The 144,179-nt window shown below is 41.4% G+C and overlaps 2 protein-coding genes across 14 annotated transcripts in view; both read left to right on the top strand.

Moving 5' to 3' along the window:
• The first annotated feature begins 33,694 nt into the window (after positions 1–33,694).
• Positions 33,695–121,869, top strand: LOC144688447 (translocating chain-associated membrane protein 1-like 1). 2 transcript variants are annotated; one of them, XM_078554997.1, is made up of 11 exons: positions 33,695–34,020; positions 76,840–76,903; positions 86,504–86,622; positions 95,518–95,634; positions 95,726–95,784; positions 99,628–99,712; positions 104,520–104,590; positions 106,141–106,245; positions 110,878–111,021; positions 115,329–115,486; positions 118,292–121,869. In XM_078554997.1, exons 1-11 carry the CDS (start codon positions 33,901–33,903, stop codon positions 118,363–118,365), a joined length of 1,116 nt encoding a protein of 371 aa, XP_078411123.1. In that variant the 5' UTR covers positions 33,695–33,900; the 3' UTR covers positions 118,366–121,869. The 2 variants fall into 2 exon arrangements, with proteins under 2 accessions (XP_078411123.1, XP_078411124.1); XM_078554998.1 differs by lacking the exon at positions 33,695–34,020 and adding an exon at positions 62,017–62,161.
• An 11,354-nt stretch (positions 121,870–133,223) lies between these two features.
• The window catches only part of LOC144688446 (nuclear receptor coactivator 3-like), a 264,554-nt gene continuing 253,598 nt past the window's right edge, over positions 133,224–144,179 (top strand). For 11 of the 12 annotated variants that reach the window (XM_078554996.1, XM_078554995.1, XM_078554993.1 and 8 more), the window contains exon 1: positions 133,224–133,351. The gene's annotated coding sequence lies outside the window, so the exon portion shown is untranslated. Of the gene's footprint in view, positions 133,352–135,627; positions 135,812–144,179 lie in introns of those variants that run through there. The other variant, XM_078554985.1, reaches the window with a different exon arrangement.

The following is a 144,179-nucleotide window of genomic DNA, read 5'->3' as shown; positions in this document are numbered from 1 at the left end:
AAAAATTTATTAATTTTGCTTCCAATTTCCACCCCTCCATCATTTTCACATGGTCCATCTCTGACACTTCCCTTCCCTTCCTTGACCTCTCTGTCTCAATTTCTGGTGATAGACTGTCCACCAATATCCATTACAAGCCTACCGACTCCCACAGCTACCTTGACTACAGCTCCTCACACCCCGCTTCCTGTAAGGACTCCATCCCATTCTCTCAGTTCCTTCGCCTCCGTCGCATCTGTTCTGATGATGCCACTTTCAAAAACAGTTCTCCGACATGTCTTCCTTCTTCCTTATTCGAGGTTTTCCACCCATGGTGGTTGACAGGGCCCTCAACCATGTCCGGCCCATCTCCCACGCATCCACCCTCACACCTTCCTCTCCCTCCCAGAAACATGATAGGGTCCCCCTTGTCCTCAATTGCCTTCGCATTCAAAGGATCATCCTCTGCCATTTTCGCCAACTCCAGCATGATGCCACCACCAAACACATCTTCCCTTCACCACCCCTGGCGGCATTCCGCAGGGATCGTTCCCTCCGGGACACCCTGGTCCACTCCTTCATCACCCCCTACACCTCAACTGCCTCCCACGGCACCTTCACATGCAGCCGCAGAAGGTGCAACACCTGCCCCTTTACTTCCCTTCTCCTCACCATCCAAGGGCCCAAACACTCCATTCAAGTGAAGCAGCATTTCACTTGCACTTCCCTCAATTTAGTCTACTGCATTCGCTGCTCCCAATGCAGTTTCCTCTAAATTGGAGAGACCAAACGCAGACTGGGTGACTGCTTTGCAGAACACCTTCGGTCTGTCCCCAAGCATTACCCAGACCTCCCAGTTGCCTGCCATTTCAACACTCCACCCTGCTCTCATGCCCACATGTCCGTCCTTGGTCTGCTGCATTGTTCCAGTGAAGCTCAACGCAAACTGGAGGAACAGCACCTCAACTTCCGACTAGGCACTTTACAGCCTTCCGGACTGAATATTGAGTTCAACAATTTTAGGTCATGAACTCTCTCCTCCATCCCCACCCCCTTTCCGATTCCCACCCCCCCATTTTTTTCCAATAATTTATATAGATTTTTCTTTTTGCACCTATTTCCATTATTTTTAAATGTATTTCCATCCATTGTTTTTTCTTTACCTTTTAGCCTTTTTCGATTCCTTCACCCCACCCCACCCCACTAGGGCTATCTGTACCTTGCTTCTCCTGCTTTCTACCCTTAATTAGCACATTCCTTAGATAATATCACCACCTTCAACATCTCTTTGTCCTTTTGTCTGTGACATCTTTTGGTTATCGCCACCTGTCACTGGCCCTTTATCCAGCTCTACTTGCCCCACCCCCCTTAAACTAGCTTGTATTTCACCTCTCTTCTATTTCTCCTTAGTTCTGTTGAAGGGTCATTCGGACTCGAAACGTTAACTGTGTTCCTCTCCACAGATGCTGCCAGACCTGCTGAGTTTTTCCAGGTATTTTTGTTTTTGTTTTAGTTTTGCAAGATATTTATCAAAATAGCCATATATGTAGTGTGTACCGCAATGTGTTTTCAATGCTGTCCTTTCTTTTCTAGGATCTGGATACAAGTTGAACCCAGACTGCTGGGAGGAAAGCATCCAACAATCTGCCTTTTTTCAGTGGCCACTGCCTCGCCTTTAAGTCAGAAAGTTGTGCGTTCAAGCTGATAATAGAAGAGCAGTAATGAGGAACTGCAGCATTTTTCATCTTTTGGGAGAGATATTAAATCAGAACCCAATCTCCCTTCTGAGGTGGACATAAAATAACCCATGGCACAATTTGAAGAGCAGAGGAATCCCTCAGATGTACAGGAACATTTATCCCTCAACCAACACCACTCAATCACATTAACTGATCACATCTTACAGTTATTTGTGGCTCTTGAGTGGCCATTAATTAGGGCCACCTGGCGCCTCCACCGCACCCTGTCAAATTTAAAATAGGTTGGGGCGACGGGCAGGCCATGTACTGGATTTTACGAGCCCTCGCATTTAATTTAGTTGACGGCGGGGGGAGGCATAAAATCCAGCCCATAGAATAGTACAGCATAGAAGGAAGCCATTGACCCATCGAGACAGTGGGTGTTTGGAACTTACTGCCTGAAAAGGTGGTAGAGGCAGAAACCATCATCATATTAAAAGGCACTTGGATATGCACTTGGTGTCATAACTGATAAGGCTATGAACTAAGAGCCGAATGTTGGAATTAGGCTGGATAGGAGGTAGCATTGCTGGATAGGCCAGCATTTATCGCCAACCCCTAATTGCCCTTGAGAAGGTGGTGGTGAGCTGCCTTCTTGAACCGCTAATGTCCATGTGGTGTAGGTACACCCACAGTGCTGTTAGGGAGGGAGTTCCAGGATTTTGACCCAGCAACAGTGAAGGAACGGCGATATATTTCCAAGTCAGGATCGTGAGCGCTGTTGTCATGTGTCCGCCGCCCTCGTCCTTCTATTGGTAATGGTCATGGGTTTGGAAGTTACTGTCGAAGGAGTCTTGGTGAGTTCCTGCAGTGCATCTTGTAGATGGTACACACTGCTGGCCAATTTGCGTCGGTAGTGGAGGGAGTGAATGTTTGTGGATGGGGTGCCAATCAAGTGGGCCGCTTTCTTCTGGATAGTGCCAAGTTTCTTGAGTATTTTTAGAGTTGCACTCATCCAGGCAAGTGGAGGGTATTCCATCACACTCCTGACTTGGGCCTTGTGGACAGGCTTTGCGGAGTCAGGAGGTGAGTTACTCATTGCACAATTCCTAGCCTCTGACCTGCTCTTGTGGCCACAGTATTTATATGACTAGTCTAGTTCAGTTTCTGGTCAATGATGACCCCCAGGATGTCGATAGTGATGGATTTGACGATGATAATGCCATTGAATGTCAAGGAGTGATGGTTAGATTCTCGTTGGAGATGGTCATTGCCTGGCACTTATATGATGTGAATGTTACTGCTACTTGTCAGCCCAAGCCTGGATATTGTCCAGGTCTTGTTGCATTTGGACATGGACTGCTTCAGTATCTGAGGAGTCTCAAATGGTGCTGAACACTGTGCAATCATCAGTGAACATCCCCACTTCTTACCTTGTGATGGAAGGAAGGTTATTGATGAAGCAGCTGAAGATGGTTGGACCTAGGACGTTACTCTAATCTACAGTAATGTCCTGGAACTGAGGTGATTGACCTCTAACAGCCACAACCATGTTCCATTGTACGAGGTATGACTCCAACCAGCGGAGAGTTTTTCCCCTGATTCCCATTAACTCCAGTTTTGCTAGGGATCTTTGATGCCACACTCTCTTTTTTGGCCAGCATGGACAAGATGGGCCAAATGACTTCCTTCTGTGGCTTAAATATTTTTATGGGCTGAATTTTACAGCCCCTCTCACTGGCGGGATCTTGCGGTCCTGCTGAAGTCAATGGAGTTTTGAATGGCTCGCTGCATTTTCTGGCCCTGCCCCTGTCGCGACAGTGCCATAAAATTCCACTCTATGTTTCTATGTATTCCTTCATCCCTGCAACCATTCTAGTTCATCTGTTTTGTACCATCCTCAAAGCCTTAATGTCCTTTCTAAAGTTGTTTTCCCTAAAGTAGAGAAGGCGAAGAGAAGATTTGATACAAGTGTTTAAACTCAGGAAGGTTTTAGACAGAGTAAATGAAGAAAAACTGTTTCCATTGGCTTAAGGGTCAATACCAGAAATCATTGATTTAAGATGATTGGCAAAAGGAGCACAGGCTACATATAAATTTGGAATAATGCTTTGCCTAACATGATGATGGAAACAGATTTAATAGCTTTCAAAAGGGAATTGTATAGATTTTGAAGGATGAAAAATTGCAGGATATGGGGAAGAACTGAGTAGTGGGACTAACTGGATTGCTCAACGAAAAAGCCCCTCATCGGTTGATGGTTTCCTTCTATGATGTACTATTCTATGGGCTGGATTTTATGCTCCCATGCCAATGGGTTTGAAGGCACAGAGGCTTGTAAAGTTAATCATGAGGTCTGCCTGCTTCCTGCCCTCTTGCCCCCAACCTGTCTCAAATTTTACAGAGGGAGGTGGAGGTGTCAGGGTACGGTGAAGTCATTGCTCGGCCAGTCCTCCCTTAGCCCTATTGAGGTCCTTAAGTGGCCAATTAATCCAGCTCCACCACTATTGCGCACAATACACCAGCTGGGGCCAAACTAGTACTTTGTATATGTTTAGCATAACTTCCTGGTTTTTGTACTCTATGCCTTTATTTATAAAGCCACAGATGTGTTATTAACCGCTTTGTTAACTTGTCCTCCGCTTTAAAAGATGTGCACAAACACCCCTGTGTCTTTCTGTCTTTGTTCTCCCTTTAAATTTTATGATTTAGCTAATTATATTATCTTTCTTCACTCTTCTCACTGAATTGTGTCACCTCACACTTCTCTGCATTGAATTTCATCAGCGATGTGTCCACCCATTCCACCAGCCTGTCTATTTCTTCTTGAACTCTATTTCTATCTTCCTCACTGTTCACTACACTTCCATGTTTCATGTCATCTGGAAATTTCAAAATTGTATCCTGTACCACCAAGATGTTCAAATTATGAAATAAAAACAGAAAATAATGCTGGAAATACTCAGCAGGTCTGGCAGCTAAGTTAGTCTTTCAGTTTGATGCCTGTTCATCAGAATTGGAAGAAGTTAGAGATTTAACAGTTTTTAAGCAAGTGCAGAGCCAAGAGTAATTAAATGACAAAAGAGATGGTACTGCAAGGAAAAAGGTGAGTTGTAATCGGACAAGTGAGGGAACAAATGATGGGTTCAGAAGAAGTGTAATTGGTTACAATAGAATCATCACCAGCATCTCCTGTCACAAAAAATGGGAGCATTCAATATTATTGAATTCCATGCTGAGCCCAGGAGGTTGTAAAGTAGCTAATCCTAAAGTGGTGTTCTGTTCCACGAGCTTGCGTTAAGCTTCATTGGAACAGTCCAAGGACAAGGAGCTCAGAGTAGGACTAGGTTGTATCTAGCATCTTGTTTTTATATACACATTAATTGTGGGTCTATGAATTTGCTGTCAGATTAAAGTCTCCTGTTCCAGCAAAATAAACACAGGGACTCAGTCCCTCGCATTTGAACTGTAGAGTACTTGGATCACTGTATTCGCATTGCACCCTGACAGCACGACAAAGACTCCACTTAATGGAAATGTTAAAAATAGGAGAACAATGTTCTTGAGACAGGAGAATTTTTTCAAAAATAGCATCTAATTTCTGCCGTTTGTTCAGTGGTATCTTGGTGCCTCTTTGTGCTATCTCTCCAAGTTCTTTTAAATTAAAAAAAAAGTTGCCTAAGTGTCAATCAAGTCCAAGATTCTAAGCAAGCTTGTCTAATTCCACTGTATGTTAAGTTGAGGATGTGGTCATGTTCCTCAATTTCAAAATAGCCATCTGCATTTTGTGAGCAGCATCTCTTGCAAGATCAGCAGTCAGTACATGGATCCTCTCTCATGCTCAGAAGGCAGCTGACCAATTGTAGGTCCGAAAATAATATCCCATATAGCTAGATAAAATCTGGCAAATACTGAGGAAAAAAATAAAATCTCACCTTATTTCCACAAAGCTTTTGTTGCATACGTGAAAGAGAACTGTGTGTACTCTTGAGAAAAAGATAACAATTATAGATGACTCCTCATTTTTAATGTTTGGATATCTTATATGTCTTAAAATAGCATCCAGCAAGGTCTGTGAGTTTTTAAGAAATTATTTGCAGTAGCTGTGCATTTATTATATGTAACAGCACTTTCCTGGGGTTGGATGGTTCCAGTTTAGCTGGTTTGAGCTTTGAAGCCCATTCAAAATAAAAGGAGCTGTTCTGGTCCTCAGTCAGTTCTTCCTGTTGTGTTTCTTGAGAGAAAGAAACTTAAACTTGTAAGGCCTCCATTGGTCAGCAAACTTGGAAGTTTTATTTTAAGTAAAGGTACCTTTGGAAGTTCCCTCTATGGCTGGTGTGAATCATAGAGAAAAATTCCAGGTTCAATACTTTGTCTTGTTGACTTAGCTAAGCTTAGCTATAGCTACAGTAAGAATGTTATAATTGGCTTTAGCAATCCTGGGCTATGGGTGAGCACCATTCACACAAAGTTCCTACTTCTGATCAGTACCTAGTGACATGCACTGGAAAATGTCTATGTGTGGATGTCAGGTTAGGACTCAGTACTGCTGCCACCCTATGGTTGACAGTTGGCATTCAGTATTTGAGCTTCCAGATGAATGGTGAGAATTTTGAGGGATCAGAGAGCTCCAGGTATTCAAGAAACTGGAGTTCTGTGGTGGAGAAGAAGAAAGAAAGATAAAATTAGAAGGAAAAAATTTCTTTAATTTTTTTCACAAAACCCAAGATGATTTCCCCATGAATTGAGATCTAAAAGCATATTACAAAATTGCACACACAACAGGCTTAAAATGTAATATAAAATACAATGAAAGTTACACAAATTTCATCCTTCTCCATTTTCACAAGCAATCTATTTAACCCACATTGAAAGCACCATCTTGTGAATAATGACAGTAAAGTAGGCAAACAGTTGTGTGAGATGAAAGCATAATGATAAGGTGTATAATGTCTAAGGTCAGTCTTGATGACCAGCTGAATTGTGCTTAGCAAGTCTGAAAAGCACAATACCACAATGGAAGCCAAGCTAGAAATGTTTGTTAGTGAATGACATGAATAGAGATCAAGCCTAACCCAGATTGCTGAGGCTGACTGCAATACTTCCATTGCTGTCCTTGCTGAGATCAACTAAATCAACAAAGAGCAGGAACTGAAGTGGGGCCTTCTAACTATATTGCTAAGCTACTCTCTGAATAAACCTGCTGAGTCTGAAAGGAGCTATCAGGCTAACCAACTGGAGATGAGCATTGTCAGTCACAACCAGTAGTCTGGAAAAAGTTACTAATTTTATTATGTCTCAAGAACAAAGCAGTTTGAGAGTTCTAGTGAGGTGGGATCAATGCATGCTGGTGCCAGGGCGAATGCCAAACTCACTTACTGGTACAGTCCAAACCCACAGAACTTTTAGTTCCTGGACCTTGCTTCAATAATAGAGTCCCACTCAAACCCATTGGGGTTGGTTGGGGCAATGATTGTGGCTTGGAGAGGAGGTGGGTAAAGTTGGAACAGTGGAGGCGCCAGGTTTCCTTGTGGAGCTCAGAGGAACAACCCAGCTTCACCTGACCCAAAAGGAAACATTAAAGAAAAATTTAAACTTACGTGGGCCTCTTCTGGGCCTTGATCCAGCTCCCAACAGGTTTGGTTTGTCCAGGAAGCCACTACTGCTCCTCATCCAGGCCTCAAGATAATATTTTTGATCAGGCCCAATGACAGCATCAGGTCCTGATCTGAAAATTGCAGTCAACCAGACTCCTACACCCCCAATTGTCATCATTTATGCTAACTGAAATAGGGTTATATGTCTTGTTAAAGCTTGCATTAACTGCAAGGAAATGAAAGCTTTGAAAAGCTTCATTTAAATATATAACATACTCAATCAATCCTCCATTAATCCAAATATTAATTTGCTTTCTGAGCATGCAGTGAACAAATATTCTATATTAAAGGTTTTTCATTTATCCAGAAGAAGTTATCAAGTGCCTCTGGTTACTCATTAGCAAATTTTGTCACCAGGTAATTGGGTCACACTGCTGGGTGATACACTCTAAATCTCAAGCAATCTGTCCTTACATTTAAATTTCAAAATATAAGCTGTTCCTCATAAACAAAACAGGCATTTTCTTTGTATTAATGGCCACTGCAATCTGCTAGAAGACATAATGAATCTGTAATTGACTTTGTGCAATAGTGTAAAACAGCTGATAGCCAATTGGCTGTCCTCTTATATCTCTCCCAATGTTTATTTTCATTAAAAGTCAGTGGAAATAAAAATCAGGTGAACTGTAAAATGGATTGCCAATTTACTATTACCCCTTTTGCATTATTGTACTGAGTTAAAATAACCCCCATAGTATTTTTCCCTTACGTTCCAGCCAAAAGAGAGCTTCTGACAGAATTTTTTACAATTAGAGCAGTATTTTTCAATTCTTTGAAAGCTATTTATAAAATAGACAGCAGGGCAATCTCAATTTTCTCTGGGTTGGGTTGAATGGTGACAAAGCAATGAGGCCATTGTGTGTGACCTTTTGATCATGCTTCCCAGGAAATCCAAACATAGAAACAATTGAAATAGATGAGAACATGTAGGTACAGGCTGGGATTTTCCATTCCAGGCCAAAGTCCCGTGGCAGGGGTGGGAACCAGGAGTGTTTCCTGCCGCGGAGCTCGGTTGGAATTTGCACCAAATTTGGCAACGCTGGGCTAATTAATTATGCAGTCGGAGGGAGAGCTGAATGATGCGCTTCAGCTGTCTTATCCAGGAGGCATATTTAAAAGGAGCCGACCATCAACTTCTTTGTAGTGAACCTACTGTGGAAGGAAGAGATGGCCCGGCAATCACAGGGAGCTCTGGTCCCCAGGTTCGGTGGTGCTTCCCTCAATATGCTGTGGAGGTGGAGGCCAGGAGGGACATCCTGTACCCCAAGGAGGAGGCCAAGCTGTGTGACCAAGCCTGCATGGGAGGAAGGCGCCAGGGTGGTCAGTGCCCATGGCCTCCACCAGACGACTGCCCTGCAGTTCTGGAAATGGATGACTGACCTCATCCACGCCACCAGGGTCAGTGAATCCTCAACTGCTTGCACTCACCTCACTGAATGGTGGAAGGGACATAGCCCTCAGTGGCAAGGACACCATCTGAGAGGTCCATGCATAAACAAACTACTCAACATAATAAGGTGATCCCTCATCGCCACAGCAGTCCACATAGTTTGCAGGTGGAGGGACCACTGTAGGTTCCTAACGCTTTCACACAGAGCTCAGATGCTGTCTGTGCTGCAGGGTGGGTGGAGGGAGAGCGGGGGGGAGGGGAAGGAGATTAGGCGTTGAGGGTACCAGCAAGCTACTGACATGCCTCTGTGAGCCTTATCCTTCTATCTGCATGGGCTCACTGTTCTAGAGGATGCTGCCCCAGAACCCTTGTGGACAACCTGCAGTGCATCAATCACATGGCACACAATTCAATGGGTTATTTGTAAGACTGGAAGCAGGATAAAGATACCTGAAACCCAATTGCTCTCAACCCCATCTTCTCTCTTTGCGCAGGAAATGTTACAACAGGGAGAGACAGAGAGATGGGAAGGGGATGCCTGAACTGGGGATCCTTACAGATTTCAAGGAGAGAGCAGCCGAGCTGGCAGGGGATGGACCAGGTTGAGCCTGTGCAGATGGCGAGGTCGTGGGCGGCCTCCATCCAGTAAGGATCCATGCATAATATAGTCACTTAGAAACCTTAGGGTAGTGCGTTTCTCCATTTTGGAGGCAGCTCATGTAATCACTTGCTCTCTCCTCTGTCAGTTACAGGTGCCAGCAGGAAGAGGGGAAGGACAAGAGGAAGCCCTATCCAGCAGTACCTCCAGCCCACAGAGGACCGAGGACATTGGAGAAGAGGAGGAAGAAAGTGCACTTGTAGAGCCGCCATGGAAGTCACCATCCCAGAGCCACACACCTCAGTGGGTACTAGATCTAGTTCAGGAAAGGCCTCACATTCTGTTGGTCACCACACGGACATGTGTCCGCAGGAGAAGGAGGCAGGGTCAGCCAAGCTCACCGGCACTTGGAGAACTGCTGGGGCCATTCGAGTTGGATGATGAGCCTCCAGGATCAGCCCTGGACGAGATGCTGGAGATGCAGCAAGAGTTGCAGAGGTGGTGGAGGCCCTCAGCTGAGTGGCACGTGAGATAAAGGAGTCTATCCGCCTATCCTCTAATGAAGTGATTCTGACCTGTGCGCGCATGGAGGTCTCCATGGGGAGGATGGCGAATGCCTTGGAGAACCTCGTCCAGCAGAACTCCAAGTTTCTGTTGGAGATGCATGAAGACCTGCACTCTGTTGCTGTAGCCATGGGTGAGATATTGCTGTGGCTACACGAGAGGGGGATGGAGCACCTCAACCTCCTTCCAGGTGCCCTTTCATCTCAAGGAGTCAGACAGGGGCCCTCAGGCACCCAAAGGAAAGCACTGTGCAAGAAGCCTCTCGCACACGCTGAGCCTTTGGTCTTCAAATACTCATCTGTTGAAACACCTCAGCATTGTCAGTACCATTTGTTGGGGTTCCCCTTCAGTTGTCCAGTTGAGCTGGCCTGCCATTCTTCCCACCCCCATTGACCCAACTCCCATGCAGCATCTCAAGATCTCCACCTCGAGGCTCTAGATAGTTGCAAGTCGCCACGGTGCATATGACTTTTCAGGTAAAGTCCAACATCTTCCAACCTCACCCCCTGTGACCCACACTTTCCCCCCCATGACTTCTGACCCTCCTGGTGTGATCTATAATCTCCCCACAGTCATATTACAACCCTCCCCCATCACCCTCCATCTCGTGCAGATGAATGTCCACATTCTCTACCTTCCCGAGGAGCCCAACCCCGTGACAATAGACATGTCCGTCCTCAACCTGCCGATCTCCAGAATCCAGTTTTACTTCTGTGTCCCCTCCAACAACCCTCAGCGTCCTTTCATCCATCATTCCAGGATCCTCACCCTCCCATCCTACTGGCTCCGATTGCCCCCTTTAATCCTCACCAGCCCTTCCTATCAACAATTCTCTCAGTAAGTCACCCCCAGGACTCATCAGTTGACACCATTGACCCCTCCCTCTGAACCCCTTTCACCTCTTCCCCCCACCACCTGTTCACACCTGCACACCTCCCCTTTCCCATTCATACCTGCGCACCCACCATGCCCGTTCACACATGCACAACCCCCACCCACACTCCCACCACAGCCCTTCCCACCCTCCCTCCCATAAACCCCCTCACCCATTCTGCTACCCCTGAAGCATCTCTCTTTTCCCCCTGCTATCCCCAACCTCCCCCGCCCCCCTCTAGGCCGCCACACAGGCCCCATTTCTTCATTCCTCTCTTCCCGGTCTAATCCCAAACCCAAACACAGACCATTGCTACCCAAAAGTGCCTCATGTAGCTGAACACCTGCAGCATGAAGATTCGCATCCTGGAACCTGCAACAGCACGAAGATCCACATCCTGGAAGCTCCAGGGGCACGAAGATCCACATCCTGGAAACTCCAACAGCGTGAAGATCCACATCCTGGAAGCTCCAACAGCACGAAGATCCACATCCTGGAAGCTCCAACAGCACGAAGATCCACATCCTGGAAGCTCCAACAGTGTGAAGATCCACGTCCTGGAAGCTCCAATAGCATGAAGATCCACATCCTGGAAGCTCCAACAGCGTGAAGATCCACATCCTGGAAGCTCCAATAGCACAAAGATCCACATCCTGGAAGCTGCAACAGTGTGAAGATCCATATCCTGGAAGCTCCAGGAGCACAAAAATCAATGTCCTGAAAGCTCAAACAGCGTGAAGATCCACGTCCTGGAAGCTCGAACAGCGCGAAGATCCACGTCCTGGAAGCTCGAACAGCGCGAAGATCCACGTCCTGGAAGCTCGAACAGCGCGAAGATCCACGTCCTGGAAGCTCGAACAGCGCGAAGATCCACGTCCTGGAAGCTCGAACAGCGCGAAGATCCACGTCCTGGAAGCTCGAACAGCGCGAAGATCCACGTCCTGGAAGCTCGAACAGCGCGAAGATCCACGTCCTGGAAGCTCGAACAGCGCGAAGATCCACGTCCTGGAAGCTCGAACAGCGCGAAGATCCACGTCCTGGAAGCTCGAACAGCGCGAAGATCCACGTCCTGGAAGCTCGAACAGCGCGAAGATCCACGTCCTGGAAGCTCGAACAGAGCGAAGATCCACGTCCTGGAAGCTCGAACAGCGCGAAGATCCACGTCCTGGAAGCTCGAACAGCGCGAAGATCCACGTCCTGGAAGCTCGAACAGCGCGAAGATCCACGTCCTGGAAGCTCGAACAGCGCGAAGATCCACGTCCTGGAAGCTCGAACAGCGCGAAGATCCACGTCCTGGAAGCTCGAACAGCGCGAAGATCCACGTCCTGGAAGCTCGAACAGCGTGAAGATCCACGTCCTGGAAGCTCGAACAGCGTGAAGATCCACGTCCTGGAAGCTCGAACAGCATGGAGATCCACGTCCTGGAAGCTCGAACAGCGTGAAGATCCACGTCCTGGAAGCTCGAACTGCATGAAGATCCACATCCTGGAAGCTCGAACAGTGCGAAGATCCACGTCCTGGAAGCTCGAACAGTGTGAAGATCCACGTCCTGGAAGCTCGAACAGTGTGAAGATCCACGTCCTGGAAGCTCGAACAGCGTGAAGATCCACGTCCTGGAAGCTCGAACAGCGTGAAGATCCACATCCTGGAAGCTCGAACAGCGTGAAGATCCACATCCTGGAAGCTCGAACAGCGTGAAGATCCACATCCTGGAAGCTCGAACAGCGTGAAGATCCACGTCCTGGAAGCTCGAACAGCGTGAAGATCCACGTCCTGGAAGCTCGAACAGCGTGAAGATCCACGTCCTGGAAACTTGAACAGCGCGACGATCCACGTCCTGGAAACTCGAACAGCGCGAAGATCCACGTCCTGGAAGCTCGAACAGTGTGAAGATCCACGTCCTGGAAGCTCGAACAGCACGAAGATCCATATCCTGGAAGCTCGAACAGCGTGAAGATCCACGTCCTGGAAGCTCCTGCAACACAACGAACCATGTCCTGGAAGGTCCAGTAGCCCCAAGATCCATGTGGTAGATGTTCCATCCACCCAGTGCTGCACATGGTGTTCCAGAGTCCATGGTTGTTGAATGCCTCCATCCTCCACTCTCTGTAAGATGCCCCAGACCTTCTTCCAGGTGAGTCCCAACATGTCCATGCTACATTGGTCTAGATGTGTTCCAGGCCGGCATGATACCCCGCTGTTGGAGCGGATAATTGGACAGCGGGAGACAATTCCTGTCAGGGCTTCATCTGAATCCTATAAACAGGATGCAAAATGGTTTCATGCCGGCCTCTGGTGAGAATGGCAACCTGCCATGATGGGTGTGAGCGCATGTTCCCACCATCATTTCACGCCAGCAGGAAACCGATTTTTCAGCTCCTGCCACACTGTTCCTCGCGTCCGTCATTACACATGCTGCTGTTGGGACTGGAAAATCCCAGCCACAATTTAACATACCACACTTATGCTTTATGGTGGAGGAATGAATAATCACTGTTAAAGCATTGCAATGGCTGAGTCTGCATTCTATATACCTGTGCTAACTATGAAGATGGGCATATTTAATAGTCCAAACAAATCATCATAGATTAATTGATTCAGTTCCCATTTTTGTTATTGTCACAAACACTATCAACTTGGATACGTAAAACAGAAGATTCCGTTTGGTGGTGACCAATCCATGAATTGGAAATGAAATGGTGAGGTCTAGTGCTTAACAAGTGTGATATCCTGTTTAAAGTTAAACCAATGTTTACCGATGTTCACAACAAAATAGGTGCCGTATTACTTATGTGTTCTGAAAGTCCCAAATGTCCTACTTCAGGAATTAAACTGTATGTGCAAAATGTAATATGAACTTAATCCAAGAATTTCCAGAATGGTGATGTTCAAGTAAGTTAATTGAATTCAAAAGAAAGACTACCTAAATTTAGGCATGAGGCTGAAACAGTCATGAGAGATAAAATATTCTGTTTTGGTGATTGTTATACTCCTATCTTTCTGGAACAAAATAATTAACTGGCGAATAGTTGCAAAGTCAATATTTTCATAACTTCACACAATTATTTTGATAGTGTGGGGACCTGGATCAACCTCACAATGTGCACTGAGCAATGTCATTTATACCACAGCTGGGTCAAGTCATAAAACGGTGTCATGAAATTTCTGTAAATGATTCTTATGTTGACAATTTTGGAAATGACAAATCAGACATGATTTTAGGCTCAAATTCTTAATGATATGTGGCATAACAAACAGGAGGATGGGGAACAGATGGTGCAGTTAGTTAGACACTGGCCTTTTAGACCTTGATTCTGGGATCAAATCTAGCCCAATCTGATGGCTAAAAACCTCTTCCATCTGCTGCCAGTATGGGAGATATATGAAATGAGTTTGGACACTCTCAATTCAATCATAAAACTGTTCCTAATTTGGCATGACAGTAATCAGCAGTTTTCCTCAGTGAGGCCACTGAATGGCTGGTGTAGGAAATGGAAATAATGTTATACTGATACAGTAGGGGGTTTTCTTCTATGGCTGGAGCTGAGACATTTTGTTGAAAGTATATAAGGAACTTTATTCTTCATCTTGCTGTGCGAGACCTGATCTACAAGGACTTCACAGCTGTTGCCTGCCATGGGAAGAATTCCATTCCCTTAGCATTCACATCCCTCACCTTGAGGAGAAAGAAATGTAATAAATTCTTATTGAGACGATTGAGTACCATGGGCAAAATTGTCTGTGCCCGCTGGCATCCGGTGTGTTCGGTGGTGTGAGCGGACAATATGGTGAGATGGTCAAAAATCGGTTTCACGACGTCATGAAACCAGTTTGCAATCATCCACCGATGGAGGGGCCATGTTCCCCACCATTGGATGTCGGGAACCTCATTGTAGTACTTTAGCATATCATTATAAGGGCAGCTCGCTGGACTCATTCCCCCCAGCTGGATCATCCGCCCATGTTGGCGGGAAAACACGCCAGTGTACAACACATCTTGACAAGTGTGATGTGCAGAAGTCGGGACTTACTCCCCAGGACTTTGCTCACATCGCAAGCATTTGTGGAGCAGAAGATGCTGGAGCCCGACAGCAATGACACTTTGGAGGTACGTCCATGGCATGCTGGGTGGATTCTCATGAACATGGCTCTGCTGCGAAGCGACTCACAGAAGTTGGATAGTCACCGTTGATGCTCACAACCAATGATGGTCGAGGGTGTGGGAGAGGAAGGTCTAGGATTGGCTGGGAGAGGGAGAGGTGTCAAGAGGGTGAGGCTAGGGGTTGGAAAGAAGGTGTCAGGAAGTGACGTTGGAAGGGGGGAATGAAGGTGTCGGGGGGGTGAGGTTGGGAGGGGGGAATGAAGGTATTGGGGGGAGGTTGGGAGTGCGGGGAGGGGGTACGGGGGAGAAGGGGGTAATGGGGGAGAAGACGGCAACTGGGGAGGTAGGTGTAAGTGGGTTGGAAGGTGTAAGGGAAAGAGTGTGAAGAGGGGAAGTAGCACGGAGAGGGGAGGGAGCCCAGCTGGAGGAAGGAGTATGGAGAGGGGAGGGAATCCAGGGGGAGGAAGGAGTGCGGAGAGGGGAGGAAGTAAAGGTGGAGGAAGAAGTAAGGGTGTCTGAGGGAGTCAGGCAGGGGGAAGGGGTAAGGCTGGAGGAAGAAGTGAGGCTGGATGAAGAGATAAAGCTGGAGGAAAGAGTCACGAGGGGGGGAAGGACGAAGGGTAGCAGAAGAAGTAAAGGTAGAGGAAGGAATCAGGAAGGGGGAGAGACTAGGCAGGGAGTGGTGGGGAGTCTGAAGGAGTGGGAGGACTAAGCTGGGGGGAAGGGTTTCTGGGGGGAAGGGGCTCCGGGGGTGTGGCAGGGGGGTGGAGGGGAGGGGTGTGAAGTTGGGAAAGGGTTCCGGGGGGAAGGGGTGAGAAGTGGGGAAGGGGTCCACAGTGGGGAAGGGGTCCGGAGGGCAGGATGTGCAGATGAACGTCAAAGGGAGGGGTCTGATATGTCCATGTCTGCCTTCTGAGGAGCGAACTGAGGGTGGGTGTGGTATGAAGGAATGGTGAGAGTGACCAAGGGCAGAGTGAAGTGGTAGGGTGGGAGGGTGAGGGTTCGAAGGTAGCGATAGAAAGAACAGCGAGGGTGGTTGCTGGGGACTCAGAGGCAGTCACAGACCCTGGGGGTGGGGAGGTTAATGTGGAAGGGGGTGGGGTTATCGGGAAGGAAGGAAATGTACACATTCACCTGGACATCCCCGAAAGAAAAGGGTTTGGCTGGCAGGTCACAGAGGGGAGGTGGAAGGTGATGCCGGGCTGCGGGGGTCAACTGTCATGGAAGAAAGGAAATGGGTGACTGGGGGAGGGGAAAAGGTGGGGGAGCTGATGATAAAGCGAATCCAGACCATGCTGTCCAAATCAAAAGTGAAACGACAGTCATCGTGGGCGAGACCAGGTGCTGCTTGGCAGCGTGATCAGTGGGTGGTCGGAGATGTAGGTCAGCTCAGATGGACAACTGAAAGCAAGCTCCAACAGGCAGCATTCAAAATGCTCAGGACATTGAGTGAGTGTGAGACATGAAGGATCCACGTGCTTCTGAGAGTGCTTGCACAAGGCTCTGAAAGGCCCTGCCACACACACACTTTTCTCCCCAGACTCACTCCCTCTGACGTGACAGAGGACGAAGTTGAGGGGCTCAAAGGCAAAGGGGACTCGGAGGGAGAGGATAGCCTCTGAGATTCCTCAATGGATGACACAGAGATGCCGCTCCTCCTCCCTTTGGGTGCCCAAGGACCCCGTCCTGACTCGTTGAGGGGGAGGAGCACCTGGGGGGACCTCGAGGTGCCCCATATCCCTCTCACGTAGCCACTGCAGGAACTCACCCATGGCTCCCACGATGGAGTGCAGGTCTGCACAAACCTCTGTGTTCTGCTGGATGAGCGTCTCCATGGCAGCCACCATCCTCCCCAGGGAAATCTCCATACACCCACATGTGGGCATCACTGCATCAGAGAACAGGCTGATGCACTCCTCTGACTCACGTGCCACTCTGTTGAGGGCTTTCAATAGGTGTGCGTAATGTTCCCCCGCCTTCTGCTGACTCTTCAGCTGAGTTGGAAGGCCAAATCCAGGGGTTCATCACCTGACCCAGACCTCACAGGTGCCTCTTTCCCGGCAGGCCTCTGAGTGCCGGTGGCTCAGCTGAACCTGCCTCCTCCTGCTGTGGATATGTGTCCATGCGGTGACCACCAGGTTGTGAACTCAAGACTGCTCTAGATCTAGGTCCCACTGAGGTGTGTGTCTCTGTGCTGGTGGAGAGTGTGGGTAAGCGCTGTGATGGGTCCTCCAGGCTGCTTATTTCCACTTCATCACTGGGGGAAGCGTCTGCTTGGCTGCAGATGAGGACCTGGATGGAGCTGAGGGACTGGCTGGCTAAGGGTGTCGGTCCCTTGCAGAGCTCCCTGTGAACCAAAGTAGAGATAATAGTGCATGGCAACAGAGTCCAAAGCAGGAGAGAGAGCACTCACAGTTGCATTGAGGGAGGGGTGATGTGGTGCAGGATCCTCAGGTGGGTGTTCGCTGCTGACCTCACTGTCGCCACAGGCAGGGTCCACATCCTCACCAGTCAGCACGATGGCTTGCTCCTCAAAGTGAGTGAGGGGCCTAATGTGGGCCACTCCACTCCCGGTGTGGGATTTCTTCTGCTGATGTGAGCAGGCTTCTCCTGCATGAAAACATGCAGGAGAGAGTACGAGCAGGATGCATGGGACTGTGTGGAATGTTTTTGTGGTGAGCGGAGCCATGGATGGGATGAGGGCATGAGCTTGAGAGGTTATGAGCCTGATGGAGATTTGAGGGTTTGTGTGAGAGTTAGTGGTGTTGTCCCCTGAGGTGTGAGATTCCTGTGGATGTGTTATATTGTGAGCGTGTGAGTTGAGAGTGATGAAAAGAGTGAGTTACCCTGGGGGAACAGATGAGACCATTCATCCTTTAGCAGCACTGGGTGGCTGTCCTCTTTTGCAGGGCATTGGCGCTGACCTCCACTGCAAATGCCTGCCAAGCTGGATTGGTGATGCCACTGCCTGTCCTGTGGCCAGCGGGGGATTAGAGGACACTGCCGTGGGCCTCCACGGCATCCAAAAGGCATTCCAGTGGCACGTCATTGAACCTGGGGGCTGCAGTCTTCTTGCCCTTTGTGGACATCTTCCCTGCAGTAGTCATGGGCTGGAAGCACTGAGATTTGTGCGCACAGTTGGATTTTAAATATGGCGCCTGGCGTGATGAAGCGGCGAGTTGATGGCAAGGCGGGCAAATTAGGACGCGCCTGCCATGGAAATGGTGTGTTTCCCGGGAATGCATAACCAATGCAGCAGGTTTCAGATGATATGGTGTGAAAAGCCGCCATTGCAGAAGGTGGGTAAAACATTGTTTTACCCGCCCACTACCGCACTTAGTGCAAATTTGGGACGATTCCACCCGATATCTAGATTAGTGACCACAGAGTCTTCGAGGTTTTGTAAGGAGAAACAAGTGATCAGAATATTGGATGGTACATTGAAATGCCAATGTGATATGGGCTGTGACATTGAATCCACAATCCCTCACATGCCCGAGAAATCAATCTCAGCAATGCAACTCCAGCACTATGCATTTTTATTCAAATCAGTCCGCACAAATTGCTCTCAACTCGAACTACATCTAGTTTGTTGAAATAAAAGCAATTTTTACAGTTGAGCCTTGATTTATTGAGCACGGCAGATATCCAATGATTTTTTTGGACTATCTTGTCTTAGACATGTCAAAAACTGTAATATGTCATTATTTTTAAATTACCATTTTGTAACACTCAATTACTAAGAGTTAAATTCCATCAGTTTTTGTTTGAGTCTCTTGGGTGGCTGCATCACAATTTGCTTTTTTTCCCAAATGCCTTGCTATAATCCTTGCAACAACATTTCAAGCACATAAAAACAATTAAATTACAACTCTTGAGGAATGATAATGGCATCCCTTGATTATAATGAATCTTGGTCTCCTACTGAGGTACCCAACATCACAGATGCCAGTCTTTAGGCAATTTGATTCATTCTGCATGATATCAAGAAACGGCTGAAGGCACTGGATATGGTAAAGACTATGGGCTCTGACAACTATAATGCCGAAGACTTGTGCTCCAGAATTAGCCACGCCTCAAGCCAAGTTGTTCCAAGCCAGATATTACACTGGAATCTACCTGGCAAAATGGAAAATTGCCCAGGTATGTTCGATCCACAAATAGTGGGATAAATCCAACCTGGTCAAATACCATCCCATCAGTCTACTTTTGATCATCAGGAGAGTGATGGAAGATGTCATCAACAGTGCTGTCCAGCGGCAGTAACCTGCTCACTGATGCTCAGTTTGGGTTCTGCCAGGGCTATACAGCCCCAGACCTCATTACAGCCTTGGTCCAAATATGGACAAAAGACTGAACTCAAGATAAGAGTTAAGAGCGACTGCCCTTGACATCAAGGCAGAATTTGATTGAGTGTAGCATTAAGGATCCCTGGAAAAACTGAAGTCCATGGGAATTGGAGGGAAACTATCCACTGGTTGGAGTCATACTAACACAAAAGAAGGTGGTTGTGGTTGTTGGAGGTCAATCATCTTAGATCCAGAACATTGCTGGAGGAGTTCCTCAAGGAGTGTCCTAGGCCCAACCATCTTCAGCTGCTTCATCAACAACTTTCCTTACATCATAAGGTCAGAAGTGGGGATGTTTGCTGATGATTGCACAATGTTCAATACCATTTGTGACTCCTCAAACACTGAAGCATTCCATGCCCATATGCAGCAAGACCTGGACAACATTCAGGCTTGGGCTGATAAAGTGGCAAGTAACATTAGTGCCACACAAGTGCCAGGCATCGAATGTCACCAACAAGAGAGGATCTAATCATCGCCCCTTGATATTCTATAGCATTACCATTGCTGAATTCCCCCACTATCAAAATCCTGGGGGCTACTATTGACCAAAAACTGAACTGGACTAGCCATATAAATACTGTAGCCACAAGAGCGGGTCAGAGGCTGGGAATTCTGTGGTGAGTAACACATCTCCTGATTCCCCAAAGCCTGTCCACCATCTACTAGGCACAAGTCAGGAGTGTGATAGAAAACTCTCCATTTGCCTGGATGAGTGCAGCTCCAACAACACCCAAGAAGCTCATCATCCTCCAGGACAAAGCAGGCTGCTTGTTTGACAACCCATCCACCACCTTAAACATTCACTCCCTGCACCACCGATGCACAGTCACAGCAGTGTGTACCATATATTGCAGCAGCTCAGCAAGGCTCCTTCCAGAGCACCTTCCAAACCCATGACCTCTACCACCTAGAAGGACAAGGGCAGCAGATACATGGGTAAACAACAACCACTGCAAGCTCCCATCCAAGTTACTCACCATGCTAACTTGGAACTATATCATTGTTCCTTCACGGTCACTGGGTCAAAATCCTGGAATTCCCTTCCTAAAAGCACTGTAGGTGTATCTGCATCACATGGGCTACAGAGGTCCAAGAAGAAAGCTTACCACTATCTTCTCAAGCGCAATTAGGGATGGGCAACAAAGGCTGGCCTTGCCAGTGATGCCCATGTCCCAAGATCGAAAAAAATTAAATCCCAGAAAATTTGGTTACTCCTTTTACCACATATACTACACCGATATACTTTTGCATAGCAGCCACGTGGAGTGTCATTCAGTGTAATAGCCCACCTTTTGGATGGAAAAAAAATGTTTAAAAATTTAAACCATGTCTTTATAGCTGTTGTTACATAATTACTAAAAGAACCTGATGGGAACTTAAATTTGCTGTATTTTACAGCTTTGCTAGTGTGGCCGTTGCTGCCTGGTTTGAATGAAGAAGGGGCTATAGTAAAGTGCATGAAGCGAGGTACTATTTTATCTCTAATGGTTGTGCTACTTTATTCCTCCTTGCTTTCTTAATTTTTTCCAAATATTTAATATAAGTGACTGTGCCATCCTCCTTCAACATCTATTCTCCATCGTTTAGTTTTATTAGACCCTTGCTTCATTCCATTTATGCCCATCTGAATGTAGTCAGCACATCTCTAGCAATGATCTTCCTGTACTTTCTTGCACTGTCAGCTGCAAGATCCTCCAGGAACCTGTCACCCCTCCTCTTCCTCATCTTCATGTTGCCTTTTGTAACAATATCTGTGGGCAGGAGGTCAGCTTCTACAGCTGAGTTGAGAGCTCATACCTCTTCCATCTCTCTTGATACTTTGACTACCTCTACATTGTCAGACTCCTTGTCCAACATTCAATCTTGGATGTAATGCAGTTTTCTCCACCTCAATTTCTGGAATACCAAAGCCAGCACCCTAAGCCCATGCAGAAAAATCCACTCCCTTGTTCATATGGTTCAACTATTCACTAGGTAAAGTTGTTGGCATTTCAGGGAGTTCCTTATAATAATTTACTTGTTAATATTGTTTTAATGAGACAACTTTTAAGGAACTAAAACATCAGCTGAGGCTGTCTATTTCAATGTTTATTTGAATGGCAACAGGTTTGATTTTCAATCTGGGATTGGGAATCCAATGCCCAGATAATTTCCGGGTGCCAGCCCTGTGCTGTTACTGTGTTGCTCATGTAATGCTATTTTCAAATGAAGATATCCTAACTGGGTTGGGTCGGGGGAGCTTGACACCTAATGAGTGGTGGTGAGCTTTGCCAGGAAGCGGGAGCTGCTTGCTCCCGATCGTTAAAGACAGACGGCAGCCATGACGGGGTCTGTCGCTGCCTTGCAGAAGAGAAGAGGCAGAACCTTGGAGGTCCAGCAGCCTCACTGTGCAGACAAGAGGCCAACTAAAAGGGACTGCACCCGATCCAGAACAAAAACCTCTTGTGGTTAAAATGATCATGGTCAAGAAACATTGCTTTTAATTGTTCCCGCATTGAACCCGACATGTGTGTAGTAACATGCATCAGACTGTTGGAGTTTGGCGTTTTGCAGATTCAAAATCGTTTTCTGGTCCTCCCCGTCCATTAACCAGCTCTTCAAGGAATTTAGTGGGGCATTAATTGGAAGGGACTGGGTTCCTGAATCCTCTACCTGTCCTTGCTTTGAAAATTCCAGTGCCTCCCAGAGGCAGAGGGACAATGGCACGCCATCCAGAAGCGACATTTTCAAAGCATGCCCACTCCGGTTCATGCACCCATGGGTGACTGAAAATCCTGGCTGATGTATCACACCAAGAATAATTTGCCATAGTTTACTTGGCAATCAGAGACAACACTCCCAAATTACCATGGGGTGTTGCTTTATGGTACATATGGACTTTTGGAAAACATAATAGGATTGCATAAGGAACAGCTTCTTTGTGTGTTGCTTTTTGCTCAATTTACATAGGCAGCCTGAAACCTAACAAAGCCCTTTATTTCAAAATAATGATCAAATAAATTGATGGCCTAGTTCTTTAATAATCATCCTCATTGGACAAAGGTGTCATTTACTAATTTTGATACAGTGTTATTTAGTGCAATGTTATGTGTTGGTCTTAATATTCTGGGTGTTGCTCTTCCATTCCTGCGGGTGTAGAATAAGATGAATACAGATAACTATCATTACCATTACTTATACCTCATCTCCAAGGTTTACCTTAGCATTTGTTGCTCACTTTACTAATGTAATAAGGAGTTATTAAATTTATTCTGATCAAATTAACATTGCTAACTTAAGTTACAAAATTCAGATTTGGGGTACTGAATACACTCCTTCAAAGCTACAAAAAAGACAAAAATATTGGGCAAAACAAAACTAGAACGATAGGGTCCTTGTGATTGAAGAATTTTGTATGTCAATCAACATAATGTTTGTTTTATGAAATATAAAACAAACTTGTTCAGTTACAGATAATAATATCTTTGATAATAATGGTATCATCTGAGTGCAAAAGCCAGTATCTGGAAAAAATATTCACTGGCGACAAGGACATGCAAAGTCTGCAGTAGGTTTGATGGAAAAAGTTCTACAAGCAACAATCCTTACTTAGAGTATAACAAAGATTATGTTACAATGCAAAGCAGTAGTTAGAATGAGAATTAGTTGCGCTGAAGGAACAAGTTCCTGTCTTGAAAAACACATGATGAGTCTGTTAAGAATTACAAAAATTACTGTTAGTAGAATATATCAGAATTACTGTGACATAAGCACCATGACAGAAAAGAACATAGGTTGAAAGTAATTTCTTCCTTCTCCTCCTCCTTATGTTCCTTTGATCTCTTGTACCAAACATCATTGTCCTCAGGTTTTGCTATGAATAGTCTCTAGGGAATGAAAAACAAAAGCAAAACTCCAATTTTAACTTCCTGTCTCCTGGGTGGAAGGAAATTTGTTGGAGTTGGTTGTGGAGTCCTTACTTCTGTTCACTACCTGGCCCAGACTGCCATTTTTGTGTGGAAAATCACAGAAATATTTCATAAATTTACTTTATACAGATGTCTGTGTTCTTCACAAAATATTGAATTATCATTAGTTACTGTTTTTGCTAACCTTACTTAGGGCTGTTTCTTTTTACAAAAAGACACAAATTTGAATTTAAAGATTAGGAGCATTGCTGTACAATTTTTCCTTTAAACTGCTACAGTAAATTACTCTAACAAAAAATACAATTTAAATTCCTTTAGTTTTTCAGATTCAGAAGAGTTTCAAGAATTTAGTTTAAGCGACTGCTTTGATTTCTATACTGTTCACATGCCAGATTGTTTATTGCCACTAAGCAGTCCAACAACAACTTGTATTCACATAACACCTTTAACAACTTTAAGTAGGGGAGACAGGTAGCTGAGATTTAGGGTGGAATTCCAGAGCTTTAGGTAGCTGAAGGCATGGCCACCAAAGCTGCAGCAAAGAAAAGCAAGAATTTTCTTTAGGGTACAGAGTACCAAAACCATGGAGCTGCAGCAAACAGTCTGTGACCTTAAGATATATCTATAAAGTTTAAGGAAAGCATAAGTATTCTGAGCAATGCTTGTGGTTTGTTTACAAAATTATTTATTTTTCTTCGTTAATCATATGAATCATACAAATGACGGTCAGAAAAAGAGTAGGTAATCCAGAGTCTGTCCCATTCACCTGAGCAAAAGAACCTCCAATATTCCTCACTCACCATGCACCACCTTCGCAGGGGCAAAAAAAAATTTTTAAAACATAGGCCAAATTGGCAGACAAAGAATTCTGGGAAATTCCTCTCCTACCTTCAGAGGCAATCAAAAAAAAAATTTTTTTTTTGTCAATTCTCAGGATGTGGACATCGCTGAGAAGGCCAGCATTTATTGCCCATCCCTAGTTGCCCTAAGAAGGTGGCAAACTGCCTTCCTGAAATGCATTGTTGTAATTTGTTACAACTCAGTGGTACACATAGGTCATACCAGGTAAGGATGTAAGGTTTCCTTGGTGAACCAGTTAGGATTTTATGACACTCCAATTGCTTTAAAGACCTTTTTTTTACTAATACCAGATTTTTATTTCCAGATTTTTTAACTGAATACAAATTCTCAAACTGCCATCCTGGGGATTGAACTCACATTCTCTGAATTACCAAATAAGTTACATAACCACTACATTATTGTTCCAGGAGATAACAATGGACATGTTACCCAACATCTCACTAACTTTTGTATGCAGAGCCAACAGCCACCTCCAGGAACTGATCCAGCTATCTTTGAATGTTTATGGCAAATCTGCATCCACTGCATTAGCTGGCAATCTATTATAATAGTAAATAATTCTCTGTGAAAAATATCCTTACATTTAACTTAGTTCTATCCTTGTAGACATGTTCCCTCTTTTAAATAATTTGTCCACATGTACACAGTCTACTCCCTTCATCAAATTGTAATCATTCCTCCTCAAAGGTTCTGACACCAGCTCAGATCTTCATGTCACCTGCAAACTTGCTGTCGGTACTTCCAATGCCTTCATCCAGATCATATTGCAAAGGAAAATGGCTCCAGCATCAATTGCTACAGAATTCCATTTGTAACTGTTTCCACATGGGGCCCCTACCTTTAATGAAAATTGTGATAATCAACTAAATTCCTCTGGAGCTATTAACAAAATTCCATCACCACTATGATAAAGAACATGAACAAGAACTACTCCTATTAAGAAACTAGTGATAGATAAAATCAAGGGATAGAGAGAAGGAATCAAAGATTGAAAATTAGGCATGATAACAGTCAACAATTCAGACACAATATTGAAAACAATTTTATTTGTGGCAACACAATTTGTTCATGAGTTTTAAAAGCTGGCAATCAAATGGCAAGTTGATTTCTGTTACCCTGTTTGTCTGTAGTGTACATTCAAGATGTATTCTTGGGATTTCTGTGAATGGGATTAAGAATCAACAGCAGAAAGTTCTGCTTCTCAGCATGCAAGACAATATTGGAAACCATTTTTCATAGCTTTTTTTTTAGGATATCCATTCTGTAATGTAGATGAAGAACAGCAGAGGGCAGGCAGACAGCCCAATTACATCCATGCTTCTGCCAGTACTGCTCTGGAACCATCCACGAGGGAGGTGGGTGACAAAAGCCCCTTGATCATTCACTCACTGATGTTTCCACTCTGTGAAAAGCACCTGACCTCTATTTGGTATCTTCCCAAGATAACATCACCACAGTAATGCAGCATTTATGAATTATTCTTCAAATACTCTCTTCAATATTCTTGTATTTTGATTACCAATAATGTTTTTATGTTTTCAAAACTATTTACAAAGTAATTTTATGGCAATGCTTTTTGACTCCTCCCATTACAGAAAGATCTTTGAAATGTTGCTCATGTATGAAGAAAAACAAAAAGTTATTTACTGCAGTTTAATTTGATTCTTGGTTTTGCATTTAGTTTAGTGATCGAACTAAAGGTTTATTGAGAAGTAGCTAGTAAATTATTTTCTTTAGAAGTGCCATAAGAGCAATAGGGAGAGATAGGCTTTCATTGTTAACAGTTGGAGTGATCTAACACTGTTACTCAACTCCAAATTTTCAGTTAAACTTCCTGAGCTAGTTACTGCCAGTTTTGTTAAGTGAGTGAAATAAAATGAAAATGCATTGAAAATTAGAAAATTATCTGAATGGGATTTCATTCACATCCAGGAGCAGAGGGACCTGGGTGTATATGTGTATGAGTCATTAAAGGTGGCAGAACAGGTTGAGAGAGAGCAGGAAATAAAGCATACCGTATCCTAGATTTTATTAATGGGGATATAGAGTACTAGAGCAAGGAGGTTATGTTGAACTTGTAAAAGACATTAGTTAGATCTCAGCTGGAGTATTGTGTACAGTTCTAGGTGCTGCATTTTTGCAAGAATGTGAAGGCATTGGAGGGAGTGCAGAAGAAGTTTATGAGAATGGTTCCAGGGGTGGGAAACTTCAGTTATGAAGATAGATTGGCTTTTCCTTGGGGAAAAGAAGGCTGGGAGGAGATTTGATAGAAGTATTCAAAATCATGAGGGGCCTGGATAGAGTAGACAGGGGGAAACTGTTCCCATTTTTGAAAGAATCAAGAACAAGAGGGCACAGGTTTAAAATAATTGGCAAAAGAAGCAAAAATGTTTTGAGAAAAAACTTTTTCACACAGCAAGAGGTTCAGGTCTGGAATGCACTGCCTGGGAGTGTGGTGGAAGCAGGTTCAATCCAGGCATTCAAGAGGGAGTTAAATGATTATTTGAAAAGAAACAATCTTCAGGGTTACGGGGAGAAAGCAGGGGAATTGCACTAAGTGAAATACTCATTTGGAGAACCAGGCGTAGACACGATGGGCCGAATGGCCTCCTTCTGCATTGTAAGAATTCAGTGATTCTGTGGTGGGTTTAATTTACTGTTATGTTCAAAAATTACATTATAGGCAACACATTTACATTATATTATGACCTAATGGCACCTGCTCTTACTTTCCAGTTTCTAGAACTTTTTGATTTCCCTTTCCCAGCACTTTTCAAAGTATAATTTTGAAAAATGCACCATGCTTTTTAAAAAGATTACAGTAAATGTTGCTGTTATTCCTCCTCATATAGAAATTGAACCCAATAAAGGATTTTGCTTGGAAAATGTCTGGCGTTTGATATGATTGACTTAATGATTCATTGAGAATTAGTTGTAAAAGCATAATTTTGAAACAATTATAAATTTCTAACCAGGAATAAAGAAGATTCGAGAATCCCGTCCTTTTCGTGTCTTATAAAAGTAATGAAGACCCGTGGTATAATATATTACACACTCAGAGACCTGCACTTGAATCATGGACACTCAGGCTTGCCACAGATGCAGAGTTGATGTCAGACACAGCACTGACTGAAGTTGAGTCGTGTAATTTTTGCTGTATATTTCAGCACCTTTTCCTGAGTTATAGCAGAGCGGCATTGCCAGATGTTCTGGATATGTCTGTAGTTTCTCAATTGGAATCTAGGGTGAGCAGCCTCTGGTTTCTAAGGAAAAGAAAAAAAGGATAAAGTTGCATATTTGGCAAAAGAAGTAAAAAGGTAATTTATAAAAATTACATTAGAGGGAGTCACAAAACCCATCACAAGGATTTAGAAACAACATGAGCATGTTTATTTTAAAAAAATATCATTAAATAGATTCTTGAGAGGGATCCGGAATGGAGTTAATGGAATTGTGGATTAATCAACTCCACTGCTGAATTAATATTAGTGAATACTGTGGACTTGAGGCACAATGATTAAATATAGATCAGGCCAATTCAATCATTATAATTGACCAATCACATCAAGACTGACATATGCTGTTAAAGCCTCTGATCTGTTTCTATAAATTAACTTGTCAATGTGTGGAATATTTTGTTGAATGTTCATCCAACAACGTATGATCTGCACAGCAGTACTTTAAACATTTTGAGTAGTATGTCTAAAATGTCAGGTGCTTGTTGAAGTATCATCAGCTGATGATTACACATTAATACATTCTGCTCACCAGACAGCACTTTTTTTTCAGTGAACTTCCTCCACAGTATGGTGGGAGAAGAAAGGCAGAAACACTGGGACTCAGCTAGGTGGGTGGGGAGAGGCAGTGCATCAGGACTCAAATGAGTGAATAGTGAGCTGATGGGTAATAGCAGCACGTAAAAAATCAAAAGATAGGTCCAGAGAGGCAGTGCTTTAGGACACAGATGGTTGGGAGATAGCGAAGGATAAGAACTCAAAGTGGGAAAGGTAGAGGATCAGGACTTGGGGGCAAGGGTGAAAGTGAAAAGCCTATGCACTGAGAATAAATAATGAGGAGGATAGCCTTAGGTTACAGGAGGATATAGACGGGCTGGTCAGATGGGCTGATCAATGGCAAATGGAATTTAATCCAGATAAGTGTGAGGTGATGCACTTAGGCAGGACAAACAAGGCAAGGGAATACACGATGAATGGTAGGACCCCGGGAAGTATCGAGGATCAGAGGGACCTTGGTGTGTATGTCCACCGGTCCCTTAAAGTAGCGGGACAGGGAGATAAAGTGATTAAGAAGGCATATGGGATACTTGCCTTTATTAGCTGAGGCATACAGTAGAAGAGCAGGGAGGTTATGCTGGAACTGTATAAAATGCTAGTTAGGCCACAGCTAGAGTATTGCATGCAGTTCTGGAATCCATATTATAGGAAGGACATGATTGCAATAGAGTGAGTGCAGAGGACATTTACCAGGATGTTGCCTGGGCTGGAGAGTTATAGTTATGAGGAGAGGTTGGATAGATTGGGGTTATTTTCCCTGGAGCAAAGGAGATTGAGGGGGTAGACATGATTTGAGGTGTATAAAATTATGAGGGGCATAGATAGGGTAGACAGGAAGGAACTTTTCCCCTTGGTGGAGGGATCATTAACCACGGGGCATAGATTTAAGGTAAGGGGCAGGAGGTTTAGAGGGGATGTGAGGAAGAATTTTTTCACCCAGAGGGTGGTGGGAATCTGGAACTCACTGCCTGAAAGGGTGGTAGAGGCAGAAACCCTCATAACATTTAAGAAGTATTTGGACGTGCACTTGCGATGCCATGGCATACAAGGCTATGGGCCTAATGCTGGAAAATGGGATTAGAATAGTAGGTACTTGTTTGACCGGCGCAGACTCGATGGGCCAAAGGGCCTTTTTCTGTGCTGTAGACCTCTATGACTCTATGACTATGAATCTATGACTCAGAGACTGGTGAAGGAGAGGCAGAGCATCCAGGATTTGGTCTGGAAGCAATTCTGAACTTAAGTTAGAAGGTGTTAATCTTTGTGTTTACAAATGTCATCAGCCTGAAGTCCAGGTGGACAATCATACTCAGCCTCCTCTTGAAGTCACCACCATCAGAAATGTCAGTCTTCGGTCAATTCATGACATCAAGAATAGACTAGTGCACTGGTCACATCAAAGGCTATAGGCCTAAAAAATATTCCAACTGCCATGCTGAAGACCTGTGCTCCAGAATTAGCCGTGCCCATAGCCAAGCTGTTTCAGTGTAATTACAAGACTGGCATCTACTCTACAATATGGGAAAGTTGCCCAGATCTGTCCTGTTCACAAAACACAGGAAAAATCTAATCCAACCAATTAACTTACTCGCAATTATCAATGAAGTGATGGAAGGAGTCATCAGCAGTGTTACCAAGCAGTACAAAATCAACAATAAACTGTTCATTGATGCTCAGTTTTGTTTCCACCAAAGAAGGGCTCCTGACCATATTACAGCCTCGGTTAAACATGACCACAAGAACTGAATTCCAGAAACAAGGTGAGGGCTAATGCACTTGACATCAAGGTAGCTTTTGACCAAGTGGTACCAAGGATCCCTAGTAAGACTTAAGCTAATAGGGACTGGGGGAAATTTCTCCAGTGGCCGTCATCAAACTTAGGTCCAGCTGCCTCGGCTGCTTCATCTATGACCTTTCCTCCATAAGGTCAGAGGTGTGGCTGTTTGTTAAAGATTGCTCAGTACTGAGCTCCATTCGCAATATCTTCAATAATGAAGCAGTATACTACCTAAAGGATGCACTGCAGCAACTTGCCAAAGCTTAACAGCAGCATCTCCAAAACTTGTAACCTCCATCACCTAGAAGGAAGCAGATGCTTAGGAACACTATTACAGTCAAATTTCCCTCCACATCACACACAATCTTGACCTGGACACGCCTTTCATTATTGCTGGGTAAAAAACATGTAACTTCCCACCAAACAGCATTAGAGGTACAGTTTTACTATTACATGAACTATAAACCTTCATGAAGGCCCACCGCCACATTTTCAAGGCAACTAGGGATGGGCAATATATCCTGACCTTGTTAGTGACAACGACATCCTGGGAATGAATTTTAAAAATGTAAGCAACAAACACAACAGTGCTATAGCTTTCCAGCATTTAAGAAAAAAATGCAGTTCCTTGAAAGAATGGTCAAAGAACTATTTTTCATGGATGGTTGCAAATGAAAGGAACCACACAAGTACTTATGGGACAATAAATGCAACTAAATGATCATTGATAGTGGTTATCAATAAAATTGAATTCCATGGTACTATCATAACCCAGTTGTGTGTAACACCTGGAAACCTGCCAATAAGTGGCATAAATTGAGGGCAACCTGGGTAGACATCCATTATGTAAAAGATACAAATTTCAAATACAGCACAGAACCTTTTCCCCCTAACTTTCATATGGCCAGCACTGGGCCTGGCCACCAGGAAATTAGGGAAGGCCTTCCTTACCAGGGAGTAATGTCATGTTTTGAGCTGTCCCCTGAAAAACCGCAGCGGGGGAGGGGGGTGTGGAGGCCAAAGAATCTAGGCTGAAATCTCCAAAGCAGAGCTCACGGTCCACGTAAAAGTAGCTACAAAGTCTCAGCAACTCTAGCTCCACTTCTATTTCTCATATGCTGATAGAATTTCACGGCCTGGGATTTGGAAGAAGCTATTCTTAGTCGAGTTCCATCCTTGGTGATTAATTAGTAAATCACACACGTAGATCTGTTATGACACATATACAAATTGACAATAGTATTGAGTTGAACATTATATGTCACCCTGTAAGGCGGTGAGATGTGTGACATGAGACAAAGACAAAAAGCTTTGACACCCTGGTTTCAACAATCCCTGGGACTGTGCTAATGGCAATTTAAGCAATAGGTTACAGCAACTTGCTCAATTTTTCCTCCCTATTAGGAATACTCCACTTGGCACTTGTCACTTTGATAGTTCAGCCAAGACTGGGAAGTCTGTGAAAGGAGATGTCACTGGCATGTACTCAAGTCAAACTATTTTGGGCTGCAGTATGTTTATACACCAAGTAATGTTACACTCATAGGCTACTTACACTGCAACATTAATTTATAAATGTACAAAACATCCCAAAGGGAATGACCGAGCAAACTGAAAAAGTCAGCATTTTTAAAGAGATTTTAAAGACATTTTTTAAAGAGATCTTAAACACAAAGCCCAGTGTTTTAAGGCAGACATACTGCCACGTAATCTTTTTTCATTTGGTACAAACCTGTTAGGATAGTGCAAAACAAGATTTTGTTTAAACGAAATTAGTAGTTTCTGGTTAAGTAAGACCATAAGAGCATAAGACATAGGAGCAGAAATTATGCCATTCAGCCCATCGAGTAACATCAGTAACATCCACTTACAGTTTGAGTTATTTCCTTTTTAAGTACCCAGTATGTGTTCGGTGCAACATCTATGAGCAATAAGAAAGCCAAATTTTCACATCAGGTCACATTGCCCCAGATATCTTTGGCATCACAAGTTGAAATCACTTCTCACAAATTAAGAGGTCACATGTCTCAACAAATAAAATGGTAACCTTTATGAACATATTTATATCTGCAGCAAACACAGGCAAAGCTTCACAATTTCATCTTGTACAATCATTTTGCAATACAGTTGCTGTTAGCACAGATGTCAAGTAAAGGGGCAAAATAAAACAAAGCCAAGGACATGCTCCTTTTGTCTGCAAAGGATAGGGCCTTGTGTGTGAATATATGTGGCTTCAAGCTCGTGTACGTGAGCCACACCATAAGCTCGACTGATAATCTTAAATTGGTTGTCAGTGTAATTCTTAACACAATCACAATTGTTTAGCAAGTGTTGCCCAATCGTAGAATCATAACTAATGTTGAACACTATGTTTTTGAGTTTTGCAAGCATGGGTTGGTTGGGTACAGTTAGTGCTTTGCCTGTTGCGAACAGCTGAAGAGATGTGCTATTTGATACGATTTGCCAGTTTTTGGGATGTACGGCCTACATCATTCTGGCACTGAAATTCACATACCATATTACTCATTTGTGTGATTGGCAGAATGTCTTTTTATCTAGATGGCAGCATCCTGTTGCTGGAGAATACCACTCATGTTGCTACTGCATAGTGGCAGTGGGTAATGGGTAGCTTCCCCGGTTGCTCAAATTTTTGAGACACCATACCCTTCCAGGGTAATCGGAGGTAGACTGGGCACCTCTCAGGACCAAAAGTGACACCCTTAGGCCCATTCATGAGTTTCTGCGACATACAACGAGCAATGATCTGATCAGGGTAGCCATTATCTCACAGGATGTCTTTGATGCACCCTATTTCAGCATCAAGCTTGCATGGTAAGCAAATGGCTCAGGCGCTATCATTCTGCCTATCACACAAATGAGTAATGTGGTTTATGAATTGCAGTGCCAGTATGATGCCAGGTATGTAGGTTGTACTTCCTAACGACTGGTGGATTGTATCAAACAGCATGTCCCTTCAGCTGTTCGCAACAGGCAAAGTACTGACTGTACCCAACCAGTGACTGCAAAACTCAAAACACAGTCTCCAGCATTAGATGCGATTCTGCAATTTGACAATACTTGCTAAACAATCCGGATTGTGCTAAGAATTACACTCACAAACAATTTAAGATTATCAGTCAGGCACGCAGTGTGGCTCACCTATGAGTTCTAGAAGCTACATATATTCTCACAGAAGGCACTGTACTTTGCAGACAGAAGGAACATGTCCACGCATTGCGTCTTTTTCAACTAAACAAAAGCTTGGTGACAGCCATTCCCTGGTTCATTCCCCATGGCAATGCCTTGACAAATCAGAGTCGACCTGCCTGGTTTGCATTTGAACAAAATCTTGGCAGTTAACTGTTAGGTGGTGCAATCTCCACAGCAATGCTTCTACGAATCAGAGTCTACTTGCTAACCAATCAGCACTCTTTTCATAAGGTATAAATTGTTGTTCCCTTTACAATTGGTATTCTTGCGAACTGTCCTGATGAGTGTAAGATGAAAAGCTTCAACAGCATGTGTCTTTTTTCAGCAATACTCAAGTTATATACTACCAAATGATTAAAGCGGCATAGTTTAAGGGGTCTGTGTTTAATTTAAATGCAATTTGTTTAAAAAAACAAAAATATGACTTTTGAGTAAAGATTTTTGAGTGAAATGTAAATTTGTTCAGTTTTACTTAATTTTATTTGAAAAAGGGAGTGTCATATTGAACAAAATAAAATCATGGCTACAAAAAGAAAAGTCATTGCCAAAATCTCATTATTTTACATTGATAGAGTAGTATGATGTATGTCATAAATACCTACTAAATAGATAGGCACTTCACCAGTAAGAGGCAACACATTTCCTTGTTTGACAGTTGACACTTTACCTGACACTCTGCTGGGAGGCCATTTGCACATGCGCAAAATAAAGAGCGGTTAGCTCATCCCACCCCCTCCTTGCTCCTGTTCTCATGCCTGATTGGTTTCTGTACGTCAGCTGGTGGATTGAAATTCTCTAATCCGATTGACTATCCCAGCTGTCAATCGAAGAACGGTCAACGGGCCCGAGCGGCCGTTGGGCTGAGGCAAGGCGGCGCTCGGATTGGTCAGGCCAGCTGTCGATCAAAGTGCGTGGGCGTCAGGAATGGTCGGCCAAGTGGCGTCAGTGCCGTGTAGTTGTGGGAATCGGGCAACAAGGAGGAGGCTTGGCTAACGTCAAGGAGTTTGGGGGGTGGGGGGGGGCTTTTATTTTCTTTATCTTTATTTGGAGTCCGTTTTTTTCCCTCAAAGTTTTATCTTGTTTACGGTTGAGTTCGAGTTGAGTTTGGGTGTTGGGGGGTGGGTGGGGGGAAAGTAGCTTAGGTCGTCAGCCATCATGGGCCTGAGGAAGAAAAGCAAGAACCCTGCTGTCTTCAGTCATGAGTTCGTGATCCAGAACCATGCGGATATCGTGTCGTGCGTCGCAATGGTGATTCTGCTGGGGCTCATGTTCGAGGTAAAGGAAGGCTTATAAAAGGGCAAAGGGCAGTGGCCCAGACTTGCATAGAAACAGCACCCGCGGGGTCCAGAGGAGAAAACATAGGGATGTGGCTGGGGCGCCACTGGTCATCTCAGCTGGAGTGGGCCAGGTGTATACAGAGCGTATGCAGTCTCCACGTTGAGAAAGGCTTCGCAGAAGGGGTTGTGCACATTCATTATCAAGATCATATCTTCTTGTAACCTGCTGCTTTCTACAAAGTGTTGGCTGCTTTCATTGAACTTCATATTCGTATTTTGAAAATGGAAACTGGTGTGTTCCAGGTGGTTTGTTTTATTGTAAACAGCCTTGAGTCGTACTCTTAGAGGCATTTATGCTCCTACAAATTTAATTTTAAAAGTAATTCAGAATTTTCAAAAATCAGGTGTTCAGTGAGCACTGAAGAATGCTCTCTATAGTCTTGTGCGTTTTTACTTGTAAAAGTAAATACTGTTACAGCGAAGCAATTGGATAGACTATTTGCCTGCTGGTTGTCTTGGAAGTTATATTATGATCGGATTTGTCCATCGTTGTTCATAATGACAGCTTATGATTCCTCACAGTTTGTGAGTTTTCATATGGCTGTATGTCTGATTTTAGTGAAAATATTTACAACACAATTGCCAGCATATTGACAGACAGCCTAAGGGACTATTTCTTTTATGCTCTCTTTTCTTCAGCAAGCTTGATAGGAATTGCTTCAAGCTTTGCTGTGCCATTTGTGAGTCATATTTTGTCACAAGTATCATGCCCCCAATGTGTCAGTTGAGATGCCACAGTTGTAAATATTGGTCTTTAGGCAATGCTAACATCATTTGAACTGACCACCCTAGGAACATTTGCCAGGATTTAGTTTATCATACAAGATACGCTGGAAGATACTCTATTGGGCATTTGGATTAAGTGGCCAGCCCATCTTTGCTGTACCTTTACTATTAATGCCCCTATGCTTGGCATTTTTGCTCTTCTGAGGGTCTCTGTCTCCTGGGCCACCATTGAATTTTTGCAGTTTAGTAAAACAACCTAGATGGAAGAACTTTGAGTTTTCTGTTGTAGTAACTGAGAGGTCCAGCTGTTATAAATGTTGCTTTGTGGATCTTAAGTTTTGTGTCAGCTTGGTGTCCCATTTTATCCTGTTACCTCTACATTAAAATATACATCATTATTTATCAACATTGTTCATGTTTTATATGGAATTTATCAAAGCTTGAAGTTTGCTTGTTAGAAAATACATTGATTTGAATTGACAGGACACTGAGTTACATCTTATCTGGGGAATTCAGAGTGCAGTGCAAATCCTAATTTACAAATTAGGCTTAACTATAATGGATTCTCTTGAGAAGTCATGCTAACTTTTAAGACTGATTTTCTTTTGGGCAGGTGGGAAAGAGGTGAGCAGCATATGCTAGGAATTATTTGACGTTGTAGGATGTAGCTGGATCAAAATCCCGGAACTGCCTCCCTCACAGCACTGTGGATGTACCGACACCACCTTGACTGTAGCTGTTCAAGAAGGTGGCTCATGACCACTCGCTTAAGGGCAGCTAAGGATGGGTAATAAATGTGGCCTTGCCAGTGATGCTTGTATCTTAAGAACAAATAAAAGAAATATAAAAAAACACTTTTTTTTTCTAATTTAAAAGACTTTTTCTTGTTCATCTCACTTCTCATCTATCACTTGGGTTATAGGGTTGCCATGGTTGAATGCTAAGTGTCAACTTGGTTCAGTGATTGACTTGCCTGTGAATCAGAAGATCATGATCTTGAAGCTCTTTAACTTGAAGAACTTTAACATGTAACTAGGCTGACAATTCAGTGCAATAGTCAGGGGTGTAATTGTTCGAGGTGCTATGCACCTTTCAGATGAGAAGTTAAACTGAAGTCATGCATGTGTTAACAAGTAATTGTGAAGGACTATGGCACTTTTTCTACAAAGGGCAGGGAGTTCTCCCAACATTTTGGCCAACGTTTAACATTTGTCAGTTGACATTTCCAAAACAAATTAACTGGTTATTTATTTCTTTGCTTTTTCTGGAACCTTGTGTGTACATCAGCTGTTGTGATTGCCTATAAAACTTCTGAAGTAATTCAGTGACTGTATAGTGGTTTGTGAAACGGTTTCATATAAAATTCAAGTTCCCCATATAAATGCAGATTCCTTTTTTGTTTAACTGGAAAGAAGTTTTTTGAGTTCCATACCTTTTGCGATACTGACTGTCAGATGCTCACTTTTATGATGAATGCACCTTGGTTGTGTTTAGTCCCATGGGTTTAAAATCAATAGGAAGTCGAATAATGGAGTCTATTCTAAGGGACAAGATGGAGGAAGTACTCTCTGGAGCAATGTAGCACAGGAAGTTCCTAACTCATGTTGTAAGATAAAATATGGCATTTCCAATGATATAGCTTTTAATAAAACCCTACGGGAAATCTCCCAATTAACTTGAACTATGGGAATTAGAGTGGATTATGGGACTAGATTAATCCTAGTACACCTGAAAACTGTGTAATTTACTGGGGGGAATACTTGTTAAGTGAAGTCTGGCTTGAACCCATGTTGATATTTGCCTGTATACTGATACAATCAAATTTGTTGATGACATAAAGTATGGAGAGCAATAAAGTCAGGAATATAGTTAAAGATGTATGAAAAGATTTGGATTGACTTCACAATGGGTTAGACAGGTGGTACCAATATATGAAATATATCATTGATAAATGTCAAATATTGCATATAGATTTACTGAAAAATAGGTCACAAGCAGTTGATGGCTGACTGTGAAAATAAAATTTAAAACTTGGTCCATTTTTAATTGGTTGAACAGACCTCCTTTCAAATTCAGTAATGCTGGATTTTTCTCAGCTTTTGCTGGTGTTTTAGAATCCCATACTGTCTATTTCCCGTGATAGCTACAAGCTGATGGTATTGATCAAAAGTGTGCCATAATTAGATTGGACATCTGGGGACAGTTTATTCTTGGGATGTAGGCATTCCTTGCATAGCCGGCATTTATTGCCCATCCCTAGTTGCCTTTTGGAAAGTTTTTTGAACCTCTGTAGTCTGTGTAGTTGCTCTCACAATATTGTTGGGTGGGGAGTCCCAGCATTTTGACACGGCAGCATTGAAGGAATGGTGATTATATGTCTAAGTCAGGGTGGTGTGAGCTTGCAGTGTGTACTACCTACAAGACGCACTGCAATAACACACCACAGCATCTACAGTGCCACCTCCCAAACTCCACATAGGTTATGCACAGCTGATACATTATGTGGAGTTTGGTAGGTACTGCTGAAGATGCTGTGGTGGGTATTGCAGTGCATCTTGTAGGCAGTACACACTGCAGGCTCATAATGCTAATGGTAATTTAGGCTAGTAGACGTGGATGGTGTTGAGTTTTTTGTGGTATTGCAGCTGCTAGTGGAAAATATTCCAACACATTCCTGACTAATGCCTTGTAGGCAGCGGAAAGGCTTTGGGGAGTCTGGAAGTAGATCATTCACTCCAGAGTACCTCGCCTCTGCCCTCCTGTAATAGTGTTTATATGGTTGGTCCACCCGAGTTTCTGTTCAGTGGTGACCTGAGGATGTTGATCGTGGGGGATGCAGTGATGGTAATATCACTGAAAATCAAGGGGAGTTGGTTCAGCTGTCTTGTTGGAGGTAGCTGTTTCTCATGTGTAGCATGTTCAATTAATTAAACAATAATATAAAAGCAAAATACTGTGGATGCTGGAAATCCGAAACAAAAACAAAAATAGCTGGAAAAGCTCAGCAGGCCTGACAACATCCGTGGAGAGGAAGACAGAGCTAACGTTTCGAGTCCGAATGACTCTTCTTCAGAACTGAAGAGAAATAGAAATGAGGTGAATAAATAAGCTGTTTTAGGGGGGTGGTGAGACAGGTGGAGCTGGATAGAGGGCCAATGATGGATGGAGGCAAAGGAGAGATTGCCAAAGATGTCATAGACAAAGGACAAAGGGGTGTTGATGGTGGTGATATTAGCCAAAGGATGTGCTAATGGTGACATTAAGGGTAGAAAGCAGGATGAGCAGGTGACAGATGGCCCTAGTGGGGGTGGGGGGAAAGGGATCGAAATAGGCTAAAAGGTGGAGATAAGACAATGGATGGAAATAAATTTAAAAATAATAGAAATAGGTGGGCAAAGAAAAAAAAATATAATAACTATTAGAAAAAAGGGGATCAGAAAGGGGGTGGGGATGGAGGAGAGAGTTCATGATCTGAAGTTGTTGAACTCAATGTTAAGTCCGGAAGGCTGTAAAGCGCCTAACTGGAAGATGAGGTGCTGTTCCTCCAGTTTGCGTTGAGCTTCACTGGAACATTGCAGCAGGGCAAGGATGGACGTGTGGGCATGAGAGCAGGGTGGTGTGTTGAAATGGCAAGCGACAGGGAGGTCTGGGTCATGCTTGTGGACAGACCGAAGGTATTCTGCAAAGCGGTCACCAAGTCTGTATTTGCCCCCTCCAATGTAGAGGAGACACATTGGGAGCAGCAAATGCAGTAGACTAAATTGAGGGAAGTGCAATTGAAGTGCTGCTTCACTTGAAAGGAGTGTTTAGGCCCTTGGACGGTAAGGAGGGGGGAAGTAAAGCGGCAGGTGTTGCACCTTCTGTGGTTGCATGGGAAGGTGCTGTGAGGGGTGATGGAGGAGTGGACCAGGATGTCGCAGAGGGAACGGTCCCTACGGAATGCTGCCGGGGGGGTGAAGGGAAGATGTGTTTGGTGGTGACATCATGCTGGAGTTGGCGGAAATAGCGGAGGATGATCCTTTGAATACGGAGGCTGGTGGGGTGATAAGTGAGGACAAGGGGGACATTATCATGGTTCTGGGAGGGAGAGGAATGTATGAGGGCGGATGCGCGGGAGATGGGCCGGACACGGTTTAGGGCCCTGTCAACCACCGTGGGTGGAAAACCTCGGTTAAGGAAGAAGGAAGACATATCAGAAGAACTGTTTTGGAAAGTGGCATCATCAGAACAGAGGCGAAGGAACCATCCAGCCTGTTCTGATGAAGAGTCATTCGGACTCGAAACGTTGGCTCTGTCTTCCTCTCCACAGATGCTGTCAGACCTGCTGAGCTTTTCCAGGTATTTTTGTAATTAAACACAATACTTGGTATTGGTCAGACCATGTTTAGTGTGATCAGTTTGGCCACTGTACAATAAGGCATGGTTAGTTTGGGGATAGTGCAGGAAAGGGATACAATATTAATCACAAGTGCAGGCGTGAGTTATGGAATTGTGTTAGTTTAAACTTTCAGTTTAATAATGGAGACAATAAGAGACTTTATTGAAGTATATTATTTCGATGCAGAAATTTCGGAAATAAGTAGAAATGAGTGAAAAATAGTTTTGGAACAAATTTTAACAGGAGGACTTTCCTTTCTCAAAATGCCAATAAAACTTGCATCTTTTTTAATTCTGGCTGTTGTTGCTCTCTCCTCCTCTGTCTCTATTCTTGATTTCCCCCTGTCTTTTCACTTTCTCATGTTACTTGCAAAGTTTTTTTTTAGTTTACTTCATTCTGTTCGATTCCCTTCAAGTTCCCGCTTCCTCGTGACCCATTTACTATTTTCTCGTGCTTGTTGTTTATTTCTGTGATTTGTCATTGACTTGTCTTCCACAACATAAGCATAAAACACAGTTTTCACAATTAAAAATACTTATTCATGTCAACAAAAATATATCATTGTATAACAAGAATAGCCTAAAATGTTGCCATGGTTCCTGAATTCATGACCAGCCTTGGTTGTCATCAACCACTTTTTATCGGGTGCATGCTATGTGCTAGGGTTAACCTGTAAAACCAATCACAGCAGGACCATGTGGAATTCACTTACATTTGTGGTGTTCAAACTTAAATGATTTACAATTTACAACACTGTAAAGGAAAGCACACTGAAACAAAGTATTACTGAACTATTGTGAGGTAATAACTGGAAATGCTGAAAATATTCTCATCACTGACCCCAATATTTATAATGCATAAGCATTTAGAAACTTTTGGGTTGGACATATGAAGTTAGTAATGGTACTTTTACGGACATTTTGGAAAATTTAAATTAGATGTAGGGACCATAATCTACTTTCTGCCTCCGAATATTATTTGCAGATTTTTGATTAAAAACAGTAACCGCTTGAGTAGATACTGGCATAATCATATTCATTCTAATAGTGCAGGCATAATTAAGCTAACCTCTGATTATCCATTCTTTTTATGATTAATCTACTTGACAATTTAAACTAGAATGATTTTATGGATCATATTTAAACACATCTGTCTAACTCCCTATACAACATGAATGTTCTTCAAATTTAAGATAGTGCCTTCTTAAAATTGACGTACGTACGAACATATGAACAAGAAGCAGGAGTAGGCCATCCAACCCCTCCATTTAAATGCTCTGCTATTTAATAGGATTGTGGCTAATCTGATAGTAACTTGGAACCTCACGTTTATGGAATGATACCCCAGCTAGAATTGGAGGGGGAATTGTGGATGGTGATGGAAATAAGACCAGTAGTTTATGTAAGTTGCCTGTTGCATTGTATAGTGGTTCTGCAGGCTCCATTTTGGACATTGCTCACAACCTGATTGATGTTACTGCAATTTTAACACAAGCCAGTATGTTTTAAAATTGCTTTTGTATATTGAGGTGAGATCTTTGGCTCTCGGGGTACTTAATTTGGACCTGTTGATGCATAGGACATCATCCAGATTCAAGAAAAAGCACTGGAAAACTTTTTTTCCTTTTTGGTGTCTTTGATATCATCTTCCCTGATACAGAGGGCCTCATTCTGTATCTTAATTTTTTTTTCTCTAGTTGTCCAGAAAATAAGGAAAAAGTTGCTTTGTCACTGTTACTTTGGTGTATCCATGCTGGGTTCACACATAAATGTTACATTTCCTGAGAGGTTAAGGTAAAGTTGCTATTTGTGAGAAACAGTAAAGTGTGTTTTCAATCAGTTTGTGCAAATTGTGGTTTTTCTACCTCACTGCAAGTGGATAAAATTTGTTCCCTTCACATATTAGAATTAATAAACATATCTCTGCATATAATGTTGTAATTCTATAAATAAACCATGTCTTGACTGGAGTTACCTGAAGAGTTTAAACATTGTTGATGTTTTGCGCACAAAATATCAGTTATTTTTTAAGTATTCACGACTGGCCTTGCTTGTTGTCAATCCTCAGCCACAGTCTGCTGTTGCTGGAAGGACTGGAATTTACAGATTTCCTTAATTTTATTTTTTTAAAAAACTTGTTTACTTTGAAGTCTGATTGTTTTATGTAATTTCAACTGGGATTCAGCCTTGGTGCATGCTGTTTCCACATATGATATACACAGACACCCTGCCCCATGCAGGGAGCTATAACAAGCTATCTTACTAGAATTTGAACTGAGGTACTGATAGCTTTGTGAACTCAAGCATCAGGACTCTTTGAGAATGACAAGCTACTGACTGAAAATGTCATTAGATGTTGAAACACAAAAAATGCCATTGTACAGGGAAATAACACTTGTAAAGTTTTGAATTTTTAATGCTTTATTATAATATTTCCAGTGCCCAACCTACTGGAAAAACCAGGATGGCAGCCAAAAGAGTTTTCAAACTATTTTGATTTAATTTGATTAGTTCTTTTTATTGCTGGATTTGCAGAGTGCCCATCCTTGATTCATCTTGTTTGTGCTCAGTAATTTACAATTGGAAGTGTCACCTCTCCCCTGGCTTGTAGTTGATTTGTGCGTTTTCTACCTGTTAAATTGTGAATGGGTAAAAATGAGGAAACAACAAGTCCAATGCAAATGGTAACTCATAGTTTGCTTATCTTGTGACAAAACCCACATTAGTTGCAATGTTTTACCCTATTAAGTACCCAATATTAGCATCAGATGTTTTGCTCCAAGTCACAAGCTCGGGGAGAAGAAATTTCTTTTAGGGTTCCACTTCTGGTCACTATCCAGGAACTTTGTGCTGAAAATATACATGAATGTCCCACAGTTCTGTTGCATGAAGGTATAAAGACAGAGCTGGCTAACGTGAACTGGGAAATTATGTTGAGGGATAAGTCAGTAGAGGTGGAGTGGCAGAATTTTGAGATATTTCGTAACACTCAGCAAAGACACATTCCAGTGAGGAAGAAAGACTCTTAAGGGAAGGATGCATCATCTGTGGCTAACTAAGGAAGTTAACGATATTATCAAATTGAAAGGAAAAATGTGCAGTTATGCTAAGATTAGTGGTAGGTCAGAAATATGGACAGAATTTTAAAATCAGCAATGAATGGCTAAAAGAACAATAAGGAGGAAGAAATTAGAATGTGAGAGAAAGCTAGCTGGAAATATAAAAATGGATAGTAAGAGTTTCTACAGGCATTTTAAAAAGAAGAGTAAGTAAAATGAACGTTGGTCCTCCACTGAGTGAGTCTGGGGAATTAATAATGGAAAATAAGGAAATAATGGATGAATTGAACAGCTATTTTGCATCTGTATTCACTGTAAAAAAGGATACAAATAACATCCCAGAAATAATTGTGCATCAAGAGGCAAAAGAGAAGGAGGAACTTAAAACAATTAAGATCACCGGGAAAAGAGTACTGAGAAAACAAATGAGAACTAAAAGCTAACATGTCCCCAGGTCCTGATGGACTTCCCAGGGTCTTAAAAGTAGTGGCTGCTGAGATAGATGCATTGGTTTTAATTTTCCAAAATTCCCTAGATTTTGGAAAGGAAAATTGCGAATGTGACTCCTCTATTCCAGAAAGGTGGGGGCAGAAAGTGGGAAAGAGCATGCTAGTTAGCTTAACATCTGTAAGGAAAATGCTGGATTCCACAATTGGGGGGCGGTTGGGAGGTTATTGGGGGGTACTTAGAAAATCTCAGTGCAGTCAGGCAGAGTCAACATGGTTCAGTGAAAGGGGACTCGTGTTTGACTGATATATTGGAATTCTTTGAGAAAGTAACAAGCAATGTGGATTAAGGGGTATCTGTGGATGTGGCCTACTTAGATTTCCAGAAGGCATTTGACAAAGTGCCACATCAAAGTTACTATGCAAAATAAGAGCTCATGGTGGAGGGGATTACATGTTAGCATGGATAAAGGAAGGGTTAGCTAACAGGAAACAGACTAGGCGTAAATGGGTCATTTTCGGCTTGACAAGATGTAACAAGTGAAGTGCCACAGGGATCGGTGCTGGGGCCTCAACTATTTACAATCTGTATTAATGACTTGGATGACTGGATCTAATGTATGGTTGCTAAGATTGCTGATGACACCAAGATAGGTAGAGACTCTGGACTCTGGGCCTCATGCAGTCTCATGGTATCAGGTCAAACACGTGCAAGGAAACCTCCTGCTTATTACCATGTACCGCCCTCCCTCAGCTGATGAGTCAGTACTCCTCCATGTTGAACACCACTTGGAGGAGGCACTGAGGGTGGCAAGGGCGCAGAATGTACTCTGGGTGGGGACTTCAATGCCCAACATCAAGAGTGGCTCAGTAGCACTGCTGCTGGCTGAGTCCTAAATGACATAGCTGCTAGACTGGGTCTGTGGCAGGTGGTGAGGGAACTAACGAGAGAAAAACATACTTGACTTCATCCTCACCAACCTGCCTGCCGCAGATGCATCTGTCCATGACAGTATTGGTAAGAGTGACCACCTCACAGTCGCTGTGGAGACAAAGTCCCTTCTTCACATTGAGGATACCTTCCATCATGTTGTGTGGGACTACCACTGTGCTAAGTGGGATAGATTTCGAACAGATCTGGCAACTCAAGACTGGACATCCATGAGGCACTGTGGGTCATCATCAGCAGCAGAATTATACTTGAACACAATAGGTAACCTCATGGTCTGGCATATCCCCCACTCTACCATTACCATCAAGCCAGGGGATCAACCCTGGTTCAATGAAGAGTGCAGGAGGGCATGGCAGGCGCAACATCAGGCATACCTAAAAATGAGGTGTCGACCTGGTGAAGCTGTAACACAGGACTACTTGCATGCCAAACAGTATAAGCAGCTAGTGATAGACAGAGCTAAGTGATCCCACAACCAACGGATCAGATCTAGGCTCTGCATTCCTGCCACATCCAGTCGTGAATGGTGGGGGACAATTAAACAACTCACTGGAGGAGGAGGCTCCACAAATATCCCCATCCTTAATGATGGAGGAGCCCAGCACATCAGTGCAAAAGATGTCTGAAGTAATTGTTGCAATCTTCAGCAAGGAAGTGGATGATCCATCACGGCCTCCTCCGGAGGCCCTCAGCATCACAGATTTCAGTCTTCAGCCAATTCGATTCGCTCTGCGTGATATCAAGAAACAGCTGAAGGTGCTGGATTCTGCAAAGGTTATGGGCCCTACAACATTCCGGCAATAGTACTGAAAACTTGTGCTCCGGAACTTTCCACACCCCTAGCAGTACAGCTATAATGCTGGCATCTACCCGGCTATGTGGAAAATTGCCCAGGTATTCCCTGTACACATAAAGCAGGACAAATCCAACGTGGCCAATTACTGCCCATCAGTTTACTCTTGTTCATCAATAAAGTAATGGAAGGGTAATCAACAGTGCTATCAAGTGGCACTTAGCAATAACTGGCTCATTGACGTGCAGTTTGGGTTCCGCCAGGGCCATTCAGCTCCTGACCTCATTACAGCTTTGATTCAAACATGGACAAAAGAGCTGAACTCCCGAGGTGAGGTGAGAGTGACTGCCCTTGACATCAAGGCAGTATTTGACCGAATGTGGCATCAAGGAGCCTTAGCAAAACTGGAGTCAATGGGAATCGGGGAAAACTCTCTCCTGGCTGAAGTCATACCGAGCACAAAGGAAGATGGTTGTGGTTGTTGGAGGTCAGTCATCTCAGCTCCAGGACATCACTGCAGGAGTTCCTTAGGGTAGTGTCCTCAGCCCAACCATCTGCAGCTGCTTCATCAATGACCTTCCTTCCATCATAAGGTCAGAAGTGAGGATGTTCGCTGATGACTGCATAATGTTCAGCACCATTCATGACTCCTCAGATACTGAACCAGTCCATGTCCAGGTCTTGCTGCATTTAGACAATATCCAGGTTTGGACTGACAAGTGGCAAGTAACATTTGCGCCACACAAGTATCAGGCAATGACCATCTCCAACAAGAGAGAAACCAACCATCGCCCCTTGATGTTCAATGGCATTACCATCACTGAATCTCCCACTATCAGCATCTTGGGGGGAGTTACCATTGACCAGAAACTGAACTGGACTAGCCATATAAATACTATGGCTACAAGAGCAGGCCAGAGGCTAGGAATCCTGTGATGAGTAACTCGCCTCCTGACTCCCCAAAGCCTGTCCACCATCTACAAGGCTTAAGTCAGGAGTGTGATGGAATACTCCCCACTTGCCTGGATGAGTGCAGCTCCCACAACACCCAAGAAGCCTGACACCGTCCAGGACAAAGCAGCCCACTTGATTGGCACCACATCCACAAACATTCACTCCCTCTACCACCGAAGCACAGTAGCAGCAGTGTGTACCATCTACAAGATGCACTGCAGGAATTCACCAAGGATCCTTCAACAGCACCTTCCAAACCCACAACGACTACCATCTAGAAGGACAAGGGCAGTAGATAGATGGGAACACCACCAGCTGGAAATTCCGTACCAAGTAACTCACCATCCTGACTTGGAAATATATCGTCGTTCCTTCACTGTTGCTGGGTCAAAATCCTGGAACTCCCTCCCTAACAGCACTGTGGGTGTACCTATGCCATGTGGACTGCAGCGGTTCAAGAGGGCAGCTTACCACCACCACTTTAAGGGCAACTAGAGGTGGGCAACAAATGCTGGCCCAGCTAGCAAAACCCACATCCCGTGAATGAATTTTAAAAAAAAAAAGTAAGCTGTGAAGAGGATATAAGGGGCCTGCAAAGGGATATAGACAGGTTAAATGAGTTGGTAAAAATTGGGCAGACGGAGTATAATGTGGGAAAATGTGAACTTGCCCACTTTGGCAGAAAGAATAAAAAGGCAGCATATTATTTTAAATGGGGAGAGATTGCAGAACTGAGGCACAGAGGGATCTGAGTGTTCTGGTACAACATTAGCATGCAGGTGCAGCAAGTCATTAGGAAGGTATATGGAATGTTACCGTTTTATTACAAGTGGAATGGAATATAAAAGTATGGGTGTTTTGCTACAGTTGTACAGGGTATTGATGAGACCATATCTAGCCCACTGTCCTGTTTTGGTCTCCTTATTTAGGAAAGGACATAATTGCATTAGAAGCAGTTCAGAGAAGGTTCACTTGAGTGATTCCTGGGATACGGGGGTTATCTTATGAGGAAAGGTTGCAGAGGCTGGGCCTGTATCCATTAGAGATTAGAAGATTGAGAGATGACCTTATTGAAATACATAAGATCCAGAGGGGACTTGACAGGATTGATGTTGAAAGGATGTTTCCCCTTAAGGGAGAGACTAGAACTAGAGGGCACAGTTTAAAAATAAAGGGTGTTCCAATTAAGACAGATGAGGAATAATTTTTTTCTGAGGGTTGTGAGCCTGTGGAGCTCTCTTTGTCAGAGAGCGGTGGAGGCAGGGTCATTGAATATTTTTAAAGCTGAATTAGATTCTTGATTGGTAAAGGAGTGAAAGGGTATAGGGGGTAGGAAAGTGGAGTTGAGGTCACGGTCAGATCAGCCATGATCTTATTGAATGGCAGAATTGGCTCGAGGGGCCGAATGGTCGTCTCCTCCTAATTTGTATGTTGTATGTATGCCAAAGCTGTTTGTGAAAGTCAGATTAAGTAAGAAAATTAATTGGGCTGGTGGCGGGGTTAGAGAAATATAAGGGAGTGAAGTTATAGTAGATATTCATTAAAGTCAATATGACATACAACCGCTAATTTTTGTTTGATAGTACAGAACTTGAGTGTTGCTTAAAAAAATGTGCTTTCAAAGCTTTTTGTCTTGTACTTGTCGGGACAGATTTGCAAGAATACCAATAGTAAGGGGAACAATAATTTATACTGCATGAGAAGAGTGTGTTGATTGGTAGTGTTGCCATGGAGAATGCAGCAGGGAACAGTTAGCTGCCAAGCTTTTGTCTAAGTTCAAACTCAGCAGGTTGACTCTAGTCAAGGCATTGCACTGGGCAATGAACCAGAAACTCTTCCTTTACTCCCTCATATAGTCGTTCGGTAGTATAGAACTTGAATATTGCTGAAAAGGAGATTTTTTTGTTGAGTCTTTTCATCTTGCACTCATCAGGACAACTAGCAAGAAAATACCAATGTCGGGGAACAACATATTTATACTGTATGAGAAGAGAGTGCTGATTGATGGTAGAGGCTGAAGAATGCACCAGTTAATGATGATTGACAGTTAACTGCCAAGCATTGTTTGCAATTTAAATCAAGCAGCTTGACTCTGATCAATACATTGCCCTGGGGAATGAACCAGTGAATGGCTGTCACTTATTTTGTCAGTTGAAACAGGTTCCCCCAGTGAAAACTTCACGCACCACCCAAGGAGTCTGCCATGAAGCATCGGTACCCTGTTCCCCTGATACCCCATATATTAAAAATAATGCTCTTATTCTTTTCCATAATCCATTTTAAATAGAAGTAATCACTTCCATGTTTGACTGTGATAAACCACTTCTCCTTTACTCTTGTGCTTTATGCTGATTAAGCCTCTTGTTTCTAATGGTTCCCTGGTAATAATTCGCTACATAATTGCATCAAAGGGTTCGCATCTAAGTTGTAAGTAGACGAGAGGAAACCAGTGAATAACAAAGTCATGAACTATATTTGGGGTTCAAAAGCAGCCATGCCAAAAGTTCGAGTTCTGTGATTCAATTACCGTCTTGGCCTCACTCCTTGGTGTCTGTAATGTATACTGTTGCAGGAACAGAATGCTGTAGGAAAATCTCCATTAGTGTGAAATCATGGTTTTGATACTTTCTAGAATCTGCACCTTATTGGAACTAACATATTGGTTACAAATCTCAAAAGAATATTTTTAATATCCTCACGGATCATTAATTTAATTGAGGTTCTATAAATAAACATTAAAAGCAAATGATCTTGGGTGCAGAATACATGCTGTAATCAAATCTCGGGCTCGGGTGATAGTTATAAATAACCCAAGTCTTGCTTGGTAGTTTGACATAGTTTGAGTCCCCTATTAAATTTATGGGCTTGTGACTCACTCCCAGGTATCCAATTTTCTACTTCAGTGTGGAGCACCAGATATTGTAAAATGCATTTTTAAAAAACCTGTGTGGATGCGCCAATGCTTTTCCAAATATGGCTGTGAATTTCCAAATGTGTCTTCTGTCGGGCTTGAAATAACCTCAAAATGGAGTCAGTATGTAACTGAATATGAGCAGCAGGATTCAGCAGCTGTCGCACTCAATTTTATGAACATATGCGCACCAAATCTTTTAAATAGAGATGGAAAATCTGTGCCACCAGTGATTTCTAGTTTTCTTGTAATGTTGACATTACATAGCCAGAAAAGGGTATGGTAATGCTCTGTTCCTGAGGGTATCAAGTTCACTGCTTTTCTCTCCTGTTCCCTTCCAGACAGTAATATCTGCCTCCCCAATAGGAGCTCTGAGGATGACCATGTATTTTAAACAAAGACATTCCACAGATGAACAGTAACGCTCATTTGGCTCAGGTGTTAATACCCTAGCTTTTGTTTTAAAAGATTGAGAGTTCGAGTCACACTTCACGTAATTTAGGCTAACACTCTAGAACATTGAGGTAGTGTTCCTTGTATGAAGTACTGTTCTTTGAAAGAGATGTTAAAGCAAGCCACTTTCTATTGTAAAAGATCATGTGGCATGATAAAGAGTAGGAATTTTCCTAATGTATAAACCAAAATTCCATCTGAAGACCACCAAAATCGTTTAAATGGTCATCTGATTCAATGTTCTGAGATCTTATGTTACTTTTGCCTCAATAATACTGCACTTCAGAATAGTTTGTATATGAAGTGCTTTGAACACTGAAGGAAAATTTTGGATTGCTCTATCAATTAGCTGGCACAGACGAGATGTACCAAATGGCCCCATTCTGTTTTTGTTTTTGTTTCCTTATGTTTCGATACTAAAAATGCAAATCTTCCTGCTTTTGAAATTGTCCATACATGAAATTTGAGTTACCTGCAAACCTCAGATGTGGAATAATCATATATTTAGTGGCAAGTCAACACATTTTAAACCAAATGAAAGCTTCTTCATACTTAGGAGTGTTGAAAGTCAAATGATCATTACATGGGCATTGTGGTTCTGATGGTGGGATCAGATAAGGCTATGCATGTTTTACAGTACTAGGTACACGAGAGGATTTTATTTTAATGAGTAGCCCAACTGTCACAATTTATCTGGTCATAAGCTGTTTTTTTTCCAGATTGCAACTTTTCTGTGCTTGCATCGCATACTATACATGTTTTATATAAATCATACAAATTTCTGCGTCATACTTAAACCTGGTGACCTCAACTTTCATGTACAACAAATCACAGTACAATAGTAAGGGAATCTTGACATATGCTTTTTAGTAGGTGGGAACAAAAATTGACCAGAGTTTGAAATGGGCATTCGGCAAATAGCGGCCAATAATTTTAAAAAGCCTTTAAAGTGGAATAAATTTGTAAGCATTTAAATTTAAGTCCATTTATGAGCATCAAATAAATGCAAGTCGGTAAGATTCTATAAAAGATGCGTATAGCATAGAATTTGCAAAAATACATTTAATAAGGTGCCAGTCAGTTAATGGTTTAAAAAGTTTCCTTTACTGCTTACCCCAAAAGAAAAACATTGGACACAGTGGAATACGGTTGTATCATTTGCATAGTGTAGGTGGAAAAATGGACTGTTTAGCCTGTCTCCTTGCACTCTGGCCATTTCTTTTTATCTGTTAAGCTTAGCTCAGTTCTCAGAGGAGCTGGATAGTGGTGTTTAGCTTTCTAGTCTTTGACCTGACTAAATTCATTTTTGCAGACTTGATGGTTTAATTCAAAGGTTTTTAAAAAATGGCATTTATTAGCAGTTAAATAAATAAATCGAGTGGTGGTCTTTAACCTGCGGATTGAACCTAAGTTCCTGATTGTATTCCTCGGCTACTCACTGGGCAAATCTTTTAAGAAGATAGGTGTGACTCACTCTTTCTTGAGTCTTTTCTTATGTAGGTTCTATTGACATTGGGATCTTGGGATGTGAGCTTCATCGGAAAGCCCAGCATATATTGCCTATTTCTAATTGGTGAGCGGCCGCCTTGAATTGCAGCCAACCATGTAGCGTAGGTTCACAGCAGTGCTATTATGGAGGGAGTTCTAGCATTTTGACCCAGCGATGGAAAGGCAATGTAATTCCAAGTCGGAATGGACTTGCAAGTTTTGGCGTACCCATGCTTCTCTGCCCTTGTCCTAGGTGGTAGAGGTCGCAGATTTGGAAGGTGCTGTTAAAGGAGGCTTGACACATTGCTGCAGTGCATCTTGTATATGGTACACATTGCTGGTGGTGGAGGGAATGAATCATTATGGAAGTGAATGGGGTGCCTGCCAAATGGGCTGCTTTGTCCTGTATGTTGTTGAGTTTTTTTGAGTGTGGTTGAAGTCACCCAGGCAAGTGGGGAGTATTCCATCACACTCCTGACTTGTGCCTTGTAGATGGTGGACAGGCTTTGGGGAGTCAGGAGGTGAGTTACTCGCCACAGAATTCCCAGCATATGAACTGCCTTTGTAGCCATAATATTTATGTGGCTGACCAAGTTGAGCTTCTGGTAAATGATAACCCTCAGATTGCTGAAGGTGGAGAATTGTGTTATGGTAATGCCAATGAATTTCAAGGCGAGATGATTAGATTCTCTCTTGTTGCTTTGCAACAAGTGGCACAAGTTTTACTTGCCACTTATAAATGTTGTCCGGTCTTGCTGCATGTGGGCATGAACTACTTCAGTATCTGAGGAATTGCAAATGGTACCGAACACACTGGAATCATCAGCAAACATCTGTACTTCTGACCTTGCGTTGCATGGTGAAGCAGCTGAATCTAGGACACTGCTTTGAGAAAGGTCTGCAGTAGTAGCCTTCAATGATTAGCCAGCAACAACCACGACCTTTGTGCTATGTGTGACTCCAACCTACGGAGGATCTTCCCCATGATTCCCGTTGACTTCAATCTTGTCAGGGCTCCTGATGCCACATTTCGTCAGATGCTCTCTTGGTGTCAAGGGCGGTCACTCTCTCCTCGCCTCTAGAATTCACCTCTTGTCCATGTTTGGACCAAGGCTGTAATGTGGTCTGGAGCAGAGTGGCCCTGGCGGAACCCAAACAGCACCAGTGAGCAGATTGTTGCTGAGTAAGTGCAGCTTGATAGCACTGTCAGTGACACCTGCCTTTACTTTGAGAGTAGACTGATTGAGTGGTAATTGGCCAGGTTGGATTTGTCCTGCATTTTGCAGACAGGACATACCTGGGCAATTTGCCACATTGTCAGGGAGAGACGACACAATTAGACAGTGAATGTTTGGCTCAAATAAAATGAGACAGGAAAATTACTGTTCAAACATGGAAAATATTGTCATACTCTCTTGATGGCTCTGTGGTTGATTTCTTGATTTCTTATTCAAGAACACAAGAAATAGGAGCAGGAGTAGACCATGTGGCCCATTGAGCTTGTTCCGGCATTCAATACAATCATGGCTGATCTTGGGCTTCAATTCCATTTTCCTGCCTGCTCCCCGTATCCCTTAATTCCCTGTGAGACCAAAATCTGTCTATCCCAGCCTTAGATGTATTCCAATGCTGAAGCGTCCACAACTTTCTGGGGTAGAGAATTCCAAAGATTCACAGCCTCTTGAGTGAAGAAATTATTTCTCATCTCAGCCCTAAATGATCGGCCCCTTATCTTGAGACTGTGCCCCCATGCTTTAGACTCTGCAGCCAGCGGAAGTAATCTCTCAGTGTCTACCCTATCGAACCCCCTCAGAATTTTGTAGTTTCAATGAGATTGCCCCTCATTCTTCTAAAACTCCAGAGAATATAAGCCCAATTTACTTAGCCTTTCATCATAGGACAATCCAGTCATCCCAGGGACCAATCTAGTGAACCTTCACTATACCACCTCCAATGCAAGTATATCCTTAAATGTGGAGAGCAAAACTGCACACGGTATTCCAAATGTGGTCTCATCAAAACCCTGTACAACTGTAGCAAGACTTCTTTATTCTTGTACCCCAGTGCTTTTGCAATAAAGTCCAACATGCTATTTGCCTTCCTAATTGCTTGCAGCATCAACATGCTAACTTTTAGCACTCCTTGTACGAGCACACCCAAATCTCTTTGAACAACAGCACTTACAAGTTTCGCACCTTTTTAAAAAAAAAATCCTGCTTTTCTATTCTTATGAGCAAAGTGAATAACGTCACATTTCCCTACATTATATTCATCTGCCATCTTGTTGCCCACTCACTTAACCTGTCCACATCACTTTTTAGTCTCTGTGTCCTCTCCAAAGATTGCCTTCCCATCAGGCTTGGTATCATCAGCAAACTTAAATACATTACTTTCTGTTTCTTCACCTAAGTCATTAATATAGATCGTAAATAGCTGAGGCCCCAGCACTGATCCTTGCGGCACTTCACTATTCACTGCCTGCCAACTTGGAATAAGCCCCGTTTATGCCCGCTCTCTACTTTCTATCTGTTATCCAGTCCTCTACCCATGTGAAATACTACCCCTAACTCAGTGAGCTCTTGCCTGTTAACCTTTTGTTTGGCATCTTATCAAATGCCATTTTGAAATCCTAGGTATACTACATCTACTGGTTCCCCTTATCTACCCTACTAGTTACATCCTCAAAAAACTTAACTTTGTCAAACAGGATTTCCCATTAGTAAGTGTTGATTTATTCTGATCATGTAAATTCCATGTACAATCTCTGATCTTTGGTTTCAACTGTTCAAGCGATGGGTTGCTACAGTGAGTTGAGCACCCCTGAACTAGAGAAGAAAACATGGCCAGAATTGCTGCTGCTACTCACTATCCATTTGTCTTTGCCAGATACAATGTGTCAACAGGGTCAGGCTTGACTCTGTTTTTGCATTTCCCAGTCAGATAATTTATCAAAATTTGCATATGCAGACTAGGTATTTGAATGATGTCTTCTTGTCCCTGGGACCTTCAAGGGGTAGAATGGAAACTGAAAGGATTGCAGGTATACTAGTAATGAATGAGACCATTAGAATGTTCAAGCCTGTGATTATTTCAAAAATGGGGAATGGACCAAAATGGAGAAGGTTCATTTGGGAAAGCAATGAACACATGGAAATACTTTGTCAGGAACACGTGGAGGTATTGGAGAGAGCACACAAACCTCCCAACAACTCATCTACCTGACCTTCCAACCACCACCTGCCCCTGCATGTGGTTGAGTCTGCAGATCATGCATTGGACTTACCAGCCATTTCTGTACCCGTTGAACCAGAATGCAAGCAAGTCATCCTTGATCCTTATGGACTGCCTGAGATGAAGAACATTATTTTGATCGAGTATGAGTCAGTTTTAGAATAGGTTTATGGAAAATATAGTTCACTTTGTCACAGCAGCTATTACTGCTGGTAAGATGCCTATTCATAGTGTGAATTTTCCATCGCCAGAAAGACACTTGAGAGGTCTTGCCGATGGGAGGTGAGAAGGGCCAAGTGCAATAATTTTAATTTTTTTAATCTGCCTTTTCCCTTAATGAATATATCCAGCTATAATGAGGAGAGAATCTTTGGCATGGGAATAAGCACTGTTTTTGTATGCCCTGCATGGCAGTAATTGCAAACATTGTAAATCAGATATAGGTTATGAGTATATGGTTTATGATGATGTAGCCATGGGAAAAGGGTGACTTTGCAAGCCTTTAAGTATGATTTGACATAGAGGTGAGCTTACAGCAACCAATTTGAAGGAAAATTGTAATATTGCACTTGCAAATATTTCCAAGCTTAGTGACATTTTTGGAAGTAATAGCTGGCAGTGGTGTAAAAAGTGTGATGTTGGATCAGCTGCGTGTCATATACCCACTTGATTTTGAAACACGGCAGAGTGTGTAGTGGGCGACTGATCCAATATTCTCAGTTCCACACCTGTGCTAAAGTTGAAACTACCAGTTAACATCCTTTAACTTCTACCTTTTCTGTGTAACCCCAATTCTGATAATTATATTGTTTCTTTCTTTCTTTGCTTTCCTACTTCATTTAGTTCTTTTTGTCAATGTCTACCTTGCTAAACTTTATACCTATTGCAAAGGTGTATTTTAATTTATTTTTGGGGGAAAAAAACATTCTCATTTTTAAAAGTCCCTTTTAACAATTGAAAGTAATGTTAGTTGTTGCAATATCCATATTCCAATGCAAAATCCAGGGCTTGCTTTCAGTAAATACTTGTGAATTTCTGTTTTTGTCCAAAGGAAAAATCTTTCAATAGTCACAATAAGATTGTGACTGATTTAAACAGTGTCATTATTGGGCTTGCAGCAATTTGATTCGCTTCTCCTGCATTGACCTTGGGAATTCCAAGCAACTATGTGTGAGGCAGGCTTAATTTCTCATGATTGTGGGGAATATTTGAGCATCCTAAGTCTAATACTGCACTAAAATTAAATTAGTGTTTTTGTATCTTTGCCTTTGCACGCTAGATATTGTAATTTTTTTTACTGAACCCAAGAGCTTTATGTTGAGCTGAAATTTAAAACTCCCTTAGCTAAAGGTCGAATACAGGAATCTCACTGAGCCCTGGCATGGTGCAGTGGAGAGCAAGTAGTTTTTAAGAAGATTGGTGAACAACGTATCAAATTAGAGGTCAGCTGAGCTTCAGTCTTGTTTCATTGTTGGTAAATTTTGGTTTCTGTGACAACTCGTCACAGAGGATATTAATTGACTGGTGTGCATGCAAGAGTTTGAAGAAGCTTTGTTCTATATGAGTGGCAAAGTTGGTATTCCAAAGTTTGAGTTGAAATAGGGTGGTTAAAAGGAAGTTTGAGGATAATTTTGTTATTTTCTGAAAGAATATCACTTAGTACTATGATCCAGGAACAAAGCTGTAGAGACATAAAGTTATGAAAACAACTCACCAAGACTCCTTCAAAAACATCTCCCAAACCCTTGAGCTATTCCACTTAGAAAAACAAGGGCAGGAGATACATGGGAACACCACCCTTCAAAGTCATACATCATCCTGACTTGGAACTACGTCACCATTTCTTCATTGTCGCTGGGTCAAAATCCTGAAGCTTCCTTCCTAGCAGCACTGTGGGTGTACCACACCATGTGGACTGCAACAGTTCAAAAAGGCTCACTGCAAATTTCTCGAGGGCAATTAGGAATGGGCAATAATCCTGTGAAAGAATAAATCTTTTAAAAATGTCAAAAGTTCTTAAGACCAGAGCTCGTGGCTTTATTTGCACTGCCACAATCTGACAAAATAGGAGAACAAAGTGTATGGACCTATTTTTTTTCATGTTGAGAGGAAGTAATGCAGATCTGATGTGGGTAATCTTATGTTGAAGGATAATCGACTATTTGTTTAGCAGGATCAAAGAGTTGAACTACAAGCTGTGACTAACTATAGAAGCCTCTGTATCATGATTCCATTGAATTGTTCAGGTAGGTTTTAGATCCACAGTAATGCCACTTAATTATCCAGAAGGATGGTAGGAACGACAGTACAGAGATCGAATTGGCTTAATGGAAAGATTAAACTATCACCCTTATGAAAAAACCTATATGTAATGGGCCATGATTTTCTGTAGGAGTGAATCCGGTGGTGTGTGCCATGAGGTAGATGTGCCCTTGCCTGTTTAATCTTGACAACATTTTGTGTTGCATGTTGCTGGAAGTGTGAACTTTTTAAAAAAAAACTGAGGGAACCAGGGTATCTGGGACCTGAGTGAACAGGACAAGCAACTGTTTTCCTTAACCAGTTAGATTGGAGGCTTGTGAGATAAACCACCCAAGAATTGAGAAGGAAGTGTAAATTAGATGGGTGAGTTCAATGTCAAATCAGATACAGAACGAGAAATAAAGAGATTGAGAGGAAAAAATGGAGACAGAAATGAGAAGTAATTTTTTATTTAAAATTTAAATTATCCAACTGCTGTAACCTAACTCCACACTTGTAATTGTTAATTTTTGATGCCCAAGAAGTTCATTGGCAGTATTTAACAATTAGCACATTGTTAAAAGAATCTCTGACAGCCAGTTGATGCTTAACTGTGTGCAGACCATGAATGGCTCTAAAATAGGCTCCTTGGCTCTGTATTTTTTTAAAACTCTGCGTAAGTGGATGAGTTTTGAGCGAGTTTAAAATCTTGCTTGTTGTGTCACCTAGACCAACTTACTGTTGCAGGTATACCAGCTTCACGCTGCTCAATGCCTTTCAGTGGAGAACCAGAGTGGGATGCTATTTTTGCAAAGCGAATGAACAAGCAGTGCAACTTGCACAGCAACTTTTGGATTTGCATTTTTAATTGTGTGTCTGCCTCTGCCAGAAGCTACAGTAACAATAAATAATGGCAAGTGATTTTTTTTTCACCCTCTCACAGTCATTTTAATAGCAAATCATTAGAAAAAGTATTTTTTCCATTATAAATTTATTCAACATTTACAATTTGTAAATAAGTTTGTTTCCCTGTAATTGCACTCCTCTGCCAGTGAAGACTATACATGTGTGCAAGGATTTTTACTGGTAATATAAAAATGACAGTATTACTTCAAAATAGGGACTGAATTACACCTGTGCACACTCTGGTCCAATTATCTCTTACCCAGTTTCACTCAAATATTTACACAGCCCTGGGTTCCCATGAGGGACACTATTGGAGATAGACACTGTGAAGATGAAGCTGTTTGGCTAGTTTTTTTTTTCTTTTCCTCATATGGAAGAATGACATCTTAATGGGGTTTGGAAACATAGATGCAGGGCTCTCTTCTGTACTTTACCCAGTTGACCATGATTTACATGTGAACTTCAATTGCAAGTTGATGATCACAAGAAGCATCACAACTGAATTGGATTTGATATCACCTGACTGGCACACATGCAATTCTGACAGAAGTCCCCCATCTCAACTGGCTTTGATGCTGGTTCTAAAACATTTGTTAAACTTTGTATTATATAAAGCCTTCAATGTGGGCAATAGCCCAAGACACTGCAGAAATGCGATCAAACAAAGCCTGATGCCATGCCAAAGGACAAGATACTTGGAGAGGTGACTGAAAGTTTGGTCATGGGTTGGTTTTAAAGAGGACTTTGATGAAGAACTAGTAAATGGAGAGGTTGAAAGCTTTATGAAGGGAATTACAGATTGAGCCTAGACTTCTGGCTGTCAGCAGTTGGGCTGAAGGCCTGAGTTTGAGGACCATATATAGGATTGAAGGGTTGGTAAAAGCTATACTGATAGTCAGGGGGTGAGGTCATGAAGGAATTTGAGTTTAAAACCTGAGGCAATGCAGCGGCATTACTGGTGATGGGTGAGCAAACTTGAATTCAGTGGTTAGGGTAGTATTGTGGTTAGTTTTCGACTAATAGTCTTGAGGCTTGGACGAATAATCCACAGACTGTAAAATCAAATCCCTTCATGACAACTTGATATTTAAATTCTGTTTCTTTTAAAATCAGTGACCTTAATGCTGTTGGATTGTTGTAAAAACTCGACTAGTCCACTCATGCTCTTTCAGGGAAGGAAGCCTCTCGTCCTTATCTGCTCTGGCCTAAATTGTTACCCCATTGTCACACCAATGTGGTTAATCACTCTGGAGTGGCCAAAAAAAACATTTTGTTGCTTCACCACCTTTTTAGGCCATCTAGTGAAGAGCACATATTGCAGTGCTTTATGCAATCATTCTCGAGATATCAAAAAATAGACATGGACCGCAGTGTTGTAAGCTGAAAATTGTGGAAGGTTGAGTACAGGAGGCTCACCCAGAGAGCATTGGAAAGGTAGTCTTGAAGCCATGCCTTGGTAACATGTAGGCAAAAGCCAAAAGTCCCTGTGCACTCAAAAATATAATTAGAGGCAACACTGGTGGAGACTTGATTTCATGGAGGTGGACTTTGTGACTGAGAGAATAAAATGGTTGGAAAATTCATTGAGTATTTGTTCTGGGTAAAATAGGATGTTGAGACTGCAAACAGTCTGGTTTAGCCTGAGGCGGTGGCTCAGCAGGAGGATGAATCAATACTCAAGATGCTGTGTTTGTTGTGGGGTCTAAAGGTGACAGCTTTGGTATTCCTAATAATCAACTGAAGAAATTGTATCTCATCCAGGACTACATGTCAGACAAGCAATTTGATATTATGGAGGCAGTGGAGAGTTTGAGAGAATTGGTTGTGCTATGTATCTTTAACATGCAATGGAAGCTGATCCCCATGTCTTTTGATGATATTGTCAAAAGGTAAGGAGAAAGGAGAAGGGGCCAGCGGTGGACCCTTTGGGATTTGCAGAGGTAACATTGCAGGGGTAGGAAGATGAGCCACTTCTGGAGATGCTCTGGCTATGATTCGATGGGTAAGAGTGCAGCCAAGTGAGGGAAGAACCATATAGCTGGACAATGGAGGAAAGACATTGGAGGAAGGTGCTGTGGTTGACCATGACAAATAAGGCAGCGAGGTTGAGAAGATTAATGAAAGTTCATGCACCATGGTCAGCATCATAGAGGATGGTTATTTGTGACTGATGAAGGCTGTTTAATTTGCTGGAGAGGTGGAGATAAAAGGAAGACTTGCATTGATGTAGCACTTTTCATGATCACTGGACATCTTGAAACTCTTCATAACCAGTGAGGTACCTTTGAAGAAGAGGCATGTTGCTATGGAGGAAATGTGGCAGCCAACTTGCACACAACACACTCCCTCAAACAGCAATGTGATGATGATGTAATCTGTCTTTGTGATGATGTTTGAGGGATAAATATTGGCCAGGATGCCATGGATAACTCCCTGCTCTTTTGCAAAATAGTGCCATGGAATCTTTTACTTCCATCCAAGCAGGTAAATGGGGCCTCAGCATAACATCTAATCAGAAAGACTCTCTGAAAGTGCAGCACTCGCTACTACACTGGAGTGTCAGTATATTTTTGTGCGTAACTCTGGAGTGAAATCTGGAACCTTGTGACTCATGTGAGAATGCCACCAACTGAGTTATAGCTGATACTAATTGAATACATTAAAATAGAGTTGTGCAAAAAATGGGTATAGATTTGGGAGATGGCAACATATTGAAGAACTTTGGAGAAGAAAAGGCGGTTGGAGAAGATAATTTATATGGGCAGAGAAGTTGAGGCTGAGTTTTTGAGGAGGGTGAGTAATGATGAGACTGGGGGTGGAGGGTGATGATGGCAGTTTTGAATGAGAGGGTGGGCAACACCTGAGGAGAAGGGATTATTCATAATGGTAGCTAGGATGGCTGCCAGGAAGGAAGGTGCATGATAAGTAGTTTATAGGGAATGGGATCAAGAGAACAGGAGGTGGGTCTCATGACATGATATATTCAGAGAGGACATGAGGGAAGATGAGAATGAAACTAGAGAGGGCTATGGAAGAAGTGACCTTGGGAGAGGTTTAGCTTGGCTGGGAAAGGGAGATATACAAGAATGGAAGATAGGGCAGTTGAAGTTTTTGCATGTTAGGAGATGGCAGTTGTTCCTTTGGAGAATGGGAAATGAGAGATGAAAGATCACTCAGAGCTTATCCAAGAGGGATCAAGACCAAGGCAACTGCCAATGGTCTGAGGGCAGAGGAGTAGTGACTAATTGGGAATAGAGATTCAGTGAGGTAAATTACTTGAGGGAAGTGAAATGGAAACTAGCATGACTGGAAGCAGTGGGGACAGGAGAGAAGGACCCATGAGAGATCAAAAGAAGAAAAGAAGGGGAGATGCAAGCAATGAATTAATGCCCTTCCACTGTCTGGCAGAGGACAGCAAATTCAGCACAGACTGTAGATGGAACCTAATGCTTTTCTGGTCTGTATGCACCACCTTTAAACTTGCTAAGCTGTTGGAGGAGCATTCTAAGAGTGTAAACATTTTAAGTTGTATTTACACCTTTGAAGATGGCATGAAGAGATGAGAAGGCTGTTTTTTTAAAAAAAAAACATATAAATAGAGGCATAAAGTACAGAGCCATGGAAGTTATGCTAAACCTTCATAAAACACTGGTTAAGCTCCAGCTGGAGTGTAGTGTTCAATTCTAGCTATCATGCTTTAGGAAGGGTGTCAAGCCCTTTGAGAGTATGCAGAGGCAAGTTAGTAGAATAATAACACTAGAACTAGGAGCTGAAGAAGGCCATGTGGCCTCTTGAGCCTCTGTCACGATTCATTAAGTTATAGTTGAAGTTTTGCATCAAATCCACATTCCTGCCCTACCCAGTGTTCCATTATTCCTTTCATTACCATAGATGAAGGAGTTCAGATATGTGGAGAAGCTGGCACTCTCCTTCCAGTGACAACGGTTATGAGTAGATTCAAGGAGAAATGTTCAGTTTTAGTAGACTAAATAAGGAAAAACTGTTCCCATGACAGATGGTCAGTAACCAGAGGGCACAGGTTTAAGGAATTATTAAAAGAACTAAAGGCAAGCAAGGATTTTTTTTTACGCAATGAACTTATGGTTTATTTTGCACTATTGGAAAGGTTGGCAGAAGCAGATTCAATAGTAACTTTCAAAAGAGAATTAGATAAACACTTCAAGGGAAAACTTAGAGGACTGTTGGGAAAGAGCAGTGGAATGGGACTAACTGGATAGCTTTACCAAAGAGCTGGCACAAAAGGCCAAATGGCTTCCTCGTGTGCCAAATTTATAAACTCTTGTTGAAGTAACATTGAATTGTTAAGCATGTTTTTTAGCCTAATGTGGCTCTAGACTGCTATGATTGCATGTTCAAGTGGTGAATGAAGTAGCTTGGGATAAGCCTGTGTTTGGGTTTCAAGCACACATTTGTTTGGGATAAAATGTGCTACATTTTGTTCTGCAGCTAAGCACTGTTCATTGCTAAATGTTTTATTTGGTGTCAATAGCAGGATTGTGCAGCGTATTTATATTGGCACTTGCCATGCAAGTTAAACTCCTTAAGATCACTATTTCAGTATTTAATGCCCGGCTATCCTGTCAGAAGGATTGTGATGAATTAACTTTTTTTTTCTAGCTGTAGTTTGGATATGACTACATTGTTTTATGATGTGTTATGTTACTAAAAAAGATTGGATGGAAAATTAGTTTGATAATTGATTTAAGTTCTGAAGAAGAGTCATATGGACTCAAAACGTTAACTCTGTCTTTCTCTCCATAGATGCTGTCAGACCTGTTGAGCTTTTCCAGCAAGCTTTGTTTTTGTTGTAATTGATTTAAGTGTTCCACCATGATGATTTATGCAGTGCTCAAGTTCATCTTCCAGTGTCTTTCAGAAAATCGCTACCACATATTCCTTAAAGCTTAGTGTAATCCACTTGTGAAGGTCTAGTGCAGTAGCGAGGAGGATAGTTGATGGATTTAACCTTACCTACATAGAAATATGTATTTGTGTCGCAAGTGAAATCAGGAAATGCTGAAAACACTCTGCAGGTCTCCGTCTAGGGAGAAACAGAGTTAACGTTTCAGATCGATAACCTTTCACCATAACTTTCTTCATGTCACTGTGGTTTTTAGGTTGTGTACCAAGTCCCTTTTTAATGACTCTCAATTCTGTGCCTGCAAGTCCTTGAACTCCTTTCTATTCCATCCATAAGTTATACCCTGGGGAAATGGTATTCATAAGCATGGAATCTGTTTTCAAGTATGTGCCAGTGATACTGAGTATTATATCACCTTTTAATTTTTTTCTGCTGTACTTTTCAGTTGCTTGTCAACATCAGGTTTTGGATCTACCAGGACGTTGAGGGTCAGCATCGAAACCAAAGCCGTTAAGTTCAGTCTATGTCAGGGGCTCCATTTCATAGGCCCTGATCTCACCTCTTTTCCTAATCAAACAAATGCCATGCAATCTTGGTGCCCAACTACTCAGCCCTCAACTTTAAGAGCTGCATCATCAAGGATATCTATTTCCACTTCAGGTATAGCATCCACCCTATCCTTGTGTTTGTGTGCCACACTGTCATTGAAACACTCATTCATTCCTTTGTGACCTCTGGACTTGGCTTTGCCAAAAACCTCCCAAACTTCAATAAGCTCTGACTTGCCCATCCCTTCTGCCTGTGAACCTGTCCTTGCCAATGCTGATCCCTCATCAACTTCAAAATCATCTTACTTGTCTAGAAATCTCTTGCAACATCCTCCAATACTCCCACTTCATATACTCTCTTTTTCCTGTACTAGTCGATTGTGCGTTTTCCTCCTCTCTCTACTTTACTGCTGTGAACAGTGCCTTCAGTTGTCATGCTGGCACTCTTTGGAAGTTTCTTCCTCATTTCTTCCCCATTGCTACATCTTTTCCTACCTTTGAATGTCTTTAGAAAACATGCCTCTTAACATTTTGGACAAATTTTCCTGCTGTTCCTGCTCAGGCTTGACACTCGCCTGAAAAGCACAGGGGGGCATTTTGCTGATGAGACTGTTTGAATGCAAGTTGTAGTTCTAAATTTTTTTTTTTTTATTTTGAGAACCTCTTAAATTGTATTGGGATTTAATCTATAGTTTTTTTAATGTAATAATAACATGGGAAGAAAGTTGTGCTTTGAAAGCCCCTGTCCCTGCTGGTTACATATTTAAAACTTTTTTTTTTGTTTAAACATTCCTGTAGTTTCCATAAGTCGATAACATCACTGATTTTCAGAAATGTCTGCCTTTGCTTCCTAGCCACAGATAATTTGTTGACTGGAGATCGTATAGGATTCCCGCTATGCTGCAAGCCAATTGGATATCACAAGATATTGCATGCTAAAACTAACTTTATAGATTAAAGCAACTATTGATAATCAAATATACTTACCTATCAATTATTTTGCAGCAACAAATATATATTAACAACTTGCATTTATATAGCACCTTTAACATAGAAAGATACCCCAGGGTGCTTAACAAGTGTTTTTTTAAAAAAAAAAACTTGCGTTTATATGATGCTTTTCATGACCACCATGATATTCAAAACATTGTCTGTGGTACAATGATTATGATGCCAGCTGATATTCTGGTTTTATAGTTCAGTGGTTCTCAAACTGGGGTCCACAGACACCTGGGAGTCCATCGAGACTGTCCAAGGGATCTGCAAAATAATGTGAACAGGACCTTTTTCGCTGTAGTGGAGAGGTTTGGGCATGCAATGTCAACCATCCCATTTATTGGCAGTGTCCCGATGACAGAAATGCCACACAACAGGCAACATGCCAGTGGTATTGCAACATGGACGGGCTGATAGACAGCAGAATGGGAGGGGAGAAAAATACTGAAACACTCAGCAGCAGTGCAGTGAATAGGTAGGCGATGCAGGGTTATACCTGAAATGGTGCCAGTGTTGCCGATCAATGTTCACTATAGCGGATTTCATGCAAATTTCTTTAGGACATTTGGAAATGTAAATGCACAATGTATTTATAGTAGTACAATTGGTATTGGGGTCCATGATTACTAATCCATTTGAAAAGGGGTTGTGCAACCAAAAAGGTTTGAGAACCACTGGCATAGTTCACCATCCAAATTGTTCTTGAATCAAAAGGTTGTGTGGCTTCAAAGTGAGTAGAATATCTCTTGTAGTCATTTTAGATTTAAAAATGTGCATGGAATACATACTTGATTGAAAGCTGCAGCAACACTGATCTACCAGGTCAAATTTCTATATTTATCACCAATTGAAGGAGCTATGTCTCTGGTTATTTTGTCATTTAGCACTTGCCACATGCAATCTTTTTGAACAAAAAGTTTTTGGCAACTTACAACGCCCAAGAAATTCAAGGCACTATCAAAGTTGCTACATCACAAGCTTATGAAATCTTTCTTTCAAAAGCTATGGCCATAGAAGACTTTCGTTTTTTGGCAATTACCTTGAATATTCTAGTATTGGTAAAATTCCAAGTTAGCCTACAATATCTTGTATCGCACAAGGTTAGGGAGATTCTACCCTAAACGTTCACCAAAGTTGGTCCTTTTACATGTTGTCTTGCAGTCTGAAGGTCAAATATGCTATCTACTTTTTATCAGTTTTAAAGAGCTTCAGTGTAAAAATGTAAGAGCGCTAATCTGAGTATAATCCCTTTCGTTTTCTTTGGTGGCTTTACTTTTGATAGGATCAAGGATCCTGTTAAAGCACTAAACTATTTTTCTCCTGTGGAGCAAAAGCTCTTGGCTCCTGGTAACCTTGTTTTGTGTATGGGCTGACATGAGCCATTCTGGTTCTGTGAGTCATTAGTGCTGTAGTCGAATGACTCCAACAGGGCTAGCTTGATACAGAAATCACCACAGGATATTGTAGGTTAGCTTTTGGAGGAACCTGCACATTTTTCATCTGCATTAGTGTTTTGATCTCTTGTCTGAAAGAATGTATGGGTTTCCACAGCTGTGATACATTGCGTCTAGGTTCCGTCACTGTTGTGAATTAGTAATGGAGAAGTACCTGTGGTTTGGAATATAATGAATAACAAAAAAGATACTTGGACACACAGTTGTCTTCAAGTCTTTTGAAGTAAAGATATATACCGTTTAACCTCCTGAATCTATATTTGTGATCTTTGCGATATATTTCTTCAGTGGGCAAATTTCTGATGTAAACTTTTATATCTGTTCTGTTCTGTGAGATAATACTGTAGTCTATACGTGTGGATATCTGGTGATAAAAAGAATGGGACCAGTTTTCTCATTTAACAGGTATAAAAAATAATGAAAAAGGCCATTGGAACGTTGGCCATTGTCACAAAAGCACTGAAATACAATGGCAAGGCAGTTATGCTTCAGTTGTACAGAGCCCTATCTGGAGTAGACTTCAGTTCTGAGAACAGCACTTGGGGCAAGATAGATTGGCTTTAGAGGGAGTAGAACATATATTTGCCAGAATGATACTAGGGTTTTAGGTATTACATTATACAAATAGACTGCATAATCTTGGCTTTAATTTCCTTGAGTTTAGACAGTTGAGAGGTGACCTTATTGAGGTGTTTAAAATGACCAAAGTATTTCACCCCCCCAGCGGCATTCCGCAGGGATCATTCCCTCCGGGACACCCTGGTCCACTCTTCCATCATCCCTTACACCTCAACTCCCTCCCATGGTACCTTCCCATGCAACCGCAGAAGGTGCAACACCTGCCCCTTCACTTCCCCTCTCCTCACCGTCCAAGGCCCCAAACACTCCTTTCAAGTAAAGTAGCATTTCACTTGCACTTCCTTCAATATAGTCTATTGCATTCGTTGCTCCCAATGCGGTTTCCTCTACATTGGAGAGACCAGATGCACACTGGGTGACCACTTTACAGAACACCTTTGGTCTGTCCACAAGCATTACCCAGACCTCCCTGTCGCATGCCATTTCAACACTCCACCCTGCTCTCATGCCCACATGTCCGTCCTTGGCCTGCTGCATTGTTCCAGTGAAGCTCAACGCAAACTGGAGGAACAGCACCTCATCTTCCGACTAGGCACTTTACAGCCTTCTGGACTGAATATTGAGTTCAACAATTTTAGATCTTGAACGCTCTCCTCCATCCCCACCCCCTTTCCATTTCTTCCTCCTCCTTTTTGTTTTTTCCAATAATTTATATGGATTTTTCTTTTCCCACCTATTTCCATTATTTTTAAATGTATTTCCATCCATTGTTTTATCCCTACCTTTTAGCCTTTTTCGATTCCTTCACCCCACCCCACCCCCAATAGGGCTAACTGTACCTTGCTTCTCCTGCTTTCTACCCTTAATTAGCACATTCCTTAGATAATATCACCACCTTCAACACCTCTTTGTTCTTTTGTCTGTGACATCTTTTGGTTATCTCCACCTATCACTGGCTCTACTTGTCCCATCCCCCACCCCTTAAACCAGCTTATATTTCACCTCTCTTCTATTTTTACTTAGTTCTGTTGAAGGGTCATTCGGACTCGAAACGTTAACTGTGTTCCTCTCCGCAGATGCTTCCAGACTTGCTGAGTTTTTCCCGGTATTTTTGTTTTTGTAAAGTATTTGATTGGATGGATACAGAGAAGCTGTTTCCTCTGGTGTCAGAATCTAGAAAAAGGAGCTGTAACCTTAAAATTAGAGCTAGGCAGTTCTGGAGTGAAATCAAGAAGCATACTTTCCACACGTACAGGACTCTAGGAATATGGGATTTACCCTAAAAAGCAGTACATACATGGTCAGTTCGATAAATGAATAGGGTAGGATGACTGGACAGAGTCAGCAATATTGAAGCCATATGCATGACTCAGTCATTGGTGTTAGATTGTTGCTAGAACTTTGGGTAGGCTTGATGCTTCATTAATGATTTTTAAAAAAGAGCTACATATATTAATGTCTTATTAAGTTAAGAGCCAGGAATGGGTGTGCAAACATATTTGAGTATTACTTCATTGAAGATACTTAATTACTGAAGTAACTTTGTGACATTTGAATTTAAATATCTTTAAAATTAGGAGGTAGCATAACGTATGATGATGATTCATGCCTGGAATTCTTGAGTATTAAAATCTGCAGCTAGCAGATGATGAGAACTTCCAGGTAGTGTGAGATACATTCCAGCAAGCTAAAGTAGGCTGCAAATGTTTTCTCTCTGACTCCTTGGTCATGCTATCATTTACCTAGATATTGGGTAGTAAAGACATTCCAGTTTGAAGAGAATGGGAGCGGCCACTGCTGAACTCGAGTATGTAGTGTAAAACTCAAAAATGTATTAGCACTGAAACATGTCCTTATCTTTTTTTTTATGGTTTATGACTTTTGTCACCTTTTCTGTATTTTCAAATTTCAAATTTGCACCATTTGCAGTTTTTTATTTTGTATTTTAACAATAGGCTGTAGACCGCTTTTCTTCTCCTGGTGTTAGTAAAACCTTTCCCCACAGTTCTCTCAAACTAGTTTGTTCTTCCAATACATGTACAAGCATAGCAATACATCCCTCCTCCCCCCACCCACCAGAACACTATAAGAGAAATTAAAACCTTTTGTTGCAGTTCCCCATGTGACTTAATAGATAATTGTTAGTTACAAAGTTATTGGTCCCATGTTTGGCTCTGTCTGTGCAATGAGTTAAATGGGATAGCTGTTGCAGTGTTAAAATTAACCGGAAAAATTGGCCATAGTTTTTGCTTCTGATCCTAATTAGTGGTCTGTGCTTGATAATAGATGTGTGTTATATCTTTATTTAGGAGATAATGATTGGGCTTAGCTCTGATGGCCTCCAAGCACTGTCTGGACTTGCCTATAAAGTACTTATACTTGTCATTGTACCCATTGTGATTCAGCACTTTCAGAAAAGAAGAGATGAAAGAAGATCACTGTTTACTTAAATTTTCTGTTGCTTTTCCTTCCATTTTCCCCAGCAGTTTTCTTGATTTCCCTTTAGATTCTTTTGGGTGGGGGGGGTCACCCTTCAGTACTTTACCTAATTAACAGTTCTTCATGTATGAGCCTAATCAGTGACTGCTGTGAGGCTATTCCACCTCTCATAGCTGAGCCCAATGCTATCTTCACTTGATAATCACATGTATACTTCCAGTAGATATCACTGATATTAAACATGGAACCTGTAATGCATTTCCCTTATCTGGGAACTGTTGACGCCAGTTGTTGTACTCATTTCCCACCTGAACTTAGCTAATTCAGCAGTGATCTCTTATCGAAACTTAGACTTTTGTGGTGTGTATGGCTGCGCTTTCTCAGTGACTTAATCTGCTGAGTGATTGGAGGAGCCACTTTTTTTATTAAGTATTTCATTAAAATAGTACTCATAACAGCAAGAACAAAATAGTTGCTCTAAATTGCATCTAATTCAGCTTCTCACTAATTTAAGAGAACACTTTAATCATAATGAATTAAGTATCTTTATAATATCTGTAGATTTGTATTTATCAGTGACTACTAACTGGCTACATTTGCAGTAATAATGGTGAATTGTTGATTCCTTCTTGGAGGCATCAGAAGAGAATTCTCAGAATACCGCAGTTTGTCTGATTTTTGTAAACAGTTTGCATGGGAGTGATTCTCTGGTTCAAATGTAAATCACCCTAGCTATTTATGATGTTGTCTAATCAATCCTACATTAAAACATAAGCTTTGAAAGTAAAGGGTAACCTTGTTCTTGTACGAGATAATTTTTGCATTGCAAAATGATTTACGTTTAGTCTGTTCACCAGTTCAAATCTGTTCACTAGTTCCATCATCTGAAGGCTGCTACTAGCTGAAGCACCGTACACAAAACTAAAGTTTTTTTTTGATTGTTGATAAAATAGAGTAAATATTTTCTGTAGTGTACAGTAGGATGTTAAACTAGTTTGCAAATTCCTTACTTGTGTGTGGCCAAGGAGGGAATGAAGACAAATACTCTTACTCTGTGAAACAAAAAAAAAATAATGAATATTCAGAATCTGAACTTGACTTGGATGGTAAAAAGCTTTGTGGAAGGACACAATCTCTGGTGAAGTGTACATTCAGTAAAAACTGGTTTTTGTCCTTTTATTTTAATTTTTGTCATTGACTCGTTGAAAATTTTAAAAATTGGTTTTAGGATACAGGCATCACAAGTGAGGCTAGCATCTCCCACCCCTAGTTGCTGTTGAAAAGTGTTGGTGGGTTGTCGTCTTCTTGAATTTCTACAGTCCTTGTGGTGATGCTGTTCCCACAATGCTATCAGGCCGTGTGTTCTTTTGACCTGGTGTTCTGATCCCAGCTGATGTTACTACTGGACAAGCCAGATCCCAGGGTGGACCCTGGCTTGATAGATCCTAACATTTTTTGTTTGGATATGTGGAAAGTGGCTACTGAACAGTCACAGGAGTCAGCTGATGATGTTTAACAAGAGAATAAAACATTTATTAAACAGGAAAAGATGAACCATATTACAATACTCCACCCACAATTATACCTTTTGCAGATATATACAGATTTGTAAGGATAACACAAGTTACAGAAGCTATCTTATACGCTAATGTTCACAGTAAGTACGCAGTCTATGTAAACCAATAGGCGACCTGTGGTCAGGCATACCACACTCTGAAACCAAGTGACAGATGCCACCCCAAGCAAATGCTATGGATCTCTCCTCCACTACCCCAGATGCTTGTCACATCGTGAGCCAACTAGTCTCACTGAACTCTGCCTTTCATACAAGAGTTTCCAATCTCCACTCCTGAAGAACTCTCTTTGGAATCTTCTCCCAAACAACGCTTTCTCTCAGATGCCTTCCACAAGGGTCCACCTCCAGGGTTTTGAATTCTTCTTCCAATGTTCCTCTTTCCTGGATCACCACATGAATTCAAGCTTTCTTTGACACACTCTCTCTCACATATACTTCACCATGCCAACAGAACACTACTGCTTCACATGCCCACAGTAAAAAGTTAGACTTTCAGCTGTCTCTTTGGATCTTCTGGCTTCTCACAAGCCCATATTGCTTTAATTCTGCATCCTGCAGCTTCTCCGTTTAAGCTTAGAGCCTTTCTCTGCTCCTCACTCTTAACTTCACTCAACAGGACCTTTTCCAGATTCCTGTTTGTTCCCTTTGACTGTAAGGTCTTCAGGCCTTCTCAGGATCTTCTCCTGTTCTTTGGGAAAACCTGCTTCCTGCTGCCCCCTTCTGTCCAGCTTCACCTGGCAGTGGGTTTCAACTTTAGTTTGGGACTTGCTACCTCCCTCTCCTATGCTGCTTCTGCTGGTGGCTCCTGTCAACCTTTAAAGCACCCTGACCAGCTGAACTGAAACCGCTTTTGGTTTCTTTGTCTGTGTGGGTCGTCTCTCTTTCTGTCTCTCTCTTTCTGTCTCTTTCTATCTCTCCCTTTCTGTATCTTTCTGTCTCTCTCTTTCTGTCTCTCTTTCTCTGTCTCTCTTTCTCTGTCTCTCTTTCTCTGTCTCTCTTTCTGTCTCTCTTTCTGTCTCTCTTTCTCTCTTTCTGTCTCTCCCTCTTTCTGTCTCTCCCTCTTTCTGTCTCTCCCTCTTTCTCTGTCTCTCCCTCTTTCTCTGTCTCTCCCTCTTTCTGTCTCTCCCTCTTTCTCTGTCTCTCCCTCTTTCTCTGTCTCTCCCTCTTTCTCTGTCTCTCCCTCTTTCTCTGTCTCTCCCTCTTTCTCTGTCTCTCCCTCTTTCCCTGTCTCTCCCTCTTTCCCTGTCTCTCCCTCTTTCCCTGTCTCTCCCTCTTTCCCTGTCTCTCGCTCTTTCCCTGTCTCTCGCTCTTTCCCTGTCTCTCGCTCTTTCCCTGTCTCTCCCTCTTTCCCTGTCTCTCCCTCTTTCCCTGTCTCTCCCTCTTTCCCTGTCTCTCCCTCTTTCCCTGTCTCTCCCTCTTTCCCTGTCTCTCCCTCTTTCCCTGTCTCTCCCTCTTTCCCTGTCTCTCCCTCTTTCCCTGTCTCTCCCTCTTTCCCTGTCTCTCCCTCTTTCCCTGTCTCTCCCTCTTTCCCTGTCTCTCCCTCTTTCCCTGTCTCTCCCTCTTTCCCTGTCTCTCCCTCTTTCCCTGTCTCTCCCTCTTTCCCTCTCTCTCCCTCTTTCCCTCTCTCTCCCTCTTTCCCTCTCTCTCCCTCTTTCCCTCTCTCTCCCTCTTTCCCTCTCTCTCCCTCTTTCCCTCTCTCTCCCTCTTTCCCTCTCTCTCCCTCTTTCCCTCTCTCTCCCTCTTTCCCTCTCTCTCCCTCTTTCCCTCTCTCTCCCTCTTTCCCTCTCTCTCCCTCTTTCCCTCTCTCTCCCTCTTTCCCTCTCTCTCCCTCTTTCCCTCTCTCTCCCTCTTTCCCTCTCTCTCCCTCTTTCCCTCCCTCTTTCCCCCTCTCTCTCTCCCTCTTTCCCCCTCTCTCTCTCTCTCCCTCTTTCCCCCTCTCTCTCTCTCTCCCTCTTTCCCCCTCTCTCTCTCTCTCTCCCTCTTTCCCTCTCTCTCTCTCCCTCTTTCCCTCTCTCTCTCCCTCTTTCCCCCTCTCTCTCTCCCTCTTTCCCCTCTCTCTCTCCCTCTTTCCCCCTCTCTCTCTCCCTCTTTCCCCCTCTCTCTCTCCCTCTTTCCCCCGCTCTCTCTCCCTCTTTCCCCCGCTCTCTCTCCCTCTTTCCCCCTCTCTCTCTCCCTCTTTCCCCCTCTCTCTCTCCCTCTTTCCCCCTCTCTCTCTCCCTCTTTCCCCCTCTCTCTCTCCCTCTTTCCCCCTCTCTCTCTCCCTCTTTCCCCCTCTCTCTCTCCCTCTTTCCCCCTCTCTCCCTCTTTCCCCCTCTCTCTCTCCCTCTTTCCCCCTCTCTCTCTCCCTCTTTCCCCCTCTCTCTCTCCCTCTTTCCCCCTCTCTCTCTCCCTCTTTCCCCCTCTCTCTCTCCCTCTTTCCCCCTCTCTCTCTCCCTCTTTCCCCCTCTCTCTCTCTCTCTTTCCCCCTCTCTCTCTCTCTCTCTTTCCCCCTCTCTCTCTCCCTCTTTCCCCCTCTCTCTCTCCCTCTTTCCCCCTCTCTCTCTCCCTCTTTCCCCCTCTCTCTCTCTCTCTCTTTCCCTCTCTCTCTCCCTCTTTCCCTTTTTTCCTCTCTCTCTCCCTCTTTCCCTTTTTCTCTTTCTCGCTCTCTCTCTTTTTCTCTCTCTCTCTCTCTCTCTCTCTCTCTCTGGACCCCAGTTGCTAGGCATAGTTTTTTTTCTACCCTGTACGTTTTAACTCCCCTTCAAGAGCCCTAAACGTAATTAAAATGCAGGCATCTTTTAAAGTGAAACTAAAACTCAGCCTTCACCCTTTTTAACACAAAAATATGGAAATACAAATCAAGCTTAGACATTAAAACTAAAACTCATTTATAACTTAAACTATCTCTTTTTCCTAACACTAGCAACAATGAAAGAACCCTTTAATATATGTACAAGTCAGAATAGTTTGTTTTTCCCTGTACCTACCCCATCTTGAGTGCATGATTTTAGTTTGCTTTATATCTTCACTCCTTATTTTTGATTATTTTGAGGCCGATGGCTTCATCCAATTCCTTTTGTCATGCCATGTCTTTCTGCCTAAGCTTGCCCGTCTCTAATTGCATTTGAGAAGGTGGTATCAGCCCAAGCCTGGATATTGCCCAGGTCTTGCTGTATTTGGACATGGACTTCTTCTGCACCTTCCAAACCCACAACTGCTACCATCTAGAAGGACAAGGGCAGCAAACACATGAGCACACCGCCACCTGGAAGTTCCCCTCCAAACCACTTACCATCCTGACTTGGAAATATATCTCCATTCCTTCATTGTTGCTGGGTCAACATCCTGGAACTCCCTCCCTAACAGCACTGGGTGTACCTACACCACGGGGACTGCAGTGGTTCAACAAGGCAGCTCACCACCATCTTCTTGAGGGCGATTGGGGATGGGCAATACATGCTGGCCTGGCCAGTGATGTCCACATCTTGTAAATGAATTAAAAAAAAACTACCCATAGTCTGTACTTGTATTCTATCTATTCTTGGTACCATGATGTTTCTGCCATCCCACCTTCATGGCCACCATGTGTTTCAGAAGTCGTTTTCATACTCCACAGGTTTGAAAACCTGCCACCTTCTCCATTCTTCTAACCACATAGCGCCAACCTACTTCCTTATTTCTTTCAGAAATCATCCTTGGAGATTGATCCTCACATTCCAGACTGAAGAAAGAGTTGACTAATGTTAGCTGTGGAAGGCTCCCACCCTGATTATCTGCCTCCTAAATACACTTCAAACTCCATCTCTCTTCCTCCTGTAATTTTCACCCAGGCCTTCCCTTCCTCATGTTCTGTTCCAGATGCACCCACAAAGGAAAACATATATTGTCTAAAAATTTGTCTACTGTGTAATGCTTCAGCATGCTCTGAAATTCATCAATCTAGTGCTCAAAATTAGTGAATTAACTATTTGTGCAAATATACGATATGATTGCGATTAAAGAGACATGGCTACTGGGTGACCAATCCTGGGAACTGAATATCCAAGGGTTTACGATATTTGGGAAGGACAGACAAAAAGGAAAAAGAGGTGGTGTGGCATTGTTAGTTAAGGATGAAATCAATGCAATAGTGAGGGATGATATTGGTTTAGAAAATCTAGATATGGAATCCGTCTGGGTGGAGCAAAGAAGCAACAAGTGGTGGAAAGTATTAGTGGGAGTTGCATACAGGCCTCCAGACAGTAGTGTTAAGGTAGGGGACAGTATTAAACAGGAAATTAGAGATGCATGTGACAAGGGTGCTACAGTAATCATGGGTGACTTTCATCTGCATATAGACTGGGCAAACCAAATTAGCAATAATATTGTGGCGGATGAATTCCTGGAGTGTGTACGAGATGGTTTTTTAGGCCAGTACATCGAGGAACTAACTCGGAAATAGGCTATCCTAGATTTGGTTTTGTGCAATGAGAAAGGGTTAATTAATAATCCTGTTGTGCAGTGTCCTTTAGGTAACAGTGACCATAATGTGATGGAATTCTTCCTTGGGTTGGAAAGTGAAGTAGCCCAATTTGAAACACGGGTCCTGAATCTTAACAAAGGAAATTATGAAGGTGTGCGGCGTGAGTTGGCTAAGATAGATTGGGGAACTTCATTAAAAGGCATGACGGTGGATAGGCAATGGCTAATATTTAAGGAACGAATGTATGTATTGCAACAGTTATACATTCCTTTCTGGCGCAAAAACACCACAGGAAAAGCGGACCAACCGTGGCTAATGAAAGAAATTCACTTAGGATTAGATCCAAAGAGGAGACACATAAAGTTGCTAGAATAAGTAGCAAGCCTGAGGATTGTGAGCAGTTTAGAATTCAGCAAAGGAGTACCAAGAGATTGATTAAGAGGGGAAAAAAGAGTATGAGAGTAAACGTGCAAGGAGCATAAAAGAAGACTGTAAAAGCTTCAATAAGTATTTGAGAAGGAAGAGATTAGTGAAGATAAATATAGGTCCCTTCCAGTCCTCAACGGGAGAATTTATAATGGAGAACAAGGATATGACAGCAATTAAACAACTACTTTAGTTCTGTCTTCATGGAGCAAGACAAAAAATAACTTCCCAGAAACACTAGGGAACCAAAGGTCTAGCGAGAAGGAGGAATTGAAGGAAATTAGTATTACTGAAAAAAATTAACTGGAGAAATTAATGGGACTGAAAGCTGATAAATCCCCAGAGCCTGATAATCTGCATCCCAGGATACTAAAGGAGGTGGCCATGGAAATAGTGGATGCGTTGTTTGTCATCTTCCAAAATTCTTTAGATTCTGGAACAGTCCCGGCAGATTGGCAAATGTAACCCCGCTATTTAAAAAAAAAAAGAGGGAGGGGAAAAAAACTGAATTACAGACGGTTAGCCTAACATCAGTGGTAGGGAAAATACTAGAGCCTATTATGAAGCATGTGATAACAGGACACTTAGAAAATACCAATGTGACTAGACAAAGCCAACATGGGTTTATGAAAGGGAAATCATGTTTGACAAACCTACTGGAGTTTTTTGAGGATGTAACTAGCAGAATAGATGAGGGAGAGCCAGTGGATGTGGTGTATTTGGATTTTCAGAAAGCTTTTGATGAAGTCCCATGTGAGGTTAGCGTGAAAAATTAAAGCACATGGGATTGGGGGTAATATATTGGCATGGAGTGAGAATTGGTTAGCAGACAGGAAACAGTAGAAATAAATAGATCTTTTTCAGAATGGCAGGCGGTGACTAGTGGGGTACTGCAGGGGTCAGTGCTTGGGCCCCAGCTATTCACAATATGTATCAATGATTTGGATGAGGGAACCAAATGTAATATTTCCAAGTTTGCTGACACAAAACTAGGTGGGAATGTGAGTGGTGAGGTGGATGTTAAGAGGTTTCGAGGCAATTTCGACAAGTTGAGTGAGTGGGCAAATACATGGCAGACGCAGTATAATGTGGATAAATGTGAAGTTATCCATTTTGGTAGGAAAAACAGAATGGCAGAGTATTATTTAAATGGTGATAGATTGGGAAATGTTGATGTGCAAAGAGACCTGGGTGTCCTTGTACACCAATCACTGAAAGCAAGCATGCAGGTGCAGCAAGCAGTTAAGAAGACAAATAGTATGTTGGCCTTCATTGCAAGAGGACTTGAGTACAGGAGCCCGGATGTCTTACTGCAGCTATACAGGGCCTTGGTGAGACCACACCTGGAGTATTGTGTGCAGTTTTGGTCTGCTTTACCTAAGAAAAGATATACTTGCCATAGAGGGAGTGCAGCGAAGGTTTACCAGACTGATTGCTGGGATGGTAGGATTGTTGTGTGAGGAGAGATTGGGCCAGTTAGGCTGTATTCACTGGCGTTGAGAAGAATGAAAGGGGATCTCATTGAAACATATAAAATTCTGACCAGGCTGGACAGACGGGATGCAGGAGTTATGTTTCCTCTGGCTAGGGGATCCAGAACAAGGGGTCACAATCTCAGGATACAGGGTAGGACTGAGATGAGGAGAAACTTCTTCACTCAGAGGATGGTGAACCTGTGGAGTTCTCTACCACAGAGGGCTGTAGAAGCCAAGTCACTGAACGTATTTAAGATGGAAGTAGATAGATTTCTAGACTCTAAAGGCATCACGGGGTATGAGGAGAGAGCGGGAGTATGGCGTTGAGATCGAGGATCAGCCATGATCATATTGAATGGCCGAGCAGGCTTGAATTGCCGAATGACCTACTCGTGCTTCTATTTTTCTGTGTTTCTATGTATATCATGCTCAAGAAAATACTTATATATTTTCACCTAATGCAATTCATTGGTCTTACCATAGTATATGTCCTTTCTAAATAATCGGCACCTTTTATTCTAAAACTATTCTTAAAAACCAGTACCCTTAAACACCTGAAATTAACTGTCCCTGATCTTACGTCGTTTGCAGAAATAAATGTAACCAGTTTTTTTTTGCTTGCACCTGTAAATTGTAAGCTACTTCAATATGTCATATGACTTTTAGAGGAAAAACCTAGAATGTGGCCATTCCCAAGTTCCTGCTCAGTGACTGATGCATAGACTGGCAACGTAACCAAGCTGAAACATGATTCAGTACTGAAAATATAACCAAGGGGAATATATGAGGAACATTCTGCCCAAATCAAACAAAGTAATGTAAGATTTGCAAAATATCTCAACCAATAATCCTAAAACAGCCCAGTAACATCAAACATGGAGAAACAGAATCAAATAACTTTGCAACTGAAGAGAAAAATCTGCAGTTTTGTCTTTATACTTAAATCACTGTTTTTCATCAACTCTCCTCCCGAGTTTGAAAGCTGTGCTGTAGACATCAGTTAATACCACCACCTTCCAGTTCGTAACCATCTCCACAGACAACCATAACCAATTGTTTCTTGAACTTATCTCCATTTCGATGGCTGTCTTTTTATTCCCTGTTCCTTGGCCGAACATTTTTTGGCTCTGCTGCTCACTGATTAGACTCTGAATCATTTGTAGGGGCTCTTTCTGGGGTACATTTATGATGAGGAAATTGTGGCCATGAATCCACATGATGGAGAAATTTATGGATTTCATTACTACAAATTTGTAAAAAAAAATACTGGCTTTGGAACCCAAAATGGAAATTGATAAGAAATGTTTATGGAGTTAGTCATTTTCATTGCTTAATTTTATGTTTCATTTTGTTTTGAAAGCATGTAAAATGGGTGGAGTCTAAACTCTTTGTCTTTGTCCACAGGTCACAGCCAAGTTTGCCATCATGTTCATCACCGTACAGTACAATGTTACACGCATCAATATAGGTAAGAGAGAGCCATTTAAAGTTCAAGTGTGGGAAAACAACATATGTTGGACCTCTGAGGCATAAGTCTTAGAAATCATTCCATATACATATTGAAGAGTCTTGCCTCCATAGTCTTCTGATCTCAAAAGTGGGGAAATTCTGAAGTAATCAGCAGTTAGTGATCTTAATTGAATGAAATCCTTTACTGAATTACAATTTCTTTAATGGGAAACTGCAGCCAGTGAGCACGAGGAAAACAGCCAAACTATTCTAAGAGTTTTGTTTGATTGAGCTCTCGTCTTAATTTCTCATTATGCTCATACTTATGGCATTGTAAACGTATAAAACTTAACTTGCACTAAAATTATAAATCTTACTCCTACCATTATCTCCACGCTGCCATGTCTGCAACAATTGTTTTCCCCAGAGGCTTATTCTGGTGTCCAGGGTTATCTTTGGTCCTTTATAGTTATTCATATGACTTTTTGTTTGTTTGTTTCATAATTGTTTTCTTCTGAAAACCAGTCTCATTTCAGTTTTGTCAAGCAATTTATTATGTGAACATCATGACCATGCTTACAGTAAGTCAAAGAATGTATAGGACAAGAGCATTATGTCATGTAAATAGAAGATGTGTATTCATTTTTAAAGCTGGAAGGCGCAATTGTTGTGTACTTGACATGAATGTTGCATTCACTTACAGGTCAGCTTGCAGTAGAGAACAGTACATTTATTTGATTGATTGACAGACAGGTTTGTTAATAAGTTTGAAAGAATTTGGAACAAGATGTTCCTTGAGACAGTAAGCCAAAAAATCGGCATTTTATGAACTTGTTGCATCTGTGAGAAAGAGGGCCAAACGTAGGACTTAAAAAAAAAGTATAAATTGCTTGTATTGTACAAATAGTTTTTATGAAGTTTCAACTTCATATCTGAGATTTGCACCTAGACTTTTCAATACTTTTTAAGTTGTTTTAACTTAACAGCTACAGTGGACCATGTAGAATTGTGGAAAATTGGAAATCAAAGATGGCATGACCTGTGTTGCTCGTCAATTGGGAATTAATGACCTAATTAGAAGTAGCAGAATAAATTAACCCAGATTAGGAAGAAAACAATTTAAGTTTAAAGAGAGAAATGTTACACAAGGTGTATGACAGTGATGTTATATGTGAGACTTTTAATATATTAGCTTTACTGAGCTGTTCAACATGGTTGTTAGTATCCTGGCTGCAGCTTACATTTGTTTATTTTAACATTTAAGTTTTTAATGAGTATAAAAGTGTATATAGATTTCACTTTTTGGCTCTAGAAATTTCCATATTATTTAGAAGTAGATAAGGTATTTTCGAGATATTTGGGGACATGAGTTAGAGAGTGGGTCAATCAAGCGGGGAATGGTACAAGGAGAGAGGGCTGTTTGAATGTGGAATGAGACCAGGGAGCAGAGCAGTTGGGTGGCAGCTGTAATGGAATGGAACAAAACACATAGCCCAAGTCAGGCAGACATGGAGCAGAGTTTATGTCTTGCTACTTGGGAACTGAGCATGGCAAAGCCCAGGTGTGTGTGAGTGTGTATAATACAAAGCATATTTATGTTAATTGTAGGCAGATGGTGGGCATTAACTGGGAATTCACTTGTGCTCGTAAAGATAAACTTAATCTGGGAGTTTCATGTTTATAATCTGTAACTCTTTTTAAACCCATGATTGGTAACAGAGAATGATTGTCTAAAGGAGAAGGTTGGAAGCTAAGAAGGAAAATTTTCAGACAGAAAACCGATATCATAGTAGCCATTGTGAAAAATAGCAGAAAGCAAGTGTAAATTGTCAGGGTATAATTTCCCTCCAAAGTTCTTGCACTCTGAACCATATGATCAGTGGAAGAATAGATATTGTGTACAAGCGTTAAGTTCCTACCAAAGAAGAAATGAGATGTCATCATGGTGGTGTCATTTCCTATAAGAAGTAAAATCAAGAAGATTTTGTGAGCTGCAGCTCGTCAGTTGGATAGTAATGAAGATTTGGACCTTGTATTAGTTCTTAGATGAAATTTACAAGAAGAATGAATTGTTAACTTATGAGGTATGGTCAGACTTTGATAGATTTTGGAGAACAGTCATTCCGTGGAACAATATATCATGATCTTTAATGGATTGTGTATAAAAGATTGACAAAATCTGATTTTGGAGGTTCCTGGATCAGTCCTAGCATTCAGATTGCTGGATTGTGCTAAGATCTCTCTCTCGGACAGGCTCCTGGTTCTAGCTGGTATCTGGATCTTGGAGATGGAAACCCTATTGAATTAGATTCTTGCTGTCTTACAGAATAGGACAGATTTTGAAATGGTCTAGATGGTGGACTTGAGTGTCAACAAAATGGAAGGATTAAAGGCAGGCAGAATGAGAATGAAAACACTTATAGCAGATCTGGCCATTCCAGCAGAAGACCAAACTGGAACAATAGTAATGGGTGATTAACTGTTCCTTGGGCATTCCTGGAATTCAATGTGTGCTTCTGGTACAACTGAAAGTATCATTATGCAGTGAACGTCCCAAAGAGCAGAGGCAGGATCCATGAAATAAAAGCAAAATACTGTGAATGCTGGAGATCTGAAATAAAACAAAGTGCTGGAAAAACTCAGCCAGTCTGGCAGCATATGTGGAGAGAAAAAAAAACGTTTCAAGTCAAATATGACTCTTCTTTGAAGCAGCTTACTGCTGCTTCTTGGTTGGTGGTAAGTGTACCTGTTTGCCACATGTCATTTAGTAGATTATCTGTTGAGTTTTAATTTGTTGATATATGGCTAAAATTTAATTACAAATTAGGTATATATAATTCCCCAGGTGAGATACTAGAGCGGGTCAGGACTTGCATATAAATTATAATACTGGATTGTCTTTTGTTTATGCTTGCAGTGATTGTTAAAGATTATATTTTTCATTTTTAAGTATGAAAGTTGGCATCAATTCTAGTTATCGGAAATTTTATTCCAAATTTGAGACATATAGTTTGAAACTCAAGAGTTTTTGATGATTTCCAGAATTGATGCTAAGTATATGGGTTCCCTGACTGATCTATGTTGTACATTAGGCATATAACAGTTTCTCCTCTGATGTACTATGGTCAACACAATAGGCAGCTCCTTATTTAACCATTAAAAAAACTCGTTCATTTGAAGATCAGTTATTTTCCATAATTAATATAAGCTATTTTATACATTTAACAATCAAGCCCACCCCATGTCACATTTTCATTTCCAAATGCAACCAGCCTTGTGGCTCTTCTGGTGAGGTCGCTATATAGGAAGATTTGCATTTATATGGTCCTTTTCATGACCACCTAACATCTCAAAGCGCTTTACAGCCAATGATGTACTTTTGCAGTGTCGTCACTGTTGTAACGTAGGAAACGTAGCAGTCAACTTGTGCGCAGCAAACTCCCACAAACAACGTGATGTTTTCCAGATAATGTTTTTATGATGTTGATTGAGGAATAAATATTGGCCAGGAATGCAAGGGTAACCTCGCCTTCTATCCTGTAATAGTGCCAACCACCCAAGTAGGCAGATGGTGCCTTGGTTTAATGTCTCATGTGAAAAACAAGCATCTCCAGCAGTGCAGCAGTCCCTCAGTACTGCAGTAGAGCGTAAACCCTGATATTTGTGCTCAAGCCTGCAGTGGGACTTGAACCCAGGACCTTGTGACTCAGAAGTGACAATGTTACCACCTGAGTCATAGCTGACACGTGCCTAATTGTGTGTAGTTTAACAACGTGCTGATAAGTCCATTAGGACCTGTAAGCATTGCATAGTGGAAAGGTGGCTACCGTGAAGAAGTGGGCTTTTATTTGATCATATTGTGCTAGTTTCCAATCCAAATCTCAAACTAGAACTGCTTCAACAAGGGCAAAAGTAGTTGGCTTGGGTTTTTCAATCTTTATATATTTGTAAATGAAGTAAACAGCGCTAGTTAGAAATGATCAGGATACTACCAACACAACTTAGCAATGGAAACATTAAAGAATCTGTCAAGGAAGAAGGGACGAATGGTACAGTCTTTTTGTTAAGAGGAAAAAAGATCAAGAAACCATGGGCTATGTCTGTAATATTGCAAAAGATGGAAGAAAGGGAAAAATGGAACCATATTAATACTGAAGAAGGCAAGCTGAAATATAGACACTTGAATAAAGAGTTAAGAGAAACAGAAAAGGCACAAGAATAATGGTTAAAAGAGTGGTGTGATATACTCGGGATCGACTAGGAAGGGTAAAAGCAAAGGAGATTAGTGGCACTCAGCTTAAAGGACTGAAAACAACAGCAATGGAGAAAAAGGAAGGTGTTTTATTAACAAACCCTGATGAAATAAGAAAAAGATGGATGGAGCATATTGAAGAAGTGAATGCAAAAAATGGAAAAACCTGAAATGATTGTGCTAGAAGAGATTTCATTGGACCAGTAATACTCGGGAATGAGATAAAAGCAGCAATAAATGAGATAAAAACTAGAAGCGCAGATGGAATAGATGAAATACCTACAGAGTTAATTAAAAACATGAGAAAGAACTTAAATATTGATTTACTAAGCTGTGTAAAGGTATTTACTTATCAGGAGAATGTCCAGAGGACTTAATGCAGACAATAATGATCACCCTAAGAAGAAGCCAAAGACATGCTGATGTTCTGACTTACATACAATTAGTCTGATTGACCATGCATCGAAGGTTGTGTTGAGAGTTGTAATGGCGAGTGGGAAGGCACAGAACTACAGCAGAGATGACCAGTTTGCATTCCAGAGAGGAAGAGGGACAAGAGAAGCGATCAGCATTATGAGATCACAGAATGAACACAGTTTAGAGTTTGGACAGGAATCATGTTTTTGTAGAATTTGAAAAAAACATTTGGTCGGGTTGACTGGATTAAGCTCTTGACAGTGCTGAAAGACATAGACTGGAGAAATAAACAACTCATAAGAAATTTGTCGTGGGACAAACAGCAACAATGAGAGTAGTGGGGAGACGGTGGCGTGCGTAGTGGTAATGTCACTGGATTAGTAATCCAGAGGCTCAGACTAATGCTCTGGGTACACTGGTTCACATCCCACCATGGTAGCTGGTGGAATTTAAATTCAGTTAGTAACCTGGAATTATTAAAGCTAGCCTCAGTCATGGTGGTGATGAAACTATCGCCGATTGTAATAAAAATCCATCTGGTTCACTAATGTCCTTCATGGTCTGGCCTACGTGTGACACCAGATCTACGGCAATGTGGTTGACTCCTAACTGCCCTTTGAAATGGCCTAGCAAGCCACTCAGTTCAAGGGCAATTAAGGATGGGTAACAAATGCTGGCCTTGCCAGTGATGCAGACATGTGATGAAAGAATAAAGAGAAAAGCCAATGGGGAGTTGGAACCATGTGTAATTGGAAGAGAAGCTCAACAAGAGCATTGAAACCTCATGCCCACATGTTCGTCCTTGGCTTGCTGCATTGTTCCAGCGAAGCTCGACGCAAACTAGAGGAACAGCACCTCATCTTCCGACTAGGCACTTTACAGCCTTCCGAACTGAATATTGAGTTCAACAATTTTAGATCATGAACTCTCTCCTCCATCCCCACCCCCTTTCTGATTTTCCCCCTCCATTTTGTTTTTTCCAATAATTTATATAGATTTTTCTTTTCCCACCTACTTCCATTATTTTTAAGTGTATTTCCATCCATTGTTTTATCTCTACCTTTTAGCCTATTTCGATCCCTTCCCCCCACCCCTCCCCAACTAGGGCTATCTGTACCTTGCTCGTCCTGCTTTCTACCCTTAATTAGCACATTCCTTTAGATAATATCAACACCTCTTTTTGTCCTTTTGTCTGTGACATCTTTTAGATATCTCCACCTATCACTGGCCCTCTCCAGCTCCTCTTGTCTCCCCCCCACCCTTAAACCAACTTATATTTCACCTCTTTTCTATTTTTACTTAGTTCTGTTGAAGGGTCATTCGGATTCGAAACGTTAACTGTGCTCCTCTCCACAGATGCTGCCAAATCTGCTGAGTTTTTCCAGGTATTTTTGTTTTTGTTTTCAACAAGAGCATTGTTCATCATTAATCCTCTTCAGTGTCTTCACATAAGCAATGATCAAAGAAACGTTTGAAGACACAATCTGGCATTATGATTGAAGGAGCAGATGATTACATATAGATTTGCAGATGACAAAGCACTTGTAGCAAGCATAGAAGAAAGATTGCAAGAACCAGGAGATAGACTAATAACAGCTGGCATGAACTTTGGAATGAAGTTGAATATTGGCAAAACCAAAGTGATGCATACCTCAAAATCATCAAGAAATATTCATATATTTGTAGAAGAAAGAGAACTAGAATAGGTGCAAGAATTCACATGTTTAGCAAACACAATATCTGCAGTTGGAAGATGCAACAAAGAAATAGGAACAAGCATAGCAATGGCTGCTAACTGGAATAATCAACTCCAAGCGCTTTGCAAAGAGCTTGATTTGGAGTGTTGTTTTGTATGGATGTGAGACTTGGACTGTATGGAAGTGGGCGACTAAATTGCTAAATAGTTTTAAAATGTGGGTTTGGAGGAGAATGGAAAGGATATGCTGGACAGAAAAAGTAACAAATGAAGTGCTGAAGCAAGTGAATGAACAAAGAAATTCACGAGACGTAATTAGGAAAAGGCAGAGAGATTGGTAGGGAATATCTCAAAAGGAAATACCCTGTTATGGAGGGAAGATTTTGAGGAAAGAGAGGAAGGAAGAGAACATCAATGCTGGATGGCTTGAAATAGAAGGAAGTTATTGGAAAATGAAAAGAATGGCACAGGATAGAGCGATATGGAAAGACTACTATGAGCCAAGGACCTGTCTTCAGGCAGGGCACATATAATGATCTGAGAAAGGGTTACAGTCAAATACTGCTGGGTAATGGACCTAATTTGATGTGGAAGGAATCAACTTAATCTTAGATTGATTCCACTTTGTGTGATGTTTTAAGCTTAAATTTGTTCTGTTTTTGGAATACTTTAGTGCTGGCTGAGGACTGTCTCATAGAATCAGAAACAAATATCCATCCTTTCATTTCTCCCTTTCCACTTCTTTTGAATATCTCATTGAATATTGTGTTATGCCACAGCGGATGGTAAATGCTGAGTTGTTCAAATCCCAGAGGGAAACTTGAAACAACTGCGACAACTATTTTACAATTTGTATTTATTTCAAGATGTATGCCTCGAATTCAGTAGTAATAAGATTACTGAGTCTGTTAAAGGTTTCTTACAAAACTAAATTAAACCTTTCATTAATAAAAAAAATGGTTTTAAGCACGTACACAGGTTTGCAAATTACTGCTATGATAACTCCTAGTTCCCCAGTTAATGTAACTCCAAGTTACACCTTCGTTAAGGCAACAGTAAAACACACATTTTAAAAGACCCAGGCCAAGTAACATGATAGCCTGAACAGTTGAATTTAAAGTGAGTTTTCTTCACTTCAGTTCATGTAGACAGCAACTTGAGGCTTAGAGGCTGGAGGCTTTTCACACTTGTTAGATCTTAGAATTCCTTTCTCTTACACATAACCTCATCTCCTTTGTACAGGTTTCTCCCTTTTTAATGTTAAACCCATCGTCCCAATATGTCCTTTCAACTCTACTTTTCTAATAATAAAAACCTTTCTTAGTACCAATTTTATCTGTAGGCTTTGGGAAAAATAAACACACTGGCTCCTCCTGGCTAAGTGTAATATTTCACTACCTCTCTTGAAATTCAAATGACTCTGGTTGATCTAAAAATGCAAATTTTCCTTTTACTCCTCATATTCTAAAACTTCAACCATGTTTACCTATTTAAAATTTCAAACCTAGCTTCTCTTCTGATATATCGAAGCCTCCAGACCAGCTGTCTTTAATTCAATTACGACACGCACACAACTCCTACCTTACAATAAATTCTAATAGCATTATGAAAATTATTATATTTTCCTGACAGTTGTGTCAGCAGCTTGTTGGCCATTGTGTCTATAGGACTTTGCTCAAAACAGGTGTCCTTAATGTGCAGTGAGGAGGATTTTTAAAAAATTGTTTAAGGCTTGGCACAGTGATAGCACCTTCACCTTTGAGTCTGATGATAGTGATTCAAGTCCCACTCTAGAGACTTGAGCAGATAATCTAGGTTAACACTTGAGTGCCATACTGAGGGAATGCTGCACTGTGAGTATTGTCTTTTAGATTAGACGTTAATTTAGGCCCTGCCAGTTCTGTTGGAGGATGTAAAAGAATGCGTAGTACTCTTTGGAAGAAGAAGGGATGCTCCCTGATAAAGATTTACTCCTCAACATCACTAAAACAGATTATCTGGCCACTTTGCAGTTTGTATTTGTTGTGCACAGTTTGGCCACATGACTACAATTCATATATTACAATAAATACAATACTTCAAAAGTACTTAGTTAGCTGTAAAGTTTTGGGTCTGCCTTAGGATACAAACAGCACTATATCAGTGAAAGCTGTTCCTTTAGTTACAGATTACTACCAGTGTAGCCATAACCGTAGTAAGAACAGTCAGTGGGTCTCTAGGAGTGCTGTTATGACCTTAAGTAGATATTGGGCAGGACTTCTGTGTTGTCGGGCGGGGAGGCCCAGGAGCGGCCGGGAAATGGGCCACGTGTGATCAGCGCCCGACTGCGATTTCACACTGACTGGCCAATTAACGGCTAGCCAGTGTGAAACGCACGCTGAATAGCCCAGCACTGCCAGGGTGGGGGCGAGAGGAGGACGAATGCTGAAGTTAGCACGCAATGAAAGCTCCCTGAAGGCAGAGAGCTGCCTCAGGGAGCTGAAAAATTTCAAAGCCAAAAGTGAACGCTACAAAATTCCGAAAAATTTTTTTTTCACCTATAAGAATCATTCCCCTAAACATATTGATGATAAAAATTCTGCCCAAACGTTTTAATTAAAAAAAAATTAATATCAGAAACCTCATCGTGCCCTTGGTTGAGGTTTCCTCAAAAATTCAAAGGCTGCCTGATCGATTTACCCGCCCGCCAACTGTAATGTTGGACGGGCAGTGGAAAATCCAGGTTAGTTACTACAGTAATGGCCTTAATAGGCCTCTTAATTGTTGGCAGGCACGCTGCCGACTCTTGTGCGCACCCGAAATATCGCACAAGTGCATGATGATGTCGGGATGTTCGTCCGACATCATTGCACGCCATTTTACATCCGATCGGGTCGGGCACGTGCCTGTCCACGGGACGTAGAATTCTGCCCATTATTTCCATACATAGCACTGATGCAACAAGCTAATATATAGCTGCTAATGTCATTTCCGAGCTTGTATTGAATGTTGAGACTCCTCCCCTGTCTTAAAGATTGAGTGAGTTGGGTATAGGGGTGAGTGCACTCCTGGTTTTCTGATCATTAAAAATAAATAACTGTAAAATTAATGATATCCTAAATTGACATCCTGACTTCTGTGCTTGACACACTAATTTGCTCTCCTGCCATATGCGACTGTGCAGGGAGCAGGGTCTAACATGTTTTGCATTTATAATGTCAGTTTGTTGCAAAGTGTATTTATGTATGCTTAATCTTGTATTTTCCTCTTTACAGATGAGGGAATTGATTCTATCAGCTTCTACGAGTATGGTTTTAAAGACTTGGCCACCATATTTTTTTACATGTTGATAGCTATCATTCTACATGCTGTGATACAAGAATATATTCTGGATGTAAGTGAAAAATGTTTCTTTGCATATTTGATTATAGTTCCTAGGAAAACATTTGATGCGGGTGACTCAAACTCCAGTACAGCACTTCCTCAGTGCTGCACTGCTGGAGGTGCTGTTTTTCACGAGTGGCAGAGGCTGCGAACCAGAGAGTCGGCGTTGAGAGGGCGGCCAGGGAGCAGCAGAGGCCACCCTAAGATGACCCCAATTGGGTCACGCGGCCCTACGTCAGACCCAGCACGAAACTACTTAAAAGCAAAACTCGTGATACTAAATATAAATATGGACGCCATTAACTGATTGTTAAAGTGGAATGACTTAAGATGGGGCAATTTAAGACTGGGCTTAACTGTATTAAGTCTTGTAACTAGAGCTCCCTGTTCTAACTTGAGGCGTTCAGGCCTGCCATGCCCCAGCCTCCTCTCTGCTGTTTATGTCAGGGAGGTATCTTCAAGGAGCTGGACACCTCCTTGAACCCCAGGTACTGAGATCAGGGGCTGGCTGTTGGAGCAGGTGGACGGCCTTCCTCATGGCAGTTTAATCCTTGCTCCTGTACAAGAGTCTGGGTCTGTCTTCTCTTCATTACCAGCTGTGGTGCAGTGGGTATCTTTCTCAACTGGGTCAAGAGATTTTGGGCTTCAGTCCTATTCCAGAGATTTGAGCCCACAAGCAAGGTTGAAACTCCAGGTGCCTTACTGATGGAGCACTCCACTGTTCAAAGAAGTTTTAAACCAAGGCCCTGTCTGCTTTCTCAGGTGGATTTAAAAGATCCCATGGCAGCCTTCAAAGGAGACCAGGGCATTCTCCAGTGTCCCTGCTAATATTTACCTTGCTTGAAAAACAGATTATCTGGCCATTATCGCAGTGCTGTTTGTGGGAGCTTGCTGTACACATTACAACAGTAACTATGTTTCAAAAAATATTTCGCTAGCTGTAAAATACTTTAGAACATCCCTGAAATTGCTGTATAAATGAAATTTTTTTATTTGTGTATGCAATGCACATTTTTGTTCTCATGCATGTCCATCATGCTAAAAGTGAATTTTGTATGCATACTTATTCCTCTGACTGACTCTTCAATTCACTCCCAGCTTGGTCCCCCTAACTGCACCTCCCAGGTGTGTGTGTATGAGAAGCATCAGCCCTGCTCATTAACTTGGAATATTGGCAATTTGTTTTTTTTTTGCTACTATAAGAATTTTATTGCTTTTCTTTTTGCCTTGCTTTATTTAATGTGCTAAAATAAAAATATTAACTTAAAATGTTCCAAAATATATAACTGTTTGATTTCATTTGCTAAAATATGAATTTTCCTGAACCTAATCTTAAAACAACAATGAGACTCGTGTTGCAAGAACAATTTGAACTATAATGTGCAGCTGTATAAATGTATTTAATTCCAGTGCTGTCATTCCTAATGGCTATTTCATTATTAAGTATGTGTTGGACAATGGCCATGAAAAGCTAACCTGGAATAAAAGTGAATTCTCCTGAACCCAATCTGTAAATAAAAAGAATCCTGTGACATTGATTTGCTCAACGAATAGGAAATAAGATGTACAATCTACTAATAATACAGTCAATTTTTTTGGTGCAAATAAGTTGAATTATCCTGTAATTTACAGCAATGCAGTAACATACAAAAGTAGGAAGTTAAAATTAATTGATTAAACAATTTTAATAGAAGTGGAATCTAAATATATACTATTTCAAAAGGAGACTGTGACCTAGTGGTAATGTCGATAGACTGGTAATCCAGAGGCACAGGTGAATTGCTCTGGGGACATGGGTTCCATGGCAGCTGGTGGAATTTAAATTCAATTAATAAAAAATCTGGAATTGAAAGCTAGTCTTGGTAATGGTAAAACTGTCATCAATTGTTACAAAAACCCACCTGGTTCACGAATGTCCTTTTAGGGAAGGAAATCTGCCATCTTTACCTGGTCTGGCCTACATGTGACTCCAGATGCACAGAAGTGGCCTAGTAAGCTGCTCAGTTCAAAGGAAATTGGGGATGGGCAGCAAATACTGGCCTTGCCAGCGACACGCACATCCCATGAAAGAATAAGAAAAAAAATTCCATTGCCGCTGTTCCTAGTGGGCATGTCAATATATATATAAATAGTGGACAGGATGGCAGCATCTCAAAAAATGAATAGTTTATGCACAAACCCCACCTGTAAATTAGAATGAACTCTTCTGACCCATAAATACTGAATACATTTTTCCCCAACTATAAATAATTTAATGAATCCTTCTGACCCCAAACTGTAAATAATTAATAAATTGTGTCCAACCAATAAGTATTTAAAGAATGGTAGCACAACAAAAATAGCAAATGCAATATATGTCTGCGCATCTATTTAATTCTCTTGTTAGTGCTCCCACTGCCAGTAATGGCTTATGGATAAACATTATAATGGATGTCAACCTGTAAGTATTAATAAATTATATAAAAGCAAGCGAGAGTTCTGTGTCCCCTCCTTTTTAGGAAGGCCCATCGAATTAAGTGCCATTTGGGTACTTAACTGGATAGTAGCAGGCATTCCCCGGGATTGAGGATCCCGAGGGTGAAATTTCAGCTGGCAGAGAGCTGCTGACCAATTAGAGGCCAGCAGCTCTATTGAATGGCAGTGCCACTGGGGAGGGGTTGGCTGCTGCCAGTATCACACCCACCCAAGGCCCAATGTTATCACTGGATCCTGGGCCACAGATGAGTCTTCGTGGGAGGTCGGTCAATGAGGGCTTCTTGGGGGAGGGAATTGGCAGCAAGTGAAGGGGGTTGGTTCACAGCGGGCCCAATCCCCCTCCCTTCCTGATGCCAGGTTCCTTGATTAGGCCTTAGAATGAGGGATCCCCAGCCCATCTGGGAGCCCACAAGTGACCCTGCAAGAGCTTGCTTGTTCCCCTGCATGGGTGAGATCCATAATGCTGCTGGGTTTTATCCCAGTGGCGGTGGAATGAAGCCCTTACGTGGATATTAATTGCTCACTTAAGGGCCTGAATTGGTGGTGGGCCATGGGCCTTCCCACCAGTGACTTAATTGGGGTGTGTGGAGGCAGGAAGGTGGTGAGGTCCCCACCCGCAATCCTCCCACCTGATTGGGGGATTTGATCCCCCCCACCCTCCACTACAACGCCACCAAACTCACCATGGGGAAGGGCATTAAATTCCACTCTTGGTGTCTGTGCCGCCTTTTTGAAAAAGCTCCCCCAGCCCCCCCGACCCACCCCCCCGGCAAATAGCCCTGTAAATGTTTCCTTTTTAAGTATTTATCCAGTTGCATTTTGAGAGTTGCCATTGAATCTGCTTCCACCACCCTCTTAGGCAGTGCATAAACTTACTCCTAATACACTATCTCATAAAATCCCGCAGGGTGTGCAGGAATGCTGTTATTGCTGATGGTAGACCCGTTTATAAAACATTTACAATACCTCTCCAGCCCAGCCATTAATTAATTGGATGATACCTTCCATCGATATGAGGTGCTTGTCCATTAAAGACACCCAGCTCTACCTCTCCCAAATCTCTTATCCGCTGCTCCACTACCTCTGTTATCCGATCCCTTGTCCAATGTCTATTCGTAGATGAATTGCATTTTCCTTCAGTTAACTATCAGGAAAACTTGCAGCCCATTTCTTTCACTCAGCCATGGAGTCCATTCCTTTGCCAGCAATTCCTCTTTCTTGGCCAGTGCCTCATGTTGATACTGACTGTTCAGTGTCAGCATTTTTTAAAAAATTGATTGTTGGGCTGTGGGTGTCGCTGGCTGGGCCAGCATTTATTACCCATCCCTAATTGCCCTTGAGTAGGTGGTGGTGAGCTGTCTTTTTGAACCGATGCAGTCCATGTGGTGTAGGTACACCCACAGTGCTGTTAGGGAGGGAGTTCCAGGATTTTGACCCAACGACAGTGAAGGAACGACAATATATTTCCAAGTAAGGATGGTGTGTGGTTTGGAGGGGAACTTGCAGGTGGTCCTGTTCCCATGCGTCTGCTACCATTGTCCTTCTAGATGGTAGTGGTTGTGGGTTTGGAAGGTCTAAGGAGCCTTGGTGAGTTCCCGCAGTGCATCTTGTAGATGGCACACACTGCTGCCACTGTGCTTCGGTGGTGCGCAGAGTGAATGTTTGTGGGAGGGGTGCCAATCAAACGGGCAGCTTTGTCCTGCATGGTGTCAAGCCTCTCGAGTGTTGTTGGAGCTGTATTCATCCAGCAAAGTGGAGAGTATTCCATCACATTTCTGACTTGTGCCTTCTTAGATGGTGGACAGGCTTTGGGGAGTCAGGAGATGTGTTACTCGCCACAGGATTCCTAGCCTCTGACCTACTGTTGTAGCCACAGTATTTATATAACTAGTCCAGTTCAGTTTCTGGTCAATGGTAAACCCCAGGCTGTTGATAGTGGAGTATTCAGCAATGGTAATGCCATTGAATGTCAAGGGGCAATGGTTAAATTCTCTCTTGTTGGAGATGGTCATTGCCTGCCACTAGTGTGGCATGAATGTTACTTGCCACTTGTCAGCCTAAGCCTGGATATTGTCTAGGCCTTGCTGCATTTGGACATGGACTGCTTCAGTATCTAATGAGTCACGAATGGCGCTGAACATTGTGCAATTATCAGTGAACATCCCACTTCTGACCTTGGGCTGGAAGGAAGGTCATTGATGAAGCAGCTGAAGATGGCTGACTGAGGACACTACCCTGAGGAACTCCTGCAGTGATGTCCTGGACCTGAGATGACTGACCTCCAACAACCACAACCATCTTCCTTCGTGCTCTGTATGACTCTAGCCAGCAGACTGTTTTCCCGCTGATTCCCATTGACTCCAGTTTTGCTAGGGCTCCATGATGCCACACTTGGTCAAATGCTGCCTTGATGTCACACTCATCTCACCTCTGGAGTTCAGCTCTTTTGTCGATGTTTGAATCAAGGCTGTAATGAGGTCAGGAGCACAGTGACCCTGGCGGAACCCAAACTGAATCGTTGAGCAGGCTATTGCTAAGCAAGTACCATTTGATAGCAAGGTCGATGTCCCCTCCTATCACTTCACTGATGTTTGCGAGTAGACTGATAAGGTAGTGATTGGCTGGGTTGGATTTATCTTGCTTTTTGTGTACAGGATGTACGTGGGCAATCCACATTGTCGGGTAGATGCCAATGTTGTAGCTGTACTGGAACAGCTTGGCTAGGGGCATAGCAAGTTCTGGAGCACATGTCTTCTGCACAATTGCCGGAATCTTGTCAGGACCCATAGCTTTTGCAGTATCCAGTGTCCTCAGCCTTTTATTGATGTCACATGGAGTGAATTGAATTGGCTGAAGACTGGCATTGTGATGTTGGGGATCTCCTGGAGGAGGCCGAGATGGATCATCCACTTGACACTTCTGGCTGAAGATTGTTAAAATGCTTCAGCCTTGGCTTTTGCACTAATGTGCTGGGCTTCTCCATCATTTGAGGATGGGAATATTTGTGGAGCCGCCTCCTCCAGTGAGCTGTTTAATTGTCCACCACCATTCACGACTGCATGTGGCAGGGCTGCAGAGCTCAGATCTGATACGTTGGTTGTGGGATCACTTACTCTGTCTATGGCTTGCTATGTATGCAGTATGGCACACATGTAGTCCTGTGTTGTAGCGTCACCAGGTTGACACCTAACTTTTAGGTATGCCTGATGCTGTTTCTGGCATGTCCTCCTGCACCAGGGTTGATCCTTGACTTGGTGGTAATTTTAGAGTGGAGGATATGCAGGGCCATGAGGTTACAGATTGTGGTTGAGTACAGTTCGTTTGCTGCTAATGGCCCACAGTTGCCCACTCGAGTCGCTAGATCTGTTCAAAATCTATCCCATTTAGCATGATGGTTGTGCCACACCACAAGATGGAGGGTATTCTCAGTGTGAAGATAGGACTTTTTCCTCACAAGGACTGTGCGGTAGTTATTCCTACCCGTACTGTCATGAACAGATGCATCTGTGGCAGGCAGGTTGGTGAGGATGAGGCCAAGTATATTTTTCCCTCTTGCTGGTTCCCTCGATACTAGGCGTGGCCCAGTCGAGCAGCTGTATCCTTTAGGAGTCGACCAGCTCGTTCTGTCGTGGTGCTACTGAGCCACTCTTCGTGATGGGCATTGAAATTCCCCCCCCCACCCAGAGTAAATGCTGCACCCTTGCCACCCTCCGTGCTTCTTCCAAGTACTGTTCAATATGGAGGAGTACTGATTCATGAGCTGAGGGAGGGCGGTATGTGATAATCAGTAAGAGGTTTCCTTGCCCATGTTTGATCTGGTGCCATGTGACTTCATGCGGCCTGGAGTCGATATTGAGGGTTTCCAGGGCAACTCCCTCCCAACTGTATACCATTGTGCTGCCACCTCTGCTGGATCTGTCCTGCTGGTAGGACAGCACATACCCAGGGATGGTGATAGTAGTGTCTGGGACATTTTCTGTGAGGTATTGTTACGGACAGGAGGGGTACTAATTTAAACAGCCCTGATTTCTCCCCTCTCTACCGGTCTGTAAACAGATGTTTTTGATTTCTGATTTCCCCCTTAATAAATGGTGATGTAGTGTCCCCAACCCTTCAGTTTGGAGAGATCCAATCCCCAATTAATAACCCCACAGCAAACGTGAGATAAGGAATATTAAGAGGGTTGGTTTATTTTACACACACACCCAAAATGTGGAAAGGGGTTTTGCCACATCCGCTCATATTGCACTCATACAATAATAGAAGGATAATGGAAATAAAGGGGTACAGGGCAAGACCGCAATAAAAATAAGAGTTATGGTTTCACGTGAGTCTAGAATCAAAACTCCAATGGTGTATTCCTTCAGCGTTTAGCAGGCTGAAACTATTGCAGAGTGATGAGTCTTTCCAGAAACGAGGACTATTCCCGATGGAAGAGAGCACATAGAGATGAATTAGTCTTAATAGGCCCAGATGTAGGAGTTCCAATGTTCCTGTAGTTCAGTGTAGTTTAGGGCCGGGCAGTTTATCTGGACAGAGTTCTTTCTGCTGCTACCTGTTAGATGGTAAAATGATAGACTGCCAGGGTTCAGTTCCACATGGCAATATTACAGGTTCTAGCAGCTTGGGGGGAGGTCATGTGACATACCTCCACCATTTCTCCTGGGTGTTGGATGAAGGATGTATTTTCCCAGGTCTGGGATCTTATGTTTAATAGATCTGTCAGGATCCCTTTTGTCTTTGCAGACATATCTCCATTGGTGAGAGCTATGCCTTAGAAATGTAAAGGGTGTTGGTGCATTTCTTTGGAATTTGATTTTCTACAGTCACAGGGGGCATTAGTGCCTCTTTAAAGGTAACAAGATCCCTGCTGGTTTCTGAAGGTTAGAAATTCCTCTGGTATGAGTCAACGTTCTGACATGCCTCTGTCCGTTTTTCAAATGGAATAATAATTTTGTGAAGTAGCCAGTTTGATGTAGATAATTATTTCCTGTTTTTTGGATGGAACTGTATGATTCTAACCCTTTTTGTTTTTTTATCCCATCATCAGTGGTGTGTCTTCAGCTGCCCAGGATGCAGGCTCCAGAAATTCTGTCCCTTAATTCCTCTTTAAGATTCCCTTAAAACTCTTCTTTTGTCGACCATCCTACTAACTCTCCCTTTGGTCCACAGTCTTTCTTTTTTGTTTAGATAATTTTTTGATGTTAAAGGCACTATAGAAGCAGGTCAATGCATCTTTCCCCCACCATTCCTTTCTTTAAAGCCATCATAACTCTCGTTCCTGTTCACATCTCATCCCATCAAACAATTCCTAAATTTTTACTGTTCCTCTCCATGCTATCCAATCCGCCACTTTACTAATATCCAGTTTCCCACTTGCCACAGACATCCATTTCCCACTTGCTGCCTCTGTACCTGCTTTCTTCCGCCTTGCCCCCTTAATGCCTTTAAACCACCTCGCCACTGTTTCAATTAGATTAAGTTTCTTCTGAGAACTGAGACACACCATTGTTCATTCATGGTAATTGTAATCTTTGCTATTCTTCGCTTCCAGAAACATTTCCATTGGGCTATACCTATATGTTTGCCCTTGAAAACAGACCTTTTGTATGGCAAACCATAGCCATGGAGTCAAATTAATACAGATCTTCTGTTGGACACAGATCCATGAGTCAAATGAATATAGCACAATGCAAGTGTGTACTTGACACCCCAGCCATAGAATTGTATATCAAAAGAAAAAGTAGACCTGGCCCAAATCCTGTCCTCAGGCTCGGCTGTCAACCGAAGCACCACTATCTCAAATTGATTCCGCCTCCTATGCCAGAAGGCATTGAACTACTTGTGAAGATATGCGAAAAAGAGACACTTCAACAGTTTTCTTTTGCTTGGCTGCCATTCATACTCAGTATGGTGGAAATTGATGGTACAACTTGGGCCATTCAAACAATATATTAAACTCGATTAGATCAGGTATCAGCTATAGGTTTATTAATTAACACAACTCATACAACTTTGTTTAGGTTTAGCCATTGCACATCTATGTGATATGCAAGCCCTTGAATGTTGCCACTACAAACAAAGGATCCAAACAAAGGTGAACTAGATATTTCAGTTTTGCTGGATTGCTTCCAAAATGAGGAAAGCACAATTTCAATTAGCTGCTGATGGATGGATACAAAGGGGAACTGTGAAGAAGACTCTCTCTGAATTGTAGAATAAATGCACAAACCTTTGCACAAACATCTGGTCATGTAATCAAAAGAACAAGAATTGTAGATATTCAGAATGTATCTTCCATTTCTAGCACCAGATTGGAGAATTGCATTGCTTTTAACCTGCATTTTAACCAGCCAGGTTTACGTTTTTAACTTAAGGTTGCAGGATAAATCTCTCACATTCTTTCCTTATCATTTTATCTCTTTTTCAGAAAATAAACAGACGGCTGCATTTGTCCAAAACGAAGCACAGTAAATTCAATGAATCTGGCCAGCTGGCTTTCTTCTATTTGTTCTCCTTTATCTGGGGAGGAAGCATCCTGACTGGAGTAAGAATATATCATATATTTCATTCTAGAATTTATACTAAATTATAAAGGCTCTAGCTTACTGACTTTTTAACATTTTTTTTCTCCCCAGGAAAAATTTACAACAGATCCTACTCTTTTATGGGAACGATATCCACACTCTCACATGTTGTAAGCACACTTTGCTGATTTTTAAATGTAAAGCAAACACTTTGTATAAAAATTGCTATTATGTTGTTCTGAAAATGGAATCATTATTTAGGAGAAGTAACTAGGAATTCCTAAGTAGTTCTATTCCATGTTTAACCTTTAAAGCTGTGTTCAGCCATTCCAGTAGAGTGAACGTCACAGGTTGATGCTATTTATGCTGGGTCTTGTTGCAGCACATCTACATGATAACATAGATGTATGAGTGTTTACCAACTATGGCTTTTCCTATCTCCACTTTGTGCTTGCCAACATGCAGCATATACACCTTCCCTGATGGCCTAGTAGATGACAAGACCACTTATTGCAACACTTAAGCCATTTAGGCCAGGTTTAGAAATACCAGCCTTGATTTGTGATTGTAATAGGCTAGGTTTTCTAAACTGGAGCAGTAGCTGGGTTACCCATGATGGAGGGGTTCCTATTTCCTTGTCTTTTATTGTGAAATTGGTAAATACCTGTTGTTTTTCCTCCATTTGTTAACATGTCATGAATTAACTGATGAAAAATAAGCATAATCTTTTTTGACTCAGAGGAATTTCACACAGCAGGCTGTTTATCTAGTAATTCTTGCTCAAAATTGCATGTATGGGCATGAATTGAAAACAGAATCAACAGTAGCAATGATACTCTCCACAGCTAAATAGCCTGTTGATTCTTCATGGTCTAGGTAAACACATGAACATAACTTGGGTGAAATGTTGGAGGGCTATGGGTTCCAATGGAATTGTACTCCAGCAAGATTTAGCATTTTTAGGAGAGGAGAGAAGATTAAGGAAAGGATTAAATAGAGCTTTGACAGTGTTGATAAAAGCAAATAAGAAAATAGTGTGTAAACTAGAAAATATAGTTACTTATTGCATTTGATATCAGTACACATACCTACAATTCCCTGTTCCCAGTTGCAACTCCATGTTAAAATACTCACTTTCTCTTTAAGTATTCCGGATCCTTTATTTTCTCCTTCCAACAGATTTATTTTTCAAAACCCTGGTTGAAGGACTCATTCATGGATACTACATAACAGGTGTTTCAACCAAAAGGAAATTAATCTTTTTGAAAATTTTGGTTTAATATTGTTACAATTGAACTTAATTTGAAACATCTTGATCAATGGGGGAGACAGTTTGGTCCGGTATAGAATTTGTTGTAATTTATTACTGATTGGAGCCTTCCCTCTTGGACAAGGGAAGTGGCTTTGTGAAAGATGACTTAAAGGAGGAGAGGGGAGAAACCTGCCAGGTGGAAGAAATATTTTTTAAAAAAAAGAGGGAACAGAACAATTGAACTTGCAGAAGAAGATTTGAGTAAGAAGCCATCAAACCCAATAACCCTGAATATAGTTCTGTGACATAGTTATAAAGTGCAGTGGGACTATGTATGTCATAACTTAAGCTGTTAGTATCCCGAACAAGGTATTACTTGTGTAGTAATAGATTGTGGAGAAAGTTTAGGCTACTTGTTGATATGCACGTATTATCTCCCCTAATCCGATTATTTGTATGTATAGTTGCCAAAATTACATTGAGGTACTTTCTCTCTCACCTTCCCCTCCCTCAATTCATATTGGCTTCTCAAGGACAATTAGGGATGGGCAATAAATGCTGGCCTAGCCAGCGATGCCTACACCCTGTAAAGGGATAAAAAAAATACCTTTTCTTTAAAAAAAAAATGAAAGTTGTCTGGAACTTCTTTTATGAATACCCTTTACCTCTACTGGCTACTGAGCAGTGGGAAAATATACAAATATTGACCTGTCATGGGTCTGCATATGATAATTCTGAGAACATGGCTACACATACTTGTCACTGATGTCTTTGTGTTATTGATTCTCATCTGCTATTGGCCTCCCTAAACTCTTTTTGCATCTCCTTGTCTTCCTCCATTTCTCCCCCTTTGTTTTGAATGGGAGGTAGTATGGCAGGGAAAGCAGGTCCAGGCAGCATTGAGTGGCAGTATCAGGGAGCATGCACCCCTCAGAGCCACCCTTTTATTTCCTCTCCCAGTCACTTGTGCTTCTCCATCCCCTTCGCTCCATATCACCTTTCCATTACCCCTTCACATTTCCACCATTCATTTTGTTTTTAGGTTGCTTTTTTGCAACCTATCCCCACCCAACCTCTTTTTGAATTGCCTGCTTAACCCCTGTATCCTCTCCAGTGCCACTCTCCTGACCCTTAACTTTCTATCCACTCTTGTCTCCGTCCACACTTGTCACTCACCCTTAGGGATAAGGAGGCCCCTCTCCCTACTCATCCTCTTCTGAAACAATTGACTGTGCTATGCCTCCATGGGCAGCAGCACAAAAGAAGCCATTTTTATCTGTAAGCTTTAATGGTGACTGTTGGCAAACTGTTCAACCACAAGAGGCATCACAGTTGAGCTCAATCTATAATCATGTCAATGTGTGCGTTTTTCTAGCTGGTTAATGGTTAAAAAATGGGAATTCCAGTTGACTTTGTCCTCTTGAATCTAAGGGTTGTAAGAGGAGGTTGCAAGATCAATTGTCTCACCCTAACTGAGAACCAGTTCCAAAGAAGAGTCATACTGGACTCGAAACATTAACTCTGTTTCTCCCTCCACAGATGCTGCCAGACCTACTGAGTTTTTCCAGCACCTTGTTTTTATTTCCAATCCCAAGCCTCTGCAGTATTTTGCTTTGGTTTTAGTATGAAGTTCTGTGTAGTCCTGCTTGAAGCCCCAGCAGCGCCTACTACTGAGTTCTAGTGCTGCTGGGACTGCTCAAGCTGCTGGCCAATCAGATTGGCCAGCAGCTCTCGAGGGCAGGACTTCCTCCGACCGAGGGGTGGAAGTCCCACCCTCTACCTGATTAGCCTGCTGGCAGTGTGTTACGCCTGTGGGGCGACCTATAGCAGCGAGTTTAATTAAAGCGGAAATCTACTGATTTAATCTTGTGTTTACAATGTACTAAATTGGAAAGAGTAAGAAAGAAGGAACTTGTGCTTATCACATCCTTAGGTCATTCAAAAACTCCTCAAGTGATAATTTTTTTTTTATACTCACTGTTATATATTGTCCAGTGTGGAACTAAGACAAGCAAGCCAGCTGTCTTATTTGAACTGATCTATCTGATCTGAGCCAGTAAGGCAACAATGTTGCGGCATTGGTATTACTGAGCTAAGAAAGGGAAATAAAGCACCCAACAGTTCCACTTAATAACACCGTCCAATAATTCTGGGTAGAAAGTATGCCTGTGGGCAACTTAAGTGAGGACACGTTGGAATAAAAGAGAGTCCCACAGGACCAAAAAATTACTTGGGCTTATTTGGAGAGTAGCCACATGGATGAGATATCAGAGTGGTGCCAAAATGGTGTGGATGGTGTAACAATTACAACTTTCAAGACTAAGCTAGATAGATTTTTATTAGGTAAGGGTATTGAGGGTTGTGGAGCAAAGGTGGCTAAATGGGGCTGAAATAGAGATTAGCCATGATCCAATTGAATGTTGGAGCTTACTCAAGGAGCTGAATTGCTTACTCCTGAGTGCAAGAATCAAGGCTTTCAAGGGAGGGAATGAGGAAACAAACTTAGGGAAGAGAATAATACTTTAATAGCAACCAGATTGTATACATCTGTTTGAAAATGTGGTTCCCAAAAAAATACGTTTTCATTTAAGTTACATCTGATTGATCATTCATTTTGAATCACAGTAACTCAGTGTGTGGAGGATCATGGGCACAGACTTCTTTGTTTTAAAACCTAATACATGTTTTCAAAACCTGAAATATGTATAATTGTTTATTATATAGCTGCTATACTATACTCTCAATATATTATTTGGTCCAGCTTTCAGGTGAAATTTTTCTACATTTGCCAGATTGCATATTGGCTCCACGCGTTACCAGAGCTCTATTTTCAGAAAGTTAGAAAGGTAATTGTATACACATTTGTTATTTACACTATCAAAAATTATCTAAACAAGTAAAACCAAATTTGTCAACAGAATTTTCATAGTGCAAAAAAAGTGCCGTAGGTGGAAACTCAATGTTAGAGTGGCTCAGTAACCTTTATGACCATGCAGTGTTTGGATGTCTGAGGAACTGATGCACCTTAAATGTTCAAAAGGAATGTTGAATTATATGCAAATTCCACTGAACTGACTGTCCAATTCCTTGCTGTTGTGTAACTCTTACACTTAACGCAAATATTATAGAACCCACAAGTATATTTTTTAAAAATGACTATCAGTTATGTGACCGCTTCTAAGTCCTGTAGCTATTTTGCTACTTATGCAGAGATTTTAACACTACTTTCTTGGTAAGACTACCTCCCTCATTCTGTGCACCAAGTGGTTATCCATTCTTGGAAGTTTCAGCTTCCACCTTTTTTTAATTTACTTCCTGCCTCTTAGTCCGCTTGATTTCTCTGCCCTTTATCCTCACTCATCACATCATTCCTGAACTCATAGCCAGCCCCTTGACCTCACCATCTCATACATTGATGTGAATATTTATGACCATTTTGTCTCTTTTATCATTCCCATCTCCCTGCCTATTTTATACTCCACTATAGTTAACTTCATGCTAAAATTATTTTCCCATGTCTGTCAATAATTGGATCTCCAAACTCCAATGTCTCCCTCCTCTGGCTTTCAGCGATCAATGCTGCTGTTGATCTGCAAAAGAATCTTTCAATTCTGCCTTCAATATCCTCATCCTGCTTAAGGCACTAACTAATATCAGGTTCCACATGTATTCTGATGACATTCAGTTTTGCCTCTCCAAGATCTTAACCTCAGCTTTATGTTTAACTCAGTAGTGAGTTTCAAGTATTAGATTCTATTAACTACCAAGGCCATTTACTTACAACTTCACAACATTGCCCATGTATACTCTTATCTCACTCCACTAGTCAAAACTCTGTGCCTTCGACAGCTGTTGGTGCTTCTTCTACAATGTCTTTCGTGCAAGTATCCTGCTTTCCTTTCTCTATAGGGTACAAGTTTCTAACACCTCGACTACCTGTGTCCTATCTGGCATTCCCAGCTGCAGTCTTACCCCATTGTACCTCTGCAACCTTCTCCAGTCCTGTGCTCTCTCTCATGACCTCTCTGATCTCTTGATTGTACTTTCCTCTTTTGGTCATTAGAGCATTCAGTTACCTTGATCCTGTTCCTTGAAACGTAGAAAATATGAGCAGAAGTAGGTCATTCGAGCCTGCCCCATCATTCAGTGTGGTCATGACTGATCCTCTATCTCCAGCTCCCTCCCCATACCACTTGATGCTTTTAGTGTCTAGATATCTATTTCCTTCTTAAATATATGCAGTGACTTGGCCTCCACAGCCTCCTGTGGTAGAGAATTCCAGAGGTTTGCCACTCTCTAGGTGAAGAAATTTCTCCCTCATCTGAGTCCTGAATGGCCTAGCCCGTATCCTCAGATTGTAACCCTCTTGTTCTAGACCCCCCAGCCAGGAGATACATCATCCCTACATCCAGTCTGCCCAGTCCTGTCAGAATTTTATATGTTTCAATGAGATCCCCTTTCATTCTTCTGAACTCCAGTGAATACAGGCCTAGTCGGCCCAATCTGTCCTCATATGACAATCCTGCCATCCCAGGAATTGGTGTGGTGAACTTTCGCTGCACTCCCTCAAGTATATCCTTTCTTAGGTAAGGAGACCAAAACTGCACATACTGCTCCGGGTGTGATCTCACCAAGGCACTGTACAGCTGCAATAAGACATCCTTGCTCCTGTATTCAAACCCTCTTGCAATGAAGGCCAACATACCATTTGCCTTCCTCACCGCTTGCTGCACCTGCATGCTTGCTTTCAGTGGTGTACAAGGACATCCAGCTCCCTTTGTACATCAACAATTTTCAATCTATCACCATCTAAATAATACCCTGCCATTCTGTTTTCCCTAATGAAGTGGATAACTTCACACTTACCTACGTTATACTGCCATGTATTTGCCCATTTACTCAACTTATCTAAATCGTCTTGATGCCTCTTTACATTGTCCTCACCACTTACATTCTCACCTTGTTTTGTGTTGTCAGCAAACTTGGAAATATTACATTTGGTTCCCTCATATGTCATATATTGTGAATAGTCGGAGCCCAGGTACTGATCCCTGCAGTACTCCACTAGTCACCAACTTCCACTCCGAGAAAGACCCATTTATTCCTACTGTTTCCTGACTGCTAACCAGTTCTCAATCCATGCCAATATATTATCCCAATCCCATGTGCTTTAATTTTGCACACTAATCTGTTATTTGGGCCTTTATCAAAAGCTTTCTGAAAATCCAAATACATCATATCCACAGGCTCCCCCTTATCTATTCTACTAGTTACAGCCTCAAAGAACTCCAGTAGGTCTGTCAAACATGATTCCCTTTCATAAATCCACATTGACTTTCTCTAATCCTGTTGATATTTTCTAAGTGTCCAGTTATCACATTCTTTCTAATAGACTCTAGCATTTTCCCTGTTATTGATGTTATTGTAATTCCTTGTTTTCTCCCTCCCTCCTTTTTTAAATAGTGGGATAACATATGCCACCCTCTAATCTGCTGGGACTGTTGCTGAATCTAAAGAATTTTGGAAGATGACAACCAAAGCATCCACTATTTCCATGGCCCCCTCCTTTAGTACCCTAGGATGTAGTTTATCAGGCCCTGGGGATTTATTGGCTTTTCCTAACCCTCTCAATCACCCTCGCCAAATTCAAAAGCTATAAAACCAGCTGTTTTTGACCAAGCTCTCAGTCACTTCTCCTAAGCCTCAAAAAATGGCTTGATGCCTGCTCCTTTCTGAAGTTTGGGTCATTTTTCCCTGGCATTACATAAATACAAGTTGTTTCTGTTTTAAGTTCATTATGGAGAGTGTAAATAATACATGCTGTGCAACAGAGCAAGCTCGTTATGGGAATGCAGGAGCAATGGTATGCTGATCATGTCTTTCTTTGTGGCTTGTGAAATTTGTCATTAAGAGTCTCCACTGCTATGCAACATACATCACCATGGCCTGAGTCTGACACTTAAGGGCTGAGATGAAATTATAGGTTTAGTTTATAAAACATAGAAGGCAGATATTGCTGATGAAGAAACTAAGGATTGGCACTGCAGTGACTGGAAGCAATTATTTGAATGCTCATTTATCCAGAACTAACTATTTGCTACAGCTGGATTGCATTGATGGCAACAGTTACTGTGCAGCTCAGCTTCCATCTTATGGTACCGCCATTCTGCAAGGTATATTGTATATCCATGCTATATAGTCCAGAGGATAGTGGCAATAAACTTGGATGTTTCATGGTGATTATTTATGTAACATCTTACAGCTCCTGATAACCATGATCCGTGATCCATTTGGAGAGAAATCAAACCCAAAGGTGTTGGTTGTCTAATGAATAATTAGTGACACAACTCCTTAGGTGGGAGATAAGTGAGTTTGAGTTGACTCCAAGCTGACATGACTGTCATTGGAACACTCAATCTTTTTTGGCAGACCAGATACTCCATTATTTGACCCAGGCAAGTCTGCAAGGCCACTGTTAATAATTAGCGACATAGCTTCCTCAATATTTGGAGCTCTTGGGACTGTGATCCTTCACTGTTGCCTCCAGAAAATGTCGCAAGCCAATGCTACCTTGGGTAGAGTGTTCCTGGCTGGACAAGCAACTTTATGAGAGCTTTATGCTGAGAAGCTATGTGGATTTAGCTAGTTAGACTCTTGTGGTACTCCTGTGCACAATTGGGGATCCCACAAGCCTTTGCACCCAAACTCTGAATTTGGTACTTAGTACATGCCCCTGCTTCAAGAATCTTTTGCACTCCATGGCAAGCAAACTGAAGCTGCCTAATTTGATATTTTAGTTATTTGTTTTGGAGATGCTTGACAATAATGGTTTTTCCTATCTGCCAGATGCCTAACTTATCAAGAGAAACAATAGATACTAGTTTGAAATTTAATTCACAAATAAATTTGCCTTTTTTTTTTCTGTATTTAAGTGAAACTCATATTAGTGAAAGGCACTAATACATGGTGTGCATGCAAACTTATAGTAAATGAATACTGTGTATTATGTTTTTATTCATTGAACAGAAGTATTCTGCTGACTGAACAGTCTGCATAAAAAGGTGGAAGTAATGATTTGGAAACTTTTTCTCCACTCCACTTTAAAGGAGTGTTGATGACTTGATCTGGCGATGTTTGTGAATGCTTCCAGAGAGTGAAGAACAATAAATAGATCTTAATGACTGAAATCGTGTCGTTTAAAGTTCACCAGTTTTAAGCAAGATTATATAGGATGATTTTGAATGCAAGGAAATGATGTGTGGGCTCCTTTTATTGCATCATTAATATACCATTTATTTTGCTGTTAAATTATGTTTTGATTTTTGTATTCCTTTCTTGAAATCCTTCCACACAATTCCTCAAGTAAGAGAGCAGGCAGGCAAACAGCTGAGCAATCTGTTCCAAAGCTTCTGCTAATCCAGTTCTTCATCTTTACTACAAGATGTGCAAGAGTGGCTGAAGTGATACTCTTGACTTCTCCCTGCCTGTCGGAAAGGACCTGGTTTCCTTTTGGCTTCATCTCCTGATGACATGGCTGGTATTGGGAACAAACCCTGTGGGGAATTGAGGCAAATCTGCACCTGCTTCATGGCACACATGGTGTCTTTACGACTTCTTAATTTCTGTTCTGTTTCAAATTGTTGAATCTTGCAGGAGGATATCGCTCGACAGCTGTACTACATTTGCCTTTACATATTCCATATCACTGGTGCCTATATATTAAAGTAAGTTTTTAGCATATGCCTGATGCAGTTATTTTAAATGAGATACAATGATTAAATGTTGGTATTATTTCTGTATAATGGAACTCTGATTATTTGCCAAAAGGACCTCTCCTCTACCCTATTGTATTATTATGGAAAATATAATAGGTAATTTGGGTAATCAATACTCCTTTGAACAAGGAGCACATTGATTCACTGTTCAGGGGTGCAAGATGCCCCTTGTTTATGACCCTCCTTCTATTTTGTTTCTTTTCAGACCTTTATGGAGTTACTCTTAAGATAACAAAAATATTTTTTGAAAGGAAGCAGAATACAAGAGCCACCTGTTGATCAGTGCTCCCCTCTTGCATCCTTTTCCCCTGGTGATCTCTCCTAACTGTTGCCACTGACCTCTGCTCCCTTTAACACATGGTTCTCCTTGCATTCTATTTCTTTTCAAATCTTTTGATGCTAGAGGATATAACTAACTAAAAGATTTTGAAAGAAGTGGTACACTGGTACACAATGAAAGCAGTTGCTCAGACCGTTGTGCACAGCTATACATTGTGATCCTCTCATTGCTCCCTGCAACAGGGCCTACTAATATTTACTTCTGAAAACTCTTTTGGATAAATGAACAGAAATAATTGAAATTCCATTGTAATAAATTGGAATAAAATAACAAATAGATTACTTTGCAGCCTATAGGCTGGACCTTCATAATTTAACTTGCCCCTGACCATACTGGTTGTTGCTCAGGTAACTCATTTAGTCCAACTTGGATCACTGACCAATTTTCTCATTCTCCAATCTTTTTGCTTCAGAGTTAGCCTAAAAATACAATAAATTTGTCAATTGGATGTATCCTAGAGTTTTGAAAGTCATCTTGGATTAAGGAGATGGATTTTTCCATTAACTTTTTGAAAATATTGCTTACTTGCTAGGATACAGTACAGTGTATTTACATGATATATTTTTTGCTTGGGGTATATAGAACCAAATGCCAAATCAGTCAGCTAGGATGTAGTAAAGAAAGTTCTCTTAACTAGTTTCTAGGATAATGTGACCAATGTTTGACATTTGCCTAGTCAAACAAAGCGAATTTGCTTGGGAACCTCGTGATGTAAGAAGTTCTACATTTGATATTTGTTCGGTACTAGCAATCCACTTACTAGGAGTGCTTGCTTACAAACAAGTAGGCTTTTATGTTTTTTATGTAATATTATTGATGACATTGAACAAATGGAGAGTGCGGGTTCTTTCAAATAATTACTTCCTTTTTCTATTATCTCATGCACTGCCTTTAATCTCTTCTAACTGTATTTCTTGAGTGCAAACTTTACCATTTCCAATCTGACAATACATTTTCACACACACAATGTCCTGTGACAAGTTTAAGTGACTCCTGATGCCTTTGATGGCTAGTTTAATGAAATACATTGTATGGATGTGGCTTTTTCAAGGCTGGTATTCTGTTTAGAATAAAAGAACAGTCCAATATGACGTTTAGAAGTACACATCATTCTTGTGTCTTATTTAAGTTTGGTTTTGAGATTTTGTTTTTCTTATAGTCTTCACCGACTGGGCTTGATTCTCTTGGTGCCACATTACCTGGTCGAGCTCTTGTTTCATGCATCACGATTATTCTACTTTAGTGATGAAAACAAACAAAAGGGGTAAGTGTAGTTTTGTGGACTTTGCTCCTTTTTAGGTGTATAAGCAGTTTGCAGTACACCAGATGTTTTTCTCTTTTTACCATACATGTAGTTGTTCACCCCATGGCGCAGCAAATTTATCCTTTAAGTAGCTAAATTATTGGGCCCCTCCTTCAATCCAAGTTAGCTAATCTCAGTAAGGGCAGAAATAGTGGCAAGATGAAAAGAGATTTTAAGGAAATATGAAAAAAATAGCAGAAAATATAAAATTAAATAATTACATAAACACACCAAATATCAAAGCATAAAGTGGGTGCCCTTAGCCAAGTTGTTACAGTACAGCTACAATACCGGCATCTACCCGGCTATGTGGAAAATTGCCCAGGTATGTCCTGTACATACAAAACAGGACAAATCCAACCCAGCCAATTACCTCCCAATCAGTCTACTCTCGATCATCAGTTAAGTAATGGAAGGGGTCATCAACAGTGCTAGCAAGCGGCACTTTCTTAGCAATAACCTGCTCACTGACGCCCAGTTTGGGTTCCACCAGGGCCACTCAGCTCCTGACCTCATTACAGCCTTGGTTCAAAATTGGACAAAAGAGCTGAACTCCCAAGGTGAGGTGAGAGTGACTGCCCTTGACATCAAGGCCACATTTGACTGAGTGTGGCATCAAGGAACCCTAGCAAAACTGGAGTCAATGGGAATCAGGGGGAAAACTCTCCACTGGTTGGAATCATACCTAGCACAAAGGAAGATAGTTTTGGTTGTTGGAGGTCAGTCATCTCAGCTCCAGTACATCCCTGCAAGAGTTCCTCAGGGTAGTGTCCTCTGCCCAACCATCTTCAACTGTTGCATCAATGACCTTCCATCATAAGGTCAGAAGTGGGGATGTTCGCTGATGATTACACAATGTTCACCATCCGAGGTGACTCAGATACTGAAGCAGTCCATGTAGAAATGTAGCAAGACCTGGACAATATCCAGGCTTGGGCTGACAAGTGGCAAGTAACATTCGTGCCACACAAGTGTCAGGCAATGACTATAGAACCATAGAAAAGTTACAGCACACAGGAGGCCATTCGGCCCATCTTGTCCATGCCAGCCCAAGGACACCCAGGTGCCCTTTCTAATCCCACCTTGCTGCACCTGGCCCATAGCCCTGCAGCTTACAGCACTTAAGGTGCGGATCCAGGTAATTATTAAAAGAGTTTAGAGTTTCTGCCTCTACCACCAACTTGGGCAGCGAATTCCAGACACCCTCCATCCTCTGCGTAAAAAAATTCTTCCTCATGTCCCCCCCCACATCTTCTCCACTCATCTTGAATCTATGTCCCCTGGTTCTAGAATTCTCCACCAAGGGAAACAATTTTATCCTGTCCACTCTTATCTATTCCCCTCATAATTTTGTACACCTCAATCAAGTCACCTCTCAGCCTTCTTTGTTCTAAGGAAAATAATTCCAACCTATTCAATCTCTCCTCGTAGCTACACTTTTCTAACCCTGGCAACATTCTTGTAAACCTCCTCTGCATTCTCTCCAGAGCTATTACGTCCTTCCTGTAATGTGGTGACCAGAACTGTACACAATACTCCAGCTGTGGCCTCACCAGTGTTTTATACAATTCCAACATTGTATCCTTAGTTTTATATCCTATACCTCTGCCAATGAAGGAGAGCATTCCATATGCCTTCTTTACAAACTTGTCTACTTGAACTGCTGCCTTCAGGGATCTGTGTACTTGTATGCCAAGATCTCTCACTTCATCTACCCCTCTTAGTATATTCCCTATCTCCAACATGAGAGAATTCAACCATCGCCCCTTGACGTTCAATGGCATTACCATTGCTGAATCCCCCACTATCAACATCCTGGGTGTTACCATTGACCAGAAACTGAACTGGATTAGCCATATAAATACTGTGACTACAAGAGCAGGTCGGAGACTAGGAACCCTGTGGCGAGTAATTCACCACCTGACTCCCCAAAGCCTGTTCACTATCTATAAGGCATAAGTCAGGAGTGTGATGGAATGCTCCCACTTGCCTGGATGAGTGCAGCCCCCACAGTGCTCAAGAAGCTTGACACTGTCCAGGATAAAGCAGCCTGTTTGATTGGCACCATATCCACAAACATTCACTCCCTCCATCACTGCACAGTAGTAGCAGTGTGTACCAGCTACACGATGCACTGCAGGAATTCACCAAGGTTCCTTAGACAGTACCTTCCAAACCCATGACCACTACCATCTAGAAGGACAAGGGCAGCAAGTAGATGGGGACACCACCACCTGGTAGTTTCCCTCCAAGTCACTTACCCTCCTAACTTGGAAATATATCATAGTTCCTTCAGTGTCGCTGGGTCAAAATCCTGGAACTCCCTTCCTAACATCACTGTGGGTGTACCTACACCATGTGGACTGCAGCGGTTCAAGAAGGCAACTCAGCACCACCTTCTCAAGGGCAACTAGGGATGGGCAAGAATTGCTGGCCCAGCCAGCAAAGCCCACATGCCATGAAAAAAAATTGCTAAAAGGTGAAGAGGGACCTGGATGTCTTACTGCATGAATCACAAATATGCAGGTACAGCAGGTAATTGGGAAAGGTAATAGAATGTTATAATTTATTGCAAGGGGAATTGAATGCAAAAGTAGGGAGGTTATGCTTCAGTTGTACAGAGCAACAGTGAGACCAGATCTGAATTACTGTGTACAGTATTGGTCACTTTATTTAAGGAAGGATGTAAATATGTTGGAAGCAGTTCAGAAAAGATTTACCAGACTAATACCTGGAATGGGCGGGTTGTCTTATGAGAAAAGGCTGGACAGACTAGGCTTGTATCCGCTGGAGTTTAGAAGAGTAAGAGGTGACTTGATTGAACCATATAAGATCCTGAGGGGACTTGACAGGGTGGATGTGGAGAGGATGTTTCCTCTAGTGGGAGCATATAGAACTTGGGGTCACTGTTCAAAAATAAGGGGACACCCTTTTAAAATGGAAATGAGGCGAAATTTTTTCTGAGGGTCATGTGTTTTTTGAAAACTCTTCCTGTAAAGCTGGTGGAAGCAGAGTCTTTGAATATTTTTGAGGCAAAGGTGGATAGATTCTTGGTAAGCAAGGGGCTGATAGGTTATCGGGGCTAGGTGGTATGCAGATTTGAGGTTACTATCAATTCAGCCATGATCTTATAAAATGGTGGAGCAGGTTTGAGGGGCCGTACTCCCGCTCCTTGTTCTTATGTAATTGTGGAGCAAGAATGGATGATGGCGATATTAATTTCTGCATGTTTTTGTAAATAATAGAAATGGAATGCAGGTGCACTAGAGAAGGATGTGGAACAATTGTTCAAAATAACTGAAAAGGAATTAGTACTGGAAAAATTGGCTGAATATCACTGGATCCTGATAGCATGCACCCTTCAGTATAGCAAGTGAGAGAGGAGATTCAAGAAACTCTTACTACATTTTTCCAAGTCGTCTTAGATATGCAAATTGTGCAGGATAACCAATAAAACCTCTGTGCAAGAAAAGAGATGATAGGATGGTTAATATAATATTGTAATGTCATAGCCTGCCTTTTGGCCTTTATAGATGTTGACTGACACGCTATGTATTCCCAGCATTTTTTAAAATTTTGACTTGATTAGTTATGAGCTGGTTGACTTATAGAAAATAAAGGGTTAGGGTTAATGGATGTTCGGTTTAGAGAATTGTTTGAAGGGGTGGGGTGGGCATACTTGCCTACCTTTATTCTTGATATATCAGAATTTGCTAATGTCACAGAAATTGGGGGTGTAAAAACTGTGAGGAAGACTGTAGCTTCAGTAGGTTAAGTTAGTAGAATAAACAACCATGCAGTGGATAAAATGTAATTGGAAAGGTGCACGGTCATGTATTTTGGAAGGGAAAATAAAGAATAGGAATATAGACTCAATGAAGCCTGCGGATGAACAGAGATTGGGTGGGTATGAATATAAATTCCTTGAAATTGAGAGTGTAGTTCAACAAAGCCATAAAAAGCCAGTGGCATTTTGGGTTTTATAATTAGGACATAAAGTACAAGAGCAAAGAGATACTGATGAACATGGTCCATACATTAGTTAGGTAAAAGTACTTTGTGCAATTTTGGATGCTGTATTAGTGAAAGGGCGTAAAGCCATAAAGAGTGTAGATTCACCAAGCTTTTCCCAAGGATTGAGAACTAAATTATGAAGAGAGGCTTGAATACTTGGAACTATTATCACCTGGAGCAGATAAAGCTGAGAGCATGTTTGTTGTAGATTTTGAAAGTCACAATAGATTTAAATTGGATAAATATGGAAAAACTATTTCCAGTGTTTGGGGAATTGGTGAAAAGCTGTCATCCATTTATAATTGAGAATGAGTAAAGTAAGGAAAAAATGTTTATGGTTGTTGGACCATGAGGTGCTTTGCTATGCAATAGTTGAGATTTAAAAGTACAGTACGCTATTACATTATCCTTTTGGTTCAAATGCTACAAATAACGGATGATCACTGGAACTTTAGGATATATCTGATATAAAACAATGTGCTAAATGAGTACCAGAAAAAAATAATATAAGCATCTTCACCTTGTTTGTCAATAAGGTTTAGTAATTTATTACAAAAAGATGTGTTCTGTTCTCCTTAGCTTCACTCTCTGGGCTCTACTTTTTGTAATGGCTCGCCTCCTCACTTTGACTCTGTCTGTCCTCACGTTTGGCTTTGGCCTTGCGAGAGCAGAGAATCAAGACTTCTCAGTAGCAAATGGAAATTTCAACACGTTGACTGTCAGGTAGGTAACTGAAATGGCTTAGAGAACCTAACATTTGAAAAGTTTTTCACCTCTTGTTTGTCCATGTTATTTTAACTTTTAAAGGTATGGCTGTTAACTTAAGAGCTAAACTTAAAATTAGGTATGAATCACTGACATTTTAGTATATGGGTTAGTTACATTTTGTTATTGTCTTTTCAGGGTGCAACTGTTTCTTTAAAAAAAACAATTTTGCTCCTCTTTCAATTTTGTTCATGCTCTGGTGTTTTGCATCACCTTGTCTAAGATGACCCACTGGATCTTCACCAGTACCACTTGCTAACTAGTTGGTAGCTTTTGTGAAAGGGCAACCCAGGTGACATTTCATTTGAATTTTTCCTCCTGTGAGTAAGTATTTGGTCTGTGCTGAGGAGCTTTCCAAAATAACATTGCTGTTATTGGTAACTCAGTCTACTGGCAATTGTGCACAAGAATTGGCACTGGAGATGATCTAGTGTGTATTAGTGGCATATAAAAATTGCAAATTTAGCTTTGATTCCAAGAAATCCAATCTTGCCTGCTTACTGACTAGGGGCATTGCATCTCTTGAAGTCATCTTTCTCCACTACCACCCCAGGCATTGTTTCTGGATGCATTTTTGAGTAATTGGTTTCCCTTTGGCAAGAGTAAACCCTGTGCAGTAAGTGGCATGTCATTGCACGAGTTCCCCTCTTAAATGCAAATAAGTTAATTTTAAATAGGTTTATCATCACCCCTTATCTTTTATCTAGTGCAAGTAGGCTTAGCAACCTTAGCATCCTTCAGTGATCTTAAAAGTCGTTTTGAATCCTTTCAATGCCTTACTATATTTTTGCAAGTATAGCAGTAAACACATTACATTGTGCTGTTATTAAAGTTTTAATGGTATCAACATCAATTCCTTAACCTTCTAGTGTGCAGATCTATGTTTAAGACACAATACACTTGTGTTTACTGTTGCTGCCATGTGTTGTCAGTGCTTCTAAATCTTTGAAAATTAAGCTTCTAGCTGCAAAATCCTGCTTTCCCACACAGTTTGGTACCATCCATAAGCGTAAACAACATAATGCCTAATGCATTCATCTAGATCGTACGTCAATGTAGTGAAGAAGCTGATTCCCGGAATCATATCAAATTAGAATTTCTCCTTTACACTTTGTTTCCACCATATTAACCAATTTTCTACATTTCTCTCAATCTGTTATGCCCCAAATCTGTTAAGATACAATGTCAGAGTTTTCTCATGTAGACAAAACCATCATTATTATTACCATCCGCCAACTTTTGGAAAGGTGAAGATTTTTTATTCATCTTTTGATTTTAGCCTAAGCTTTCTGTAACCTACTTGTTCTTGAGTTTTATTTTATGCCTTTGCAGTAGATCCATGAAAATGGTCAGCCTTTGAGAGAAATGTTTTGGAACCCAACCTGTAACTTTTCCCAGGATTTCTTGTTTTAGCCTGGAGTAAATCATGCTGTCACACTTCTATCTGGCAGCTGCTTCGAGGGCAGCCCATGTGACCATCGATTAGAATTTTTTCTTTTTTTTCCTTTGTGGAAAAGACAGAAAAAAAACAGACTGTGGCTGGAATGTGGAACTTGCTATGACAAGAAATAGTAGAAGTGAATTACATAGATGCATTTAAGGGCAAGGTAGATAAGTCTATATGCTGATTGGAGGCTAGTGTGGAGCTTAAGTACCAGCATTGAGCAGCTGGGCCAAATGGCCTGTTTCTGTACTGTAAATCCTGTACCATTCTATAAAGTATCTGATGTCTCAAATCCTAGATAAATCCTATCTTTTTTTAGTTATGCAGATGGAACTATGCAAGTATTCCCAATCTGGCTACTCATTCTTTTGAAATAAAACACTAGATAATCTGTTGTGATTCCAGCTGATTTTGCTACTGGATAAGTCAGATCCCAGGGTGGAACCCAGCTTGATAGATCCTAACTTTTATTTTTCGTTTAGACATGTGGAGAGTGGCCACTGAACAGAGTCATCGGAGTCAGCTGATGAACTTTTAACAAAAGAATAAGACATTTATTAAACAGGAAAACATGAACTATGTTACAATACTCCTTCATCCACAACTATACCTTTACAGATATATACAGATTTGTAAGGATAACACAAGTTACAGAAGCTATCTTATACTCTAATGTTCACAGTTAGTACACAGTCCATGTAAACCAATAGGAGAACTGTGGTCAGACACACCACACTCTGAAACCAAGTGACAGATGTCATCCCAAACACATGCAATGGGTTGTTGATCGACTCCCCCCACCACCACCAGACGTTTGTCACACCGTGAGCCTCAGTGGTCTCACTGAACTCTGCCTTTCACACGGCGTTTTCCAATCGCCTCTCGAAGAAGTTGCTTTAAGATTGGAGTCTTCCTCTTTGCTCCTTACTTTTAGCTTCACGTAACAGGACCTTTTCCAGATTCCTGTCCTTGTCCTTTGACTTAACTTAAAGGACTTCTTGGCGCCTTTCTCTTTTTCCTTTAGGACCTGCTCCCTCCAGTTACTTCACCCAGTAGACTGCTGACAACTTGGTATCTCTCTTGAGATCCAGAACTCACTTAGTGTAGCTCTCAGCACTCCTCCATGCATGCACCCCTCCTAGAGGGACGGTCCATTCTGCGCTACACGTGTGGCGATCACGCTCTGCTCCTCCTGGTTTTCACCAAGCCTGCCTCTGGCTACCCACGTAAGCACTTTTACATTATTTTGAGGATCCCAGAAAACCTTGACCCTCTGGTCTGCACACCCCAGTATACAACTGGTCTACATAATGAAAGTAACTGCATTTCAGAATAATTCAGTATTCTAGGCAAGGAATTTTGGACTGATTCTGAGAAATGTGATGAGGTACTGCAAAAATGCAAGTAATTTTTTTTTTAGTGAAACAGATCATACAAAGGTCAGCAGTAATTTTGTCCATCTCTTTTTAAAGTTTGGGGGATTTTATTTTAGCTTTGGTTTTTAATATGGGATTTACTTGCTGCAACAAATGTAAAATGAATGGCAATAGATCTGAGTTTTTTTTTCAACTGGCTCTACAGTGAAAAGAACCTCATTTTGAAATTGAGAAGTGAAAATGCTTTGCCTGGTGTTTGGTTAAGTCTATGGATTGCTGTTGCCTTAATGGAGATTAGTTTGGGAATTTGTTAGAAGTAATGATAGTAGTAATTTGTAACCATGTGTATATATTTTAACCTGTGTAAATTAATAAAATGTTTCACTTAGTTTATTGTAAAACCTTGAACTGGTGGTCTGATTCCTGAATTTAGAGTCGCATCTCAAACATAACACTTAAAATTATAGGTCATGACAGTCGTTTAAAGTTTCCGTCTTGGAATTTTAAATAACTCTGCTTTACCAACTGCAGTAAATGCAAAATGCAAATACACCTCTCTGTTTACATCTCAAACTAGTACATATTAAAGCACCAGACTAGCTGACTTTAATCTAATTAAGACACACCCGCAGACTAAATCTCTATTTTAAAAGAAAAATATTTTCCAAAATATTTTATACATTAATAGCTTCATGACATCCCCCTCCTTATCGAAAAATGAACCATTTTAATTCTAAAAGACGGCTTCATTTTAATAACCCATCTCACACCATCTCCTACACTTATTATGCTATTACATTACCATTTTTATTAACCATTTACCATATGTATTAACATAAATATATATATAATATATATACTCCAGTTCAGTGTCCAGGTTTTTTTTTTAAATGTCCCAGTTTCAAACTCCTGATAATACAACTGCAAACAACAGTTGGAAAAAAAATTTCATTGTATTTCCTCCTCTTCTTTAGAATTCACAGTCCCCCAACATCCTCTAGTCAAGATAGTAGGCAGTTGGCTGATTGCATAGCCTCAGAAAATGCTTGTCTGTTACTGGCCACAAAGGGATGCATGATGACTGTCTGGTGTTGCTCTTCCCCACCCCCCCCCGAACTTTACTCCTTTCCTGCTGAGAAATATTTGCATTGCTATTTCAATTGCCCTGTCAATTAGACAGTCATTGTGGGGAATGGTACGCCATTGCACAATACATTTCACAACCAATGCAACCCAAAAAGATTTTGTTTTTAAATTAAAAGATGCTTTGCTGAAATTACATTTCCAGGTGATTCAGTGCTGAAATAGTACAAAGATATTTATCATTTGTGACATTACAATTATGACAAGCTTATAGCACTGCTTTCATTGTTTTTGTGCAAGGTTTTTAGTTTGACTAAGTGTGTAGTTCACTGACCTATAGATTTCCTTTTATGTTTGAACAGGATCAGTTGCTTAGCAGCTATTTGTCTAACACAAGCATGGATGATGTGGAAGTTTATTAACTTTCAGCTGAAGAAGTGGAGGGAACACACTCAGAATCAGGTCCCCAGAAAGAAAGTAGCTAATACCAAGAACAAGCCTTCAAAAAAGGAGTACAAGGGTCAGTATTGAAACCTAAAGATCTTGTTACTTTTTCTTCTTTCCTGCATCCATCATTCCACAAGTTAACCACCTAAACCAAAAACACACAGCATTTTGTTAAATTTACAAGCATGATTCTCAGAACAGTAGCTTTTTTTTTTAAACAGTTAAATAAGCTGACCCTGAATTTCTGTCAAGACTCTCCCATTCTTATGCTGCAACTTTCGTGGGAGATAGCGATAACCCCAGAAAAAACAGCATATATGGTTGTTTCTATGAGGATGTGTACAAATTCGGGGGCCCTATCATAAAATGCGTTGCAAATCGTATGTTGCTGGTCATAAGATGTCACAGACCATCTCTATTTCAGCTATCCTTATAGCTGCCGTACTTTTGAGGCCAATAATGATCCAAGGGGCAACATCTTATTTCAAGGGCTAGCAGCTATCCTTTGGAGAACAGGCAAAGATAAATGGAACACCAAAATATGGTCTACTGGGTAAGAACCAAGTAGGAGTAAGAAGGCTTCACGTAGACACATCCCCTGAAATGTCTGTAATGCTGCTTGAGCCACATTTGGGAACACTTCTGTTTAAACTTCTTAAAAAATAAACCCAGCACCCTAATGAGCCTCTAGCATGTTGTGTGCTACCTCACCTTGTAGGCACGCATAATATGCATCAGTAATGGAGTCAGTTTCGGGCCACAGTGTCCTTTTATATACTTTGGTACTTTTAAGTCACATTGCATCGACCTCTGAGTAATATGAACCTGTGCTCAATTCCTGACTTACGCTTTAATGCCTGAAAAGAATATATCTGCACCTTACCAGAATAATTTGTGTTAAATCTCCTGTCTCTTATTTTAAAACAAGTAATCTGTTTGGCAGATGGAATATAATGTGGTAAAATGTGAGGTTATGCGCTTTGGCAGGAAGAGTAGAAGAGCTGAATATTATTTAAATGGAGAAAGACTACAGAAAGCTGCAGCACAGAGGGACTTGGGGGTCCTCGTGCATGAATCCCAAAAAGCTAGCATACAAGTTCAGCAGGTAATAGGGAAGGCAGATGGAATGTTGGCCTTTATTTCAAAGGGAATGGAGTATAAAAATAGGGAAGTCTTGCTAAAACTATACAAGGCATTAGTTAGACCACATCTAGAATACTGTGAACAGTTTTGGCTCCCTTATCTAAGGAAAGATATACTGGCATTGGAGGCAGTCCAGAGAAGGTTCACTAGGTTGATCCCAGGTATGGAGGAATTTTCTTACGAGAGGTTGAGTAGGTTGGGCCTGTACTCAGAGTTTAGAAGAATGAGAGGTGGCCTTATTGGAACATATATGATTCTTAGGGGGCTTGACAGGGTAGATGCTGAGAGGTTGTTTCCCCTTGTGGGAGAGTCTAGGATCAGAGGGCATAATATCAGAGTAAGGGGGCACCCACTTAAAATGGAGATGAGGAGGAATTTCTTCTCAGAGGGTAGTGAATCTGTGGAATTCTTTACCGCAGAGAGCTGTAGAGGCTTGGTCGTTAAGTATATTCAAGGCTAAGATAGACAGATTTTTAATCAGTAAGGGAATCGAGGGTTATGTGGAAAAGGCAGGAAAGTGTTGAGGATTGTCAGATCAGCCATGATCTCATTCAGTGGTGGCACACACTCGATGGCCGAATGGCCTACTTCTGCTCCTACGTCTTATGGTCTGTTTTATCATGAATGATACCATTGAAGACCTAGAGGGGGCATGTTATTTGCATTATGAAGACTTGTGTCAGTTCCCCAGGGGCATACAATGCTGTGGTCACTACCAGCACGGCTCATGTGTAATACCTCCTATCATTGGAGGTTGCCAGTGAGCTTCTGTGGGGCATTGATGTAATCTGTGTTGTGCAGCAGTGCTAAGTGAAGAAATTCCCCCCCCCCCCCCCCCCCCCCCGCCTACAATTTGAATCAAAATTGCCAAACTTGTGAAGTGATTTTAGCAAACAGCTACTCCATAACTCCTGTTCAATTTGCTCCAGTTTTTTTGTGGTCACAAATATCTTTCAATAATGTTCAGTCCTTTGTTGCCCTGTCAACTGCTTAACCAAGCTCCACTGTTCAGCAGAGTTATACTTCCTGTTTAGTGAAGTGATTAGAATGTATCGTACCTAGAAGGTTTATGCCAGTCAGAAAGTAGAGTTGCAAAAGAGAAAGCAGTCCAATAATTCATCTTGATTCTTACAAATAGTTGACTGTTGGTTCATGAAGCAAATATCAAATGCTCATGGAAAAGATTAATTTAAATTTGCACTAGTTGACTTCAGTCCTCTTTGCCTATGTTTGATATTACTGTGGATTTAGGATCCCTGATTACTCGCATCTAAATTCAGAGGGATTTTATTACATGCTGTCTCTGTAAGTTCACAGCCATTCTGTAGTAATGTTATGCTTCTGAATGCTATTCCTATACCAAATGGTATTTTGACACATTCCTAGATGGATTTCTCTGGGAAACAGTACTTCTTTACTGTTCTTGTGGTTTTAATTATTTTCAGTCATTCTTGTTATGTTTTTGAAGCCTACATGAAATAAAATGACTGCCTCTAGGCTTTAGGGGTGTAGCATGACTTCCAGTTTTTCATGGAGGGAAGTTCCCCCAAGTATACCGAGTCAAATCAACTAAGTGATCAAGTAGAGAATTTCTAATAAGATCTTGGGTCTCCAGGATAAGTAAAGGGTGCCAGGTTTCTAATCCATCCCATCTTTAAATAGGAATATGGATCTAATGTGTGTGTCTTTGCACTAAATTTTTATTACCTTCTGTATTTTTATAATGTTTTTGCAGCTAATGCATCTAATGGAACAGTGAAGACCGAAAGTGGAACCTCACCACGTGCAAGGAAAGCAAAAGCTTCATGAAGCTGGATTTTAAAACATGGGAAATCTCTGAAGGGAAAAAAACTGTGATAATCACAAATCTATTTTATCCTGTCTCACCCCTAAACCACTCTACTTTCATCACTATTTACTGATCAGAGTCGAGCAAAGAAAGTGATGGCTGACCCTGTTGAGAGGCTCTCCTTGCAGTCTTATGAATGGGAGTAAGATTTGAAGTCCTACTGTACCATACAGATCAGCTATTGGAACAGGCCTCGAGTGGTAAATGTTCAGCTCTAATGGGGTGCATGCCTGCAGTTTTTTGCTCTTGTCAGTTTTGGGTGGAGGCAGGAGGACATCTGAATGATGGAAAGGTGGCTGTGGTAATTGGGGTGAGATAGAAATCAGCCAGTCGGATGCCTTTACCAAAGGCTGTTGTGGGCCCCGTTACCAGTGCGATAGGCATGAATTTTGGAGTTCCTAACAATGTGTTCAGAATTAAATATGAAGATTGTCTTATTACCTGGAGACTGGGCCTATTACAGCTACACTGATTTATTCTTGCATTGTCTCTTCCCCCTTGCAGTGAGTCTATTGTGATATTTAGATTTCAAGAAGTGCAAGAACCCCCCCAGATCCAAACAAACTGTGAATACAAGTTCAAATGTAAAATGTAACTTAGTTCTTCATTTCCTAAAACTCCTGAAAAATAACTCCACTTCACCCTGTGTGCCAGTCTCCACTGTTGCACTAAAGCTATGTTGATCTGAATGAATCATTATGTCCCTGCGGATAACAATGGCACATTATTGGAGTGGTGTCCACGCCATTATTACAGGCTTTGGCTCTAATTTTTTTTTTGGTAGGTTGGTTGAATATGTAATTGATTTCTTGCTGTAAAGTTCCTACAGCTTGTTCAGACCATAGTGTGAGGTTTTTTATTTATTTGTTCCCCCCCCCCCGCCAACAAAAGGATTGTTAAATGCTGCCCAAACTTCTATGTGAAGTTTTGTTTTACTTCTGTGACTGAGTGTGTATGTGTGTGTGTTTGACCTCCAACCTTTACCCATCCCCCTTTATTCAAGTGTCCTTGATGTGAAATGTAAAAAATGACAAGCCAAAAACAACTGTTGCAATTATACAGTAACTCAGTTCAATTGTTTTTCAAGGGGGAGGTTATTATTTTTTAAAATTTATGTTAAATGAGAAAATCGGTCCTTTGCTCTTTGTGTTTGTGTGTCATTTTAGTTGCTTCAAGCCCAAATCAGCATAGTGCTTTGCCCATAGATGCATGATGGGGACTGTGCCTTAACTTTGACAAATGTTGTCTACTTCTGTAGTTTTAACATGAAAAGGCATCAAAGTTTAACCATTATGCCTAGTCAGTTTCACTGTTGATTTTTTTTCATCTCAAACACATGACTTTAGAGCATTTTTAAACATTGTTTATTTTAATCAAAGAAGAAATTGTTTTGCTGTTTTAAGAAGTGGTTCTGGAACCAACTTGTCTTAAATGACAATTGTCACCAGTAGTATTTTACATGATAGTTGTAAAAATATTTTAAACCAGATTAACTTCAAAACACACTTACTGTGCTTTTCCCCATAATATTTCCCACTAAGAGGCAATTAAATGGTTTTACACGCTGATTCTCTCTGGGCATTCTCCTAAGTTAGATTCCTTCTTTAGGGAAATCTAACATTCTTACTTTGGGGTATCTTCATGGTGTTTCATAACTAAAGGATTCGTTATAGAATATGTTTTTAGCTGGCAGCTCCTGTTCAAGTTATGTGCATCTTCAAAAATTACTTTATACCAATTGCCCACTCTGACAAAGCTGGAAGATACCTCCTGTTAATTTGTGCTTAGTTTCTACCATGTGCTCCAATCAACTTTGGTCAAGCCAATCCCATTATGAAAGATTTTATACACCTGATAAATAGAGCCTTGTATGTTACCCATTTGCCTTTCTCAGAATCCCTTGTACACATACATCTGAAAATCATAAGCGTTTTTGTGTATCAAATCTACCAAACGAGCATGTATACATACAGGCTTACTTTCCCAAATATCTGTACCAAATCATCATGTGTACACATCCTCACTTACTGAATCGCCTTATATACAAGCCTGTGCTGATTCATTTGTACTGAATCAGTGCATATACACTTCATATCATTTTATCAAAACACTTGGTGTGTACAGACGTGTTGACCATGTGCCATATTACTGGGTATGTTTGTAAAACAAGAATGCATACATGCGCCAAATAAACTTCTACACACTTCCATCTACCTATATTGAATCACCATGTACACAACCATTTATTTATACAAAATCAACTGTGTGTACACACTTGTATAATGAACCACCGAGTAGAATAAACTTACCTGTTTTGTCTTTCTATGCAAATAGGAAGCTGTATGGTTCTTGTAAATCTCTATGAGCAATTCCATGAATTGTTTCCTAAAACAAAGTTTGAGGTGAATCCCACTATTACATACTGATTAACACAATGTGTTGGTGCCTAAATTGGAGCACAGTCCAAGCTTCTCTCATCCCTGCCTGCTGCTGTGAATGTTGCATGTAGAATCAACATACAGGGAGGTAAAATACTTGATAAAATGCTGTTAGACGATCTCATGCTCTCTCGTTTGGAGTGGAGGATAAAATTTCACATGCTGTCAGTTAAACCACTGTTTTCAGCCTAATTGTAGTACCCCAGCTCTGTGACAATGGACAATGTTACAGGGACTATCTTATTGTTTATGTTGGAATATTTGTATGCAGACATTTGTTGCATTTAGACTGGAAAAAAAAAATGACTGCTGCTGTGCTTAATCAGTACTTTAGGGAGACAGGACATCCTGTGTGACTGACAGGATGGGCAGAGCTGACCAGAATATTGATCTTATCCATGAGGAAATACTGAAACTCCAATGAGATATCAAAAAGCAGTCATTTCCCAGTCTATTTTCTTACAAGTATGTATAAATAAATTTGATTGTGTTTTTTTAAGAGGGCGCTATATGTGAACAGCAGCTTAAACTTTATTATGTTATGACATGAAACATAACCACTTAGCCGGTTACAGTTAAAATGAGAATAGTCCTGAATGTCAGAAGCCTTTCTAAACTCAGTCATGTAAATGTAGTTAATTTGTTTTTCTAATATATTTTGTGAATCAATGTAACTGTAACAGTTTCTTGTTCCCACTCCATTTGCTTTTGTGTTCTAATGAATTTGTGGCCAGGGCAGTGGGAGCCTTTTTTATTCCTCTGCTGGTACAACAGAAGATGGTTCAAGGTGACTTTTATTTAACTTCACATAGTCATTTTGTTATATTCAGTTGTGAGTTGTAGAACACAGTACTGTGTTTTTGAGTTGCTACTCTAAACATACCTTCAAATGCCAAGCTCTTGTGTAAGTATATGTTTGGCGGCAGGGTCTTGTAAGTTCAACATACATTTTAAATCTGATGTTATAAAACCACTATTTCTGTAATCTGGAAAATAAACTTGTTGCCTCATCTGTGACATTTTAAATTGCTGATTATCTTTGATATTTTGACATTTGAAATGCTAAAGCTGCTGTGTATACTTTGCAGATTGGGGCAGTTCAGTGAAGTGATTTGGAAGAAAACTTTTTTAAATGAACAGATATTGTCTACAGCAATGTACAAGTTCAGTGTATGCAGTACACATAGTTTGTAGTTAGATGTAGGTACAGCAGTCCAACCTACAGAGATGCATAGCCACTGGTGGAAATGCTGACACAATTTGTGTAATCAGCTCTGAAATAGGATTGCACTGTCCTGTGCAAGAAATCTAGGCTGGGCATTGAACTGAAAGTTTCTTGGTTCTATAACTGGTGGGATGCCCGTAGTTTGCTATGTCTGTTCTTGAAGCTGTCATCTGAACGTTACGATAATCATCCAAAAGACACAGTTGGCAGTTTTCCACTTCAAGTTACCTCAAATGGTAATCAAATTAATTTCTTCAGCAATGGGTCAGCAACAAGGTGCACTTATGTAGCACCTCTAAAATAGCAAAACATCCCAAGGTGCTGCATGGGATTGTTATACAAAATTTGACACCTAGCCATATATCAGGACAGATGTTCAAATTTTGTAACAAAGAGGATTTTCCAGTGGCAGTGAATTGGTACAGAAATGGGTCACAATTTAAATGTTGTGGTTCTTGATAGGTGGACTATCCACTCATGTTAATGCAACAGTTGTAGAGATTGACTATTTACAATCAAGATGTAGAATTTATGCATTGTTTGTAGTATTGCTCTAATTTGAAGTGTCTCCACATTTATGTTGAAATACTTTTATTCGACCCCAGATCATTAATGACGGCCTGCTTATGACAACTTTGTGGAGTTTTGATGGAATCTCCATTTATTCTGTGACTGATTTTATAATGTTGCAGTAAGTCTGAATTCGCTGAATAACATATCAGACTCCTAGATGGCAGTCTATTTGCTCTGGAAGAAACCATGTCATCTTAAGAGGTTTTAACTTGGAATTTCACACCAGTGAACCAAGATAATTCTGAAATAGAAGCACACAATGCTGGAAAAACTCAGCATCTCTGGAAGCATCTGTGGAGAGAGAAACAGTTAACGCTTTGAGTTCAATATGACTCTTCGGATAATTCTTTATCTGCAAGAAGCTACTGCAGATGATATAAAAACAAATATCTAACAGCTTTTATCCAATATCCCCATACTATATAGTTAGAAGCTGTAAATACTTAAAATCTTTGCCATCCAGTTCAAATTATCCTTTCTGTTGAAGGGATTTGAGGGTCCCTCTCTGTGAAAGCTCTTCAATAATGTGCTTCCCCTCTCCAGCTACAAGTAAATTAGTGTGTTGCCTATCTCTTGTGCATACTTGAAATCTAAACACTACTACATTAAATGGGCAGCAAGAGAACTGCTGGGTGGGCATTGTTGTAATTAGGAGCTCCAGTCCTGATCATCTATCCAATGAGGATATCATCTCAGCTGACACTTCAGTACTGAGTGACCAACTGTGGAAGATGCCATCTTCCGGATGGAAGAGGTTCTATCTACCCCTGTAGGTGGATATAAAAGATTCCATGACACTATTTGAATAGCATGGGGTACTTCCTTTTATCATAACTAATATTTATCCCTTAATGTCACTAAAGCATTATCTGGTAATGTTCTCATCTTGCTGTGTGTTGGAAACATGGAAGCCATGGTAGCACTTCAAAAATTCTTAATTGTGAAGCATTTTGGGACATAGTGTGGTCGTGAAAAATCCAAAATAAAAGAAGGTTTTTTATAACCTGAGGCAGGCTGCTTAGTAGACAGAATTGAAATTTGCAGAAACTAATGTACAAGTTTTCTTGTGCCAGTTCTCAAAGCACACTGCCACAGTTCTGTTGAAGGGTCATGAGGACTCGAAACATCAACTCTTTTCTTCTCCGCCGATGCTGCCAGACCTGCTGAGTTTTTCCAGGTAATTCTGTTTTTGTTTTGGATTTCCAGCATCCGCAGTTTTTTGTTTTTATCAGATTCTTTGTGTGTCAGCTATGACGCTGGGTCTGGAAATTGCAACTGTAGATTGCACAGGTGGCCGAGATACAGAAGTATGAACTTCCACGAATGACACAGTACTTTTCTCCCAGACCCTTAGCATTAGTGCCCAGGACAATCTGGGAGAGTTGACAACCATATAGGAACATAGGACTTGGGAGCAGTCGCAGACCTTTCTGCATAGTAATGCCTAGTGGGCAATGATGGCCGGTGGGGTTGGAGGGAGTAATGAGGTGGTAAATGCAGCACAACTGTTTTAGGGTTGCTTTTGGCCTGTTAAAATTGTCCATCCCTGCTTTATCCCTAATGATGGAGCTGCCAAGAACTGCAACCGGCCACTTAGATTCCATGGACACCATCCAATTGTCATACATAAACTAGTAAAAGCATATCTGCAGCATTTTTCACAATGTGCAAGTGTAATTTTTGTCTCTGAGGTTGGGTGTAGTAGTGAGTAGAGATATCTCCATTGAAATAATTTTGAAGAAATTTAATTTTAAAAATGTAAATAACTGAAAAAGATAATGAATCAAAGTAAGTGGGACACAGGAGAAAAGTAAATTTTTAAAAATCCAAAACACAAAAAATATTGAGGCAAATGAATGTAAATTGGCACTTGTGAAGTTAACCATGGAAATTAGAAACATTTAAATAATTACCATACTGGACTAGCGTCCTTTAATTTCCACAAGAGTTCTTTTGAGGTTCTGTTATAATTTCAGCAGGAGATTAGCAGAAAACCTACAAAATAGCATAAACAGAAATTCTAGGTTGGAATCGACAATAATCCTTTTGGATTCAGCAATCTTGCAACCTTGGCTCATGCCATATTAGTTAATCTGCTGAAAGGTTGAGATATAGTGATCAGGAACAGAAACCTTGGGTTGAATTCCTCCCTCTGCTAGCTCATGGTCACTGATGCAAGTTGTGTATTTCGCTGCTGTTTTGATTGAAAGTGGAAATCAGAGAGAAACACTGGAACTTTTCTGGTCTCTGTATCACTGGCAATAATTTTGTGCCATTCATACTACACATGAGGTGTAGTTTAACTCCAATGCAATGTTACAATTTTGGAATTATATTAGCATTAAGTCAGGAGAAATGTGCAGGTACTGCTGACACTCATAACGTGTGCAAGATCTTATTAGAGCAGAGCATGCACCATTTGTTTTTCCTTTTTCTGATCTTATTCTGCACCCTTCAGTTTGAAACTTTGCCCTGTAACTTGCTGGAAGTGCAAGTTGATTATGGCTTGGTTAGGGCAACAGGGCATCTGGGGTGCCTCTGTGAACTATGGGACCAACATTCAATCTTCTTAATCAATGAGACTTGAGGATTGAGAGTGTCATGATGGAGAGCGAATTAATCAAATTAGATTCAAAAAAGAAATAAAAGAGGGAAAGAAAAATTGGTTTGGGAGAGACAAAGGAAAATTTAAATGCGACTTTTTAAAAATTTCTAACAATGACTACGTACAGGAATGAGATTAAACTATGTAAATTGTTCCCTTTTAGAGCCAGAGAGGTTGGTTGATGCACAAATCTAGCAAGTTCTTAAAAATAATGGGGAGTCTTAAGGGTGCGATACTGTTTGTTAAAATGGCAGAGTATAAATCAACCAGCAAGCTCTTAATATTTGCAACTCATGGGGTATCTTACTGGCCCAATGTACATTAAATTTTCCCACCAAGATTCAGTCCACTAAAAATTACTCACCAATGGAGCATTGCTTGCTGCATACATAATATATTGGCCCCTTTGCAGCCAGCAAAGTGATGAACAGGTGAAGGTCATATAGTCCCTCGAGCCTGTTCTGTTATTCATGAAATCATAGCTGGTCTGTGGCCTATATCTGTATACCTGCCTTTTCCTCAAACTCCTCATACCGTTAGCAGAAATCTATTGATTTAAATCTAACAATTGACCCACATCAACAGCCATTTGCAGAAGAGAGTTCCAAATTTTTTACCACACTTTTCATGTAAAAGTATTTCCTAACTTCACTCCTGAAAGGCTTGGTTCTAATTTTGGGACATGTCACGGATTCTCCAACCAGTAGAAATAGTTTCTCTCTACCTACCCTAATATCTTGAAAACTTTGATTAAATGATCCCATAATCTTCTAAATTACTTTTTAATCTATATAAATAGACCCTGAAAGTCTCTTTGGACTTTCATTGGTTTTACCTTTTCACCAGTTATAAAGTACTCCTATCTGTCTTTTTTTAATGTCCAAAATGGATAACCTCACCCTCACACTTGCTTCAACAGCATTAAGTTCATTTGCCACAGCTTGTCCATTTGTTTAATTTAGTAATATCTTGTAATTTTACATTCCCATCTACCCTGCTTACTATGCTGCCTAGCTTTGTGTCATCTGAAAACTTGTGTACATTTGGCTTTCTATCCTATAATCCAAGTTATTAAATACAGTAAATAATTGAGGCCCTAACATGGATCCCTGTCTAACATCACTAGTCGCATCCTGCCAATTAGCATACCTGACCATTACTCCTAATCTTGTAACCTCAACTCCACATTCCTGCCAACTCCCAATAACCTTTCACCCCCTTGTTTATCAAGAATCTATCTAGCTCTGCCTTAAAAATATTCAAAGGCTCTGCTTCCACTGATTTTTCAGGAAGAGAGTTCCAAAGACTCATGATCCTCAGAGAAAAAAAAGTCTCATCCCTGTTTTAAATGAGCGATCCCTTATTTTTAAACAGTGACCCCCAAGCTCTAGATTCTCCCACAAGAGGAAACATCCTCTCCACATTCACCTTGTCAAGGCTCCTCAGAATCTTTCAATCAAGGTTTCAATCAAGTTTGAATATGAGAATGAGAATTTTAAAACCAAGGTTACTTTTCTAAATTCCAGTGAATATGAACCTAACCTGTCCAATTTTTCCTCATAAGACACCTTGCCCATTCCTGGTATTAGTCTAGTAAACCTTCTCTGAACTGCGAACGCATTTACATCTGTTCTTAAATAAGGAGATCAGTATTGTACACAGATCTGGTCTCCCAATGCCCTGTACAACTGAAGCATAACCTCCCTACTTTTGTAATCAATTCCCCTCACAATAAACGATAACATTCTATTAGCTTTCCTAATTACTTGCTGTATCTGCAACTAGCCTTTTGTGATTCATGCACTAGGACACCAAGATCCCCCTCAATCTCAGAGCTCTGCAATCTCTCACCATTTAGATAAGCTTGCTTATTCTTCCTGCTAAAACGAAAAATTACACTTTTCCCCACATTATACTCCATTTGCCAGATCTTTGCCCACTCACTTAACCTATCTATGTCCCTTTGTAGCCTCCTTACGTCCTCTTTGCAACTTACCTTCCTACCTATCTTTGTGTCATCAGCAAATTTAGCCACTATTCCTTTGGTCCCTTCATCCAAGTCATTTTTGTAAATTGTAAAAAATTGAGGTCCCAGTACTGATCCCTGTGGCACCACTACTCCTGCCAACCAGAAAAGACCCAATTATGCCAACTCTCTGCTTCTTGTTGGCTAGCCAATCTTCTATCCATGCCAATATATTACCCCCTACACCATGAGCTTTGCTTTTCCACAATAAACTTTGATGTGGCACTTTATCAAACGCCTTCTTGAAATCTAAGTCAGTACATCCACCGGTTCTCCTTTATCCACAGCACATGTGACTCCTTCAAATAACAATAAATTGGTTAAACATGATTTCCCTTTCACAAAACCATGTTGATTCTGCCTGATTGCCTTGATTTTTTCTAAGTGCCCTGCTATAACATCTTTAATAATGGCTTCTAATATTTTCTCTATGACCGTTGCTGCATCTGCTATTGAAAACCTTACTGCTGCTTTTGTTATCTCCAGACTCGACTATTTCAATGCTCTCTTGGTTGGCCTCCCATCTTCCAACCTCAATAAACTTAAGCACATCCAAAATTTTGCTCCAGTATCCTAACTTGCACCAACCCATCCATCTATCATTTCTATGTTCACTGACTATATTGGCTCCCAGTTTCCAAATACCTTGGTTTTAAAATTCTCATTCTCATATTCAAACCTCTTCATAGCCCGCCACCCCCCTCCATCTCTGTAACCTCCTCCAATTCTCTTAAGAGCTCTGTATTTCTCCAACTCTTAAGCCCTAAGCTGTGGAATTCCTTCCTCCTCCACTTCTCGCTCCCTAAAAAATCTTTCTTCTTGATCAAGCTTTTGTTAACCTGTGCTAATGTCCCCTTCTTTGAATCCATGTCAATTTTTTTTTATCTGATCACACTCTTGTGAAGCACTTCTGGGTGTTTTTACTATGTTAAAGGTGCTATATAAATGCAAGTTGTTATACATTGCTCTTACCTATGCTCTGGGCAGTTAAAGGGATTGATATTTTGAGAGAATGAACAGGAGTTTCAAATTTCTTTGAATGCTAAAATTATTCAAAATAATTTCGTAACATGGCTTTGCACTGAGCTGGAGTTGCAACAAGTGCTACATGACCTTAGCTTATTATTTAAAATTATATGGTTGTCTTGTAGATGCATATCCAAAACTGCTTTGGGTAAAAGGGTGAAGTGAGAAAGAAACAGCTTGCATTTATATAGCATATTTCATGACCTTCTTACATTCCAGAGAATAAAGTACATATGAAAAGTTGTCCATGTACAAAGATTATAACCGCAGTATAGAGGTTTGAAGCGAATTGAGTTTGTAGTCTCAAACCAATAATAGGGGTAAATTCATCGCACGCGAGCATCTTAATTTGGTGCAAATGATACTTAAATATTTATAAGTATGGCTGCTATGATGAATGGAAAAATTCATACTGGTGCATAGTCTTATTGTTGATTTCTCGAAGTAACCCGAATTACAGAAGTATTAGAGTTCTAATATCGTCGGTTTCGTCCTTCATTTTAACGCGCAGCCATATGTGCTACCTTTCTATATCTATTTTTTAAAACAGTGAGTTGAGCGTTCTTAACTTTTGCATTGTAGCAGCTAATGTTCCGGCCCCGAACCTTTGTCTCCAATTGTTAAATAGCTCTGGGTTGCAAAAAAATACCTGGTTATTAATGGATGCTTAGCTGGCCCATACTGCTCAGCGGCTGGGAAACTGCTCTATTATCGCGCTTCCCTTCTTTCTGACAAGTTTCACTATCATTAAGCAGGGCGGCTAAGATGAGACTCCATTTGCAAGGGAGTTTTTTTTTCAACCCACAGGACAGCGAATGGACACTGCATTATCAAGACAAAATAAATAGGAAACGAGAAGTGTTTCATTTGCTGAGTGGTGGTCTCCGACAAATCTAAATGACGCCTCTCAAAGAGCCCAGAATCACCTCCAAAAGCTGCCGTTCCTCTGTTGAATATCTCTCTTCGGCAGGAATGTACTTATGAACATATTTATGTTACCTTTTCCCAATACAATTGCACTAAAATTGCATTATTAGGAAAAAGTTGTTTCTTACTGACGGGTGCATACGAATCCACAAATGGTCTGGGGGGGTGGGGGTGGTCTATCCAGCCCCTGATTTATTAGTATTATCTGATATTTTAAATATAAATTATTTTACTGCTGGAAGGGGACTGACAGCGGCGGAAACCCAGGCCTTGCAGGAGATTCCACAGGTCTGACAAAAAGCCGCAGACTGGAGCAAAAAACCCAGGGTGAAAGATCGCTGAAGGAATCTGGTGGGTATAAAAAAAACCCTCATAATGCAGCAGAGGGCGTGTGTGTGTGTGTGCGCGCGCGCGCTTTAAATCCAGGTCAATGACCCTCTCTCGCCCATCCCCTCAATAGTAACTTGTGCGTTGTACTGTATTAGAATTAAGCATTAATCCGTGTAGTTTACAGACACTTGAAGGTACTACCACTGACACGTAGGTGTTCTCCCCACCTCCCAAACCTCCACCCGATAGCTGCAGACATCGCCGCCCACATTCCAGAGGCCAATGCGCATTTTTCTAGGCACTGCACGTACACACAAGCATTTCTTTTAAATACAGGTTTTGAAATGCACTATGGGATATTACCATAACAAAATAATTGGTGTGAAATTAACCCTGTTAACACCGGTACTTCAATTGCAAACAAATGCACACCACCTGATTAGCAGCTGGTGTAGATTTCACAACACTATCTTTAATTTCAAGGTCATGTTTTGTTTTAATTACCTGTGAAGATTTGAGTATACGACCTGAGATAAACTTCTGGCACGCTTACATCAAAAGTAGGGAGCTCAGAATAATACCTTATTGAATGCTGCTGCAGATCAGAGACCGAATTGACAGAGCGCACATTTTAAAAAGTGAAAATCCAGTTTAATAATGCAGTGGTTAAACCATCTTTTGAAATTTAGACGTTCCTTAATAAAATGAAATAATTATGCAGTGACATTCAATTTGAACCACACCGTTTGCTTGGAATTAAAATAGTCCGAACCGTTTAGCATTTGAAAATGCACGCACGGAAAGTGGGATAATTTAGGAAAAGAGGTTAAAGCTAAAAATATGCCTGTTCACATTCCTGAATCAGAGGCAGGGGAAATGGGCATGGTTGTAGTCAGAGAAGCAATGGTGGTTCAGCAAAGGGGAGCAGGGAGCTGAGAGATAGAGAGAAAAGGCACAGTACCTTTTAGGTAAATAGAGAAATCGGCCCCAATTAGTGCCTGAATTTAGTGAGATTTGTTTCCATAAAACTACACTTACATGGTGGGTGGTCTTATGGTGCAGTGAGTAGCGTCCGTGTTTCTGAACAAGAAGCTCCCGGTTCGGGTGTCACCAAGGAAGGAGTGTTTATAACGCTTGTGTACCAACCTGTAAATCCTTCCAACATGTGCCAATCGTAGGTTGTAAGAGTGGGAGAGATTTCTGGTCAGCCATGTGATGGGTGTCTCTACCATCACTATCCATAGCTCCAGGCTACAGTATATATAAAAAAAAAAGTGTATGTTGCCACAGCAACTTGGACTCCCAGTGAACTGTAACACACCACCACACTTAATTGGTATATGTATATAAACACATTGAATAAATGGTTTAAACTAGTCTATACCAAGTCTGATTTTTCCATCTTGGCCATTTGATTGTTTTTTATTCTTTCATGAGATATGGGTGTGGCAGGTTATGACCCTCATCTCATGTAATTTTTTTGCTCTGTAATTCCATAGGAATACTGCTCATTATGCTCTTCAGTGGACAATATCCATCATGGTGGTTCACAACCTTCTTGCCACAAGTCCAAAGTAAACTATCTGACATTTGTATAATCAGATAACCAACATAAATGTATGCTGCAAATTTAATAATTGAATTTCTATTACTAAGGTGGCATCAGGGAACAGCTGGTGTTCCCATCAACAGAATGATCTCTGTCTCAGTTAGAGATGGTTTATTTGATTTGAGATTATACACAAGTTTAGGTTGGAGCTCTCTGAAGTTCCATTGGTAAATCTGAAATTCTCTGACAATGCACCAGAGATCATGTGAGATATTGGGGACTAATTAATTATTTGTATCAACTTGGGCATTAGCTTAATCGTGGTTCTGCTTTATATTTGTAGAAGTCGCATATGAGGTGGGGGTGGGTGGGGAGGATGCAAGTGACACTCAGCTCCATGGGTGAGATTTTTATTCACTCAAAACCCATTCATTTTCAGAGTTAAAATCAAGGGTTCATAAAGGGTGAGTGAATTATGAGGTTAGAATTTAATAAGTTGGTACATTTTTCCCCTATACAGTTCCCAAGGTGTGTATTTCATTAATACAAGACACATTTATTTCCCTGTAATTATTTTAATAGTTATCGTGTAATTATGCTATTAGATCCATGATTCATTTAAGAAAACAAGCAATACTGGGACATCATATTGTAGACAGTACTTTCTGCATTTAAGTACACTTCTGTTCAAAAATACAATTAGAGCATTGTAAGATCAAAATAACAATTAATAGCCAATCACTTAAACACACATCCTGAGAGTACTATGTGCAATCCAACCAAACTCAGTTTTTGAATTAATAGTTTTCATCTTCTTAGCTCCACAATGGCTTTTGAAGTGAAATTTATAATTAATGAATTCTTAATCTAGATTTGTTGGAATCAGTCCTTTATTATTGAGTCATCAAGACAACAAATCCTTGCATTAACTAATAGAACATTTATTTGACACAATTTCCTGTTTCTCATATAGGTTATTGCTGGCTTTGCAATTTAATTTTCCTTATGCTACACAACATTCCAGTGTATAGCAACGCCAAAAAGCTAGTTTGAAGATTCTTGTAATTACCTTTTACAACTGTATGGACTCTCAATACCTGATTCTACTACTGCTGTACCTTGTGTACACAATGATCTGAATGTCACCTGCATACCTGAACTTGTAATCTGTAGAATTGATGCCACAGCCATATATGCAAAGGCTCTGTGGTTATTCCCTGCCCATAATCATATTTCTTGAACATCCAATCAGATACAGAAAACATTCTATGTACTGAATACTCTCTTTATACCGAATTCTCTATACTGATTGCTGTACCTACAATCCAATGGCAATGTGCTGAATGCCAGCTACATTCTTTATGTACTGACACTGCATCCAATACCTTGTATACCAAATATTATAGTCCTAATTCCCTGCCCCAAAATCATTGTCTATCCAATATTTTGCACTGAGCATACCCAACTCCTTTAAATAAATCCCTTCCCTAGATGAGGGAGAAGGGATTAGAGATATGGCAGAAGACTCAGAAAAAGTTTGTGTGAGCTGTTGTGGATTCCATGACATTCTATACCAAACTTTAACATTGAATACTTACTTAAGTTACTTATATTTAAAACTTTACACAAGTAATTATGTTCTGATGAAGGGTGCACACCTAAAATGTCAAAACCTGCCTTTTATTTATATAGATGCTGAAAGGGTGATGGAGGCAGGTTTGATCCAGGTATTCAAAAGGGTTGCTACCTGAAGAGAGATAAGGGAGGGGAGTGGGACGGCTCTTTCAGAGAGCCAGTGCAGACTTGATGGGCCGAATGGCCTCCATCTGCACTGTAAAGATACTGTGATCCTATACTTGTGTTATATTTCAAGCATTTTGCTTTATTGCAGTTTTATTTTCACTGCGCGGGGATCCAGCAGATCGCATGCAATTAAAAAAGCCGAGTAGGTTACGTTCTTTCCCTTACCGCGGTAACCCAACACCCTCCCCACCTCCCTACTCGCAACAGCAAGGACTGGGGAGGTCACCTGCGCACCTGACGGCCTGGAGGAAGCGGACTCCAACTCCCAGGCGACACCGCGGTGGCCCGGCGAAGAGCATGCGCACTGTGGGGGTCTCTCCGCCCTCCCTGGGAGTGTTCGAGATTTAAATAAACAAGGAGCAACATGGCGGCGCTTTTACTCGGCTTATTTAGGGAAACGAAGGTCAGGATACTGGAATGTTCCTCTGAGTAACAAGCAGCGCGGTAAGTTGGTGCTAAAGCTTGGTTTACGGGTGAGGAAAAATGTTTCTTTAAGTGTTTTTTAATTAATTTATTTATTTTTAATTGCCACCTCCCCCCACCCACCTCCCCCCCCTTCATCCTCTTTGTGGAGAAGCCTCTCCCTCCCTCCACCCCCCGGCCCGCCTTCAGCGCCGTCCGTCCCGGAGTGAAGTTCACCTGAGAGCCTCAAAGTAACCTGTTAACCAGGGGCGGGGGAGTCTGCACCACACGCAGACACAATCCCGGCCACCCGCTCCGGATGAGGCCGCCTCGCCTCAGCGCTTTTTCAAAACAAAAATCTTGGTTCGGGACAACTTAATGACTGAGGCCGAACTTGGGAGCTTGGGTCCCGCCCCCTCCTCGCGTTCATTGGCTCCCAGCCCCCCCAGCCTGCCTTCCCACTGGCCGAGACGCCTGTCAATCAAACCGTCGCCATAGCATTTTGTCCCTTGTCGATGTTAGTTGGGGGAGGAAGGAAAGAGATGGATTTGTTTAATCCTGATGTGAATTTTTTAATGGTATTTCTTTCTATAAAAGCTGCATAGTGTCACCCTCCGCTCTGTTAGTCCTTGTGCATGCCTGTAATATACACTGAAAAAAATGTGGGAAGGACTTCTCCATTAAATGCTTCACCACCACGATTTAAAACGTATTTTAAAATATATTTTGATGCATGCAGCCGCCTTGTTGAGACGTTTTATGAATATGCTTGTTAAAATTGTCATAATCATGGTTATCTATGAGAGGCTATAACTAGGACAGTTGTATCCTTGTCTTTATTTTTAGTAGCATATACACTGCTAGTTTTCACGTTTTTTTGCAGTCCATTGCGTATTTAAAGTCTTATGTTAGCATAATTTGTAGATGCGTTTTTCTCTAAGGCTTTCATCTGCATTTTTCCCTTTACCCTCGCTGTCATAAATGTGACTCATGTTGGATGCGATTCTAGTGGCTTATCGTCTTTATGCTGAAATGGTTATCCTTCAGGATACTCACTAGGAGAGCGAGTGTAAAGGAGGAAGGGGTGGCGTTGGTCCCCGAAGGTAAAAGTGTCCACGTTTGCCCCTGTGCTTTTTGAACAGGGTGGTTAGATATCGACTGGACTGAGAAGCCTGTTTTTATTCATTTTATTCGTTCTATCCTGACCCTGATGCTGCAGAAGCTAACCATCTATTACCACTTCTGCCCCAGCTGAGATTGTTCTACCCCTGAATGGATCAGGAATTGAACCTAGGGTGTTCCTAATCAATACGGTATGGTCCACTTTCCCGTTGCAGAATCAGGAAAATAGATGAGGTGCACTTTAAATATATTCTCATCAATGGAGTAAATCGTTGTGGAGAATAGGTTTTCAAATTAGCCCCCACTGTCTGTAGGGATCCCGGGAAATCTCCAAGGTCATTCAATTTCTGTCAATCGTTTCATATTTCTGTATTTCTCTCTTTGTTGACTAACTAGTATAACATTTCTATTTTCCACTTAATACTTAAAAGTTTTTAATGTTTTCCTTCGGGTGATGAGAGTGTGCCAATATTTGTAAGTGATCTTCCACTCAAAAAAGTTTGAAAATCAGTTTTATGGGTGGAATATTTACACTATGCCAAATGTATCAAAATATGGTATATAATGATTAAGAATAGGTTTTGATCGAATATTGTATTTTCTGTATGCTTAGAGCCTGAAAGCTGATGTGAAAAATTCAATTTCTGTCCCTGCAGTTGAAGTGTTATGTGCTAACGAACAGAAAAACATTTTTGCGTTATGTGATGCACATACGCTTAAAGCACATACGACATAACTTGATAGCTATTTTTGGAAGACTTGCTGAGCAGGTCGCGAGTATGAATTGTTATATGCTGTTTGTAATTTTTTTCAGCTATGAATTAATTGCGTTATGACGATTATTTATTGGCTTCGGTTGTAAATTCTGGCGGTTGTCGATTTAAAAATACCGTAGTACCCAAGTGTGTTTAATTTTAAATCGGTGATTATATCTGCAGTTTGTGCATTAGAAGAGCACAACATTGTTTGTTGAGCAGGATAATTCAACGTGACAGCTCCTTGATGGCTTGCTTCTAATTGTGGATGTGCAGGCAGCAGTAGGATAGGCTCATGTGTTGTCGTCGAGTCTGGTGACAGCGTGCAGGGGGACCTCTGCTATTGGCTTGTTTGCCTATAGCACTCGTAAGCCGCTATCATTGGTGTGTCTGTTGAGACCCTGTTGATAGACAGCTGCTAACGTACTGGTGGGTCTGACATCTACATCTTGTTTGGATGCCATTATTGGCAGGCCTGTTAGAAGAGCCTAAAGCTACTTTCCATAAAACACCAAGCTAAATGTTTGGTATTCTGGAGTGTGCCGTATTTCCGTGCACAATGTCTGTTTAAAATCCTCATCTGACATTAAACATCTTCTCTCTGGTTTGGCCAGTTTATGTAAAGGTACTGAACTATTTTACACTTGGGATCAAAAGCTTTTTTAGATGACGATAAGGTTCGTGATGGCGTTCATTTGAACCGAATACAATTTCTCTGGCTGTTTTCTTTATACTGAGAAGTGAAAGGACAAAATGAGAGGTAGGCGGGACAATGCTAGTTTAGACATCAGATGAATACCCGATTAGACTTAATAGACTTAATGCGAATGTTTGTGAAATATGCGTGCCGAGGAGTGCCGAAATTTGGAATGCAATACTTAACCTGTCCTTGATTGGAACCATTTGCGTTCCTTTCTGCAGGACACTTGCTGCTTTTTCTAAAGCTCACATTAAAGAAAAATGACATGTTGTAACATTTTTACTGCTAGCAGGGGAAAAAAATCGTTTCCATGTCTCAGGTGTCAGCAGTGCCTTTATTAAATGGCTGAACAAAACGATAAAACACTTTTATTACAATTTTTGATACTTCCATGGCTGGTACTGCAGATGGCCTGGGTGTGTGTTTCTTTTTAATGGTGGCTGCTAAAACACTTTGCAGAAGGAGCCTTCCCTCCAGCCCGACTTAGCTTCGTGTTTTACTTCGAATGGGTTGTACGTTTGTTTGCCAGGTTAAGGGGGTGGAGATCAATTTTCCCATCCCTTTAGATTGTGTTAAAGACTCTGGGTCAAACCACCAACTGACTGCAACTTCCATACAGTTGTTACGTCAGTCTGGAACAGCCAAGGATGTTGTTATAGCAACACCACGAGATGACCTCGCGTAGTGTTCAGTTTGACTGCAGTTACTATCAGAAATGGTTAGGAAGAGCTAGCTGGGTTACAGTATCTACAGCCACGTGGGTGCTGGAAAAATATTTCTGATCGGCTCTGACCTGTTTTTTGCAAATTTGTACAAGTGTATTCTATTTATAAGATAGGGCAGGATGATCACATCGATGAATATTGACATCTTCCTGTGGTTTGGTTTCTAGGTACAGTTTTGCAGTTTGCAAAACAAAGGAGATTTTTAAAGAACAATACAGCATTGACGGGCATGTTTTTCCATAATATTTTTATTGCTCTATTATAACTGTTTGGTTTTTTTTTATTATTGCACCTCGGCCTCCGAGTTTTAAAATGAACGTTTCGCCTCTGCCTGATGAATATTGCTTTTATTTTTCATATGCAGTTTGTAGTGCCATGCCAAGACGTTTAATTTAACCCTTTAAGAAATACAGCAGTACTTCACCAAAACGGAACCAGGTTCTAGTTTGTCAGAAAATAGTGAAATAAGCAGTATTTGGTATGTTTTAATATCATTGTAGACATTTTAACAATAAAAAAGTTGTGGCGATTAAAACTAAATGAGCGCTTGGTGACTATTACTTATGCATTTTTCTGATCTTGGTCCCCATTTTGTAAACTCCTTTTCTTCTGCTTCCTTCCTTGGGTTGCTTCACACTTGTGCACTGCCCCTGGCATTTAAAATAATGCGAGCCTGTGAAATGGTTGATTTTTAATATGTCCTCCACAACAGATTAAGTACAAGTATGGCTGAATTTCTGCAGTGGGCTACAGTCAGTACAGTAAGAGTTGTTTTACTGAATTGCTTGCTTGCTTATTGCTATTTATAACAACGTTGTTGTTTGAAGAGAAGAAGCAAAGTATACATGATAACTGCAAATGCACAAATCTGTTTACAAGTTGATGAACATTTTGGAAAGTATAAACAGGGTGAAAAAATGTACAACCAAGAAACAAGTTTTGTATGAGTTGAGCAATTTTGTGTTTTATGGGGCTGCTATGCTTTGCTTATGTGAATATGATAGGTTAAATACATGTGCCTGAATACTAAAAATCAGCTGTTCAGTTTCTGAAATGACTAGGTTTATTGGTTCCGAAATACTTCGAATCATAAAATCATATGGTGCAGAAGGAGGCCACTTGGCCGATTGTACCTGTGCCAGCTCTTTGAAAGAGTTATCCAGTTAGGTTATTGTTGAATCTACTTCCACGCCAACCTTTCAGACAGTGCATTCCAGATCTAACATTGTTTGCAATAATTTACTTTATCTTGGCTGATTCTTCTTCCCAATCCAAATTAGCAGCTGAAGAGCATTTTGGAGATGGAAACGCTTGTCATAAATCATGGCAAATTTGTTTTTGGAAGGAAGGGCATACGTTCTTAAATTTAGGATGTATTTATATCAATTTAAACTGAAGTCTTTAGTTCAGCATACATGCAGTTTAACAGTTAATCTGATTACGGTTTAAATTACTTTGGACTAAAGTTATAGGTACCCAGGGTATAGTCCTCACATTCTGTATTCACATGTATTATGCATTTTTTTCCTCCTCTCTTCACAGTTTCCTGGCTGAAAGGGTGGGGAGGTGCCCATAGGCTGCAGTAATGTTACTTGTTTAGTAGCAAGAACTTGGATCACTTGCTGTCTTATTTTTGTTATTTTTCCCCATCAAAATACAAAGTGCTAATTAATTTAGTAGATTTATAAGTTTTATATCCTGAACTTGAACTATTAAAATGCATTCTTTGTATAATGAGAGATTAATTTGAAGTATGCAGGCCACATTTTTGGAATAAAGATATGAACATTGTTTCACCACATTGCACGTTTCACAACACTGATGCAGATAAAATACAATTTCAGTTAGTTTTTATAGGTGGTCAGAACTTTTGTAAAAGGTGGAGGCATCTATTGAGACTAAGTGCTGTGCGTACAATGGGAATTGAATTTCACTTTGCAGCCAAAGATCCTGAAAGCAGATCATGGAACCAGTTGCCATGTTTTAGATTGGGTAATGAGATGCATGCTGATGTTGGATATGTGCAGTTATTTTGTCAGTATTTGAGCTTTGCATAGGCCATTGTAGGTCTTGTTGAGAAATATTTAATCTGCTTAGCTGTGTAAATAGCTGACAGTGTAAAGAAAACTGCATGGAAAAGTGCTGCTTCAGCGAAATTGGGGTTGAACATTTGCGATAGGATTGATACACATTAAAAAATACAAGAGTTGTCCTTATTTGCAAAATCCACTAAATGATTTAAACTACCATTAGCCAAATGGCTAGAAGCAATTTATTTAATTTCTCTGATTATCACTCTTTTCCACCACCAACCTCTTTCCCCCCCATCCCCTGCCAGCCACCCCTCCTAAACCAAGTAAGGCTGATACATTTTTTGGTTCTTATTATTCATCTGCATCTGAAGTCATATTTGTGCAATAAATATGATTTTCCTAATTGGACTAAAACAGGAATGTTTTTAAGGTTGGATTAAGCGTCCATTTTGGGCAAACTACCAATTTATTATTTATGATATCTGGCACTAGTCAATTCTACTTTTCAAAGAAAATTTGTGGGAGAGATAATTGGTTGGTAATGAACATTCATCACTAAGTGCATCTGCAACTCACCAGCTCAATATAATAGAAGCTAAATGCATGGTAAAAGCCCCCAATATCGTCCCATTATCAAACCATTACAGAAACCTCTCCTTTCCCACACCTTTCCCCCTCCCCCAAACAAGTTAAATGTTACTGAATCATTGTAATATATTCAGTTTCTCTTCAATGAGACATTCTGACTAGTACTTCTGAATGTTCCTATTCCGTGACAGTGTGTGTGACTGTGACAAAGGTAAACTTTCCCTCCTGGTCCTTCCTGACCTGACTACAGTCTTTGACTCGATTGACCACACCCTCCTCCAATACCTCTGCACTGTTATCCGGCTGGGTGTGACTGTTGTCACACGGTTACATTCTTATGTATCTACTTGTAGCTGGAGAATCACTTGCAATGGCTTCTCTTCCTGCTCCTGCACCGTTATCTCTGGTTTCCCCCAAAGATTTATCCTTGGCCCCCTCCGGTTTTTCATCTATGTGCATCTTCTGAAGGCACGGCGTTAGTTTTCACATGTAGGCTGACAACACCAGATCTATCTCACCACCGCCTCTCTTGACTCTTCCACTGTTGCTTAATTATTAGACTGCTTATCCGACATCCAGTACTGGATGAGCAGAAATTTCCTCCAATTAAATGTTGCAAAGACTGAAACCATTGTTTTGGTCCCCACTCCAAACTCCATTCCCTAGCTACTGACTTAATTCCTCTCCTTGGCAACAACCTTGAGATTAAGCCAGCCTATTTGCAATCTTGGTGTCACATTTGATCCTGAGTTGAGCTTCTGACCTTGCATCTCCAAGGCCAACTATTTTCACCTCTGTAACATCGCCTGACTTTGTCCCTGTCTCAGCTCATCTGCTGCTGAAACCCTCATCCATGCTTTCTTTACTTCAGACTTGATTACTCCAATGCACCCCTGGCTGGTGTCTCACATTCTACCCTCCGTAAACTTGAGGCCATCTGAAAGTCTGTTGTCCCTGTCTTAACTCACGCCAAGTCCTGTTCACCTATTGCCCTTGTGCTCGTCGACCTCCATTGGCTCCCGGTGAAATAACATCTTGATTTTAGAATTCTCACCCATATTTCCAAATCCCTTCATGGCCTTGCCCTTCCTTAATTTGTAATCTACTCCAGCCCCACAACCCTTTGATATATCTGTGCTCCTCTAATTTCTGGCCTCTTGTGCATTCCCAATTATAATTGCTCCACCTTTGGTCACTATAACTTCAGATGCCTAGGCTTTGAGCTCTGGAATTCCCTTTCTACAACTCTGTCTCTCTACTTTGCTTTCCTCCTTTAAGATACTTCTTAAAAAATACCCCATGGACCAAGCTTTTGGGCATCTCCCTTAATACCTCCTTATGTAGTTTTTGTGTCATAATGCTCCTGTGAAGGGCCATGGGATGTTTTATTACATTACGTTAAAAGTGCTGTGTGAATATAAATTGTTGGGAACTGAGTGTTCCCCGGGGGCAAGGCAAAGTGATCAGTCCATATTTAATATTAGTGTGAATCTGTTTCAATTTCACACTGACATTAAACTTGTGAATGCTAAATGGGCATTGATGCCCAAACGGACTCCCAAAGTGGATTGAGATGACCCTCTCTAGGGATTCTAATTATTCCTTCTTGTGATGTCAGGCTGACAGCTGAATATGAATTTCCGTGGAGTGACGATCACCGTCGGATTGCTGCTCTGTTCCTTTTTACTTAGCTAAGTTGGGAGCTGCACGTTTCTGCCCGATTTTTTTCCATACCCAGGTCTAGTGAGAAATGTGCAGTGCAGCAGCTCCGGAGCCCTTCCAGTGCAGAGCAGAACAGTTGGTGGCAGTAAAGCCATACCCCCATTTTACGGCACTAACTGCTGTAACATGGTTAAGTTTAAAGGTTCCAGCCACCTGGACAGGAGAGAAGGTAGGTGGGTGAGGGGTTAGAGTGTGTGGGGACGGGGGGGGGGAGGTGGTCGAGGTGGGGTAGTCAAGGGGTGGGGGTCTCCAGTTGCCGAGAGGGGAGTTGGCAGATTTGGGGGTAGTAGGGTGCAGTCGGGGTTTGGGGGATGGTTGGGGTGTGTAGTCGGTGGCGGGGTCCAGTACCATAGTTACTCAGGAGTTAGAGGTGGTTTTAATCCTTCCAACATTTCCTGGGTATCTGTTGTGTCTCTGATTTAATTCAGAATATTGGATGGTTCCAGGTGCAGGGTAAATTGTCCTTTTGAAAATTTAAACTTCCCGGGCAATTCCTGTGCAGTCCTTGCATGGAGACTTATGGGGAGGTCCCTGCCCATCTTTTGGGGTACCTCCTGGGTATGATCCCTCTTGGGATTGGAAGTTCTGAGCCAAGATTTTTAAATACAGTAAAATATACTTAACATTTACTTTAAATATAATGCATTTACATTATAACTCCAGCAGTAATACCACAGTTGTAGTGTAAAAGCACCATTCAACACTAGCTTTTGCCTCTTAGATGTGGGTTTGAATCTAGCCCAGTGGTGTGGAATCCTTTTCATTTGCTGTTTGTAAGGTCACTGTTTTTCAGTAGTGAGTTTTTTAAGTTGGCCTCAGGATGTGGGTGATGCTGGCAAGGCTGCATTTAACTGCTCATCTCTAGCTCCCTAGAACATGGTGGACCTTCTTGAATCGCTGCAGTCCTCAGGCTGATGGTAATTCCACAATGGCATTAAGTATGAGAATTTCAGGCCATTTACCTAGCAGTAACGAAGGAGTAACATTATATATCCAAATCAGGATGATTGTGAGACTTGAAGAGAAGCTTGGAAGTGATTTTTCTATAAAATTGTTACCCTAGACTTACTCAGATTGCAGGGGAAAAGTGTGCTGTGGAAGTAATCTGAGTTGCTGCAGTGCATCCTGTTGATTTTGCATATAGCAGACACAATGTGCTTATAACTGAAGGAGTGGGTATTGAAACCAATCAAGTAACCTGTTCTGTAATCTGAGCTGTTTGAGTCTTGTCGTGGTTGCACTCTTCCATGCAAAAGTAGCCTGGAAGATGAGTTCATGGAGTTTTCTGGACATTTTCTCAGAGTAGCACGTTATGCTGGACCTGGTAATATGTAATGAATCAGAATTAATTAGTGACCTCCTAACGAAGGAGCCTCTAGGTAGTAATGACCTTAACATGATTTTCGTGTTCAGTTTTGAGGGTGAGAAGTGAGTCTAAGACTAGTGTTTTAAATTTAAAGACAATTTCAACGGAATGAAGACAGAGCTGCCTAAAGTGAATTGGGAAATTAGGTTATTAAAGGGTGGATCAGTAGAGATGCAGTGGCAGACTTTGAGGAAATATTTCATAACACTCTTCAAAAATACATTCCAGTGAGAGAGAGACTCCAGGGGAAGGATGTTCCATCTGTGGCTAAACAAGGAAGTCAAAGATAGTACGAAGTCGAAAGAAAAAGCGTACAATTCTACAAAGATTAGTGGTAGGTCAGAAGATTGGACAGAATTTATAAAACCAGCAAAAAATGACAAAAAATAATGAGGGGGAAATTAGACTGAGAGAAAGCTAGCTAGAAATATAAAAACAGATAGTAAGAGTTTCTACAAGTATTTAAAAGGGAGAGTCACTAAAGGGAGCATTGGTCCTTTGGAGAGGGAGTCTGGGGAAGTAATAATTGGAAATAAGGAAATGGTGGAAGCATGAACAGGTGTTTTGGGCCTGTCTTCACTGTAGAAGACACAAATAAATCCCAGAAATACTTGTAAATCAAGAATTGGAAGGGAGGGAAGACCTGATGGTCTGCATTCTAGGGTCTTAAAAGAAGTGGCTGCTGAGATAGGAGATGCATTGGTTGTAATTTTGGCACAAGCCTCCAGATATTCGTAAGGATGATTTTGCAGGGTCGACGGGGTGAGTTTGCAGTGGCCACTGTCAGGTGGTCTGATTTCATTTCTTTGAGAGTTTTTAGCAGTTTAATACAACTGAGTGGCTTGCTAGGCTATTTCAGAGGGCACTTAAGACTCACCTGCATGGCTGTGGAGTTGCATGTAGGCCAGACCAGGTAACGATGGCAGATTTCCTTCCTTGGTGACAATTGACAATGGTTTCATGGTCATCATTAGACTGTTAATTCCATATTTTTATTGAATTCAAATTTCTCCATCTGCCATGGTGGGATACAAACCCGGAGCATCACCCTGGGTTTCTGGAATGCTAGTCCAGTGACAATACCACTATATCACCGCCTTCCGTAGTTTTACAGCTCGCAAGAACACCAGTCCCAGCATGGTTTAGATGTAGACCGTCCCAACGACACAGATCCCACTTTCCCCAGTATTGGTGGCAGTGCCCCACAAGCTGGAACCCACTTCTCCCACACTAGGCTTTGAACCATGCATTCATCTCTGTAATCTGATTTGTCCTATGCCAATTTGCATGTGGCTCAGGTAATAATCCAGAGATGACCTTTTGAAGTTGTGCTTAATTTGGTGCCAAGCTCCTCATACTGACTACGCAGAACCTCCTTTGTCCTGTGTATGTCGTGGTACCACCATGAACCATGGGTCCTCCCACTCCCACTGCAAGTTCCTTTCCAGCCTCGAGCAGATGTCCTGAACCCTGGCACCGGGCAGGCAACACAGCCATCTGGACTTGCGCTCTTTGCTGCAGAGAACGGTGTCAGTCTTTCTGACTAAATTGTCTCCTGCTACCTCGACATTCCTTGTGACTCTCCCCGCTTGATTGGTTTCCTGTACCACAGTGCTATGATAAGTTAGCTCATCCACTCTGCAGCCCCCACTCTCATCCAAACAAGCTGAAAAAACTTCAACCTTATAGAAACTAGGAGCAGGACTAGGCCATTCGGCCCTTTGAGCCCGCTCCGCCATTCATTATGATCATGGCTGATCATCCAACTCGATAGCCTGCTCCCGCTTTCTCCCCATATCCTTTGATTCCTTTTGCCCCAAGAGCTATATCTAACTCCTTGAAAACATACAATGTTTTGG

This window comes from Cetorhinus maximus, chromosome 13, assembly GCF_964194155.1.
Source record: "Cetorhinus maximus chromosome 13, sCetMax3.hap1.1, whole genome shotgun sequence".
Classification (NCBI taxonomy): Eukaryota; Metazoa; Chordata; class Chondrichthyes; order Lamniformes; family Cetorhinidae; genus Cetorhinus; species Cetorhinus maximus.
This window is presented reverse-complemented; position numbering and strand designations above follow the sequence as displayed.

Bases quoted from the DNA above. Each gene is read 5' to 3' on its own strand.
- LOC144688447 (XM_078554997.1), top strand. From the start codon at position 33,901: ATGGGCCTGAGGAAGAAAAGCAAGAACCCTGCTGTCTTCAGTCATGAG. The intron at 86,623-95,517 runs GTAAGTGAAAAA...TCTCTTTTTCAG, and splicing joins TACAAGAATATATTCTGGAT to AAAATAAACAGACGGCTGCA. The intron at 106,246-110,877 runs GTAAGTGTAGTT...TGTTCTCCTTAG, and splicing joins GATGAAAACAAACAAAAGGG to CTTCACTCTCTGGGCTCTAC.